General features: G+C 38.9%; 1 long non-coding RNA gene and 1 other non-coding gene across 2 annotated transcripts; both read right to left on the bottom strand.

The window, feature by feature from the left end:
* Positions 1–1,182: 1,182 nt before the first annotated feature.
* On the bottom strand, positions 1,183–92,379 carry LOC138813403 (uncharacterized). The gene is made up of 3 exons (XR_011367774.1): positions 92,278–92,379; positions 87,297–87,463; positions 1,183–1,200 (listed from the first exon to the last, which is right to left on the bottom strand). It is a non-coding gene; the product is annotated as an uncharacterized lncRNA (long non-coding RNA).
* On the bottom strand, positions 29,994–30,100 carry LOC138813408 (U6 spliceosomal RNA). Its single transcript, XR_011367805.1, has one exon. It is a non-coding gene; the product is annotated as a U6 spliceosomal RNA (small nuclear RNA).
* Positions 92,380–121,896: the final 29,517 nt, after the last annotated feature.

Raw genomic sequence — 121,896 nt, 5'->3', positions numbered from 1 at the left:
AGGCTGGAAAGTTCCAAGCCACCGGGACTATATAGCAAAAAGAGCAAAAGAACCTTCCAAAGGTTTTATTACATACTTTTTACACTTAGCCATTATGACCACCATAATGGAACTCTACTTCTTCACTAATGACTCACAGGATTACTGCTGATGATTGGTATCTTGCCAGGTGCTCATATATGTTTGTGTATCTTCTTGGATAAAGTGTGTTTCCACAGTTTGTATTGAGGAGTTCAGAATATCAGGTCGGTCCATAACCACAACTCTGGAACATCACAGATGATGGGGTACCTTGCCAAAGAACTGAGAAATCACAGAGAGGAATAGGAAAGTGGGACACCAGGGGACCCAAAGGCTCACCACCAGTTTTTGGTGGTCCTGCTTAACAAACTTTTTATCCAGTTTAATATAGGGGTGTGGCTAAAGGTATTTGCACAAACTAGGTCATCAATCTATCTTGTGGTTACAACCACTAACATGAGGTATACTTTGTATACATAGTGACAATTAACTCTCTTACTGTTAGGGAGCAGAAGGGAGGAATACATAGTTTAGCCATAAAATATCTCATCTCATCTCCAAGATCTTACTATTTTAGTATCCTAACAGCTGTATTTTAAACACACTTAAGGTAGTAACTTATAGCTCTATCTTGCCTTGACGATTTGACCTTTCCAGGGTACATGTCTCAGCCTTTTGAGTCTTGTTTAAGATGGCTTTCTAATGTTTTATCTCTTTCCAGATCTCACAGCTCAGCTCTAGAATCCCTTACAAGTACTCTTACAGTTGTATATTTTTGGAAAAGATTTTTTTTTTCTAGGATAGGCTTCACTTTTTAAACTCTTAAGATTCCTTTTCTCTCCCTGTTCCTGTATCTTCCCCTTTGTGTGTGTGTGTTTGTGTGTAGGTTGTGACTGTGTGTGTGGGGTGTAGTAATGAGATTTGACTTTGAGCCCTTGAACCCTTGGTGTTCACACTCATGCCTGATGCTTTACCACGTGAGCCAATGTTCCACTAGGCCTTTGACTGATCAATGGAACATCAATGTCTCATGGATTTGGCTACCCCAGCAAGCTGTGAGCCATGATCCTCCAATCTCAACCTCCTGGCCTTTTAGGAATAGGGATGAGCCACTGGCATCCAGATCTATTGCCAAGTGATTTTTGGTTTTGTATTGCTGTTGTTGTGTTCATCCAAAATCTGTAAGGAAAATAAATCATTTATCATCAGGACTATTCACATAAAATGTGCAGTGTTGAAAGATTAATTATGTTTGACATCCTGTATGATTTTTATCAGTTTACAGATACAGTATGTAATTTGAATTTTTGAATTCTATTGTTGGAAACAGTTGAGTCACATATATAATTTGATTCTTCTTGATTTGATTTTATAGTGTGTTGTTTCAGAACAGAGTGTACTAAGGCTTAATTTTGCACTACTGAAACAAGACTTTTATGATTATTCAATGTCTTGTAAATTATAAGTTAATCATTTCTTGGCATCATGTGAGTGCCCGGTAGTTTCCTGTAGTCTTTTCATGTGTTTTAGAACACAATGCCAGACACTTTTCTGAAAACATTTGAATTTACTGTTCTGACAAATATGTAAGATTGTACTTTATAATTCTCCTGGGATTTTCACTGTACTTCTCTGTACTCTCCAGTGATAAAGTCATGTGACAGTTATGTTGATATTCTCCCGTGTTACATTCATCATTGCAACTTGGGAACTACTAATATGCACTCCTGTACTTCAGTCCATTCACGCCTTGGCCTGCACCCCTCTCACAGCAGAGAGCCATAGATTGGGAATATTTTCTTCGCTGTTTATCTTGGACATCTGTCTTTACTTTCTAGCAATATATTAATTGAATTCACTCTCTAAAGTCTAATAATGCCTTGAAAATGATTACTGTATTTCCATGGCTTTTTTCTTGTTATTTGGCTTCAGGGAAGAACTTAGGGCAAGCAGATTGCAAACAAGCCTCAATAAATGGTATTCATTAGGTAATGTTAACTTCATGGTCTGACTGCCTCCTTCCTTTTCATTGTTTATTTTTCAATGTAGCCGTTTCTTGTAGAAAATATTTCTGTGCCTACTTAATATTAATTCCTACTGTAAGCAGTAATTAATTTTATTCCAACATCAATTCACAGTACCCTGTGAGTTTCTTCAGGATATTGTTTTAGGGTACTTCACATTCTTGGCTATCTTTTAACCATCAATGCATCCAATGATAAAGGCATATTGCTTAAATCATCATTTTGATCACTGAAAAGGAAACCATACTGCAATCTCAGTATATGGCAAACAATTTTCTGGTTTAAAGTTATTTTAGATTAAAATTGATGCTGCAAGAATGAACATTCTGTGTATAATTTAATATATTTTCCTATTTATTTTGTTTTAGTATAGGTTCCAATATAGAAGTATAAAGTTAAAGCATTGCTATTGCTTAGTTTAGATTAATATTTCCAAAAAGTTCAAGAAAATTTTCTATTTATTCACAATTTTCAGTCAACAGAGTGTCCATTATGACCAACGGAGAGAGTTTAAAATTTTTGTGTTCCTTAAAGTAGTTGCTGGGTAATCAAATCCAGTGCTTCATGTGTCAGTCTATGTGTGCCTATGAGCCTGACGTGGCCTGTTGTTTTATTCTCAGTCAATTAGAATAAAGAAAAATTTCAATAGGAAGAAATTATTATTTGGTTAGTTTATCCAATATCTCTCTCATATATACAGAAATATAATTAATTCTACACTGGCTGAAAATGGTATTCTTGCATTATTTTTATTAGTAGTTGCTTTTTTTTTATAGCCCCTCCCTTCCCACTCGAAGTCCTGCCTCTATCCTATCCCCTCTCACAAGTTCAACTTGACCCACTTCCAGTCAGCCCCTCTTTCTTTTTTTTTTTTTTTAAATATTATTTTATTTTATTTGAGAACATACTGTACAGAGGGGCTACAATTACATGGGCAGGATAATGCATACATTTCTTACCAAGCATTGCAGCCTCCTCCTTTGTTTACCCTTCACCTCCCTTCCCAGCCTCCCCCTCCCCCCACCCAATTGTACCCCCCTCCCCCACACACCGACATTGTAAAGCTGGTTTTGACATGACATTTTGTACTTCTCATTGTTGCAACAGGTCCACCTGAATCCTTAAACGACTTGTTTGCCCCCATCTCCTCCACATGTTATACTGACATCAAATATAGTGAAAGCGGGGGTTACACTGTGGGGGAGGGACATACACAGCAACAAAGAAATAATCTTATAAATGCGTTAGAAACACATGCATGAAAGAAACGAAAACATTAAAATACATATTTAAGGGTTCATTTTCCTAACATCACATTATCTGACCTTTTCCGCTTGACTCATACCTATACTATATATTGCAAATAAGGGAAACCATGGGACCTATGCTTCTTTGGGCCTGGCTTACTTCACTTAATATAATTTTTTCCAAGCCTTTCCATTTCCTAACAAATGGGGAAATGTCATTCTTTCTGATGGAGGCATAATATTCCATTGTGTATATATACCACATTTTCAGCCCCTCTTTCGAAACCCTGTCCTGCTGCACCTGAAATCCCACCCCCAATTAACCTACACCCTAGTAGCCCTGCTATAAACTTTCAAAGCCCTGTTTGCAACCAGCCTCCTTCCTCAAGTCCCTGCTCTGCTACTTGGAAATCCCTCTTCCACTCCATCTACTCTCTTCTCTGCCCCAAAGAAACATATCGCCTCCCTCAATACCCAACTTGTTCCACCCAGACCCCACCCTTATCTCTGGATGCCCTGCCCCTAACTAACCTAGTCCCTCCAACCCCACCCTTCCCTTTCACCCTACTCTCAACCAGCCTTCTCCCTCAAGCTCCTTAGAGGCTCCAGGGAACATTTCTCCCCTTTGCCCTCCCCCCACCCCATAACTAATCTACTCCTACAGCCCAGACAACCCTTTCAAAGCCCTTCCCTGAACTACACTCCTCCCATGAAGCCCTGTCCTGCTACATCACAATCCATCCGCCACCCTATATTTGCCCTTGAAGCCCTGCCTTGTTTCACTGGAAGCTACTGGCACAGCCCACCTCATCCTTGGAAAGCACTTCACCAGGTACTTCCCTACCTCCCCATCTATTCTCTGTAAGTCCTGCCTTTCTCCCCCAATAATCCAACCCTCAGCTGAGCTCCTCATCCAACCCCTAGTTGGGGTTCTCTGTGGAATCCACACTCTACTCCACAGGATACCCTGCATATAATTATCCTAAACCCTTGTAGCCTTACCACCTTCTGAAAGCCCCACCTCCAACTAGCCTCATGGCTCCAAGCCCTGCCCTTCTCCACCAGAAAATCCCACCATCCTTGCTCATTCTGGAAGGCCACATTGTTCCACTGGAAACCATTCCACCAGTTGGCCTCCTTCTGGAATGCTTACCAGGCTCGACTGGAAGCACCTGTCCATCCCTATTCTCTTCTTTGAAGGTTTGCCTTGCCCTACTGGAAACCCTGCCCACAGTAGGCTTGCTCCTTAGATATCCTGCCTCCTAACACTGAAGTCCCCACTCAATCTTACTCCATCTCTCCAAGTGTTGGCTGGCTTCACCGAAAACCCCACCCTAACTAGTCCTTTGGATCCTCAAAGCCCTGTCATGACAAGGCTCATTCGTCCATTGCTGCCCCCTCCTGCTCTGCCAGAAATCCTTCCATCTTACCACATGCCAGAAAGTATGGGGTTTTCCACCAGAAATGCTGTCCTTTACTAGCCCACTCCTTCATAACACTGCCCTTCCCTCTCAAAGCCACACCCCTCAATAAACCTCTCCCCATCAGCCCAGCCTTCCTCCACCAGAAAGCCTGCCTTCCACCAGCCTCTTCCCTCAAATTTCCCACCCTGCTTCACGGGAAATCCAATTCTACCTCACCCATGGAGGCCCACAGCGCTCCACCAGTAACCCCTCCTCTAAGTAAACTCTGTGAGAGCTTGAGGGGCCGGGAAGTCCTGCCCCATGCTGATTCCATCTTCATGCATGCCAGGCCACTTGGGGAAGAGGGGTCAAAGGGTGGCTTGGGGGACAGGCCACCAGATATAGCAAGAGGGGTTTCTGGGGAAGGGATGGAAAGAAGGAGATGCCGCAAGAGACACATGACAAGAGACATGGCTCCTGGAGCAGAGGAGTGCCCGGCTCTCCTCAGGCTTGAGGAGAATCTGGGATGGCCCGAGGAAGCTGGATCAAGGAGAGGTCTGGGAAATCCCAGGCTGTCAGAGAAGGCTGGAGAAGTCTGGGCAGGCAGGGAGACCTGGGGAAGCCCTAGCCAGCTGAGAGGACTGCACAGAGCTGAGAGGACTGTGAGGAGCAGGGAGGCCTGCAGAGAGCTGAAAGTCCTGTGAAATGTGGAGAGGACTACAGAGAGCACAGAGGCTTGTGAAGAGGTGGAGAGGCAGAGAGGCTTGCAAAGAGGCCAATGGAGAGTGGAGAGGCAAGGCTTGCAAGGAGGAGGAAAAAGGAAAACAACTTGCCCCCTGGAGGTTGCAGTTGCTCCTAATTCTAGTAACCTAGGACAGGGTTGCAGACACATTAGTAAAACACCTTTGACATCTTTAACTGTGCTTATGTGTATTTTCTCGCTCACAGGTCATTATATCTCCTCGCTTGCAGCCCCATTCTTCTCTTAGTCAGGCCTGCAAACAACATCTTCCCCGGTAACCCTGCCATTTTCTACTGAACATGGGGCTATCTCTGAGCCTCCTTCCTAAAGCCTTGTCCTGTTCCACTGGAAACCCCGCCCCTACAAATCCAATACTTCCTACCCCCTCCCAAATGTCTCAAAGCCCTACCCAGACTGGCCTCCATTCTCAAAACCCTGCCCTGCTCCACCACAGAGGCTGTGGCAAAGCAAGCTCCTTCCTGGAAAACTCGAGAGGTTGACTGGAAACCCCACACCACCTCAAACACGAAGGTCTTATCTAGTAACTGTTTTATTCCAAATGTGATTTTAAGTTGGTATACAATTCATATTACTCAACACGATAAAACAGTTTTACAAAAAGGGAACATCCAAGTGTGATAGCTATTAGATGCCTTAGTCTAGTTTGGTGTTATGGTACCAGACAGATCCATATTGTGTGAAGGAATTACCTTTTATTGTAAAGCTTTCTTTGCAAGTATTAGTAATGTTTCATAAGTGATCATTTTATTTCTAGAAAATTTATGCACATTTGTGCCCATTAACTTTAAGAATATTAGTTATTTTGGTTGAGGAAAGAGTATTAGTGTACAAAATCTGACTTTCAACTCATCTGTCTAATGAATAATTTCAGAGTTCCTTTCCATACTATGTACTGGAGTTTTAATAACAGAACTTCTCTAAGTACCAGAATGAACTTTCAGATTCTTCCTTCCACTAAGGTTCCCTTTGGGAAAAAAATGAATTGGGATTATACAGGTAAAATGTTAGAAATAAAAAAGTATAATTATATAATTATATAGTTATATAATAACAGGTGAAGAACCACCCAATGTGCCTTTCATTTTCTAACAAAAGGAACTTAAGGATATTTAACTATAGACTTTCTGAAGGCTAGAAGACAAAAATATACGATATGACCTGTGTATTTCTGAAAACAAAACCAAAACAAGGAAAGACAATAATGAAGCAGAAGGGAATCAGGAACTTTGTATGTGTGATATATAACTGGAGATTGTAAGAAATACAATGAATCAGGTAAAAATACCTTTGGTCAAAATGTCTGTTTCATTGTAAATCTTACTTTTGTTAATCTCTGACTGAATATTTGTTTCAGCAGTGATATGCCCAGGAGCTGTGTGGTTAGGCAGTTTCATCATTGCAAGATCATCAGAATGACTGTCTCCCACACACTTTACCATACCTCCTAGATATGCAATCCTGTTGGTCCAACACTTTAAGCCAGACCTGTGTTTTATCAAAGTTCTGTATATGTATGTTATTGGTTTATTTAGGCTTTATTTTTATTTATTTAGATGTCTTCTGGTCCAGGAGGAGGCATCAATAACAGTTCGTTGGTGGTGAACACATATATGTATCCTTGGCTGAAATCTGCTCTTGTTTTATCTAGGCTGCTCCTAGAAATCAATGATGACAATTATATCTAACATGGTATAGTGTCACTATTAACATCTATCACATGCTGACTATATGTTTTTTATATTTCTTTTTACCACTCTCTTTCTCTTTCTCCCTTCTTCCTTCCTTTCTTCCCTCCTTCCTTCTTTCCTTTGTTCCTATCCTCCTTCCCTCCTTCCTTATCTCCATTACTTCCTTCCTTCCTTCCTTCTTCCTTTCTTTCTTTTCCTTCCTTCCTTCCTTCTTTCCTTCCTTCCTTCCTTCCTTTCTTTCTTTCTTTCTTTCTTTCTTTCTTTCTTTCTTTCTTTCTTTCTTTCTTTCTTTCTTTCTTTCTTTCTTTCTTTCTCTCTCTCTCTTTCTCTCTCTCTCTCTTTCTTTCTCTTTTAATTTTAATTTAGATATTTTGTTTGTTAGACAGGCATTCTACAAATAAGGACACATCAACAATCTTTTTCATTTACTGACTTTGCTCATACTGAAAGATTAAAAATTAGAGTTACATTTTACAATTGCTAACTGCTAGTTTTGCTTCTGTAAACTTGCTTGTGCTAGCACTGACCCTTCCCCTCCCTGGAAATAAATAAAAAAGTTTGGGAGCCTAGATGTCAGCCCTGGGACAAGCTCTGTAGTCGTAAATAAAGAACTAACAAGTAAATTCCCCAGGTGGCCAAATGGGACCCAAGATAAGGAACAAAGAGTATGTTCCTCCACATTCCTGTGCAGAAATTCCCAGTTTAGGGGGCTCAAGATAAGGGCCATCTGGTGGGCTCTGCAGACTAGGCCAAATTGTTAATCAATCACAAACCTGTAACACTGTAAATCTCCTAACCTTTATCTCCCAGAGTGACTACCTCTGTCTGCACTAATTGTCTTAGTGCAAAGAGTGTTATAAACTTCCCTGGGTAGTAAAAAAATAATTGCTAAAGTACATAGTAACCTTTTAAACGGGCCAATCCCAGGGACACCTGGTGTTATATGCTAATCCTGTGGTCTTTGTCTTTAAAAGTGCCTGTAACCGCTGGACTGGGCTTCCTGTCTGCCCTGGACAGAGAGCCCGTTTGCGCAAACGCCAAATAAACTCCTCTTGCTTATTGCAGCTGCTGGCTTGGAGTCTTGGTTCTTGGGGTGCCCTCCCGTTGAAGAAAGTATCCCAGTGAGTCTGGGGTCTTTCACATACATTATCAGTTTTGTTGATGGCAAAACAGAGACTAGGCTAAGCTCATTCTTACCTTGGTCAGCCAAGTAGCTGGGATCACGAATGCATTCCAACCTGCCTGGCTTTAGGGAGATATGGAAATCTTATTACCTCCCTTCCCAGACTGATTCTGAATTGTGATCCTCTCAAATTCTACTTCTTCAGTTAATGATGTGACCTTCAATAGCCTGCCCTCTCTATAGGTGATCCAAATGAATGATTAAAGCAATAATAGTCTCTTTTTGCCAGTCTTGGGGCTTGAACTCTGGGTCTAGTCAATGTCTCTAGGCTGTTTTGGCTTGACACTTGATCCACAGTGACACTTCAGGTATTTTTCTGTGATTAATTTTGGAGATAAGAGTCACACAGACTTTCCTGCCCATGCTGGCTTTGAACCATGATCCTGGCGTCTCTGCACCCCAAGTAACTCGGATTACAGGTGCAAACCACAGTTGCATGCCTGCAATTTGAGTTTAATCACTGGCATAAATATTAAAATAGTTTTTATGTTAAAATATAGGGTAAGATTGAAAATATAATTACACTAGTCAGATATTTTAGAAAGTATTTTTGTTTCACATTAGTAACTCATCTTTACCCGAATTAAGGGATTATTTTTCTGTTTGTCATCTTGTATGTCATTTGGAAAATTAAACTTCATGTCTTCCAAGTGGGATAAAGGATTATGAATGGCCTTATGTACCAGCTCACATCTATGATCACTATCAGAAATCAGAGATCAAGAGTATCACACTTTGGACATAATCTGGACAAAAGTTTACAAGTCCCAATCTGCACAAATCAGTGAAGCATGGTGACTCATGCCATTAATCTCAGCAACACAAGAGGCATAGGTAGGACTATCATGGTCCATGCATTGTCCACACAACAAAGAGATTTTAAGATAACCTAAAAGCACAAAAGGCAAGAGGTACCAAAAGATTAGAGTTATAAACAATAAATACATGTAAAATTAAATGCATATTTAAAATCATTAATTTTAATTGGAAATTTGATTTCATACCTATTTCTTCACATTTTTGTTATTTATGGGCCTGAATTCTGGGCCTAGGTGCTGTCCCTCAGCTCTTCAGCTCAAGGCACCTGCTCTACCTCTTGAGCCACAGCACCACTTTCTTTTTTTTTCTGCTTATGTGGTGCTAAGGAATTGAACCCAGGGCTTCATGCATGCAAGGCAAGTATTCCACCACTGAACCACCTTCCCAGCCCCTATTTCTACACCTTTTATGTTTTCATTAGTTTGCCTTTCTGCTCTTGATTTCACTTCCACATATGATTACTCGATTCCTGGTGTTTATTTTATTGGACTATAAGTTAGTTTTTCTAATAAATTATATCATTTAATTTCTAATATGAGTCTATCATATTTCACTTCTTAAAATTATGTACACCAAGTTTACCCAATTGTCTATTGTATATTTATAGATTAATGCTGTCTTCCTCAGGTGAAAGAAAACACACATTCTTAGTTTCTCTTGGCTTAATCTAGTTTTCACCAGGTCCTACCATTTCCTTAAAATGATGCAATATCATCCTTTCTAATAGATAAGTAAAATTCCATTGTGTATATATTCCACCTTATCCTGGTTTATTTTTCAACTGAGTGAAAATGTCTAAATGTCATTTCTTGTATTTGGTGTGATCCATCTCTCAATGTAGCATTTAAATTTGCATAACTTTTGTCTTTTTGTGTTTCCATGTGTTTTATGTTTTGCTTTTTATTCTTTATGCCATTTCTGGCATTTGCATTAAGGGACTTGCACTCTCCTTTGACATTTTGCACTCAAAGCTGGCATTCTACTACTTGAGCCACAGTTCCGTTTCTGGATTATTGCTGGTTAACTGGAGATGAGAGTCTTATGAACTTTCTGTCCAGCCTTGCTTCACACATCAGTTCTCAGATATGCACATTCAGAATATCTAAGACTATACACAAATGTCAGCCTCACCAGGGAGATTCTCTGTGTTTTACGTTATTCCTGTTATTTTACTGATATTAAGTAAATGGCAGCAACTTTTTATCATTTCCCTAATATTGTGCATGCAATCTATTCTGTAACAAAAAGTGCCTTTATTCATTCCTTGGCCTGATGGCTTACATTTTTATATATGTCATTATATAAATCATTAGTTCAATATGATACATAAATCTGCTTTTTTTTAATTTCTGTCAGTTGTGGGGCCTGAACTCTGGGCCTGTGCACTATCCCTGATCTCTTCAGCAAAAGGCTAGCACTCTACCACTTGAGTCACAGCACCACTTCTGGCTTTTTCTGCTTATGTGGTGGTAAGGAATCGAACTCATGGCCTCATGCATGCAAGGCAAGCATTCTACCACTGAGCCACCTTCCCAGCCCCTACCTACCTACTTTGCATCGGTGGCTCAGGTCTGTATTACTAGCTACTCAAGAAGCTGAGATCTGAGGATCACAGTTCCAAGCCAGCCCAGTCAGGAAAGTCCATGAGACTCTTATCTCCAATAAACCACTCAGAAAAACAGAAGTGGCCCAGTGGCTCAAGTGGTAGAGTGCTAACCTTGAGCTGAAGAGCTGAAGGACAGTGTTCAGGCCCAGAGTTTAAGCCCCATGACTGACAAAAAAGTGGCCCACCATTGTAGAAAACTTTTCTAGAAGGACTTTTTTTTTGGGGGGGGAGGTGCTGGTCCTAGAGCTTGAACTCAATGAACGTAACATCTGGGCACTGTCTTGGAGCTGGTTTTGCTCAAAGTTACTAACCTACCACTTGAGCTACAGCTCTCTTTCCAGCTTTTTGGTGGTTAATTGGAGATAGGAATCTCATGAACTTTCCTGCTTGGACTGGCTTTGAATTGCAGTCCTCAAATCACAGCCTCCAAGGATTATAGGTGTAAGCCACCAGTGCCTGGCTTAGAAGGACTTCTTAAGAACTAAAAATAACATGAAGGCCTATGAACAGTGATTTCCTTTATTGGAATTCCAGGGTCTGAAAACCCCCAGACTTCTGCGTTCAGCTGTTTGTGAGTGCCCAGACCCCACACTGGTCACACATTAGTCAGACAGATGTGTGGAAAATGAGTCAAAGAAACTGGGCCTCCCTTTCCATAGCTCTTTTGAGATATAGTGGTCATTTTGCCTCTCTCATGAGAGTCTCATTAAGTCTGGTTCTTCAGATAGATAAGCCACTGTATAGAGAGCAAATTTCTTCTTAACTTTCATTTTATAGATGAGATTGCTACAAATTGCTACTACCTCATGTGTTCCCAGTGGGTAGTGGGTGCTATTCCTGGTCCCACTTTTAATTGACATGCTTTGTATATGAGGTAACTCCTATATAAATGTGGCTTTACTTGCTGGATTCTGGAGAAGCTTAGGAACAGGAAATTGTTTTGATTGTCATTCTGTACACAGGGTTTACTGTTCATCTGAAGACCTTGGAGAAGATGATCCTATTGGCTGGTTTGAGCTAGAAGAAGAGTGGGATGAAACAGATGTCAAACTGCAGCAGTGCCGAGTTGCCAAAGTAAGCATTAGTGAGCACAACACTCGCATGTTCTACTCCTACCCTCTTCTTATTGTGTATACTCTGTGCTAATTGTAGGCCAGCCCTAAGCCAAAACAGAACCTCAGAGGTGGAATAATTCTCAAGGAGTCCCTTGAGAATGTAGTGGGAGAGACAGATATAATATGGCTGTGATAAAGGGATATTCAGGGGCAGTTGGAACCCACAGGAAGAAGATTCAAAACAGCCTTGAATGCACTAGGAAAGATGGTGTGAAGTAAAGGGCTAGAAGTTAAGCCATCATCCTTGACTTGGTTGAGATGTGTGGAGGAGTTCATCTTAGGCTGAGAAGCAAGTACACAGGCATATGTGCAAGAGATGTGTTTGCCTGGCAGTGAAAGAGACTGTCAAAGAGCTATCTGGCCACTTAATTTTTTTTAACTTCAAGTATCAATCTGAGGCTGAGACTTCAATAAGAGAATTAAGAACTATCTTCAAGGCTTTTTATGCAGTAAAATACTAGATTTGGAAAAGCCGTTAACGAAGGAACTTTTACATAAAAAGCAATTTGCACAAAAATTGGGCTTTTAAATAGTCACAGTGGCTCATGCCTACAATGTTAGAAACTTGGGAAGGCTGAGATTGGGAGGATCACAGATGAAGATCAGCCTAGGCAAAATAAAGTTGACAAGATTTCATCTTGAGCAATAAAAAGCATCCTATATATACATTTTTCTAATTTGGGAAGGCGAAGGGAAAAAACAAAATCCTTAAATAGAGATACAGGTTGACCAATTGTAACAATGAAATGTACAAGATGAACTTTACAACCCCATGCAGGGGAGTGGGTGAATGGTAGGGGAAAATCAAAGGAGGGGATAACAATTCAATAGGAATGGTAATCATTACTTTTCTCATGTTACTGTAACCCCTCTGTACAGTATCTATATATATATATATATATATATATATATATATATATATATATATATTTAAAAAGACAGTATGCTGGAAATGAACTTTTAGACTTGGTCCGGGGAATTCTAGGGGCCAAGGGAAAGTGGGAGAAAAATGAGGGAGGGGGTAAAAATGTTCAACAAAAATGTACTCATTACCATATATATCTATATATCTGCAACCCCTCTGTATATTACCTTGCCAATAAAAGTAAATTAAAAAAAAAATCTGGGCACCATAGTGCATACCTGTCATCCTAGCTGTGCGGGATATGCAAATAAGTGAATTTTGGTATTGGCTAACTTGGGCAAAAGATGAGACTATAAAATATAAAAATTAGAAGAAAAAGATTGAGGTGTTTCTTTCTTGAGAAAAGAGCAAAGATAATGTATTGGAAAAAAAGAGACAGTATAAAATAAATGTCAACTGGGCAATCATATGCAAAAGATTAAAAAAAAAAAAGAAAATCTAGACCCAGATCTTATATACTTCATAACTCATAGCTCAAATTGATTATGACCTAAATATGAAACCTAAATCTAAAACTTTAAAAACATTTTTGTTGTTATTATAAAGGTGGTGTACAGGTGGGAGTACTGTTTCATAAGATGGATAATAGTACATTTCTTCCTGGACAGTCCTTTGTTCTCTCATAGTTTTTCCCTTCTGTACCCACCCAAAAGCTGTATGTATAGTTCATTTTCAACATGGTTTCTACTGTTTACCACTGCTGCATTGGTTCACTCCATGTCTCTCCATATTCTTTCCCGATCGACAGACCTGTTGGAACCATCTCTTCACTGTGATGGTAATTATTTACTGAAAGTGTGGATTCTTTCGCTGAAGTCGATTACGATGAGATTTGTTACTTTTTATTTGTTCTGAATATTTCAATTTGAGTTTCCCAAATGTTTGTTGATAGATTTCTAAAACCTTTGTGCAAAATAGCTATCAAAGGACATGACCCTGTGCTCATTTCCAATCTGTATTGTATAAGCTTTTGTCTCACAAGTCACAGTTTAGTCTCCAGCTTTATGACTTGCTTACAAACAAATTATGAGAAAATTTTAAACAAATGCAGACGTAAAGTTGGCCAGGCGCTGGCGGCTCACTCCTGTAATCCTAGCTACTGAGGAGGTTGAGATCTGAGAATCGCAGTTCAAAGCCAGCCCAGGCAGGAAAGGCCATGAGACTTTTATCTCCAATAAACCACCACAAAACTGGAAGTGGCACGGTGGCTCAAGTGGTAGAGCACTAGCCTTTAGATGAAGAGCAGAGGGACAGTGCCCAGGCCCAGAGTTCAAGCCCCATGACAGACAAAAAAGAAAGAGGAGGAGGGCTGGGAAGGTGGCTCAGTGGTAGAGTGCTTTCCTTGCATGCATGAAGCCCTGGTTTCAATTCCTCAGCACCTCATAAGCAGAAAAAGCCAGAAGTGGCACTGTGGCTCAAGTGGCAGAGTGCTAGTCTTGAGTTGAAGAGCTGAGGGACAGCACCCAGGCCCAGAGTTCAGACCCCATGACCGCCAAAAAAAAAAAGTTGATAGTTGTCTCACCCCCAAGTGTACTCATTACTTGCCTTCAATGATGATAAGCTTATCTTGTTTCATTTATAATACACCTCACCTACTCTTCTTCCTCCTTCCCAGTATTATTTTAGAGAAAGTATATGACCATTTTATTCATCAATACTTCAAAATATACCTGTAAAACAATATTACTAAGTTTTGTTTCTCCAGTTTTTTTGTATTGCTCAGTTTTTAGATACTATCATGTTACTCAGACTAAGTACTGGAGTAAAAGGGTGCTTTAAGTATTTACAAGTACTCTGTTAGCAAATGGAATATTGTCCCAATTCTTTGTATTCACCAGGTAGCTGATTAACTAATTTTTACTTCATCCTACACAAAAAAGTAGAGGGCACATGGCTTCTTGAATAACACTAGTGCCTATTATTAGATCAACCCTATGTCATTTGTTTTTATCATCCCTTCAGAAAGCAGTGGTGAGGGTTTTTGTTTTCCTTCTTATGCTAATGAATTGAACTTCACTAATATTTTACCTGACTAAGCCATTCTTTGTCCAGCATCCTTATGTTCATGTGACCCCTGCCCCTGTCTCCCTTACTGTCTCTGTCATGTTGGGTCTTCTTTTTTTTTTTTTTTTTGTTGGTTGTGGGGCCTGAACTCTGGGCCTAGGTACTGTCCCTCAGCTCTTCAGCTCAAGGCTAGTGCTCTACCACTTGAGCCACATCCATTTCCAGCTTTTTCTGTGTATTGGTGCTGAGGAATTGAACCCAGGGCCTCATGCATACAAGGGAAGCACTCTACTACCACTGAGCCACCTTCCCAGCCTTCATGTTGGGTCTTCTTGAACCCTCCATCAAATGCCTTGCACAGCATTACCTATTCACTACATTTATTTTAAAACAGTAAGTTTCTTCAAAAATAACTCAATAACCCTGTCTGGAGGCCTGATTCCTATGATTGTAAGCATAGTCTGTAAATCTACAAGATAAAGGAAAAGGTTTAACATTGTTTAAGCAACAGAAAGCTCACAAAAAACATACTCTATCCCTGCCTTTGTCTCTTCCTCTAATAGTGCATATTTTTTAGAAGTCAGTTTCTTCAACTATTGGGTCAAACCTTCCAGAAGGAAAACTTGCAGATATTACCTTGGGCATAAACTAAACTTATCTGCCACCTTTTGTTTAAGTAGTAGGTTCTTCCCTCTCCTGATACTGGGCAGGGGTTTAGTTCACTGCCACAAAGTGGTCTGCCAAATCTGCTCTCCTCATACTTGGGACAAGTATGTGATGTTATTTCATGGTACCATATGTCTGTGGAGTGTCATGAAGTAAATTTTCTAAATGTCCTTTTCCTGGCTTTCTAGAAGAATATCACTGAGCAACATCATAAGCAGTCCCTGTAGCTCACATTCCATTCACTGTGCACATATTTTAGGTAAGTTCCATTCTCCTCGATTATTGAATAATTCTAACATCTGTAGTTATTTTTCTTTAACTAGTCCTTCCTTCTGTGCTTTCGGAGTAGTGCTTCTCCTACCCAGAATTTAGAGAGATTCTCGAGTTCCTACTAGGCATGAGAATGACTAAAATAGTGATAGACTGATACTCTTCTCAAGACTTTAATCCAAGGCCTTTATAAGACAAGGCAGTATTGAACCCAGTGAAAACTTCTTCAGACCTTCAGTCTCTAATTAAATATCAAAGACAAAAACTAAAACCAAAAGAGTTTGGGGTCCTCAGTCTTCCATTACAACAACTGAAAATGCAGAGTAGTAATGTATAGAAAGAAACATTCCAGGAAGAGAGTATATGGAGACTTACAGTCCCATCAGAAAAGCAGATGGGACTGTAGAGTTCCTTAATGGAGGCACAGACTCTTGAAGGAGGGAGGGAACTGAGCATCTGCTTACAAGTTGGACTATCTGGTCTGGATGACAGATTTAGGGCTATTTGTATAAAATGCTTTCAGAATCAGTTAACGAAGATGATGATAGGTCCTGGAGGTGTTGCATGAAGAACATTTGAAGATACAGGGATTGTTAGCCTGGATTGTTGAGCTACGAGTCATGATATCAGATATATTTAACACTTATATCAAGGTATTTATGTGCCTGTGCTTTTGGAAGGACATGTGGACAGACAGTGGCATAGTCCTAGTTGTAACTACCATTTCTCTTCCTGACCCAGTCCCCTCTATTTCATAGAACTGACGCTGACATCTCTCTGTGTTCTTTATTGGAACCTGACCAGGAAAAGCCTCTTCCTACAAACAGGTGTGAGTTTGTGTCCTTTCAGTGATAACGATCCAGGTGGCCTTCTACTTATACCTGAGAAAAGTGACCTTGTTGGCATGAACATTGGTGAAGTCCTAGCTGTCATGAATACCCTCCTTTCTGTGGCTGCTTGAGAGATACATCCTGTTTTCTTCTCCATTTTTTACCTCATGCTTCTTTAAGAGTATTTGATAAGACAGTTACTGTAGGGTTTTTTTGGAGGGTGGGTGGGATTGATGGTACTGGGTTTGAAATCACAGCCTCATTCCTGCTAAGCAAGTGCTCTACCACCTGAGCTGTGCCTCCTAGCCCTTTTTACTCCTGTCATTTTGAGGATAGTGTCTCAGTTTTTGCATGGTCTGGACTGAGATCCTCCTGGTCCTGGTCTCCCAAGTAACTATAGTGGCAAGAGGTACACCCCAAGCTATCGTTTAAGGTAAGATGTAGTGAACTTTTTTCTGAGTGTTCCTTGAACTACAGCTGCGATTATAGCATGATCTAACATACCTGGCTACAGTCTTAACTTTTGTAGTATTGTTTTTGCCATCACATCAGTTTTCTCTCATATGTCTAGACTATTCTGCCCATCTCTGTGTCCTCCTTAAAATTCTCACTACAAGATCATTGATATGTGCTGTCTTTCCAGTTCACCACGGATCATTCTGATCTCCATTTTTATTTCTGCCATTTTCTATAATTTCTCTTTCTCTTGTAGCACATCTAAATCCTGCATATTCTTCAACCTCTAAAAACTTCTTCAAGCTCTTACCATTCTCAGTCAAAGCCACTGGGTGAAAACTTCAGGGTTCTCACAAGTTGAAAGAAACAGGAGCTCACCATGCTGGAACAACACTGAAACCTGGCTCTTCAACTGGGCCATTCAACTCTGAAATCTCACTGACTATCCAAGAGAGTTTCCCATAATCCCTTACCACTGGGACATCAAGTAGTTGACCTTTCTTCCCTTTCTCTCATCTGTGATACAGAGGAAATTGCATATACAATTAAACTTTCTAGGCCAGAGATTATTGCAGCCACTGAATTATCTTCTTGTAAAAGCAAGCATTTATGGTTATAGGGAGGGAGATAGACAGAGTTACATTAGGAGAAAAAAAAATAAAAATGGTCTAAATTACACCTAGTCTGAGCTTTTTTCTCATGTTTGTTAGTTCAACAATGCTTACCAATGCCTGCTGTGTGTGAGGCCCCAAGTTAGGTACAGAGGATACAATGATAGAGGAACCCAAACAAATGTGTGATTACATAGTTTTGTGCATAATTCAGGCTGTCAAAGGATGAGCACTGGTCTAGGGAGAGGGAAGGCAACTAGGGAAAAGCATTTTGGAAAAGAATTGCTGAGCTCAGGGAAGGACTTTGAATAGGCTTAAACAAGCAAAGAGGAAGTTAGAGACATTTCAAATGGAGGGAGGTACACCTACAGTGGGCCTGTGATAAATGGGAAGGAACAGGTTACTAAAAAGGGGATGATAATGGGTAGATTCTGAACACGAGGTATTCATGGTTTTAGTGACCTTAAGGTGGTAAGACCTAGTTGCGCTCTCAAGATAAAAATTGTGGCTAAATTGAGCTACAGAGCTGAGGGATAGCGCCCAGGCCCAGAGTTCAAGCCCCACAACCAGACCCAAAAAGAAAGAAAGAAAGAAAGAAATTGTGGCTAAAGACTTGTAACCAGTAACGAACAGGAAGTCATGATTGGGGACTGCCTCACATCAGTCATGGGCATCTTGAGCAAATCTACAAGGAAGGTAACCAGGACAGTAGGAAGGAGTATCAGGAAGAAATTCTGGCAGAGAAAGGGAAAGAACTTAAAGAGGGCCAGAGTTTGCAGAGCCTGAGTTTCAGTGGAGGGGCTTTGCTCTCCAAGTGGTAACTGGGGAGTGATCCAATAGAGACAGTAGAATGGGACTGAAGGAAAAGCAAAGCCACAGCATGAAGGGACCATTTCAAAATGTGGTTCACATACAAAAGAATAGATATGGAGGGACAATAAGTGAAAACAACTCTCTGTAGTATCATTCTTCAGTGTGTGTTCACAGGTTCCTTGTTTTTCTTTCTAGTCATCCCTGTACAATGTGTTGGTTATTGCTTGTTTTTTTTTTCACCTTGATAGCATACAATCTTCTGTGAAATATTTGATTTGTTTAACAATGTTTTTGAGTTTCATTCATGTGTTGTCATTTGTGTTCACTGGTGTACCACAATAGACTCTTTATGACATACCATAATTATCTGCTTAACTTGGAGAGGCATATGGGTTGATTCTAGTTTAGAGGAATTAATTACAGACAGTGCTAATATTATCATTTTTCATAGTTTTTTGTTTTGTTTTGTTTTGTTGGTTGTGGGGCTTGAACTCGGGGCTTGGGCGCTGTCCCTCAGCTCTTCAACTCAAGGCTAGCGCTCTAACATGTGAGCCACAGTGCCACTTCTGGTTTTCTGGTGGTTTATTGGAGATAAGAGTCTCACAGACTTTCCTGCCTGGGCTGGCTTTGAACCACAATTCTCAGATCTCAGCCTCCTGAGTAGGTAGGGTTATAGGTGTGAGCCACCAGCATTTGGCACTTCATAGTTCTCTTCTTCTTCTTCTTCTTCTTCTTCTTCTTCTTCTTCCTCTTCTTCTTCTTCTTCTTCTTCTTCTTCTTCTTCTTCTTCTTCTTCTTCTTCTTCTTCTTCTTCTTCTTCTTCTTCTTCTTCTTCTTCTTCTTCTTCTTCTTCTTCTTCTTCTTCTTCTTCTTCTTCTTCTTCTTCTTCTTCTTCTTCTTCTTCTTCTTCTTCTTCTTCTTCTTCTTCTTCTTCTGGTCATGGGGCTTGAACTCTGGGCTTGGGCACTGTCCCTGGGGAGCACTACCACTTGAGCCACAGTGACACTTCTGGTTTTCTGGTGATTTATTGGAGATAAGAGTCTAACGACTTTTCTGCCCAGGCTGGCTTTGAATTGCGATCTTCAGATCTCAGCCTCCTCAGTATCTAGGATTATAGGCCTGAGCCACTGATGCCCGGCTACTTATAAATCTTCTTCTTCTTCTTCTTTATTTTTTTTTTTGTATGTCGTTCATAGGGCCTGAACTCTGGGCCTGGGTGCTGTCCCTCAGCTCTTCAGCTGTAGACTAGCACTCTACCACTTGAGTCTCAACCCTACTTCCAGATTTTTCTGCTTATGTGGTGCTGAGGAATCGAACTGAGGGCCTCAAGCATGCAAGGCAAGCACTCTACCACTGAGCCACCTTCCCAGTTCCAACTTCATAATTCTTATGTGACAGACCCTCTGGAGGTTAGATGCCCCTTCAGAGAAAGTCCAAAGAGTTACAAAAAGATCATGAATTATTTTCAAGTAGGTTTTTAAAATAAAATAAAAAAGTGAGAAAATCCCATCTTCCCTTCCAATATATAGGCACAATTTTTTTTTTTCAGGCACACAAAATATTCAGACACAAATTGAATGGACATTTATAAAGTTTGGGCTCATTAGTATGGTTCATCTTCAACAGACATCTTTAAGCATTTTTAATGGTAGGAAGATTACAAGCTACTTGGCTACTTCTTTCATTTACAAATTATAAATTCTGTAGTCATTTAGTCAATTCTCCTAACTTAAAATATTATGTTTTCTAAAAACATCCTCCTTATAGAGAGATTCCACACAGTGGTCCAATTTCAATCCTTTGTAAATTACGCTTTTAAAAATTAAAGGTTGGGCTGGGAATGTGGCTTTGTGCTAGAGTGCTTGCCTAGCATCCAGGAAGCCTGCGATTTGATTCCTCATTACCACATATATAGAAAAATCCAGAAATGGTGGTGTGGCTCAAGTGGTAGAGTGCTAGCCATGAGCAAAAGAAGCTGTGGAATAGTGCCCAGGTCCTGAGTTCAAGCCCCAGGTTTGGCAACAGTAAAAATTTTTTTAAAAATTTAAGTTTTCACCAGGTGCTAGATTACAGCTAATCAGATAGCTGAGATCCAAGCCAGTCTGGGCAGGAAAGAATATAATAATTTTTTTTTGGATCTGGTCGTGGGACCTGAACTCTGGGCCTGGGTGCTGTCCCTCAGCTCTTCAACTGAAGACTAGCGCTCTACCACTTGAGCCACAGTGCCACTTCCGGCTTTTTTCTTTTTGCTTATGTGGTGCTGAGGAATCGAACCCAGGGCCTCATGCATGCAAGGCAAGCACTCTACCACTAAGCCACCTTCCCAGCCCAGAATATAATAATTTTTTATCTCCAATTAACCACATCTTTTCCCCCCACTTCCCAGAAACGCCAGAAGTAGAGATGTGGTTCAAGTAATAGAGCAGTAGTAGCCTCAAGCAAAAAAGCTGAGGGACAGCACTCAGGTCGTTAGCTCATGCTCCAGAACTGCCACCAAAAGAACAAATAAATGCTTCTGTTCTTTTTAGTGATATATATTTACCATTTAAAAACAGTATGTATCTCCTAGTTCTTCAAATACCTTGACACTGCTCTTTAGCCTGAAATTAGACATACTTTTCCAAAAATGAAGAGCTAACATTTAGTGAGATCACTGCATCCAGTCACACAATATCAGTGATATCACTAGCAATGCTGTTTTTGTTGTTGTTATTGTTGTTTAAACCTAGTAAAGAGGTCACATGACTATAGCATAACAATTTTTGATGTGTGAATTTATATTTTCATTTTCAAATGAATTGCTTGAAAATGTGATTTTCCTATTGTCCTTCAATGATGGATTATCTTTATTTTTTCCATATTTTATTATCAATTTATGGTACATGGTAGATTTATTTTGACATGTCCATATACTCATACAATGTGGGGGCTGGGAAGGTGGCTCAGTGGTAGAGTGCTTCCGTTGCATGCATGAGGCCCTTGATTTGATTCCTCAGCACCACATAAGCAGAAAAAGCCAGATGTGGCATTGTGGCACAAGAAGTAGAGAGCTAGCCTTGAGCTGAAGAGCTGAGGAACAGCGCCCAGGCCCAGAGTGCAGGCCCTATGACTGACAAAAACAAAACAAAATAAAACTCATGCAATGTACCTTGATCAGACTCACACCTTCTTTTCAACTCTCCCTCAACTCTGCTAGCGAGAGATTTGATTGAAGACTCAGGAGAAGGGCTCAGAGACAGAAGATTCATTACAAGAAAGAGATGAACAATAGGGTGGGCGTCTTGGGGTGCAGTAGATGTCTTGTGGAGCAAAAAGAATATTTATAGGTTCCACAAAACTGCAGAGCAATAGGGAAGTTTTCCTAACACCATTTTTCTTGGTTCAATTCTGGATTGAAAGCTCTTTCATAACTTTGCCCCATACACATAGTTTTTTTTGTTTTTGCTTTGCCAGTGACCGCTGCTTCTATAGAGATATTTCCTGCCCAAGTTCTGGGAACACCTTATTTGGACATTTCCTGTTTATCTGTTTCTTTGTAGTGTGAGCTGATGATGCTCAGTGAGGCACCAGGGGAAGTTGGCTCTGTGCTCTTTTTTCTGTTCTGATCTGTGCAAGGTAGCCTGTTCTCCTGGTGCTATCTGCAACTGAAGAGCAAAGATCTGGAGCCAAAGATCTTACTGTGGACCTTATAGAAAAATGTGAGTATCAATACACAATCCATGAAAACAGATAATTATAACTCATGCATCAAGGATGTATATAGCTTATTTCAGTTCAGATCTATAGTTATTTCTGCTTTTGTTTTTGTTATTTGGAAGGTTTTGTTTTGTTGAGACCATATCTCACTATGTAGCTGATGAATGCCCTGAACTCGTGACTCTCTTGCCTCAGCCTCTCAAGTGCTGAAATTACAAGCCTATGTCACCACCTTGTTCAGCTTATTTTTGTCTTTTTTTGTGCCATTTCTGGGTCTTGAACCTAGGGCCTGATTGCTGAGCTTTATTACCTAAGGCTAGTGCTCTACTTGAGCCACAGCACCCCTTCCAGCTCTTTTGCTGGTTAATTGGAGATGAGAGTCAAGTTGGCATAGAACCCCAGTCCTCATATCTCAGTCTCCTGAGTATCTAGGATTACATGCATTAGCCACCAGTGCCTAGCCCTTTTTTCTTTTTTTTTTGTGGGGGGAGGGAGGTGCCAGTACTTGAACTTAGGGCCTAGGCACTTTCCCTTAGCTTTTTTGCTCAAGATGAGGACTCTGACACTTGACACAGTTCCACTTCTGGCTTTTTGCTTGTTAGCTAGAGATAGAGTCTCTTGGACTTTCCTGCCTGGGCTGCCTTCAAACTTTGATCCTCAGATCTTAGCCTGCTGAGTAGCTAGGATTACAGTTATGAGCCATTAGCACTAGTGTTTTTATTTAAAATTTGGTCATTCTACTGCCTAGTCATTCTCTTTGCAATCATACAGCACTCTTAAATGATATTATTCCATATCAGGGGAATCTTCCATCTCTGTTAATCATCACCCAGAAAAGAAAGTATTGAGCCTTTAAAATCTATGACTTTTATAAGTCACTGAAAATATTGATACTTGTTTCCTGTAAATCGACAGAAAATTGTATGAAATCCAACAGATGGTGAGAAATTGACTGTTCACTTCTGCCAAATTTGGTCTCAGCAATTATGACAAAATGCTTAGAGTTCTGGATGAGGCCACTTAGGCCTTGGCTTTAGATCAGAACCCTTGATTCATGGACACATTGTAAACTAAAGGAAAGGGAAGGGTAAGAGCTGACTCATTTGGTCATTTTTTTCTTATTTTTCCCTTTTCCTTCCCCCCTCCCTTTTCTTTTCCCCTTTTCCTTTTCCCTTCCCCTCTCCCTTTCTCTTTCACTCCTTCACAGTACTGGTATTTGAATTCAGGGCTTTGTGTTTGCTAAGCATGTATAAGTCAGCCACACCCCTTTTTTTACTTAACTTATTTTTCAAATAGAGTATTACATTTATGTCTGGGCCAGCTTGGATGGCAATTTTCCTATTTGTACTTCCCAAATATCTGGAACTACAAATATATAATCATATGTTCAGATTTTTATTGGTTGAAATGAGGTTGCTCAAGATGAGTTCTCTGAAACTTCTTGTCTAGGATGACCTTAAACTGCAGTCCTCCCAAGTAGCTAGGACTACAGCTTCTATAGCCCTCCCTAGCTTTGCCCTTGGTAATAATGTAGTAAATGATGTTTTTACCATATAAAATATTAACTACTTTATGTTTTGATAGATGTGTGACAGTTTCTGGTAAGCATGAGAGTGATTTTGGAATCCCTTTTGTCAAAGTATAGTGGAAAAAACATAGTAGAAAAACTGTGTAAGGCTGGGAAGGTGGCTCAGTGGTAGAGCACTTGCCTTGCATGCATGAGGCCATGGGTTCGATTCCTCAGCACCACATAAGCAAAAAGAAAAAATAGCCAGAAGTGGCGCTGTGTCTCAAGTGGTAGAGTGCTAGCCTTGAGCTGAAGAGCTGAGGGACAGAGCCCAGGCCCAGAGTTCAGGCCCCACGACCAGACCCCCCCCCCAAAAAAAAAAGAAAAACTGTGTAATTCAGTGTTTTCCATGGCAGCTCATGAACTGGTAAGGAGAAGTGGCTATTTTCAATAACCAGGAGGGGGCTGGTGGAAATACCAGCATGTGCAGTGAATACTGAGTACTTCCTTCATCTTCCTTTAGGTCATCTTTCTCCTAGACGTCTGTTCTTTGGACATTTCACAATGTACTCTCTTGAGAGAGTTCAGTACCTTAACAGAGCTGTTGAAGAAGCTCTACTATGACCCTGAAGGAGGACTGAGCAAGGTAACTTCAGTTGGCCCTGAACCTATTTTGCTTCCTCTCTTCAGAGAGATATGACTCTACCATATAAAACCTACTGGACTACAGATATATACAAATAAGTTGCCTCTAGAAGCTTTATTGGTATTTTTGCCAACAGGGATAGTAAATATCATCTTGATTTGTCATTAGCACAAGAAAGGAGGCCAAAAAGCTGTATATCCAATCATTTTATCCAATCATTTATCCAATCATTTTAGGTTATATTAAGTTAAGTAAAATCTATGTAAATAAAGACTATAAGATTTGTCTAGCCAGTTGCTTGTAGCTCATACCTGTAATACTAATACTCAGGAGTTGAGATCTGAGGATCTCAATTTGAAGCCAGTGCAGGCAGGAAAGCCTGCGAGATTCTTATTTCCAAATAATCAGTTGGGGGGGGGGAGGGGGGCTAATGAGGAGGCGTAGGCTTGAGCTGTGGCTCAAGTGGTGGAGTGCTAGTCTTGAATGAAAAAGCTCAGGGAGACCACCAAGACCCTGAGTTCAAGCCCCATGACAGGCACACACACAAAAAAAATGAAGTCTAAAAGAGAAAATGTACATGGAAAGACAAATAAGAAGGTTTAGTATTTAAAAGAATTATCTCCCATACTTAATTTTTATTATATAACATTTGTTCACAGTCTTTTTGAGTTTCATAGCTGCCTGATGGTAATAGAAAGGGCATATACATTTAGCAGATCTTTTTTATTTTCTCATTTTGTTTTTTGGTGTAAGACTGGAACTCAAACTTAGTACCTGTTGCTTTGGCTCATTGGGTAGTGCACTACCAACCAACTAATCCATGCCTCTAACCCTGATGTTTTTGTTGGTTGTGGGGCTTAAACTGAGCCTGGGCACTGTTCCTGAGCTTTTCAGCTCAAAGCCAGTGCTCTACCACTTGAGCCACAGCATCCAATCTTAATCGTTTTTTTTTTTTTTTTGCCAGTATTGGGGCTTGAATTCTGGGCCTGGGCACTATCCCTTAGCTCCTTTTTCTCAAGACTAGCATTCTACCACTTGACCTATTTCTGGCTTTTAATTACAGATAAGACTTTCCTGACAAAGCTGACTTCAAACTGCAATCTTCAGATCTCAGTCTCCTGGGTAACTAGGATTGGAATCTTGAGCTAAAAAGAAAACTTTATTTTTTAGAGGAAAAAAAGAGTGGTCTTAGACATGCCAAGGTCCTAAGTAAAAATGTGAGCTCTTTAAACTTTTAATTCAGTGTTTTTCTCCAGTGGAATTCATACTAGTATTTATTTTAAAAAATAGCTGTGTCACTGCTAAAAGATAAAAGCATGAGTCCCTAAAGTATATCCTAATGCACTTCTGCTGAGTGATAGATGTCTATTGATCTCTGCGTAGACAAGAAAATCAGATTAGCATGTGTAAAATTTCATCAGGGCAGTCAAAGCCTGTGATCTACAGCACTGATAGTCTATTTTGACAGTTGGTTGTGTAGTAATATCTGGAATTTTCTCTTACACATTTGTCTGCCTAGCTGGATGTTGAGACCTGGCAGCAGGAACAGCCTGTGGTATTACATATATGGACCAAGAAATCTGCCGATAACTATGAAAATAACTGCCATGAAGTATCTGTCTTTGTTAGCCCAAGGGCAACCTATTTTGAAGTGGAATTTAATGAGAGGTGTGAAACCAAAAAGTGCTAAGACTCACATGTTTTTTCTTCCAAGCAATAGTGGATCAAAAACAAGAGGAAGAATATAATAGAGATTATGCCTTCACAGGTATGATTATCTGGAATTTACAGACTCTAAAGGTGGGAAGACACACTGACACAAAGTTGGTACTTATAAGTGGCCTAAGGTAAGTCATATTTCCCAAACAAGGTAAATAAGTACTTCTGTAGCAATTCTTGTCCTTTTTCCAACTTTAGAGCAATAATGGTATGGTGTGTAGAAAGAGAAGGACTAGCTAGGCTCTGGTGGCTCATGTTCATATTGTTCAAAATCCTAGCTACTCAGCAGGTTGATATTTGAGGAATAAGATTTAAAGCTAGCCTAGGTAGACAAATCTAAGAGAGCCCTATATCAACCAGCAAAAAGCCAGAGTGGAGACATGGCTTGAATGGTAGAATGACAGCCATGAGCAAAATAGCTGAAAAAGACTCAAAGCTCTAAGTACAAACCTTAATTCTGGCACATTTCTAGAATGTAACCACACCTATATTTCTAACGGTTGCTTTGATACTCTACTTGTAGAAAGGAACAGTTGCAGTAGAGATTAAAAATTTAACTATCTGGCTCTTCATAGGAAATTTGCTAATACCAGTGTTGTCCAGAATAAATTAAGGAGCTGTTAATCTCTGAGTTCAGAAGGGCCAGTGGATCCAATAGAAAGACTTAAACCATGGTGAAAGCTAGGAGCCCGGCTGACAGATCTGTTTAATATCTGGGCTGCAGCCTGCTTCAGACTGTTTACTTCTCTCTCCTATCAAGGGTCTTGGTTGAGAACAAAGAACTGAGCCAGTGATCACTGGCTGAGCAGATAGTCACTTGAGTTTTAGAAAGCTGAGCAGCAGTTTTCTACTAATTCTGCTTTCTAAATGTAGTTGTGAGTTTTGTGTTTTGGTATCATCTGTGTACATTTCTCCCTTAATAATTTTGAACTTATAGAAATGGAGACTGCTTTTAAGGTTTTTTTGAGTCACAAAGAATATACTTAACTGCTGAGTTGTTGCCTCCTTCCATCTTGTTGACCACATGACTTTTGTTTCTCTCTAGAACGTGACGTTTAAGGATGGTGCTCTTTCATTCTGACAGCAGTAATAATGAATGGGGCTACAAATTCACCGTCACTGCCTATGGCCTGCCTGATGTTGCCGTGTCTTGTGGGTTAGACTTGCAACTCCTTGTTTCTCGACTAATGGTCCGCCTTGACTCCCAGTGCATGGCACTCAAGTCTGTGCATCGTAAGTTCACAGTCTTGTCCCTTCCTTTTTCATTACAACTGTGTTGAAGAGCAAGGTAGGAACTCTTTCTCATAGGTGGTCTCCACATCACGAAAGAGCAAGGTATTAATAATGTTTTTTTTTAGTTTTCTTTAAACCAAATCAAAACAGTTTACCCACTGGGCACCATTGGGAAGTTTCTTGACTCAGGCTTTGGCCCTATCACAAAGTATGCTGTGGATGCCCTCTGTGGAGGACAATTGGGGAATTGCTGTTTATAGCAGCAGCATAGTCATTTTTAGAGATTTAAGTATACTCCAAGTAGATGGTAGAAATATAGTCATTTAATTGTTGTTTAAGTGAAATTTATGTGAACATAAATAGGTATGTGAATATATGTATTATCCTAAAATACATTAATCAACTTCGTATCATTTGTTCCAAGGGATAGATTCATAGAATAAATCTTTTGGAGTATTTTATATCTATATAATTTTTTAAACATTTTTCTGATTGTAAAATCCAATATCATTCATCCTAAATGGTCATTTTCTGTTAGGATTTTAAAAAGAGTTAGCTAAGGAAGAACAGCAGCATGTACGTGGTATTCAGGTAAGGAGTAGGTTTATTCATCATTCCGGCTGACACCAGGCCATCTTGGTCCTGGGATAGAGACCTTGAAGAGCTGAGAAAGAGAGAGAAAAGAGCTAGAAAAGAGAGCATCTGGGAAAGGTGGGAAAGAGAGAGCGAGGAAAGAGAAGAGACCTGGGAAAGAGAAGAGAAGGAAAGAGATGAGAAAGAGCTATAAAAGAGTAGAGAAAGGTCATCTGGGTCTGAGCTAGACCTCATCTAAGTTATGGGCGGAGAAAGTTGTGGCCACATCAAATTCAGATGTGACCTCAGCAGATGCAGATGTGACCTCTTCCCTTTGTGCCAGTTGCCTAGATAACGCAAGTACTGGGTAGAAATTTTGCTGCGAGGAGGGTGGAGTCTGCTTGCCATCTAGGAGCAGACCTTACACTTTCCAAAGCCTGTGTGTCTAATTTCCTTTAGTTTCTTTTAAAAAAAAATTTATTGTGAAAATACTGTACAGAGGAGTTAAAATTACATTGGCAAGGCAATTAGTACATTTCTTATCAAGCATTGCTGCTACCACCTTTGTTTCCCCTTCCCATCCTTCTACCTCCCCCACCCTGCCAAAGTTGGAAAGTTCGTTTTTCAACATAAGGATTTGTCCAACTCATTGTTGTAATAGGTCCACCTATATCAGTATTTAAACGGTTTGTTTTTGCCCTTCCCCTCCACAAATTATAAAAACATCAAATACAATGAAAGCAGGGATTATACCGTGGGGGAGGGACATACAAAGCAACAAAGAAATCATCTTATAAATATGTTAGATACAATTGCAAGAAAGAAAAAAAAAGTTTGACTACTTATCTTGGGGTTCATTTCATCTAGCATCAACTTATCTGACCTTTTCTTTTTGTCTCAGACATAAACTAGTAGTTCATAAACTGACAAATAAATGTAAGGAAGCCAACAAAAAAAATCAGTTCCTCTCATCTGATGATGCGTCTACAACAATGAGGAAAGAGTTCATCCTGCTAAGGAACTATGATAGCATATCAAAAAGAGAATTCATTCTTCTAGGTCTTCCCTATTTTTTCAATGTAACTTAAATGATGTAAAACACAATATACCGCTCATCAGTTTTGCACATTTTTATATGGACTTCACCTCAGTCTACAACATTCCTTCATTATTCTGTTCCTGATATTTTTACACTACCAAGACATAAGAATATTTTCATACGATTTTTATTATAAAAAAACTGTACAGAGGTGTCACATTTATGGGAGCAAATAATGAGTACATTTCTTAACAAGCATTGTTCCCTCTTCCCACCATCCCTTCCCTCCCACCTCCACAAATACGCTCCCCTCCCCCTCCCCCTGACTAAATTGTAAAGTTCATTTTTCAACAGAGTGTCCTGTGCATCTCATTGTTACAATGGGTTAACCTGTATCCCTATTTAACCATTTTGTATTTCCCTTCCCCTCACCAAATTAGAGAAACATATACACAGGATGTAGGTGTACCAACTTCAAATACAATGAAAACAGGGGTTATAGCATGGGGGAGGAACATATACAGAAAGAAAAAAAATCACATCGCACATCATAAGTACGTTAGAAACAATAACAAGAAAGAAAAAACATACTTGTGTCCCTGTCTTAGGGTTCATTTCCCTTAATATCATCTTATCTGCTCATATGCACATAGCTTTTGACTTATTCTGCTTATCCCAGACATATATTAGTTATTGAAAATAAGAGAAACCATGGGACCTATGTTTCTTTGGACTTGGCTTACTTCACTTAATAAATTTTTTCCCAAGACTTTCCAATTCCTAACAAATTGGGTGATACCATTCTTTCTGATGGAGGCATAGCATTCCGTTGTGTATATGCACCCACATTTTCTTGATCCATTCATCTACTGAGGGGCATCAGGGTTGGCTCTATATCAGCTATTGTAAATAATGCTGCAGTAAACATAGCTGTGCTGGTAGTTTTAGTATGGTCTTGTTTGTGATCATTTGGGTAAATGCCCATAAGTGGGATTGCTGGATCATAGGAAAGCTTCATATGGAGTCTTTTGAAGAGCCTCCATACTGCTTTCCAAAGTGGTTGAACAAGTTTACACACCCACCAAGAATGCAGTAGAGTTCCCTGTGGCCAGATACTCTCCAGCATCTATTGTTGCAAAAATATGGAACATTTCACTAATTTGCATGTCAACCTTGCTCAGGAGCCATGCTAATCTTCTCTGTATTGTTCCAATTTTAGTGTATTTGCTGCCTAATTGAGCACAGAACATTTTTTAAAATTTTATTTTATTTTATTTGTGAACATACTGTACAGAGGAGTTACAATTGCATGGGCAGGATAATGCGTACATTTCTTACCAAGCATTGCAGCCTCCTCCTGTGTTTACCCTTCACATACATTCCCAGCCTCCCCCCTCCCCCCCAATCCCAATCCTTCTCCTTCCCCCCCCTTTCCCCCCCTCCCCCCGCACCGACGTTGTAAAGCTCGTTTTGGACATGACAACTTGTACTTCTCATTGTTGCAACAGGTCCACCTGTATCCTTAAACAACTGGTTTTTTCCCCATCTCCTCCTCAAGTTATACTGACATCAAATATAGTGAAAGCAGGGGTTATACTGTGGGGGAGGGACATACAAAGCAACAAAGAGATAATCTTATAAGTGCGTTAGAAACACATGCATGAAAGAAAAAAACCTTAAAATACACATCTAAGGGTTCATTTCCCTGACATCACATTATCTGACCTTTTCACTTGACTCATACATATACTAGATATTACAAATAAGGGAAACCATGGGACCTATGTTTCTTTGGGCCTGGCTTACTTCACTTAATATAATTTTTTCCAAGTTAGAACATTTTTTATATATAAAGTGTAATTGATTTTGTTAAACTAGACAATTCAAAAAAAAGTAATTTCAAAAGAATTCTTGTGAAATTTTAGAACCATGTATTTCTTTTTTTTTTTTTTTTTAGCAATACAACAAACTGTTAGAACCATGTATTTCTTACATAAGCACACATTTAAGAATAAAGTCAAGATTGGCATGTCAAAAACAAAATAATTCCAGATATTTGTTGTTCAAGAGATGTGTAGGAGGAGGAATTCAATTATTCTATACAAGGCACCTGTCATAATGAACACTGCAGCAAGTGTTAAGGTTGTTAAAAGTTTTAAACTTTAAATGTATTTAATTTTGGGAATTTGCATATATATGCCAAAATTAGGACTGTTTGGCAGGTGATAAACTTTTCTATAAAGTATTTAAGGTTTATGGTAGCAGACATATGGTACTAATTATGTACATTTCAGAGTTTATAGAAACATTACCAATAAGAAGTTGCAAAGTCTTTGCGTAAAGAAGCAGAGTGAAGAGTTAAGACTTTGTTAACTATATAGTTTCTGTTTAATTTTTAGGGCTTCCTTACTTTACATGTTAGTGAGGAACAAATGATGATATAAGCCATATACAAATGATGAGATGACCATAAAAAGTAATCTTAGTGGGTAATTTTAAAGACTACTCATAGCCTATAAAACTCTTTTTAAGGGGCTGGGAAGGTGGCTCAGTGGTAAAGCGCTTGCCTTGCATGCTTGAGGCCCTGGGTTCGATTCCTCAACACCCATAAACAAAAAACAAGCTGGAAGTGATGATGTGGCTCAAGTGGTAGAGTGCTAGCCTTGAGCTGAAGAGCTGAGGGGCAGCGCCCAGGCTCAGAGTCCAGGGCCACAACCGGACCCAAAATAAAAACCAAAACAAAATCCTCTTTTTGAACATCATAATCTTAGCCAGTTTTAAATGTACAGGAATATGAGAAAATAGTAAAATGTAATATGTAGTACACTGGTAATTGTTTGTTTTTTTATTTGATTAATCATTAATATGTAATTGTCCGTTTTCTTTATTTGTTGCATTGTTTTCCTTTTTGTAATATAATACAACTTTTTATAAGTCGTATTCAGGAGGTACTTTGAGAAGCTTACTGGGATGGCCAAAGCACTTTTTATAGGTGCATGTGAGTTTACAAAGAAGAAAATTAAGAACAAATTATTTATTTAAAAAATTATCAATTACAGTCTGAATTAGGAGGGATGATAAAGGTCCACACCCAAAATCTTAGCCCTCGTCTGAAGCGGCGGTATTACAGAGTTGAGACCACAAAAGTGAGAGACTGTTTTTGTGTTTTTGTTTTTGGCAGTCGTGAGGCTTGAACTCTGGGCCAGAGCGCTGTCCCTGCACTCTTCAGCTCAAGGCTGGCACGCTATCGCTTGAGCCACAGCACCACTTCTGGTTTTCTAGTGGTTTATTAGAGATAAGAGTCTCATGGACTTTCCTGCCTGGGCTGGCTTTCAACCGTGATCCTCAGAACTCAGCCTCCTGCATAGCTAGGGTTACAGTCCTGAGCCACCGGCACCCAGCATTGTTTTGTTGATTTTTATTTTGTTGGTCAGGGGGCTTGAACTCTGGGTCCTGGGTGCTGTCCCTCAGCTCAAGGCTAGCGGTACCATTTGAGCCTTCGTCTTTTTCTACTTCTGTAGTGCTGAGGAATCAAACCCAGGGCCCCATGCATGCAAGGCAAGCACTCTCCCATTGAGCCACCTTCCCAGCTCCAGAAAGACTGTGCTTTAAAAAATCATCTAAACAATATTTGCTTTCTGCTTTGGGTTATATAATGAAATATATGAATATCTTTTTATATTTTTGTGAATTGTCATACTTCTAAATTTATGCTAACTTCAGCCACTTTATCCTTTTCAAAGTCATGAAATATCTCTGAGAGATTTCTTCTGGGAAAATTGTATTTGCACTTATAATTTCTTCTGAGTCATTTTTATTTTTTTGTTGTGAAAAAACTGTACAGAGGGATTACAATTACATGGGCAAGATAATGAGTATATTTCTTATCAAGCATTGTAGCCTCCTCCTTTATTTCCCCTTCCCATCCATTCCAAGCCTCCCCCCCACCCAATCCTCCCCCCACCCCCCACCAAAGTTGTAAAGTTCGTTTTCGACATGACAACTTGTACTTCTCATTGTTGCAATGGGTCCACCTTTATCCTTATTTAAACGACTTGTTTTTCCCCTTCCCTTCCACATATTATAACAACATAAAATACAGTGAAAGCAGGGGCTATACTGTGGGGGAGAGACATACAAAGCAACAAGAAAATAATCATATAAATGCATTAGAAACAAATGAATGAAAGAAAAAAAGCATTTAAATACGTATCTTAGGGTTCATTTTCCTAACATCACCTTATCTGACCTTTTCTGCTTGACTCATACATATATTAACTATTGCAAATGAGGGAAACCATGGGACCTATGTTTCTTTGGGCTTGGCTTACTTCACTTAATATAATTTTTTCAAAGTCTTTCCAGGCCCATATCAAGCATTGAAATAGAAACAGCAATAAGAGACTTTTCATCTAAGAAAAGTCCAGGACCAGATGGTTTTGCAGCGGAATTCTACAAGGCCATCAAAGCAGAGCTCACACCAATACTCCTCCAACTCTTCAATGAAATTGAAAGAGAAAGTTCACTACTGAACACATTCTATGTAGCCATCATAATCGTCATCCTAAAACCAGGCAGGGACTCATCATTTTTATTTTTTATCAAAATCATTCTATATGTTATGTTGATGGGTTATCATACATCAGATACCTTCAAATGTACATGAAGAGTCTAAAGATAGCAGTATGAATATTCTCATACAGCTCTTGTTTATCTGTTATGTACTTTCAATATTATTGTACTTCTCTCTTTCACCCTTTTTCATTCATGGTCTTTCTCTTTCAGGCTCCATGTCTGCTACTTAGAATTTCAGCTGGTCTATTATCCTTCAGGATCCACTTGTTTTGTGGGAACATGATAGGGACCAACAGTTTCCCTTGCAGTTTTTAAGAATTCTAAGAGTGACGTGATATTATTCTTTGCCATTCTAAATGGCAAAACAACAGATCTAGGAATTCCTTTTCACTTTTCTTCTGTTATAAATTTTATCTCATAGGAATCATTGGGATAGATAAGATATTTTGACTTGTGATCTAAAAGTTCTTTTTCTTTTACAAATAACCTTTTTCTTTGATTATCAGTAAGTAACTACATGTAATGAAAACAAAACTTTCCTATGGTAAGCAGACCAAAGTTGTTCACAGGGATGAAAAACAAGGTAATGGGGCAAGTGAGAACGAAGGATACCCATCATAGAGCACAGCTCCTCAGAGCAGTTTATCATGTACACTTTGTGAGAATGACAATGTGCTGGGAACTATTGATTAAATCACTGAACACTGATTTATATATATGTACATATATTTGCATATGTATATTTATTTATATATGTATGTATATGCCCTTATATATGTACACATATATGTTACTATACACACAAATTCACACATACATATACACATGTATACATGCACACATGGAGAAAGACACATATGTACAGCCAACACAAGTTTCACTAGTTGTTGACTATGCCTTAGATGGAATGCTTGGAACAAAATATGTTGAAAATGTATTTGTCTCCATGAGTTCTTTTACCACTCCTCTTATCTCTTAAAACTGGTAGGTTTTGACAGATTCGACTTGCAAAATGCAGTACAAGTCACTTAGGAATCTCAGTAAGTAAAGAACATATGGTTTCTCCCAGCTCCCTACAGAATGCTTGCTCTTATAGACACTCTCAACAACCAAAGTAGCAGGAAAATACCCTTGTAAAGAATAAAGTTATATATCTCATTGTTGCAATGGGTCCACCTATATCCCTAGTTAAACGATTTGTTTTTTCCCTTCCCCTCCACAAATTATACCTACATCAATACAGTGCAAGCAGGGGTTATTCCGTGGGGGAGGAACATACAAAGCAACATAGAAATCATCTTATAAATATGTTAAAAACAATTTCATGAAAGGCAAAAAAAACATTTGAATACTTATCTTGGGCTTCATTCCCCTAACATAAACTTTTCTGCTTGACTCAGACATATACTAGTTATTGCAAATAAGGGAAACCATAAGACTTATGTTTCTTTGGGCCTGGCTTACTTCACTTAATATAATTTTTTCCAAGTCTTAACATTTCCTAACAAATGGGGCAATGTCATTCTTTCTGATGGAGGCATAGAATTCCATTGTGTATATATACATTTTCTTGATCCATTCATCTACTGAGGGGTATCTGGGTTGGTTCCATATCTTAGCTATGGTAAATAATGCTGCAATAAACATAGTTGTGCTGGTAATTTTAGTATGGTCTTGTTTGTGATCATGTGGGTAAATGCTCAAAAGTGGGATTTCTGGGTCATAGGGGAGCTCTATGTGGAGTCTTTTGAGGAACCTCCATACTGCTTTCAAAAGTGGTTGAACAAGTTTACACTCCCACCCACAATGTAGAAAGGTTCACTTCTGTCCACATCCCCTCCAGCATCTGTTGTTATTAGAGTTCTTTATTATAACTATTCTAACTGGGGTGAGGTGGAATTTCAATGTTGTTTTGTCAAAAAATGAACTTTACACCTTTGGTGGGTGGGGGGATGACCGGGTGTAGGGGGAAGATGGGAAGAGATGGGAAGAGGAAAGAAAGAGTAGCCAACAATGCTTGATAAGAAATGTACTCGTTATGTTGCCCATGTAATTGTAACTCCTCTGTACAGTATTCTCACAATAAAAAATAAAGTTATAAGGTGCTAAATGGCATCCTTCCTTGAGCTCTTTTCCAACAGACAGCATCAATTCCTAAGCAGATGAGAGAGTCCTCAGAAGACTGGACCTCAGATCAACATTTAACCAACCCATGTGAAAAGTCCTATGAGAGAAATGCTGACTGAGGTCTGGCTGATTTCCTGGCCAAGAAAATAAGAAAAGAAGAAAGTATTTTTAATGGATTAAAGTTTGAGAATAATTTGTAAACTGTCAATAATTGTGTAGAACACAACTATACCAACTGACAAAAAATGATGTGCTCTTGGACTTGGTGAGTGATTTTACATGTGTCTACATAAGTAGAATCAGCATAAATCAAGCCAGTATTTCTTCATTTAAGATATGAGGAAAGGATACAGGTTGACCCATTGTAACAATGAGATGTACAAGACACTCTATCAAAGAGGGGGTGGAGGGATGAGTTGGGGAGGTGGAAAGAGAAGGGATGGTAGGGGCAAAACAAAGGAGAGGGTGCTCAATAAAAAATATACTCATGCTGGGCGCAGGTGGCTCAGGCCTCTAATCCTAGCTACTCAGGAGGCTGAGATCTGAGGATCTCGATTTAAAGCCAGACCGGGAAGGAAATCCAAGAAATTCCGGCTTTTTTCTTTTTGCTTATGTGGTGCTGAGGACTTGAACCCAGAGCCTCATGCATGCAAGGCAAGCACTCTACCACTGAGCCACCTTCCCAGCCCCTGAGAAATTCTTATCTCCAATAAACCACCCAAAGACAGGAAGTGGCAATGTAGCTCAAGTGGTAGAGTGCTAGCCTTGAGCTGAAGAGCTGAGGACAGCGTTCAGGCCCAGAGTTCAAGCCTCATGAACGACAATAGAGAAAAAAAATGAAATGTACTCATTACCTTACTTATGGAACTGTATCCCCTCCATACAGTATTTTTACAATAAAAATATATATTAAAAAGATACAATGAAAACTTCTGTACTTATAGGAAGTTGTATTTGTCACTCAATATCAGTAAGGTATTGGTTTTAGTACCACAGGCATATTAAACTTTGGATACTCAAATTCTCTACGTGAACACAGTATATTATTTACATTAGAATCTGCCCACAACCTAGTGCAGAGTAATTGCTATGAAAATTTTTACTACATTCTATGTTTGTAATGAAAAATAAAAGTATATGCACTATCAACAGATACAATTTTTTCAGATAATTTTTGTCCACATTTTGTGGATGGAATTGGGAGAGCAATTTTGAAAAGCACAAATTTCATCACCAAGACCGGTCTGCAAAACAAGGAGCTAATAGAGCATCACTGAATAGTATGGAACTCCAAGGAGAAGTACTTGAATTGAGACAGTATCAGAAAGTGTAAGCACACAAGGACTTTTTAGAAATGCAGCTGCTAGATTTCTCATGGAGAGCTTTCATAACACTTTGTGAAACACAAGTCAGTACCTTACTGAAGTGTAGATAGTTTTCCCTCAAATTTCTCTCATGCTCAGTCATTATCAATCAACATATAGCTAATCTTGAATAATCCTCTAATAACAAAATGTTGATGGAGCATTTATATGCAGAAAACCTGGGAAGGCTAACTTTTTTCAATTAGGACAGTTTGTATTCTATGATCCAGCAGAGAGGAAACTAGGTAAGCATCCATTTACAGTCTTCTGAATAATTCTGCTTCTGACCACATCAGTTCTTTATCCATACCTGTGCTGGAGTGAGAGGCTTTTAAAAGACTTTAATGATTTTAAATTTAAATTTAAATGAGGAATGAAATTAGTTCCAATAGTGCATTACATTAAAATATTTAGAAACAACTGAGAAACCTAGAGATCTATGAGATTTTTTTGGAAGTGAAGGGATATTGGAATTTGGTTCTTTATATTTTAATCAATTTGCAAAAAGAATTGGCAAATAAAATTTACATTTGCAGCAGACTTGACACTTATTAAATTTTGTATTGAAAAGAGCACAGCCTCAACAATATATTAATGCTATCCTCTTATTTATCTTTTTTTTTAAATTTTTTTATTGTAAAGATACTATACAGAGGGTTACAGTTACATGAGTGAGGTAATGAGTACACTTCCTCTTGAACATTGTTACCCCCTCCATTGTTTTCCCTTACCATCCCCTCCCTCCCTCCCTTCCCCAAGGTTCTTTTTTTTTTTATTGTGATTAAGTGATTACTTAATTTCCGGTAATTCACAGTATTGTGGAATAATGATGCTCGTTTAAAGTCACAAGTTCATTCTAGCTTTCCTGGAGCAAATTGTCTATCACAGTCTGTAATATATAATGGTGCTCACATGTTATATACCATGTATGTGATCAGCAGCATGGGGATATTTGGTAGTGGTTCAACCAGATGAGTGGGAGTTCTTTGTTTCTTAAGTCCTGTTAGTTTTGTCATATCACCTAACATTTTGGATTTATCATCCACTTATCAGGGCGACCATGTACTGTTTGTCTCTTCATTCTTGGCTTACCTCGCTCAACATGATTCCTTCTAGCTCCATCCATTTCCCTGCAAATGCCATTATTTTGTCATTTCTAATGGCTGCATAATATTCCATTGTGTATAGATACCACAATTTTTGGATCCATTCATCTGTGGTGGGGCATCTAGGTTGTTTCCATATCCTAGCTATTGCGAACAATGCTGCAATAAACATGGAGGTGCACGTGTCCTTGTATATTGGTTCCTGTTGTTCAGGGTAGATGCCTAGAAGTGGTATGACTGGGTCATAAGGGAGGTCAATCTTTAGCTTTCTAAGGACCCTCCAGACTGCTTTCCAAAGTGGTTGTATGAGTGTACATTCCCACCAGCAGTGTAATAGCGTTCCTCGTTCTCCACATCCCCTCCAGCATTTGTCGTTGGCTGATTTGTGGATGTGGGACATTCTGACTGGGGTAAGGTGGTATCTCAGGGTTGTCTTTATTTGCATTTCCTTCACCACCAGGGATGATGAACATTTCCTCATGTGTTTCTTTGCCATTTTTATTTCTTCATTTGAGAAGTCCCTCTTTAGTTCCCTTGCCCATTTAGTAATTGGTTTGTTTGGTTTGGGAGGGATTAGTTTCTTGAGTTCCCTGTATATACAGGATGTTAATCCCTTGTCTGATATATTGCTGGTAAATATTTTTTCCCAATTAGTTGGTTGTCTTTCTAGCTTGGTTGCAATAGCTTTATCTGTGCAGAAGCTTTTTTATTTTAAGGTAGTCCCATTTGTCGAGTCTCTCTCCAACTTGTGACCCTGGGACTCTGTTCAGGAAGTTCCTTCCTGTGCCTATTAGTTCAAGTGTCTCTCCTACTCTGTCCTGCAGTAGTTTCAGAGATTCAGGTTTAATGTTAAGGTCTTTAATCCATTTTGAGTTGATGTTGGTGCATGGTGATAGGCTGGGGTCCACTTTTAGTTTTCTGCATGTGGCTGCCCAGTTTTCCCAGCACCAGAGGTTGAAGAGGCTGTGTTTCTTCCATTGTATGTCTTTGGCTCCTTTGTCGAATATCAGCTGGCTGTAGGCCTGTGGATTTATTTCTGGATCTTCTATTCTGTTCCATTGGTCTTCAGGTCTGTTTTTGTGCCAGTACCATGCTGTCTTTGTTATTATAGCTCTGTAGTAGAGTTTGAAGTTCGGCATGGATAGCCCTCCCATATTGTCTTTATCCCTTAGACTTGTTTTGGCTATTCTAGGTCTTTTGTTGTTCCATATGAATTTTTGGACTGTTTTCTGTATTTCAGTGATGTACGTCATTGGGATTTTAATAGGAATTGCGTTGAATTTGTATATTAGTTTTGGAAGTATTACCATCTTTACTATATTAAGTCAGCCTATCCAAGAGCATGGATGGTCTTTCCATTTCCTAGTGTCTTCTGCAATTTCTTTCTTTAACTTTTTATAGTTCTAATTAAATAGTTCTTTTACATCTTTGGTTAGGTTAATTCCTAAATATTTTATTTTTCGGGAGGTTATTGTGAATGGGGTTGCTCCCTTTATTTCCCTCTCTTCCTGTACATTATCAGTGTATAGGAAGGCAACTGATTTTTGTGGGTTTATTTTGTATCCTGCTATTTTGCCGAAGTGATTTATGATTTCTAAGAGTTTGGGGATGGAGTTTTTGGGATCGTGGAGGTATAGTATCATGTCGTCTGCAAAAAGGGATAGCTTAACTTCTTCTTTCCCTATGCGGATCCCTTTAATGTCTTTTTCTTGCCTTATTGCCCTGGCTAAAGGTTCTAGGACTATATTGAAGAGGAGTGGAGACAGTGGGCATCCTTGCCTTGTTCCTGATTTTAGGAGAATTGGTTGTAGCTTTTCCCCATTAAGTATAATATTGGCTATTGGTCTGTCATAAATGGCTTTTATTGTTTTTAGAAATGTTCCTTCTATTCCTATTTTCTCTAGAGCTTTTAGCATGAATGAATGTTGAATTTTGTCAAAGGCCTTTTCTGCATCTGTGGCGATAATCATGTGATTCTTGACCTTGGCTCTGTTGATATGTTGGATTACATTTATTGACTTACGTATGTTAAACCATCCCTGTGTCTCTGGGATGAAGCCTACCTGGTCATAGTGAATTATTTTTTTTATGTGTTTCTGGATTCTGTTAGCTAGAATCTTGTTAAGGATCTTTGCATCTGTGTTCATCAAGGAGATTGGCCTGTAATTCTCCTTTTTGGTTGGGTCTTTGCCTGGTTTGGGGATGAGTGTGATATTGGCTTCATAGAATGAGTTTGGGATAGCTCCCTCCTTCTCTGTTTCTCTGAAGAGCTTGAGGAGTATGGGTATTAGTTCTTGTTTAAAGGTCTTATAGAATTCTGCTGTGAATCCATCTGGTCCTGGGCTTTTTTTTTGTTGGAAGACTTTTGATAGCTTCCTGTATCTCATTATAGGATATTGGCTTATTTAATTGGTTAACTTCTTCTTTGCTCAGTTTGGGCAACTTGTATTTCTCTAAAAATGCATCCATTTCTGCCCGATTTTCTTCCTTTAGAGAGTATAGCTTTTGAAAGTAGTCTGTTAGAATTGTTTGGATATCTTGGGTACGTGTTGTGATCCGTGGCATCCCTAATCCTATTAATATGGGTTTCCTCTCTTCTTTTTTTAATTAATCTAGCCAATGGGCCATCAATTTTGTTTATTTTTTCAAAGAACCAGCTTTTTGTTTGGTTTATTTTGGTTATGGTTTTCTGATTTTCTAATTGTTAATCTCTGCTTTTAATTTCGTTATCTGGCTTCGTCTACTAGCTTTAGGTCCCATTTTTTCTTGTTTTTCTAGCTGTTTTAATTGCAACATGAGATTATTTACTTGGTCTGTCTCCATTCTGTTGATGTGGGCACTGAGGGCAATAAATTTGCCCCTCAGGACTGCTTTTGCTGTGTCCCACAAGTTTCTTTGTGAGGTGTTTTCATTTTCATTGAGTTGTAGGAAATGCTTTATTTCTTCTCTGATCTCTTCTGTTATCCAGGCATTGTTAAGGAGTGTGCTGTTCAATTTCCATGTATTAGAGAAATTTCTGCGGTATGCTTTGTTATTGAGAGCTAGCTTGATTCCACTGTGGTCAGATAGGATACAGGGTATTATGTCAATCACTTTGTATTTGCTTAAGTTCCTTGCATGAACTATGATATGGTCTATTTTGGAGAAAGTTCCGTGAGCTGCTGAGAAGAATGTGTACTGTGTTGTTTTAGGGTGAAATACTCGGTAGATGTCAGTTAATTCCGCTTGAAGTATGGCCTCTCTTAATTCGGTAGCTTCTTTGCCAATCCTCTGGTTGGTAGACCTGTCCTTTGGTGAGAGTGGTGTCTTAAAGTCTCCTAGTATTATCGTATTGGGATCTATTTTATTCTGTAAGTTTGAGAGCATTTGTTTGACATATCTGGGTGCACCAATATTTGGGGCATATAAGTTGATGATGGTTATATCTCCTCTTGGATTGTTCCCTTTATTAATATGTAGTGTCCGTCCTTGTCTTTCTGTACTGATTTTAATGAAAAGTTTATTTTGTCAGATATCAGGATAGCTACACCTGCTTTCTTACTGGGGGCGTTGCCTTCTTATACACTGATAATGTACAGGAAGAGATGGAAATAAAGGGAGCAACCCCATTCACAATAAGCGCCCAAAAAATAAAATATTTAGGAATTAACCTAACCAAAGATGTAAAAGAACTATTTAATGAGAACTATAAAAAGTTAAAGAAAGAAATTGCAGAAGACACTAGGAAATGGAAAGACCTCCCATGTTCCTGGATAGGCCGACTTAATATAGTAAAGATGGTAATACTTCCAAAACTAATATACAAATTCAACGCAATTCCTATTAAAATCCCAATGACGTACATCACTGAAATACAGAAAACAGTCCAAAAATTCATATGGAACAACAAAAGACCTAGAATAGCCAAAACAAGTCTAAGGGATAAAGACAATATGGGAGGGCTATCCATGCCGAACTTCAAACTCTACTACAGAGCTATAATAACAAAGACAGCATGGTACTGGCACAAAAACAGACCCGAAGACCAATGGAACAGAATAGAAGATCCAGAAATAAATCCACAGGCCTACAGCCAGCTGATATTCGACAAAGGAGCCAAAGACATACAATGGAAGAAACACAGCCTCTTCAACCGCTGGTGCTGGGAAAACTGGGCAGCCACATGCAGAAAACTAAAAGTGGACCCCAGCCTATCACCATGCACCAACATCAACTCAAAATGGATTAAAGACCTTAACATTAAACCTGAATCTCTGAAACTACTGCAGGACAGAGTAGGAGAGACACTTGAACTAATAGGCACAGGAAGGAACTTCCTGAACAGAGTCCCAGGGTCACAACAAGTTGGAGAGAGACTCGACAAATGGGACTACCTTAAAATAAAAAGCTTCTGCACAGATAAAGCTATTGCAACCAAGCTAGAAAGACAACCAACTAATTGGGAAAAAATATTTACCAGCAATATATCAGACAAGGGGTTAACATCCTGTATATACAGGGAACTCAAGAAACTAATCCCTCCCAAACCAAACAAACCAATTACTAAATGGGCAAGGGAACTAAAGAGGGACTTCTCAAATGAAGAAATAAAAATGGCAAAAAAACACATGAGGAAATGTTCATCATCCCTGGTGGTGAAGGAAATGCAAATAAAGACAACCCTGAGATACCACCTTACCCCAGTCAGAATGTCCCACATCCACAAATCAGCCAACGACAAATGCTGGAGGGGATGTGGAGAACGAGGAACGCTATTACACTGCTGGTGGGAATGTACACTCATACAACCACTTTGGAAAGCAGTCTGGAGGGTCCTTAGAAAGCTAAAGATTGACCTCCCTTATGACCCAGTCATACCACTTCTAGGCATCTACCCTGAACAACAGGAACCAATATACAAGGACACGTGCACCTCCATGTTTATTGCAGCATTGTTCGCAATAGCTAGGATATGGAAACAACCTAGATGCCCCACCACAGATGAATGGATCCAAAAATTGTGGTATCTATACACAATGGAATATTATGCAGCCATTAGAAATGACAAAATAATGGCATTTGCAGGGAAATGGATGGAGCTAGAAGGAATCATGTTGAGCGAGGTAAGCCAAGAATGAAGAGACAAACAATACATGGTCTCCCTGATAAGTGGATGATAAATCCAAAATGTTAGGTGATATGACAAAACTAACAGGACTTAAGAAACAAAGAACTCCCACTCATCTGGTTGAACCACTACCAAATATCCCCATGCTGCTGATCACATACATGGTATATAACATGTGAGCACCATTATATATTACAGACTGTGATAGACAATTTGCTCCAGGAAAGTTAGAATGAAGTTGTGACTTTAAATGAGCATCATTATTCCACAATACTGTGAATTACTGGAAATTAAGTAATCACTTAATCACAATAAAAAAAAAAAGAACCTCGGGGAAGGGAGGGAGGGAGGGGATGGTAGGGGGAAAACAATGGAGGGGGTAACAATGTTCAAGAGGAAGTGTACTCATTACCTCACTCATGTAACTGTAACCCTCTGTATAGTATCTTTACAATAAAAAATTTTTTTAAAAAAGAAAAAAAACAATTGCAAAAATAGCAGGATAAATCACCAAGAGCCGTAAAAAAGTCCTCTCAGTTAATAATTTATTATTCTGTAATTACACAGATTGTGTTTTCAAATATAATGCAGCCACAGAGGGCCATGACTTCATATTTTAAAGACTAAAACATCTCATTCCTGTATAATGTCCCATTCATAAATGAGTGGAATCAAAGTCTCTAGTGCCCCTGACGATGATGCCCTCCCTTGCCAACCACTGGGAAAAATAAATACTACAAAATTCAGTAGGAAGCCACCTTGATTGGCCAGCTTCACTCTTCCTAACTCTAAATTTCCCAGGATTTTCCATTTCATGAATCTTGTATTTTCTCCCATAAGCCCAGCCAAGATGGTTACACATTCTCAATTCTCTTTGCTCACATCCTTATAAAAACAAGTCATTTAAGGATACAGGTGGACCCGTTGCAACAATGAGAAGTACAAGTTTTCATGTTGAAAACGAACTTTATAATTTTGGTGGGAGGGAGGATTGGGTAGGGGGCAGAGGGAGACTGGGAAGGGATGTGAAGGGTAAACAAAGGAGGAGGCTGCAATGCTTGATAAGAAATGTACTCATTATCTTGCCCATGTAATTGTAACTCCTCTGTACAGTGTGTTCACAATAAAAAAAAAGATTTTTAGAATACGTTTCCCTGAAGTATCTACATCATAGGAAATCTGTGTGTGTGTGTGTGTGTGTGTGTGTGTGTGTGTGAGAGAGAGAGAGAGAGAGAGAGAGAGAGAGAGAGAGAGAGAGAGAGAGAGAGAGAGAGAGAGCACCATTCCAGCATTAAAAATCAGTCATAGATGCTGGGTGCCAAAGGCTCATACCTGTACTCCTAGCTAATCAGGAGGCTGAGATGTGAGGGCCACAGTAAGAAGCCAGCCCAGGCAAGCAAGTCCATGAGGCTCTCCAATAATCTACTCAGAGAAGGCCAGAAGTGGCACTATGGATTAGGTGGTAGAATTCTAGCCTTGAACACAAAGAAACTCAGGGACAGTGCCCAGGCCCTGAGTTCAAACCCCACAACTTGCAAAATATGTCAAACAAAAGTCAAACAAATTCAGTAGTCATACAAATTCACTGAACACTATGTTGAAAATGAACTATAGAGTTTGTTGGTGAGATGGGAGAGAAAAACAGAGAAAGTAAGGGAAGGGGAGATATTGTCCAAAAAATGTATTCATTATCTGACTTATACATCTGTAACTTTTCTATACATCACCATTATAATGATAATTTTAAAAAGGCATAGACCTAAACATATAGAACTTATGTCTCAGTTAAATAGAATCAATAACTTCTGGCATCAATGAGAACATATAAAATCCATATTACAGTTTCACAAACTGTTTTTTTAATGGGGGAGAGCCAGACTCCTTGTAGAAATGACTAGGTCTAGGGCTGGGACAAAACACACACACACACACACACACACACACACACACACACACACACACACACACGATCTTAGCAAAATAATAGAAAATTCCAGGAAGTCAGTGGGACACAGGACCCAATATGCAGACTTGCTACTGACCAATAGACAGAATTTTCTAGTGATAAATAAAAAAGACAGCAATGTCAGGTTATAACCCACAGCATATCCAATACATAGGTATAAACACAAAGAAATAAGTAATGGAATAGGTAAGTAATGAGGGAGAAAAACCTATCTACATATAGAAGAGTCCCTCCTAGCTCTGCACCTTGAGTAGTGGGATTACAGTTATGCCCCACCACGCTGACTCCCTGGGTTCATGATACAATGGATTCTGAAAATAAGTATTGCTGTGACTTTTTTACCCAACACACAAACTCAATCAGATTGTAACAAGAATATTGGATAAATTCTAATTGAGGGCAGTGCTATAAAACCCATGACAAATATGCCTCCGAACTGTCAAAGTTACCAAAAGCAAGGAAAGTCTAGGAGACTGTCAAATCAAGAAAGCACGATGCTGAACATAATGTAGTCACCTAGATGGGTGCTGGAGTGGAAAAGAATCAAGGAAAATGTGAAGTATGGACCTTAGTTAATGAATAAAATAGGTTTTCAGAATTCTGGTTCTTCAGCCAAAGACACAGAAGCATTTTCTAACTAAAAACATTTCAAGATACTGTGATATAAATGACCAAGATGGCATGTGTGTGTGTTTTGTACTAACATCGTTAGGTGAGACAGCCCAAGAGTGCACTGTTAACTTGGAGGGAGATTCAGACACTCACCCTCTTCCAGAAAGCTTCAAAAATGATTTCTCAAGTGATTTGCCTTTGCACTTCTGTGCTTTATTACCTTTTAGTGCAAAGTACCTTTCAAAGTTTGAACATTACATTTCTTAAGAGTTTCTGCACATTGAGATATTTATTTCACCCAAAGTGAGCAAGCTAATTAGTCCCTGTCCAGCAATGCTATGGCTAGTACAGAAACATTAATGCAGGCAACAATGTGCAGGAGACAGCAGGAAAGATTAACTGACAATCTTCAGTTGGAACAACAAACATGTTTGCATATTCATCTATAAATATGCATATATAATGACATGTATGTGAAAACACAGGAATATATAACCGAACCACAATCATGGTGATGCATTCACTCACATGGTATGTATGTGTGCATAATAATAATTTATACACACAAACGCATATAAATACTGACACACAACCATGTATGAACCATGAATGAGCCACACATATACAAATTCATAGTCACACACAATGTACACATAGTCCTATGGGTCATGTGTGCATCACTTGTGTCATGTAGGTCTGAAACAGACAAGCCTTGAGGATACTTTGTCAATGTACTAAGCTTGAGTTACAGTATGATTTCACTTACATATGGTAACTAGCATTGAAAATTTCTTATAAAGTGAAATGGTAAATGTCAAGGGCTGGGGAAAAGGCAGGAGGTATCATTATTTAGTGAATTTTGATTTTCTGTTTAAGGTAGAGGATAAGATGGGAAGGGAGGAGAGAGGAAGAAGAAAAAGAAGGGAACAGAAAAGAAAGGGAGCGGAAGGAAGAGAAAGAAAAGGTCAGGGCAGCACAGGGCAGGGGAGGGAAGGGAAACAGAAAGCCAACATCTGGGAAGTCCACTGGGGCGGATCCCTAGCCTTTCTTCATGGAACATACCAAGTTCCAGACTCCAGAGGAAAGTAAGCTTCCTCATGGCCACATTCTTTGGACATTCAATTCAAAACATGGTGAGCTATGCTACAAGCAAAGGACTCCTAGGAAGACATAGTTCCCTGGAGAAATGGACAAAGCTCTCCCAAGATCCAGGATCCCAAATTATAGCCAATGCTGAGCCTGCAGTAGGCCTGCTTTGTTAGCTCTTCCTTGCTGGCAGCAGCCTTGCTAAAAGGCTCCACTATTTCTCTGAAGCTCACTTCATACCAGAGAAAGGTGTGATCTATAGATCTGGTCTGCCGAAGGGTAATGCTTGGTGTATCCTGTAGAGGTGGGACCTCGATGGACTGTTAACCATCAGTTCACCTGCACACACCTTGCCAATCACAGGTGGCATAAGTACAAAAATATCTACAAGCAAAGGTAATGTTGAAGGGAATAATGCTGTATAAACTGATGAGTATCCCTGCTGGTAATTAATCAGAAATTTATGTTGTAATTAAGGCCCAAACTGACTTGAATAAGCAATCATTACATTATTACATGAAAAGTCATTACATTAGACACAATGAAAAACCGCTTCCAGATGATTTGCCTAATTGAGAAATGATTTGCTCTGTGTGTCTATTCCCTATGGATGGCCAAGCATCATCCAGTGTGGGGGCTGGTTACACTGAACACAATCCAGGAGTGCCAGGTTTGTGTCTCTGGTGCCTCCTTCATTCCACCTGCCTCATTCAGTCCAGCAGAGGCCTGTAGTGTTCACTGGGTTCCTAGGCAGGCAACATGGAGGGAAATGGTTTCCGTTTTGCATAGACCAGGCCTTTCCACTCAGTGAGCAGACAGATGGAAAAGGCCTGCCACTGATTGGGCAGAGAGGATTGGCTATCCCCTAGAGGAAAGAGCATGGTTCTCTTTAGAGATAACAAAGAATAAAGAAGGCCAGAAAGAATATGCCTGGGATTAGGAGTAGACAAGTAGGAGCTTTAGGCAGAGTAGCGTGAGTCCCTACAGGTCTGAGCCACTCAATTATAATAGGGGCAGAAGAGCAGAGAGAAGTTGGGGCAGGCCTTTTGCCCGTGGTGGAGCACACACTGGGAGCAGATCCCCCACAACCCAAGGACAGAAGGACATTAGACAGTTTAGGAGGTATCCCTTGCCCTATGGGGTCCCACTGGAACCAACCTCAGCTACCCATGTTCGTCCTAACCTCACCTTTAGCTTGCTCCTTTTGCTCCTTCTGTCTGCTTGGAGGCTCTAGCAGAGCTCTTCAGGGATGTGTCTAACACAACGTGAGCAGCCATTGCTCCTCCCATGCCCCTCCCTGCCTGATCCCATCCGGCTTTTCTCCAATTCCCCCAGGTAACCTATCAGGATCAGGGAGGACAGCAACAAATCCATTTCATTGTTACGTGCATGATGCACCACGTGAACTGAGGCAATAGATTTGTATTTTACCCTAGTTAAGGAAATCAAGTGATTTTCAGCTTTTCAATCCCAGACAACTTGAGTAGGTATGTGAGCTTAGGAGATTGTGGGAGAAGTCAGCCTGTAAATACAAAGAATCCACCAAAGCCAACACCAGGAAATTTTGTACACAAACTTGCAAGAACCTGTGCTAATGTCCACTAAAAATGGCAAAGGAGGGCTTGACCTTTACACAGCATGGTTTCCTGGCAGACAGTTGGCACTGTGCTTCCCAAAGTTCTACATATATAGGTATAAAGCATATATAAAGTATATAAATAAATCTGTATAAAATGTGTATATATTATATATGTAAAATATATAGTACATCCGAAACATTTTAATACATATATTTTATAATATATGACTAGTATAATAAAATATATGTTATATAATATATAAATATATTTTCTACTATTTATTTTTCTAAATTTTTTATTGTAAAAATGTACAGAAGGGGTACAGTTACATGAGTAGGGTACAGAAGGGTTACAGTTACATGAGTAGGGTAATGAGCACTTTTCATAGTAAGCATTGTTACCTCCTCCTTCATTTTCCCCCTACTATTACTTCCCTCCCCACCTTCCCAACTCATCCAGCCCCCCGACCCTGACCTTGTAATGTTCATTTTCAGTATAGTGTCCTATACATCTCATTGTCACAATGGGTCAGCCTGCATCCCCATTTTAAGCGGTTCTGCAATATACCTTCCCCTCCCCAAATTACAAAAATGTTTATACAAGGTGCAGAACACCAGCATAAAATCCAGTGGAAACAGGGGTTATACCATCGGGGAAGGACGTACAATAGAAACAAAAGAATCACATAGTGCATTGTAAGTACATTAATAACACTTGCAAGAAAGGAAAACAAACCTCTTGACCCTGTCTTAGGGTTCATTTTTCTTAACATTATCTCATGTGGTCTTATGTATATAGCCTTTGATTTTCTCTGCTTGTCCTAGATATGTACTAGTCACTGCAAATAAGGGAAACCTTGGGATGTATATTTCTTTGGGCCTAGCTTACTTCAGTTAATACAATTTTTTTCAAGTCTTTCCATTTCCTAATGAAAGAGGCAATGTTATTCTTTCTGACAGAGACATAGAATAACATTTTATATAATTATATCTATATATATGTATGTATGTATCTATCTATATATATCTATGTATCTATCTATCTATCTATCTAGATAGATAGATAGATCTATATCTATATATAGATAGATATATAGATAGAGATATATCACATTTTTATTGTGAAAATGCCATACAGAGGTGTTACAATTACTTGGGCAAGATAATGAGTACATTTCTTATCAAGCATTGTTGCCTCCTCCTTTGTTTACCCTTCCCATCCCTTCCCATACCCCACCAACCCCCATACCAGATCCTGCCCCCACCCCCGACCAAAATTTTAAAATTCGTTTTTCAACATAATGACTTGTACATCTCATTGTTGTAATGGGTCTACCTGTATCCCTAGTTAAACGATTTATTTTTCCCCTTACCCTCTACAAATTAAACCAACATCAAATACAGTGAAAGCAGGGGTTATACCGTGAGGGAGGTACATACAAAGCAACAAAGAAATCATCTTACAAATATGTTAGAAACAATCACATTAAAAAAAAACATTTGAATACTTATTTTGGGGTTCATTTCCCTAATATCAACTTGTATGACCTTTTCTTATTGACACAGACATATACTAGATATTGCAAATAAGGGAAACAATGGGACCTATGTTTCTTTGGGCCTGGCTTACTTCACTTAATATAATTTTTCCCAAGTCTTTCTATTTCCTAACAAATGGGGCAATATCATTCTTTTTTTCTTGATCAATTCATCTACTGAAGGGCATCTGTGTTGGTTCCATATCTATGGTGATTAATGCTGCAATAAACATGGCTGTGCTGGTAGCTTTGGTATGACCTTGTCTTTGATCGTTTGGGTTAATGCCCAAAAGTGGGATTACTGGGTCATAAGGGAGCTGTATGTGGAGTCTTTTGAGGAACCTCCATACTACTTTCCAGAGTGGTTGAACAAGTTTACACTCCCACCATCAATGCCGTAGGGTTCCCTGTTATTACAAGATTTCTTGATTATAGTCATTCTAGCTGGGGTGGATGGAATCTTAGCGTTGTCTTGATTGGCATTTCTTTAATGGCTAGAGAGGTTGAGTATTTCTTGATGTCTATTGGCCATTCGTATTTCCTCTTCAGAGAAGTCTCTCTTTATGTCTGTAGCCCATTTGTTAATCAGACAGTTGTTTCTTTGAGGATTTGTTGTTGGGGGATTTAGTTTTTTGAGTTCTATGTATATTTCAGATATGAGATCCTTGTCCTTTGTATAGCTAGTGAAAATATTCTCCCAGTCCTTGTGCTTTCTGTTGATCTTGCTAGTTATGTCCTTTGCCTTGCCGAAGCTCTGCAGTTTCATGCTATCCCATTTGTCCAAACTTTTTTTGATTTGTTGTGCTTCTGGATCTCTATTAAGAAAATTCTGGTCTGTGCCAAGGAACCCTAAAGTTTCTCCTATTCCTTCCAGTAATGTTTTCAGGGAGTCTGCTTTTATTTTGAGATATTTGATCCATTTTGGAGTTGATTCTGGTGAGGGTGATATATATGGATCTAGTTTTAGTTTTCTACAAGTGTTTAACCAATTTTGCAAGCACCATTTACTGAGAAGGTTATCTTTCTTCCAATATAGTTCTTTAGCTCAATTACTGAAAATTAGGTGGCTGTAGGTCTGTGGGATCATTTCTGGGTCTTCAGTCCTATTCCATTGGTCCTCAGGTCGGGTCTTGTGCCAGTACAAGCTGTTTGGATTTCTATGTTAGAGTAGAATTTGAGTAGAGTAGAGTTTGAGTAGAGGAGAGTTTTCTATGGTAGTTGAGTTTGAATTTTGGTATTGATCTTCCTCCAGCACTGCTCTTTCTACTCAGGATTTTTTTTTTTTTTTTGCTATTCGGGGTCTTTTATTCTTTTTTTATATTTTTATTTTTTTATTGTGAAAATACTGTACAGAGGGATTACCATTACATGGGCAAGATAGTGAGTACATTTCTTATCAAGCGTTGTAGCCTCCTCTTTTTTTTACCCTTCCTATCCCTTCCCAGCCTCCCCCGCCCCCCCCACCCAAACCTCCCCCCCCACCAAAGTTGTAAAGTTCGTTTTCGACATGAGAATGTGTACTTCTCATTGTTGCAACGGGTCCACCTGTATCCTTATTTAAATGACTTGTTTTTTCCCCTTCCCCTCCACAAACTATACTGACATCGGGGTCTTTTATTGTTCCATATGAATTTTTGGATTGCCTGTTCTATTTCATTGGAGAAAGAGGTTGGAATATTCATAGGTATCTCATTTAATTTATACTTAGCCTTTGACAATATTGTCATTTTCACGATGTTAATCCTCCCAATCCAGGAGCATGGGAGGTTTTTCCCTTTGCTTAGTTCTGCTTTAATTTCCTTTCTCAGTTTTTAAAGATTTTGTCATAGAGTTCCTAGGAAGGTGACTCTTTTGTTAAGTTCACTCCTAGTATTTTATTTTTTGTGGAACTATTACAAAAGGGTGTGCTTTCCTAATTTCAGCCGTGCTCTTCTCTTACTGCTGTAGCTAGGCATTCTAATACTAGTTTAAAGAGGAGTGGGGAGAGTGGACACCCTTGTCTCATTCCTGAATTTAGAGGAAATGGCTTTAACTTTTCACCATTAAGTATAATGCTGGCTGCAGGTTTGTCATATATAGCCTTTATTATATTGATGAATGTTCCATGGATTCCTAGTTTTCCAAAGCCTTCATCATAAAGGGGTGTTGGATCTTGTCAAATGATTCTTTTTTTGCATCTGTTGAGATAACTATGTTGTTCTCATCCTTGCTCTTGTTAATGTGATGAATTATATTGTTTTGCATATATTGAACCAGCTTTGCATCCCTGAAATGAATCCTGTTTGATCATGGTGTATGATTCTTTTCATGACTTGTTGAAGTCGATTGGCGAAGATTTTGTTGAGAAGTTTTCTGTCAATAATCATCAAAAAATAGGTCTATAGTTCTCTTTTTTGATGAGTCCCTGCCTGGTTTGGGGATGAGGGTTATGCTGGTTTCATAAAAAGAGTGTGATAGTGAATTTTTGCTTTGAATTTCATTAAAGAGGTGGAGAAGTATTGGTGTGAGTTTTGCTTTGAAGGCCTTGTAGAATTGAGTTGTAAATCCATCCAGTCCTGGACTTTTCTTGGGTGGGAGGTCTCTTACTGCTGCTCTATTTTGATGCTTCATATGGGTCTGTTGTTTTAAATCATCTTGGTTAAGTTTGGGCATGTCAATATTTGCTAGAAACTAGTCCGTATCTTTTAGATTCTCAAACTTATTAGTATAAAGGTTTGAGAAGTATCCCCTTATATATTATGAATCTTGGTTGTTTCTGTAGTTATATTTCCATTGTACCCTCTTGAGTTTGTTTATGTGGGTGTGTTCTCTTTTTTCCATTCCATAGGATTTGTTAAGGATCTGTCAATTTTATTTTTTGAAGAGCCATCTCTTTGTTTTGTTAATTCTTTCTATAGTTTTTTTTTGGACTCTAATTCATTTAATTCGGATTTAATTTTATTTGCTTCCATCTACTGGATTGGGGTTTGGCTTGTTGTTCTTTTTTCAAAAAGCTTTAGTTGCCTCATTAAATTGTTGGTTTCAGATCTTTCCAATTTGATAATGTGCAAACTCAGAGCTATAAACTTGCCTGTGAGTACTGCCTTTTCTGTGTCCTAGAGGAGCTGGTAATTTGTGTGAACATTTTTGTTGAATATCATGAACATTTGATTTTCCTTTCTGATCTCTTCCATGACCCACTGGTGGTTCAAAATTGTGTTGTTCAGCCTCTATGTGTTACAGTATTTACTTTGGTGGCTTTTGGTATTGAATTCTAATTTTTTTCCCTTCTGGTCTGAGAGAATGCAGGGTATAATTTCAATGTTTCTGAATTTGGACAGATTTTCTTTGTGGCCTAGAATATGGTCTAATTTGGAGAATGTTCCATGTGCTACTGAGAAGTAGGTGTAATCTGATGGGGCTGGGTCAAATATTCGGTAGATGTTGGTTAAGACTAGTTGATCTATGCAAATTTTAAGATCCGAAGTTTCTCTGGTGACTTTTTGCTGGGTGGATCTATTTAGTGGGGATAGTAGTGTATTAAAGTCCCCCACAATTAATGTCTTTGTATCTATGTGAGATTTGAGAGAAAGTAGCATTTCTTGTATAAATTCTGGTGCTCCATTATTTGGTGAGTAGATGTTTTAAATCATAATATCCACCTGAAGGAGAGTTCCCTTAATTAGAATGCAGTGACCTTCTTTGTCAGTTCTCATTGATTTTAATTTAAAGTCTATTTTATCTGACATTAGTATAGTAACTCCCATCTCTTTATGGGGGCCATTTGCTTGATATATTTTATTCCAGCCTTTCACTTTCAGAATGTTTATTTTTGTGGGTAAGTTGTGTCTTTTGAAGAAACCAGATAGAAGGATCTTGCTTTTTGATCCAACTGGACAATCTATGATGCTTAACTGGAGAGTTAAAACCATTAAAATTGTGAGTTAGGACTGAGAGGTGTTTGTCTGTCCCTGCCTTCTTATACATATTTTGGGGGAGAAGCTGTGCCTTGGCTGTTCTTGTTGTGATTACGTACGTGTTTTGTCCTATTTATAATGTGTGTATATCATACATAATGTATGTAATACATACTATATCTATAAATATATATAAGATATATATATATATATATATATATATATATATATATATGAGGAATTTTGCTGAGTGGCTTCATTCAAATGGAAAAACCGTTAGTGCATTTCATGTGTGCAGCAGCTTGATGAGAGCTGATTTCATTTTACAAATCATTGAGAAGCCAAGGAACCTCCTCTATGCACACAGAATAATAAACAGTAGGGCCAGTTTTCAAGCCCAGAGGCTGGATCCTCAACTATTATACCACCTTGTCAACCAATGCCAATCTAAGCAAAGGAGTGGAAAGAAGGGTGCAGCTGTAAGGGATGCAGCTGGTGCTTAATGCAGGTCTAAATCAAGGTGTAGACTAAATATGATGCCCTTTTCCACTGTGTTTCTCCTCCCACCAACTCCTACTTCTCAGGAATTAGGTAGTGATTCTTGCATTCAAACCTGCTCTGGAACTGGAGCAAGTGTCAGGCTTGACCACATGCCCAGGAAAAGAATAAAGACTGGACTTTTTTCCCACGCCGCCATCCCCACCCCCTTGTCCTCTGGCTATTACCTTTCATACAGGTAATTTCTGTATGAAAGGTAATTCCTGTATGGGTATTTCTCAGCAGCAAAGCTAGAGGGCAGTCAAGTTCCTTCTGGCAAACCACCAATGGGCATGTATAGCTTTGAAGCCTCTGCCTGGCAAAGAGGTTATGTTTTAGCTTCATGACAAAAATCAGCATGTTAACATTTTGAAGTGTTTGACATTGAGGAAGCACTTACTCCTGTTTAACCCGACGCTTCCCAAAATTATTTGAACACAACACACTCATTTTGTGATTCTTCCTGAATTGGACAGGATTATTCAGGACAGCCTAAGTGGAATGCCCTGAGGAACCCATACTTCCTGCTTCCTGGTGGCCATCCAATGGAATTCCTGGAATTCTGAAGCAGAGAAGCCTCCATTGTGTAATGGACAAACCCTACAGACCTAGCCCACCTCAAGAAAGCAGGTGATCTCCTTTGGTTGACCCTATATCTAGTAACTGGCTCCAAGATGGGCCTCCTCTCCTTCCACCCCACTCTTCCTTTCTTTTTTTATATTTTAAAAGTGCCAAAATACACAGATTATCAATTCAGAACCCACCCATATCCTCCCATATCTAAAGAAGTTAAAATGCTCCATATTATATAAATGCTTCACAAGTAGTATTTTTATTATTTAGGAAACCCTGAGAAAAAGAAATGCATGTACAGTTTCCTGACAGATCAAATCACTCTCTTAAATAATTGTGATCAAAAGTGAGTTGAATTCATGGATATAGAATGTGTACATGAAGGAGCTAAATGTTTTATCAGAATATTAAAGTCAGATTTATTTTCTATGTATTTGAAACTTATAATGGGACTGTAAGCTGAGTACATCTGACAAATTATACACACCAGGAAAATAAACAGTCTCACAAGAACTACATGACACTGCAAGAGCTGACACCTGAGATTTGCAGAATCAAAGTCTGCAACTTAAGTGGCAAGAAATCTTAAAGTTAATTAATTTTCAAAGGTGAGTCTTAAGGTGAGTTTTAGAAGAGAGATTGGAAATGCTTAGCTATGTCCGAGTTCAATATTGAAAGAAGCAGATTTCTCATGAGTCATTCAAAAGAAAAGACATATTCAGTTTACAAAATGCAAAAAAAAAATCTATTAAAATGGTATAGAATTGTTTGTAATGTCCAGCACACTTGACGATATAAAGAAAATTATTTTAATTCTATAAAGACAAGAGTTCTTATATTAAGCCTAGTGATAAACTCCTGAACTATTAAAGGACTATGATAACTAAATCCAGAGACATTTAAAATGGGCATAATCATATTGCTATTGCTTTCATCAAGAGGAAAGTAAGTCATCTTGAAAACATACATGTGAATTTCTGAAAATTATTTTCCTTTCACATTTTTACACACTGCCAAACTTTCCATAATCTCTGTGTGTGTGTGTGTGTGTGTGTGTGTGTGTGTGTGTGTGTGTGTGTGTGTGTGTGTGTGTGTGTGTGTGTGTGTGTGTACAGAGACTCGAATGCAAAAACACAAGGCCTAAGGTTATCTATTGACTTTTTCCCTCAAGATTGGCACTCTACCCACTTGAGCCACATCTCCACTTCTGGCTTTTTGCTGGTTAACTGTAGAAAAGATTCTCAGATTTTCCTTTCCAGGCTGACTGAATCTAAATCCTCTGATCATAGCCTCCTTCATAGTTAAGATTAAAGACATGAGCCACTCGTGCCTTGCCATAATCTCTTTATACACAGACACTAAGACATTTGAAATTGTTGAGTAAGAATCTTTACCACAAGGCACTACTTTTCTTGTAACTTTTAAAACTGCAAATGTATCTTGCTGGATTGATTTTTGTTTGAACCTGACATTTTTTACACATTTCACATTGCTTTTGTCAAGGTGAAATAGGAAATAGGCTTGATTAGATACATAAAAAAGTCTTAAAAATCTTATGATCTTTCCTGCCCACCCTGGCTTTGAACCATGATCCTCAGTTCTCAGCCTCCTGAGTAGCTAGGATTACAGGCATGAGCCACTAGCACCCAGCTGAAAATTACTGCTTTAAAAAATGGCAAAACTATTCTTGACAAATATAATGAACAAATGTGGCCCCATTGGGAAGAAGCCCCTTTGCCTCCAACCATTGTCCCATTCGTTGTAAGTGGATCCAACTACAGTATTGAAACCCACCTATGTAGACTAGACTGAAGTGCACAATAATTGCTGTTACTCTAATCAACCATTTTGGGATGCCACAGTCACTGTGCTCTGCCCATTGCCTTTCCTTTCCCTTCACTCTATATCCTGGGTTTAGGCCCCAGGTCCATTCTTCTCAAAAAGTCATGGGCTCTTGTTAAATTAGTCATTACAAGGGATTTCATGCTTTGCTGGCTTTATACTTCATGCCTGGAAAATACACCAATGGTGTATTTGTGGGTGGTCACATGAATCAAAATTGGTACTGTTTCTGTGAGAGGTAATAGCAAAATCAACAGTTACCAGAACTTCTCTGCACCGCTCTTCCGGTACCTGATGGAGAACCAAGGCTTCCTCTAACCATCTGGTACTCTTTGGTCTTCAAGATGCTTAAGCAGCCCTCCAGTGCTCCTCCTCTGCTTTCCCAATAGATGTAACAACCATTCTTAGGACTGGAAATGTCTAATGATGAGTATGCCACCACCTACCCCAAGTGGTATATCCCAAAGCTAAAGGTTTTAAGTCTTGATGTAACTTATTTTCATGTATGGAAACAGAACAATGAAAACTGCTGAATTTTTTGGAAGACAAGGGAATTGATTCTCATGGAATGAGAGTTATATGAGAGAGAGAGAGAGAGAGAGAGAGAGAGAGAGAGAGAGAGAGAGAGAGAGAGAGAGAGAGAGAGAGAGAGAGAGAGAGAGAGAGAGAGAGAGAGAGAGAGAAAGAGAGAGAGAGAGAGAGCTCGGCTAGATGAGGAAGCAAAGGCAAGAAAGGGCAAGGCTCTGATTTCAAAAACTGGTATTTGTGGGGGTGCAAAGAGCTATTTTTGGAGCTGCAAGAATTGTATGCATTGGGTATCATTTCAAATCCAATTCATAATTTAAAAGTTATATTTTATCCAGTATTATGAGCTGTTTTACCTTGTGGGATCAACTTGCAACAAGAAAGTGTGATCGCTCATCTTCTATTTATTTGACTGTCTGCCTAGATGTCATCTACATATTTTGCAACCACTTAAACTAAGAACATGAACTCATGTTCTTTAGGATTTGTTTGCTTGCTCACAGCTGACACTCTTCCAACTGAATCAGGCCTCCATTCTGTACTATTATTAGTTAACTACAGATGGAGTTTTGTGGACTTGTTTTTAGGAGTTTCTTCAAACCATGATTCTCCAGTTCTCATCCTTCTGAGGTAAGATTATAGGAATGGGACAATGGTGGAAAGCAAAGGGGCTTCTTTCTGATGAGGCCACAGTTGTTTACTTGTCAATAATATTTGCTATGTTTAAAAACCCCAGTAATTTCCAGCTAGATGCCAGTGGCTCATGCCTGTAATCCTAGCTACTCAGAAGGCTGAGAACTGAGGATAACGGTTCAAAGCCAGTCTGTGCAGGAAAGTCCGTGAGACTCTTATCTCCATTAAACCACCAGAAAACAGGTGCTGTGGCTCAAGGGACAGAATGCTAATTTTGAGCTGAAGAACTGAGGGACAATGTCAACCTAGAGTTCAAGCCCTATGACAAACAAACATTAATTTTCAAATGCAAGATTATAGTGATGGAGAACTAGTCTTGAAAAGAAAATTCAGGACAGCACCTTGGACCTCAGTTCAAACCTCAGGACATACAAACAGGGACACACAGGCATAACTTAAAAGTCATAAACACTATGCAACCCATCTCAGGACACAAGGCTCTTTTACATAGCTGCTCACTGTTCCTCTCATATACAAGCATCCAAAGAAATTATTTTCTTTTATTATACAGTCTTGGCGGTTTCTTTGAATAATCAATTCAAGGTTGGAAACCATACAACATAGAAGATAAACAGATGGATACACACCTGTAATACTTTCATTCAGGTGTTGGTAGGAAGCTTGGAGGTATGACTCAACTGTGGCTGGCACAGCAAGACCTATGGCAGAACAACACTGAAACATCAAAAATGAATGACTGAATGAATGAATACATTTATTGTCATAGTCTGAAACCTTATGGCCCTCACAATTGTCCTGATCATGATAAGCATCAAAGAAAGTGTTTTTGTTATGGCACACAATGAAACTAGTATACTGATAGCAAAGAGCCTAGCATGGCTGACCTGAGACTGAGCAATCTGAAATAAGCCAGTACTCTTACCCTGCAGGAACATTCTGGTGACAAACCAAACCAGTCATTGTTCAAAGTAGCTTGGCCTATAGCTTCTGTAAGCACACTTACCTTGCTGGGCCATTTCCTTCACAGCCTGCAATTGCTGAGAAACTGTCACAAATCTCTAATTTTCTTAGGTTGTTCACTTCCCTGAACATGCCCTTTGCAGAATTACTTCTTCCTAGAAATTTATTCCATACCACTATCTCTCTTCCCATCTAAATTTGCTTACAAATACCATGTACAAGTCTACATTGGGTGATTAGACTCTAGAGGGGGATGCCTCTGTGTAAGAATATTTTACCTTCAATAGCTATATACACAACAACACATCCACATGTGTCTTTCCTCATGGCTATTTCTACTTCCTGTGCAAACCACATGTTTGGGACCAGCCTAGGCAGAAATGTTTGCAAGACCTCAGCTGAGAAATGAGCACATTTGGAGGAATTACTCTAGTGGAGGAACACTAGGAGCACAAGGCCCTGAGTTCTGTCTCCAATATCATACACACAAAAAGGCAGAGGTTTTTTTTTTTTTTTTTTTTTAGAAAATCGAGGAAATACAGGCTTAAATGACAATATTAAAGAACTGCTATTAACTTAATAGAAAAGATGAAGAATAGTAAAGTTATAAAGAAAACGTCCTTATTTCTTGGAGACTTATACTGAAGTGTTAGGAGTGAATTCTTTAATTAAATTTAATTAAATTCTTTAATAGCAACAGTAAAGTGGATAAGAAAGAAAACAATAAAATTTGCACAATTTTTAAATGTGCCTGCTGATAGGTAAATATTCCTTATATAATTTTTCTCTACTTCTGCTAGGCTAAATTTTTTTTATAATATGTATGCAAACATCTCTAAACATCCAGGAAAGCCAGAGAACACACCAAGAATATTCTTGGTGCAGAGGCACAACACCAAGAATGAGTCTCCACATCTGCAGAACTGGTGTCAAGAAGCAACCGATTGCACAGTGCCAGGGGCAGACACCTCAGCTGGAGCTGCCACCCACATCTGCCATGGTAGCCATCATTAGGAACACTGCCCACTGTCACTGCTGATATCTTTCCCAGGCAAGAGTCTAAATGATCCCTTCCTGAACTCTGATTCAAAGGAAAACTGAAAAGCCTTTACCTGACATTTCAATTGTGTAGAAAACAAAACAGGCACAGATTTGTTGATGTTAAAATTAAAGTGTATCTTTATCATCAAACACTTTCCAGAGAGCAAAATGCCAAACCATGATTTAAAAGAATGACCATAAAACATATTTAACTGGTACTGGTATAAGCAATGAAAACATAGATCTAGAAATATAAAACAAAGAATTTAAAAATCCATGTTTGAGAGTAGATTCCTTATATAAGTGCTGAGCTTCTTTGAGAGTGTTATACAACTTGATATATAGCATTATTGGTCAAGAATTAAATTTTACTATTTGAAACAGAACATAAGGACTAACACGTGGATACTATTTTATAGCTTATCAAATACTTCTTAAGGTATTAATATTAATCCTTTAATCCCTTTACACAAGTTTAAACAAGAGGTGTGAAGCTTCAACAGTTTTTTGTAAAAGATATAAGAAGATAGCTAAGTGACTAGATATGCTAATCATTAACATTAATAAAATGGCTTTTATCTTAAATAGGTACTGCTTTAAAATGTTGATCTTCTCTAAGAATAGGGGACTTGAAAAGCCAAAAAGAATGGCAAATGTAAGACATATATGTACAACAAACACAGACAATTTAGTGACATTGAGCCCTCTGTGGTCTAGTTCTTGCTACTAATAGCCAGGACACAGTCTGCTATAGAACCCACACTCCAAAATGTTACCCCAGTAGTTAAACACTGAGCTGAAGAACAAAATGGCTTCTGACATGGAGCCTCATCATTTTGACCTAGTAAACTCAGACTTCATTCAGAGAAGCTTCCTAGCAATAAGCCACTAAGGACAAGAGAGTCTTGAGCTGAACTAAATAGAAAAGAATGGGAAAAGAAAGAAAAGGGAACAAGAGTGAGATATACCTAAAATGATCATGTGTTCCTGTTCTCTGAGTCCAACCAACTTGTGCCATTGTCCCAGAATAATTATTAATAGGGTCCAATTTTCAGTATTTAAGTAATTCTGATTGGGACAATGAATACCGTGGAGAAAGCCTAGAAACAATGAGAGTCTGAAGATGTGTGCATGTGTGTGTGTGTGTGAGTGTGAGTGTGTGTGTGTGTGTGTGTGTGTGTGTGTGTGTGTGTGTGTGTGTGAGTGTGTATGTAAAGGCTAACCTTAGCCAAACAGGGCCCAGAAGCCACAGGGAAGAAATTTACTTCATCCCGTGTGTATAAGGGCTCATTGACAATTCAAAAGCTCAATAATCACAGGAGTAGGAAATAGTATTTTATAGCTTGTCTTTAAGCAATAAGACAGAAAATGTGAGGAGAACAGGAAAGAATTCAGGTGTCAAAAGGTGTTCTGTCACAGGACTACCAAAGGCAACAGTATCAGATGTAGAGTGAAGGATTGACTCCCACCCTATTGTCCCAGGTCCATACAGATGCCAGACAAATTCCCAGGTATGTTTGTTTGATGTGCCTGAACCCAGCTGTGAACATCCCACGTGAGCTCATTTGAAAGGCACAATTCACTAGACTAGGCCCTTTCATTCATCTCTGCCTCCTTGCTCAGATGAAAAGCCCAGCTCCTACCCACAACCTCCAAACTGTAGGAAAGTCTGTGCCCCTTGGTGTTCCTCAATAAACAGTCCTCACCTATTGACAATTGAGTCAAGCCTATCCTCTTTCAGTCCTCCTCCCTTTTCCCAATATTGAAGGTCTTAATAAGAGCCCATAGAGGTCCAATGAGAAGGAAGTTGTACAAACAAGTGACTGGGAGTCACCTCTTTGTAAACCAAGTCTGCTGCACTCCTGATTAACTGTACTACTGAGTACTTACATGTTAAGACTTGACATTGAGAGAAGAAAGACAAAAAGCCAACATAACAAAACACTCAGAAAGTGCTCAGAATTGTATGAACATGATCCTGCCCTTAGGAAACTTATAAAATTCACTCCAAAGATTCCCTCAGTGGGTTTATAAGGCACATCTCTAATAACAAGAGGTCTTTGAAGGTAGTTGTTCTTCATAATTACGGGACTGTATCCATTTTGAAGGCTATGGATTATTTTGCTTTTGAGACCTCAATTTATATGCAACATTGATCAGTGACTGACAACAATTTGAACAGAGAAGAATGAGATCATTAGGAAAAATGAATGTAATACTTTCAGCTTATCACCAGAAGTATGTTGTTAGATCACAGAAAGTTTGTTTATTCACCCATTTATTTATCGAAGACCACTCTAAAGTCCCAGTAAAATCAAAGGAAATGCATAACAGAATTACCTATTTTGTAATTTCTAAGAAAGGAGAGAATTCAAAATTTCAGAAATCCTAGAAACAGGAGACCTGAATGAAATAATTTAGAGTCTGTGGTAAGCTGAAATGCTGAAGATTCTGAGCTTCTAAAACCTGCCAGGAAATATGCATATCCAGATTGTCATAGATAAGTATTTATTCAAAAAGAATATGGATGGTCTCTCTAAGATATAGTTCTTATTCCTTCAGTAGACATTAATATCCTTTGTTGAAAAGCAGAAACTTTTAACTCCACCCAAGGAAAAGCTAAGCAAAAAAAAAAAATCAGACCAATATTAAACACCTACACACAGGTGAAAATGAAATACTACCCATTTGTTCATTCCCCCTTAAAAATGTCTGCTGACACCTGGACACTGATGGTTCATGCATATAATCCTAGTTACTCAGGTGGCTGAAACGTGAGGATCATGGTTCAAAGCTAGCATTGACAAAAAAGTCCATGAGAATCTTATCTTCAATTAACCACCAATAATCCAGAAGTTGGGGTATGGCTCAAGTGGTAGAGTACTAGCCTAGAACAAAAAAGTTCAGGGACAGTACTCAGGTCCTGAGTTCTACCCCAAGACTGCCACACACAAAAAAGTTTGCTGACATCTTACATGAACCTAACCAGAGAACAAAATGAATAACATCTCTATTCATTAAGAAAGAGGCACGGTGGGGGAAAATGCCCCCAGAAACAGACAATAAACACATAAAATGAAGAAGTTTTTCAAAGCCAAGGATGGGATGGTGCATGTCTGTCCCCCCAAATCCCAGCTACTCAGGAGGTGGAGATCAAGATGATCAAAGTTGGAGGCCATCTTGCACAAAAAATTGAAACATCATCTCAATAAACTGGGGATGATTGTGCATGTATCCCATCTCAAACTCCAGGAAGCTGTGGACAGGAGGATGTTGGTTCTGCCTAGTTAAGACAAAAAACATGAGGTCCTATATGAAATATAACTGAAGCTAAAAAGAGTAGAGATGTGTCTCAAGTGGCTGTGTGAGCATGTGCCCAGCAAACTAGTCTTGAGTTCAAACGTAAACAAGATAAACAAGCAAACAAATATGCAGATGGGAAACACATAAAATATTAAATGATTACCTGCTGTAGCATTTGGGAGAAAAACTATCTTCACACTCAGAAGACAAACGTGAAGTAAACACAGATTACAAGGCAAGAGTTTCTATAAGGTCAAAAACAAGAAAGAAAGGAAGGAAGGAAGAAGATAGGGAGAGAGAGAAAGAGAGAGAGGAAGGAAGGAAGGAAAGAAAGAGAGGTAGCAAGGGAAGGGGAAAGAGGGAGGGAGGCAGGAAGGAAGGTAGACAAGACTGGGAGCTGGGCACCTCAGCTGTGGAATAAAAAGGTTGACTCTACCATAACATGGGGTGTGTTTCTGAATGGTTGCTTGAAGTCCTAGGGATTGAACTCAGAGCTCTATGATTGCTGGAAGGCCACTCTAACACTTGACTCATGCCTCCCTATAATCTTAATATGCTTCCCAATTAATGGGATGACAGGCATAATACAAAATTATGAGGTGATCACTGCACACAGCTGAATGTTCTGCCAGCTTCATCATGGGGTGGCCACAAAGTCTATAACACATGGGCCTTTAGGGAACATTTCAGACTCAAACTTCAAAGATATACCGCTTGGTATCACAATAGCTGAATATCACCAGCATTAAACAAATTAATCATTACTTCTTTTCTATCAGAGAAGTAAAAGGACACAGGGAAAATCCTGTTCCTTTTTATGACACTGGAAGTACCTGGGTATATGCCAGTTATTGGCAAAGTAGCTGAGCCTCACATTTCCTGCCCAAGTCCTGCAGGGGAGAGGTGAGGTGAGCCACAGACTCTCATGCCTTTAACTTGTCAAAATGAACAGGTGGTACCTGGGTCTTGGACTCCAACTAAGAATGGAGTCCTCGGCAGACTTCAAGAACACACTCATCTCCCCCTTCTGGAGTGGCTGGATGTGAGAACCTGGACACTGAGCAAATATTCTTTTGTAGCAGCAACAAGATGGAACTTTTTGACACTCATTATGAGAGGCAAAGAGAAAAAAAAAACTCTAGGTTTTCTTAAAATCAGGAGAAGACACAATTTTTTCTGGTCCCTTCTTGTGTTATTTTACTTCCCCACACTGACAAGAAGGTCCACAGAACCAAGGATTTCCCATGTATTTCCCAAATACTGCATGTTCTGATGAAACTGTTTCTATAAACATCACTGGAGCCATCTGCAAGCAGTGAAAAGCATCTTCAATGACCCACAAAGTGACAAGTGACAGAGCTGGAGACATAGCACAACTCAGTCCTGACTGTCCTAAAAAACTAGGGTAAGCCATAAAGGGGCCTATCCAATACCATTCCACCAAGGACTCAGAGAAACCTGGTATTTCCTAAGTGACAAAGCCATTCCAACGCCTGTCCTGGGACTACTTAGAAACCCTACTCTAAGGGCCACAGAGCTGTAACTCCTGTGATGACCTCACCCCCACAAGTAATGTGCTCTTAGTAAGGCTAAGAATATTTCTTATTGGAAGGGTGATGACAACAGATCAGCTAAGACTATGGGAGAGTTGTCAAGTCAATGGGCAACCTGGTGAACCAGAGAGAGACAGTGGCTATGATGAAAATAAAAAGAAAATACACTTTTAATGCCCTTCTTTTAAAAGTGTTAGTAGGTCTATGCTAAAGGTAAGATAGACACACATGCTTAGAGACATTTAAAACATTGTACATTAAGGTGTTGGTAGTGTTCCATTCTTTCTGCTGAGATATGGAATTAGTTTTTTTTTTTTTTGCATTTTCTTTTTTTTTAAATTTAATTTATTTTTATTTGAGAACATACTGTACAGAGGGGCTACAATTACATGGGCAGGATAATGCATACATTTCTTACCAAGCATTGCAGCCTCCTCCTTTGTTTACGCTTCACCTCCCTTCCCAGCCTCCCCCCTCCCCCCACCCAATTATACCCCCCTCCCCCCCACACACCGACATTGTAAAGTTGGTTTTGACATGACATTTTGTACTTCTCATTGTTGCAACAGGTCCACCTGAATCCTTAAACGACTTGTTTGTCCCCATCTCCTCCACATGTTATACTGACATCAAATAAAGTGAAAGCGGGGGTTACACTGTGGGGGAGGGACATACAAAGCAACAAAGAAATAATCTTATAAATGCGTTAGAAACACATGCATGAAAGAAACGAAAACATTAACATACATATTTAAGGGTTCATTTTCCTAACATCACATTATCTGACCTTTTCCGCTTGACTCATACCTATACTAGATATTGCAAATAAGGGAAACCATGGGACCTATGCTTCTTTGGGCCTGGCTTACTTCACTTAATATAATTTTTTCCAAACCTTTCCATTTCCTAACAAATGGGGAAATGTCATTCTTTCTGATGGAGGCATAGAATTCCATTGTGTATATATACCACATTTTCTTGATCCATTCATCTACCGAGGGGCATCTGGGTTGGTTCCATATCTTAGCTATGGTAAATAATGCTGCAATAAACATAGTTGTGCTGGTAGCTTTAGTGTGGTCCTGTTTGTATAAATTTGGGTAAATGCCCAAAAGTGCGATTGCTGGATCATAGGGGAGATCTATGTGAAGACTTTTGAGGAACCTCCATACTGCTTTCCAAAGTGGTTGAACAAGTTTACATTCCCACCAACAATGAAGTAAGGTTCCTTTCTGTCCACATCCCCTCCAGCATCTTGTTGTTAGAGTTCTTGATTTTTGCTGTTCTAACTGGAGTGAGGTGATATCTCAATGTTGTTTTGATTTGCATTTCTTTTATGGCTAGGGATGTTGAACATTTCTTCATGTGTCTATTGGCCATCCTTCTTTCTTCTTCAGAGAAGTTTCTCTTTAAGTCTTTCACCCACTTATTTATTGGGCAGTTGTTTCTTTGAGGATTTATTGTTGGGTGGTTTAATTTTTTGAGTTCCAAGTATATTTTAGATATGAGACCCTTGTCTGTTGTGTAGCTAGTAAAGATCTTCTCCCAATCGGTGGGCTTTCTATTGATCTTGCTAGTTATGTCATTTGCCCTGCAGAAGCTCTGCAACCTTATGCAATCCCATTTGTCCAACCTTTCTTTGATTTGTTGTGTTTCCGGGTCTCTCTTCAGAAAATTTCGGCCTGAGCCAAGGAGACCTAGTGTTTCTCCTATTCCATCCTGTAATGTTTTCAGAGTGTCTGCTTTGAGTTCAAGGTCTTTGATCCATTTGGAGTTGATTCTGGTGCAGGGTGATATATAAGGATCTAGCTTTAGTTTTCTACATGTAGTTAACCAATTTTGCCAGCACCATTTACTGAAGAGGCTGTCTTTCTTCCATTCTATTGTTTTAGCTTCCTTATCGAAGATTAGATGGCTATAGGTCTGTAGGTTCATTTCTGGGTTTTCAATTCTATTCCATTGGTCCTGAGGTCTGTTCTTATGCCAATACCAAGCTGTTTTGATTACTATGGCTTTATACTAGAGTTTGAAATTTGGTATTGATATTCCTTCAGCAGTGTTCTTTCCGTTGAGGAGCGGTTTTGCTATTCGGGGTCTTTTATTGTTCCATAAGAATTTTGGGATTGCCTCTTCTATTTCCTTGAAGAATGAGGGTGGAATTTTGATAGGTATCGCATTGAATTTGTAGATAGCCTTGGGAAGTATTGCCATTTTCACCATGTTAATCTTGCCAATCCAGGAGCATGAGAGGTTTTGCCATTTTTTAAGTTCTGTGTTGATTTCCTTTTTCAAGATTTTAAAGTTTTCATCATAGAGGTCCTTCACTTCTTTGGTTAAGTTAATTCCTAGGTATTTTATTTTTTGTGGGGCTATTACAAATGGAGTTGCTTTCCTAATTTCAGCCACACTTTTCTCATTGTTGGCATACAGAAAAGCCATTGATTTTGGGGGGTTAATTTTATAACCTGCTACTTTGCCAAAGTTTTGAATCAGCTTGAGTAATTTGGGAGTGGAGTCTATGGGATTCTTTAAATACAAGATCATGTCATCTGCAAAGAGGGAGAGTTTTATTTCTTCTTTCCCTATTTGGATCCCCTTTATGTCTGCATCTTGTCTTATTGCTGTAGCTAGGCATTCTAATACTAGATTGAAGAGAAGTGGAGATAGTGGGCATCCTTGTCTTGTTCCTGAGTTAAGAGGAAATGGCTTTAGTTTTTCACCATTGAGTATAATGCTGGCTGTAGGTTTGTCATATACAGCCTTTATTGTATTGAGGAATGATCCATGGATTCCTAATTTTTCCAGAACCTTCATCATAAAGGGGTGTTGGATCTTGTCAAATGCTTTTTCTGCATCTATTGAGATAACCATGTGGTTCTTATTCTTGCTCCTGTTGATGTGATGAATAATATTAATTGATTTGCGTATATTGAACCAGCTTTGCATCCCTGAAATGAATCCTGTTTGATCATGGTGTATGATTTTTTGGATGAATTGTTGAAGTCGATTGGCCAAAATTTTGTTGAGAAGTTTTGCATCAATGTTCATCAAAGAAATGGGTCTATAGTTCTCTTTCTTTGATGAGTCCCTGCCTGGTTTTGGGATGAGGGTTATGATGGCTTCATAGAATGTGTTCGGTAGTGAGCTTTCTCTTTCAATTTCATTGAAGAGTTGGAGGAGTATTGGTGTGAGCTCTGCTTTGAAGGCCTTGTAAAATTCCGCTGTAAAACCATCTGGTCCTGGACTTTTCTTAGCTGGGAGGTCTCTTATTGCTGTTTCTATTTCAATGCTTGATATGGGCCTGTTAAGCTGGTTTAACTCATCTTGATTTAGTTTTGGCATGTCAATATTTGGTAAGAAAAGGTCCATTTCTGTCAAGTTCTCAAACTTATTAGCATAAAGTTTTGAGAAGTATTCCCTTATAATGTTCTGAATCTTGGTTGTTTCCGTGATGATGTTTCCATTCTCATCTCTGAGTTTATTAATTTGGGTGTGTTCTCTCCTTTTTCTGATAAGGTTTGCTAAGGGTCTGTCAATTTTGTTAAGTTTTTCGAAGAACCAAGTTTTTGTTTTGTTGATTCTTTCTATAGTTTTTTTGGATTCTAATTCATTTAATTCTGATTTAATTTTGATTATTTCTTTCCGTCTACTGGATTGGGGTTTATCTTGCTGCTCTTTTTCAAAGAGGTTTAGATGTGTCATTAAATTGTTAGTTTCCGATCTCTCCAATTTGTTGATGTAGGAGCTCAGAGCTATAAACTTGCCTCTGAGTACTGCCTTTGCTGTGTCCCAGAGGAGCTGGTAATTTGTGTGTTCATTTTTGTTGAATAGCATGAACATTTGAATTTCCTTTCTAATCTCTTCCATGACCCACTCATGATTCAGCAGTGTGTTGTTCAGCCTCCATGTGATACCAGACTTTCTTTGGTGGCTTTTGGTGTTGAGTTCTAATTTTATTCCCTTGTGGTCAGAGAGAATGCAAGGTATAACTTCAATGTTTCTGAATTTAGACAAGTTTGCTTTGTGGCCTAGAATGTGGTCTATTTTAGAAAACGTTCCATGTGCTGCTGAGAAGAACGTGTATTCTGATGCTGCTGGGTGAAATGTTCGGTAAATGTCTGTTAAGTCTAGTTGATCTATGCAGCTGTTTAGATCTGCGGTTTCTCTGTTGAGTTTTTGCCGAGTTGATCTATCTAGTGGGGAGAGTGGTGTGTTAAAATCCCCAACAATTAATGTCTTTGGATCTATATGGGATTTGAGGGAAAGTAGTGTTTCTTTGATAAATTTGGGTGCTCCATTGTTTGGCGAATAGATATTTAGAATTGTAATATCCTCCTGAAGGAGAGATCCTTTAATTAGTATGTAGCGACCTTCTTTATCTCTTCTCACGAATTTTAATTTGAAGTCTATTTTATCTGACATTAGGATTGCAACTCCCGCCTGTTTATGAGGGCCGTTTGCTTGGTAGATTTTGTTCCAGCCTTTAACCTTGAAAATGTGTTTGTTTTTACGGGCAAGATGTGACTCCTGCAGGCAGCAGATAGAAGGGTCTTGTTTTTTAATCCAACTAGACAGTCTATGTCGCTTAATTGGAGAGTTCAGTCCATTAACATTAAGAGATAGGACTGAGAGGTATTTGGGAGTTCCTGCCATGTTATCCACCTTCTTGGGGGCTGTGAAACCTGGGTTCTTCCTAAGGTTCTTGGATTCTCATTTTTGGTGCAGTTTCTTGGCCTTTGTTGGGGTCTTGTTGGTTTTCTATGTGTAGGACATCTTTAAGAATCTTTTGTAGGGCTGGTTTGGTGGAGATGTATTGTTTCAATTTTTCTTTGCCATGGAAGGTTTTTATTTGGCCTTCAGTTATGAAGGAGAGTTTAGCTGGGTACAGTATTCTTGGTTGATAGTTGTTTGTTTTTAGGGCATGGCATACGTCATTCCAGGCTCTTCTTGCTTTGATTGTCTCTACTGAGAAATCTGAGGTAATTCTAATTGGTTTCCCTTTATAGGTGATTACCCTTTTCTCCTTGACAGCTTTAAGGATCTTTTCCTTGGTCTGGGTTGATCCTGTGTGGATTATAATGTGATGGTGGGATGTCCTATTCTGGTCTGGTCTATTTGGGGTTCTAAAAGCTTCTTGTATCTGAATAGGCCTATCTTTTTGTATGTTTGGGAAGTTCTCTGCTAGGATCCTGTTAAACAAATTTCCTAGACCATTAACTTCTGTTTCTAGGTGCTCCTCTACACCCATTATCCTTAGATTGGGCCTTCTGATGGTGTCTTCCAGGTGTTGGATAGACCTATCATATTTCTTGGACTTGTCTTGGATGGTTGTATGTTCTTTCTCTATAATATCTAGGCTGTCTTCAATCCCTGAGATTCGATCTTCTGCATGGTCTAACCTGCTGTCAAGACTCTCTACTTTGTTTTTTATCTCTTTTCCTTCTAATTGGTCAGCTTTGATGACTTCAAGTTCTTTGTTGAAGCTCTGTTTTAGGTCTTGTATGAATTTCTTTACTTCCTTAATTTGGTGTTCAGTGTTTGTTCTCAAATCACTTAGTTGATTGGTTATGGTTTCTTTGGATTCCCATTCCTTCTGTTGGGTTCCATTCAGCATTCCCTTTGTGGTCTCCCTGAGTTCCTTCAGCTCTTTGTTAATGGATTCCATGAATGCCTTTAGTGATCTTTGTGTATTCTCTACCTGGTCTCTCAATTCATGAATTACTCTTTGATTAGCTTCCTCCCGTCTGTGGGATTCCTGCAGTTCTCTTTCTTCCCGTTCGTGGGATTCCTGCAGTTCTCTTTGAGTGTTCTCTGCCTGCTCACGCCATTCCTCCCTTTCTCTTTGAGTATTCTCAAGTTGTTCACGCAAATCCTGTATCAGTTTTTGAGTAGCTTCCTCACGCTTGTGATATTCCTGTATAAACTTCTGGGATGCCTCCTCTCTCTCCCTATCACGCTAATACAGAGTCCTTTGTACATTGTCAAACTTCTCATTTATCATGTTTGCTATTAGTGTTTGTAGAGCTATTTGGGAACTCTCCTCTGGATTATTCTTTATCTGTTCTAATCCCTGATTATCAAGATTGGGAATTGAGATACCCGAATTTGCCATTTTTCTTGTGTTTTTCCGGCTTACTCGGCCCATTTGAGATGAAGATTGCACCAGTTTTGTGCTAGAACACTATCTTAAGGCAACCATCAACCAAAGTTTGCGTTTGTACAGTCAATAGTCTACAGATACAATCTAGTTCAACAGATACATCTATTCAACATCAAACAACTATATGTTAAAGGACTTCGAACCACAGAAAAGAATTTGGAAAACCAGAAATTATTAGGATTAAGGAGAGATGTGGGTAAAAAATAGGAATAGATTGGTGTGGGGAGGCACAGGGAGAGTTAACTATGTCTTAATCACAATGCAGGAAATGGGTTGGGTAGGATGCAAGTAGAGAGAGAGAGAAAAAGAAGAGATGGAAAGGGGAATGAAGAGAGACCAGAAAAAAAATAGAAACGTAAAAATTAATGTTATTATGGAGGTTAAAAGACCGTCTATTTAGAGAGGAATGTGAATATGTTCAGAGAAGGGGAGGGACATAGAGGAGATGTGAAAAACTTTAAGGAAAGGAAAGGGAGAAGAAAAGATCAGAAGTTCACTAGAGCTAGACAAAAAACAAAAAGATAATTAAGAAAGAAAGAAAAAGAGAAAGAAGACAAGAAATGAAAGGAAAACGCTCATTCACATATTCCTAAAATAAAAATTATAAGATGAGAAAAAAAAAGTTACTGGAAAACAATTATTTTTTCAGAAGAGGCAAAAATTAAAGATTAATAAAAGTCTTAGAAGGGAAAAAAATTTATATATATATATATATATATATATAAGGTAACAAAAAACAAAAAACAAGCAAAAAAAAGAAAAGAAGAAGAAGAAAAAAAAAACAGAAAAAAAACTCTTTTGATTTTTTTTTTGGGGGGGGAGGAGTGGGAAGAATCCTGTATCTCCCTTTTGTCTGTAACCAGTCTCTTGTTGGAGTCTCTGGTCAGCTTGAGGTCCTGTGGCTTGATTGGTTTCTTAATTCGGTTGGTTGGAAGAGGCAGAATAATGCTCTGCTTTACCCAAGATTTTGAGATCCCCCTCCCAGGTTAGTTTTCTGGGAAGGTGATCTGCTTTGAGAATCACAAAAGAGTGGGATGCGGTGATGAGGCTAGGTTCTGGGTAGAGTTGAGGCCTTTCAACAAACAGTAGCTTTTCCCTGGGGCTATTTTGTGATAAAGCTCACAGCGCCCAGCCTGGAGCCATTCTCAGGGTTTCTGTTTTTCAATTGATTGTTGAGACTGCTAGAGGGAGGGGCAGCCTCTGGCTCTGGTTACCCAGTGAGTCAATGCACTCCAATGGCTGGCGCCTGAGCTGGGTGACTTTTCCCTGGATGGAGCTGAGTCTGGCAGGTCACTTTGCCGTTAAGTTCTTGTGACCTGCTAAATGACTCGTTTTATTCCAAGGCCTGAGCTGGAGCTAGCAGCTCCTCCGAGCTTTGTCGGTATCCAAGATGGAGATCACCGGTGCTGGGGGGGGAGGGGTGGCCTTCCCTCCTCTGCTCCCTGAGCAGGAGTGAGGACGTCGGGCTTGTACTCACGCCGAGTCTTGGATCCTGGGTCGTCTCTGGTCTGCAAACAGCAGGATGAAGATGTCCGCTCCTTGTTGGTTCTTGTTGGTGTTGAGTAGAATCCGCTCGTCCGCTGCGTCTGGCTCCTTCGTCCCGGACTCTCTGTGTCTCAGGTATGACCCCGCTGAGGTGGTCGCCGCTGCGACCCTGCCGCCGCAGCGGCAGCTGATGTGTTTCCTTGGCTTCCCCTCTCTTGTCTAACTCTCTGTCCTGTGATGGCACACTTGGTGTGATTCTCTGGCTTAGGACTGTTCACTGGAACTCTAAAACTGCTTTCTATGCGAGAGCTTGTTCAGATTCCAGCTTCTCCTCCGCCATCTTCCCGGAACCCCTGGAATTAGTTTTTCATCATGCTTTATCTCTATTACACACATTTTCTACAATGCACAAATTGTATTTATTCTGAGGAATGTACTACTGATTTACTTATATGAATACAAAAAAGACTCATATCTATGCAAACACTCTCAAGAGTTTGTGCCCTATTTGTAAAGTCTTTGTAGCAGTTTTGATTAAACCCATCACACCCACAGCTAGCTTTGTTTTAGAGCCCCATGGGAACAGTGATCCTTCAGAACTAGAGAAGACAATGAGCCATTGTTCCTCCTTTCCGGCCAATACTGTGGCTCCAAAACTGCTATATATCCCTTTATGAGTAAGCAAAGAAAACAGGCTTCATAAATAATTTGATGTTTCAGCACTTTCTTCCACGACAAGCATGCAGGCTTCACACAAAAGACAGATTTACTAACTAACTCAAAGAGCTCGGCTAACTGAACAAGGAGCTTTTGATGCTGGAACTCAAATTGCACTAGTATAATAGGATCTGATTGGAGCTAACAGGAACCGTTTAGTATTAGACAGGCAATTTGGCACCAAGGAACCAAATAGAATAGTGCACAGCTTGCCAGGGCCTCAGACTCTTCCCAGAGACCACCAAAGAATATCTCATCCCCCAATATTCAGAATCAATATCACCTTCCTGTGAAGACCTAAATATTTCTCATCTATTTTTGGTATGAACTCAAGCTAACCAATCCTTCTTCCATGTGCCCTCTTAACTCACTTATGAATCACCTACAGTAATTGAGCACTATGTCTACTACTGTGAGTACACAGAGCAGTTCTGTACTGGGCGCCATTAGGTACTCACTGAGTACTCACTCTGAAGTCCTCAATGCTCCAGGGTAACAAGGAAGTTGGACTTGTAGGCTCCAGGCACCACATCCACAAGTATGCACAAATGAGCACTAAAGGGCTGATGAGTTTGTCAGGCACCCTAATGCAGCAGCTGTGTGCATGCTATGCTCAGGCTTGAGTTCCCTAGTAAATCAAATGCCCAGAGGGGTGACTGGTCTGGAGCTTCTTGGAGATAAGTTTACCCCCAAGTGAGATAGGGTTCTCAGCTGTCAATCAGGATGCTGGGTTAGTATACCAACACACAAGAGACAAGGAACATTCAAGCCGAGCCCATACTCTCTGCAGCCAAGGGTGCCATCCAGTAAAGCCAGAGGCAGGTAGCAGAGGCTCTGACACAAAGCCAGATTGGAAGCACTATCTACCACATAGACAGACCTCCTTAGGACAAGCTTAGAGAAGGATTCTGTTTCTCACACTCTCTTCTCTTCCTCCTGCCTTCCTTGCCCAGATGAGGGAATCACAGCATCACCTTCTCAGTAAGACTTCCAAGTGGATCTCATAGACACAAAGCAAGACCATCAGGAAAGAAAACCATCCCAATTTCTCAGAGGAGGAAATGCAGGCTGAGGCCTGGACATGTTTAAAGGAGACACATCTGGTACCTGATGTCCCTGCCTTCAATGCCAATATTCATTGCCCTGCACTGCACTGTAGAAGCTATAGGAGTCTTCTACAATTACAAGGAACATCTGGGATTCTGGCACATGACCTGAGCCACTCCTGCTTAACCTACAGCTTCATATCTCCCCTATTCTCCATCCATCCATTCAAAGCAAGACCTGGGAACTGGGAGAGGTTAGCTCTGTCTTCTATTCTGCCTAGGCTTTAAGAGCTACTGAAATATCAAATCCCCCATGAGGGCTGGGTGCTTCATAGATAAAGTCACAAGAGAGCCAGGCCTCCAGAAAGGACATATCTAGGTGGGCCAGGGGTATGCATATCAGGAGCACAATGTGTCTCAAGCAATGCAGATCTCTCCTGAGACCTTCCTAGAGCTAGTTACTCACAGAAGACCAGGGACCTACACTTTGGGGTCACCCAATGCCTTTTAATGGTCCCTAAACACTTCCTTACAACTCTATACATCTACCATCTCATTTGCACTCCAAAACTCCACACGCAACCTCATTAAGAGTCAGTAATTGGTGAGAAATATTGATACTTCAAATTAATTGTGTTATTAATACTATAACCAATCATAGGGTCCTAAAATAACTCTATATTCTCTATATAAACTATACTATTAGTGCCATTAAAAAACAATTGCAAATAGACTTGTACTATATGTGGGCAAAAAAAGCAATTAAGTGAAACTCTTGAAAACTAAATGTATAACCAACAGCATATTATCAACATTTACATAATTCACATTAAAATAATGACATCCTAAAATATATTACTTTTTTTGAGGGGGGTCCCATCGTGGGGCGAACTCTGGGCCTAGGTGCTGTCCCTCAGCTCTTCAGCTCAAGGCTGGCGCTCTACCACTTGAGCCACAGCGCCACTTCTGGCTTTTTTCTTTTTGCTTATATGGTGCTGAGGAATCAAACCCATGGCCTCAGGCATGCAAGGCAAGCGCTCTACCACTGAGCCACCTTCCCAGCCCCAAAATATATTCATTTTAAGGGATAGACTTATCAATAAAATATTACATACCAGGCTGGGAAGATGGCTCAGTGGTAGAGCACTTGCCTTGCAGGCCCTGGGTTAGATTCTTCAGGATCCCATAAGCAAAAATAAAAAAGCTGGAAGTGGCGCTGTGGCTCAAGTGGTAGAGCACAAGCTTTGAGCTGAAGAGCTGAGGGACAGTGCTCAGGCCCAGGTTCAGGCCCCTCGATGGGACCCCCCCCAAATATATATATATATTTATATATATATTTATATATATATATATATATATATATATATATTACATATATATATATATACATATATATATATATATATATATATATATATATATATATTACATTCCTTTTAATACTCTGCTACAGTATCTCAGGGAAATAAAATGTAGGTCTATTCATCAACTAAATACACAATCCTTTCCCATTAGCTTTTATTAATAAAGGAACTACAATTCAGTCATAAATAGGCAAATTATTACATGATTTGAGGATTAGGATGAAAAATTTGATACATAGCAAAGGTATATGATGCAGTAAAACCAGCTGGTTTATATTTTGGTCATGTGTGAACTGCCCATAGAGTAAAAGGAAGAACTTTTAGTGATGGAAGTTAAAATAAACTCTATTTTGGAACTTATTTTTCAAGAGGAAAAAGGGAAAGTATTTCAACAGAATTAAAGAGTACCAGACCCAATGAAAGGCTCCTTAAATCATGGAGGCTCTATGTTTGCTGTGTAGAAACCTCACGCCTACCATAACAAAGACCTGATACCTGCAAACTTTCCCATAATCCCTCTTCCTAGAAATGATTCAAGAATTCATAGTACTTTTCCAACTCTCTCTTTTCCAGCTCTCTCTTTCCCAACTCTCTGTCTTTCCCAGCTCTCTCTTTCCCAGCTCTCTCTCTTTTCCAGCTCTCTTTCCCAGCGATCTTTCTCAGTTCTCTTTCCCAGCTCTTTCCCAGGTCTTTCCCCGGCCTTTCCCAGCCGCGTGGAGGGCCAAGATGGCCTGGTGCCAGCCAGAACAATGACTAAACCTACCCCTTACCTGAATACCAAGTGCGTGGTGCTCTTCTTACTCAGCTACCTCTTTTTAAAAATCTAACATAAATGGTGTTGTGACTCGGATAAAGGGCTTAAAGTCAGGATAGGTGGGATTCCTCTCTGTTTTTTTCCTCTTTTTTTCTTTTTTTGCTTGTTTTTCCCTTTTTGCTCTGAGGAATACCCACAGTTCTGATGGCCTTTTGCGAATTGGTCTGTCTGCTGTGGACACATCACACCGATACCATTGCTGGCCTTCACATCCACATCCACACCACTTCTCTACTCTGGTGAGTGAAACTACTCTCTACAATTCTCAGTTGCTCAGTCTCTGTCCAGACATGGCACCATGCCAGAGAGCTCCTACAGCCTTTAGCTGAAAAAGGCCACTCACCTCTGAAGCCTAGGATGCTTGGTTTTGGGACTTGGCCTTTTTTCTCTAGAGGGCTCTTGGGGAAGTAGGGAAGCCACACATGGTGGGTTAAGGGTTTGGCCCCATCTGACCCTTCAACTTCCACCAAGCTTACTACTCCATCCATCTATTCTAAGGTATCTTGCTAACAAGTTGCTCTTTTTCAGGCCCTGGTAAGTGAGGCCCAACCATCTGATGTGCTTTGTTACCAAAGATGTCTACACACTGTTGTCAATGCTTGATAGGAAATGTACTCGGTATCTTGCCCATGTAATTGTAACCCCTCTGTACAGTATTTTCACAATTAAAAAAAAATTCAGGTTTTGAGTTTTGCCTTTTTTGTTTTATGTTGTGTATTCTACTACTAACTACGTGGTTTTAAAATACTGGGCCTATCTGTGCTAAAATTTTCATCACATCTAACAAGTTTAGTCATTGCAGAATATTTGTTGGTCAATTCTTGATAAGGACCAGGTAAGCTCTATTCTCTATTCTATTTGATCTCCTTGTTGATTTATTGGAAATAATAAAGGGCCTTTGTGGCAAAGATTGCAGTTCAAAGGCAGCCTGGGCTGAAAAATCCCTAAGACTCCATCTCCCAACTAACCTGAAAAGAGCCAGGTTGGAAGCACGGCTCAAGACTCTTATCTCTAACCAGCCAAACACTGGAAATGGTACTTTAACTCAATGTGATAGAGCACTAGCCTTGAGTAGAAGTGCTCAGGGATAGTGCCCAGACCTTGAGTTCAAACCTCCTTGAATACCAACTGGGACAACGAGCACCTAGACTCAGCCAGTCTGGGGAACAAGGGACCATGGATAGGTGTAAGAGGAGATGTTGTCAAACAGCTACTTTGTGCCTGCCCTTTCAAAATTAACCACAGTTGGGAGGTCAATAGAAGTAAGAAGCCTGCCCATCCAATGTCTATACCTGTCTACCTATTAACTGAACAGGAATTTATATTCTTGTCTTTGTCACTTGACTTATCCTCTACCTAGTTGCCAGATATCATAAGTAGCTAGAGACATTTCAACCAACATTTTCAGTCCTTCCTCTTGCCATTTATTTGCTCTCTAGTATTTTTTTCCAGCCCTTCAATGCCTCATGAGACCTCTCCAGAGTTCATCTAAGGACTCACACCACCAAGGGACAGCAGCTGCTCACTGCCTTCTCTGGGAGGGGACCAAATTTCAGACTTTTATCCCTAATGTCAATGCCCCTGTTCAGCAGGAAGTAGCCAGAGAGAATCCGTGCCCCATTTCATGATTATTAAAAGACTGGAATGTAAGGTCTGCTCCTGGATGGAGAGCAAAGTCTCCACTGAGTACCTGCATTACCTAGGTGCCTGGAACGCCTGGAAGAGGTCACATCTGCATCCACTGAGGTCACATCTGAATTTGATGTGGCCACACCTTTCTCCACCCATACCCCAGATAAGGCCTAACCCAGGCCCAGATGCTCTCTTTCCCAACTCTCTCTCTTTCCCAGCTCTCTCTTTCCCAGTTCTCTTTCCCAACTCTTTCCCAGGCCTTTCCCAGCCTTGTGGAAATCCAAGATGGCCTGGTGCCATCTTGAATAAACCTACCCCTTACCTGAATACCAAAAAAAAAGAATTCATAGTAGTTCTTAAAATCTAAAAACATATGGACAGGTTTCTCAGCAGAGGAAGCAGGAAAACCCAGACAGCCCTTCCAATATTCCCATGTGGTGTTTCAAAAATCACTAATGATGAAGGAAATGGTGGCCTTGAATTTCATGAAGGCCATTCAGTGGGCATGAGGGGTTTATTTAGATTCATTCTCTTAATTTGTGTACTTTTGGCATTATTGGCATCTGACTCAGTGTTTCATTCTTGATAATCAAGTGCTCTACCACTGTAGCCATGCCACATCCCTTTGTGTGATGCTTTATGCCAAGACCAGACATTCTGGGATCCTCCTACTTGCATGTCATGCCACACTTGGATGACAGATGCATGCCACCATCCTCAGCTTTTCAATTTTTTTCCCCATGCTATCCTGAAAGGTCAATGCTCCTGATTTTAGCCCTTCCCTGTAGCTGGGATGAAATTTTTATTAAAAACAAAATTAAGAGCCTAAATTTGGTTTTTAAAAAGTTCAATACATGTGTTACAATTTTCTCCCAAAACATAAAATCCTGTGCTTCTAACTTTAAAATACTTAGCCAGCTAAGGGGTATTATGCATTTTGAATGTCTAACAACCACCCCAAAGTAGGCTGGCTACACACATTCCCATCACATCTATGTTCATGATTTGCCCAATAGTGACTGCTCTGACCCTGCGCCCCTTCACTTTCTCACAGTCCATCTCTAAGCAACTCTCAATAAAATCTGCATGTCAAGTACCCCATTTCCCAAACCCTACCTGCATCATGACATATAGAATCCACCTCACCTGAGAACCTGAAATCGTTCTCACCAAATACCTGGCAAACTCATCTATGAAACCATGAGCCTGGTTTGGTCATTCACTTACATAACAACGTGACAGCTTCCTGGCTTTGTGGAGGGAAGCTACACTGAATCATTGTGAAATAGCAGTCAAAACCGTGAAATCAACAACAGATACATGCTTTGTATCTGGTGAAAGACTGTGCTCAGGGAAGACTCAAAACAGTCCCTCCAAACAGACAATTCAATGTGACAAGTGTAGTAACCATTGGATTCACAATCCTGTGTGCACATACTGAGTTGGAATCTCCTTCTCTACAGGCTTGATAGGCAAATAGTCACTACACCCCCTAATATGGTGACACCTTCTCTGAAACCATTTGAGGTCTGAGCGACATGGGAAGGATTGGACATGAATCAATGGAAGCCACTGCACAGCCCAAAGTTCCTCAGGGGTCTGGAAAGGGACCTCTCCTGATGGTGAAGGATATCAAGGCCTTTCTTTCAGGAGCCAAGGCAAGATAACCCTAACTTCCCTGCAGGTGGACACTTACTTTGAGATACTCTTGCTGAATGACACCACCACACAAGCGGAAGAGTGAGGTCTCCAGAGAACGCACTTAGGGAAGAACACTTGCAAATCGCACCATAGGTTGGATCTGACAGGAGCCTGCTGTTCACTGGCACCAATGTGACAGGATAGCATCCCATTTTCCAGGCCCTATGGTAGCACAGGAGGGGGCTCTGCCTTGGAATGCTCTGTCCCCCATACGTTATTGGTTCAACAGATGTGAAATCCACGAATAGAATTCCTCAGAACCTTCTTGAAGGCCCTTGGTGCCTTTCTCATCCAATCGCTGCCTCCAACAGTGACTGGAAGTAGCCTCAGCTTCTGAAGGACCCCCCAGCTTCTGTCTGACTGGTGGCTTCCAGTCAAGCACACAGGCACTGGCCCTCTTCTTGAATTAGATGGGCCTCACTTGTCTCATCTGAGGGCAAGCCACAGAATTATGGCTTGAGTCTGAAGAAGGTCTAGTCACTGCCACCTTTGAGCTGCTGCAGTTATGAGCTGCCATGTGTTGAGGCCACCAGAGACCATGTATACACGACAGTCTCTGAGGACTCCACACACAGATGCCCAGTCATTCTAGCATTTCAGGTGCCCTGTCAAACACTTAAGGGAATGGCTACAGGAAAAGCAGACCAACTCAACAGAACCAGCTTAGACTAACTTGTGATATTTCAAGATCATGATGCTTCCTTTGCTCTAGACACAAGATAATTATGCCAAATGCAAAAACAGAGCAACTGCTATCCTGCCACAACTAAAAGTGTGGTGTTCCCACTATCTGTTTCACTGGTGCTGTCCTGGGACTGGTTGCTCTGCCACAAATTGGGTGTCTCATGCAGTCCCTGACATCTGCTCAGGAGGTGGGAAAATACAACCACCTACAAAAAAGGGAAACAAATCACACTACTTTGGCTGAATTTGAACCATGATCCCTCACATCTCAGCTTTCTGAGCAGCTAAGATTATAGCTATGAACCCCAGCTCACAAGAAAACACCGAGTGTTTATTCTTAATAGCGAAGTGTATGCCCTTAGAGCAAGGCATGCAGGCTGGTGGTGAGGGCCTGGCTTTGAATCCTGGCTTGTTTGATCTCATTGTTAGAATATGGTGGTAATGGGATTACCTTCCTTAGCTGGGTACTGAGGGGGAACTGTGGGAAACTTAACATATTAAGGACATTTGGGACAATGACCAATGTCAATGTTCAATAGACAATGGCCAATAGACAATGGCCAGGGCATGTGGGCATGATCAGTTTGAAGGGCAAACATTCTGCAAACAATTCTTATTGCAAACACATTGCCTTCAAAGCCATTGCATGATTTATTAAAAAGGGAGTAAGGGATGCTAGTCTGGTTCTGGAAACAGATGTAACCCAAATTGCTGCCAATTCCTCAGTGAGACCTGGGAACGCATGATCAATAGGCAGAAAGTGGACCACAATATGTGGGTATGGACAAAGTTTGTTGACATATCACATGCTGATTTACAGCATACAGACCTAAAAGTAGATCTTCAGACAAAGAGAAGAAAGTTAACTTTACAGAATTTCATACGAACACAGACAATTAGAGGTAATTTTAAGTCAGTAAGCAGGAAGAATTAAACCTTGTCAACAAATGTGAAGTAGCTCCAGTGATCAGAGGTTGCAAAGAGTAAGCAAGGCACAGGTGAGCTTCCTTAGACACACAAAGAGAGTCTCTGGGCATTGTTCTATAGAATTAACAGGGGAGAATAATCGCACTTCCTGCAAACCTTCACCTGAATCTGGCAGCTGGGCATCAGGCCTTTGCCCTGACATGGAGAAAGGGGAGTCCCTCTTATTTCCCCCAGAGGGAATACATGCAGGAATATGCACACTCATGGCACGTAAGACTTCAGATGGGGTCATGAGAATCAATGCCTCCAACTAACTTGCCTACTTGGTTCCTACAGCTGTAGAGCTCCATCTTCCTCACACCAACATTTTGTCCTTGTGACTGCCCAGAGACAAGAAAGTTTCCAAACAACTGGAAAGGGTTGCCTTCCTGGAGGGCTCTGATTGGAGAAGAGGCTTGGTCATGAGGACTTCCCATTGGTGGGTTCCAGTGCTGATGTTCTGTGACCTTCCCAAAAATCTTACACCTTCCCTCCCCTACCTTTCAGAATGACAGCACAAAAGCCATTATAAACACCTGTCTCTACTTTACCCTAACCCACTTTCTTATTTCAAAGGGTAGGGCATAAGTTTGCATCAGGAAGCTAAGCTAACAAACAACAAAATAACTTGAGTTTAAAAAGATCTAAACCCCAGGAATACCTCCCTGAGAAGGAGGATAAATGCTTTTATGGACTTCTTCAGAACTGTGGTATTCAAAATGGAATGCTACAGACAAACCAATGGGGTTAAGAAGTAAGATGCAGGCTGAGCATCTCTAATCTGAGGATCTTGTGTTGTGATGCTGTCTCAAGTGAGAAGATTCCACATTGGGCTTCCTGTGACTGTGGCCATCAAAATAGGAGCACGCTGCTATGGGCTCATGCCTGTAATGCTAGCTGAGATATAAGGATGTCTACAGTTCAGAGCCAGTGTAGGTAGAAAAGTCTCTGAGATTCTGATCCCCAATTAACCACAAAAATGTAGACATGGAGCTGTGTCTCAAGTAGTAGAGCACTAGCCTTGAGCAAAAAGCTCAAGGTAAGTGCTCAGTTCCTTAGATCAAGCCTCAGGTACAACACAAAAGGAAATGAAAACAAAAAACATCAAGGCACACTAAAAGTATATAAAGTTATCTTCAGTCTAGGTATATAAGTAATGAATGCATTTTATGTTTAGAATTAATCCCAGCACGAAGTTACCTTATCACATATATGCAAATGTTCCAAAATCTGAAATTCAAAATATCTCCTTTCTCAAGTATTTTGTAGGAAGGACAGTCAATCTGTTTTAAATTTTCTATTAATAAACCATTCTTTAATTTTTTCCACATTCTATATGTCATATAATTCTTAACATTACTTAAATAGAAATAAGCAAACATCTAACTGCAGACGACATGTGCCTATTGTGCTTTCCATGCTACCAAATTCCTTAATCCTTGTCCACAGTACTAAGAAATGGGTACTACTGAAGAAGAGATTAAAAACATTTCTCTATTTCAGGTGGTGTACAGTCTGAGTATTCAAAGGTAAGTCAAGATATGTCGTATTTCTTAAAGCTATACCCTTAAAAAGCAGACATCAGAATACAACACAGGAGGTACTTCCTAAGTACTCATTGGATGAGTAAGTGATGGGCACTCAAGACTGCTAGATTCTCTTTCCATAGAAGGGATTATTATGTTATATTAAAAGATAAGAAGTGAAGAACAGAACACATGGGAGAACTTTTGCAGCCATGCTCCTTTTTAACCTCATCTCCATATACAGTACTGAAGATCCCTTCAGATGTTAAAAGGGAAGGCAGAGGAAAAGAGAACAATCACCTGGAGATTACAGAGTTTCATCCAGTCAGGACTTAATCTGTTTTATGTCCCAAGTTCTATCTGGAGGCTGATGAATATTAGTCCCAGATGAATGTCAATCAAAATGTAGCTCTCAATTACAACTCCCCAAAGAACTTTCAAAATTATGCCAATTGTATTATTCTATACTCTGTAGAAACTAACCCAAATGTCACCTTTCCCAGGTCAGAAAGTATGTGCCCAATGGCCAATTTCACCAAACTCCATGCTAGACAGGCCTTGTTAATATTGCTCTTAGAAACATGTACATCCTGAATTACCAGAAAGAAACAAGAAAAATGATTCAGAAACCAGCCTGTTGGCATAAACTGCATCACATCAACACCTAAGTAGTTTCTTTATGTGGCTCCATTCTCTGCCCTTCCCAGGGCTTTACCCAGGGACTCTGAGCTAAATTTTTAATATATACATACACATACATATGTATGTACTTATGCATATATGCATATATATGTATGTACATGCATTTAAACACATATATAAATACAAATACACACAAATTATCATAACAAATAACACTGACTGCCTCCCCATAAAAGAAGTAAGGTTTCCTGAAGCTGAATTCCAGGTCTAATAAACAGAACAAGAAAACTTCTAGATGTAAAGTGAAGGCTCTCAACCTGTAGAGATATTTTTCTATGAAACCAATCAAAATAAGAATCATACCCTTCCAGTCTTCAAAGACAGTTTTTTTTACAGGAATTATGCATAGAGATGCAAAACATAAAGTTGTCTTTTGTCTTAGCTCATGAAGGTAAACTCCCTCTAGAATAAACTACTGAGCCTAGACCATACATTGTATGTTGAAGAATTTAAATACTCAATGCATATTATTGAAATTAATTCATAGTCATGCCTAAGAAATTAATTTACCTCTGCCCTGTTTTCCTTATGTATAATGTACCATGAAATCAAAGAAATAATAGTACAAGTTAAAAAAATACCTATTCCAATGTGGGCAATATGAAAAAAAATTACTAAGGAAAATAGAGATACTCAAAAGTAACAATCAGTATGGAAATAAATCAATAGTCAAACTTGTGAGTAGCTGTCAATTGCTTAAAACATTACACCCAGACCTAAACCATTTTATCTTTTCAGAAGGTTCACCATCTCTATAGTAAAATAACCATTTACTCCAATATCCCCCAGCATTTTTGGGGACATGAAGGTTAACAATACATTTTAGAGCTAATTGTCTCTCTGGAGCATTTTTCTCATCAGAGGACTTTTCCATTTTCTACTCAGCACAACCCGCTCTGTGCCCTGCTTGTCAAAGGCAGACTCCAATCCCACAGGCATGCCCATGCCTGGAAAGTCCATCACTAATCCCCAATGGCTGAGCTCACACTCAACACTCTCCATTTCATCTGCAGTTTCTATTGTAACCAAAGGAAAAAGCCAAAGAGCAAGACACAAACAGACCAGAACAGCAGCCACAGACAGTGCTGAAGTCTGAAATGGGACTTAATATTTATGAAAAAAAAAAAACATTCCTTAGGTTGAATCAATAGCTCCAAGTTCCCAGCTGCACCTGGGCATGGGCAACCCCTCCCGCTGCACAGCATGCCCTCTTCATTCATTGGTTCAGCATCTTGCATCATGGTTGAATCAGTCTTACCCAAGGAAAGGAAGAAAAGGAATGACATCTGCTCTGTTCTCTGCAATTTATCAGCTCTAGTTTTCTCATCCAAGAAACACATATGTCCAGTCCCTTCCTCACACACAGTCTTTGTTCTAGCACTGCAGAACTGCAATTCTGGGGGAAGAGAGAGTCATACAGTGTTATCTTAGCTCTTGCTTGTTTATGAAGTGTTCTAAACCCAAGGAAGAAACATTTAGATTGGAGACATGTAAAAAAAAGATTTCTGTTCTAACTAATTTGTTTCAAATTTTAAGGATACAGTGAATTTGGAAGCCTGCTAGCAGAGACATGGTTTTTTGCAGTTTGCTCTCTACCTTTTGAGTCCCCCTGTATCCTGGTTAGAAAGACCAGAGAATTCATATAATCCATTCTATCGCTTGTGTCAAAATAGCCCATTTTTTAATTAGTTTTTTTTTTATTGTGAAAATACTGTACAGAGGGGTTACAATTACATGGACAAGATAATAAGTACATTTCTTATCAAGCATTGTAACCTCCTCCTCTGTTTAACCTTCCCATTCCTTCTCATCTTCCCCGCCCCCTCCACCAAATCCCCCTGCCCCCCCAACAAAGTTGTAAAGTTCGTTTTCGACAAAACACTTGTACATCTCATTGTTGCAATGGGTCCACCTGTATCCCTATTTAAACGATTTGTTTTTCCCCTTCCCCTCCACAAATTATACTGACATCAAATACAGTGAAAGCAGGGGTTATACTTTGGGGAAGGGACATACATAGCAACAAAGAAATAATCTTATAAATGTTAGAAACAATCGCATGAAAGAAAAAAAACATTTGAATATATATTTTAGGTTTCATTTCCCTAACATCACCTTATCTGACGTTTACTGCTTAACTCAGACATATACTAGATATTGCAAATAAGGGAAGCCATGGGACCTATGTTTCTCTGGGCCTGGATTACTTCACTTAATATAATTTTTTCCAAGCCTTACCATTTCCTAACAAATGGGGGCAATGCCATTCTTTCTGATGGAGGCATAGAATTCCATTGTGTGTGTGTGTGTGTGTGTGTGTGTGTGTGTGTGTGTGTGTGTGTGTGTGTGTGTGTGTACCACATTTTCTTGATCCATTCATCTACTGAGGGGCATCGGGCTTGGTTCCATATCTTAGCTATAGTAAATAATATTGCAATAAACATAGTCATGCTGGTAACTTTAGTGTGGTCTTGTTTGTAAACATTTGGGTAAATGCCCAAAAGTGGGATTGCTGGGTCATAGGGGAGCTCTATGTGGAGTCTTTTGAGGAACCTCCATACTACTTGCCAAAGTGGTTGAACAAGTTTACATTCCCACCAACAATGCAGTAAGATTCCCTTCTGTCCACATCCCCTCCAGCATCTGTTGTTATTAGAGTTCGTGATTTTAGCCATTCTAACTGGAGTGAGGTGGTATCTAAGTGTTGCTTTGATTTGCATTTCTTTTATGGAGAGGAATGTTGAGCATTTCTTCATGTGTCTATTGGCCATCCTTCTTTCCTCTTCAGAGAAGTTTCTCTTTAAGTCTTTAGCCCACTTATTTCTTGTGCAGTTGTTTCTTTGATGATTTGTTGTTGGGGGATTTAATTTTTTGAGTTCCAAGTATACTTTAGATATGAAACCCTTGTCCATTGTATGGCTAGTTTATCTTCTCCCAATCCATGGGCTTAAAAATAGCCCATCTTGAAGGCCAAATCACCTTCAAGACTTCGCAGGGAAAAGGAATGATATCCCTTATCCATTCTCTTGTTGAGAGTTAACATAATGTGGCAAATTCCTCCCATCCTTAGCCTCATTTTCCTTAGTCCAGAATTTCTGTTTAGCAGACCACTGTTAGGCTCACTTCCAGCTTCATGAAAGATACTCTCCTTACAGGCCATCTAAGTCAATGTTAACACCTCCTTCTTTAGGACAATAGTCTATATTATTGGGATTGGAATTCAAATTCAGGAACGCTATTTCCAAAATGGAACATCTGGTTTACTCACGCTCCTGAGACCTACACCAAGTATTAGCATTGAACCTTAGCTCAGTCCCCTGCAATAGCTGATCATATACCTCATCCTACCAATGGCTGGTCACTTTTGGTGGGAGGATCATTCAAGCCCAGGAGTTGAAGGACATCCTGGGTAACACACACAGGAAGATTCAGTCTCAAAGAAACAGGTGCAGAACTCTAACAGAGGCTCTGCTTTTAATCCCAAGTACTAAAAAAACAATACTAACCTAATGCATAATAACTTTTTACTAATAATCAATCTCTTTTAATGCACAAATTATAAGTATTCTTTTTAAGCATCAAACTTTAATCTGCAAGTTTATAAAGATTCCAGATTACTGTAGAAGAAAGGTATGCTTAGGTTCCTCGCTCAGTGAAGTAAGCTTAGAAGTAGGAAGCAATTTCAAGTCATTTCTTACCTTAATACAAGGACATCAAAGACATGTTACTAACACTCATTAACTTTGCTATGCCTGTCATCCACCTTGAAAGCTTTTGTGTTGCTGCTGAAGATTTTCCACTATTCACTCATTTGCTTCAATGGGGACTTCTTTTCACATAACAGGATTATTTCCTCCATGCAGTCCTGGAAAGGTATGAAAACAGGAAGCTCCATTATTACTCGACCTCGCTGTTTTCTTTTTTTTTGTGCTTGTATGAGAACTTGAACTCAGGGCCTGGGTACTATCCTCTAGTTTTTTCTGTCAAGATTGGTGTTCAATCCCTTGAGCTAAGGCTATATTACCACAGTTTTGATGGCTAAATGGAGATAATTGTGTGGAATGGCTTTCAAATTCAGTCTTCAGATAGCAGCCTTCTGAGTAGGATTAGAGAGGTGAGACTATAGTGCCCAGGCCCCAGAAGCATTTCTTCCTTAGAAGTGGTGCTGTGGTTGAAGAGGTAAAGCACCAGCCTCGAGAACACAAAGGGCCAGGGCCAGTGGCCAGGCTCTGAGTTCAAGCCCCACCACTGAGAAAAAAAACACTTAAATGAAATGAAACTATTATTTTAGATATGAGACCCTTGTCCATTGTATGGCTAGTGAAGATCTTCTCCCAATCCCTGGGCTTTCTATTGATTTTGCTAGCTATGTCCTTTGCCATGGAGAAACTCTGCAATTTCATGAAAGCATATTTGAACAAACTTTCTTTGATTTGTTGTGTTTCTGGATATCTATTAAGAAAATTTTGGCATACACCAAGGAAACCCAGGGTTTCTCCTATTCTGTCCTGTAATGTTTTCAGGGTGTCTGCTTTGACTCTGAGGTCTTTGGTCCATTTGGAGTTGATTCTGGTGCTGGGTGATATATAAGGATTTAGCTTTAGTTTTCCACAAGTAGTTAACCAGCTTTGCCAGCACTATTTACTGAAGAGGTTGTCTTTCTTCAATTCTATTTTTGAGTTCCCTTATCGAAGATTAGATGGGTTCATTTCTGGGGTTTCAATTCTATTCCATTGGTCCTGAGGTCTGTTTTTGCGCCAGTAACCACCTGTTTTGATTACTATGGCTTTGTAGTAGAGTTTGAAATTTGGTACTGATATTCCTCCAACATTGTTCTTTCTGATAAGGATCATTTTTGTTGCTGCTTAGTGGATAGTGAAGTTAAATAATTACTTGAAATTTAATTATCTTATATTTATAAGGTTATACAAAGTGAAACCTCATTTTAAACTGAGAAATGCATTCTTGCTAAAGTAGTCATTGCATAATCATTTCTCTTCTACTGGAGTTATTGTTTGGCTTTTTATTTTTATTTTTATTTTTGTTGTCCATGAAGCTTGAACTTTGGGCCTGGCCCCTGTACCTGTGCTTCTTTGAGCTCAAGGCTAGCTCTCTATCACTTGAGCCATAAGGCCACTTCCACTTATTTTTGAGTAGCTTATTGAAGAGTCTCAAGAACCACTATCCTCAATTCTCAAGTTCCTGAGTAGTTAGTATTACAGGCATGAGCCAAGCCACTAGCACCTGCCTTGGGCTAACTTTCTAAATGAAATTGTGTAAGAAAAAAATTGTCTGTTAGTAAGGATCAGTAAAAAATTCCCTCTGACTTTGGAAACATTTTTTCTTGGTTTGTGTATTTTTCTTGCTGGTGGCAATCAAATTCAGAATTTCATGCAAACTACGCATACTATCACTAGCCATACCTGGAGTTATTCTGTGTTCTATTTATTTTAATTTTGGGGGCTGATTCTGGGACTTGAACTCTGGGTCTGGGCACTGTCCCTAAGCATTTTTGCTTAAGGTTACTACTATGCCACTAAAGCTACAGCTGTGTTTCCAACTTTTTGGTTGTTAATTGGAGATAAGACACATAGATTTTTCTCCCTTGGGTCAGCTTTGAACAGAGATTCTTAAACTTCAGCCTCTTGACTGGCTAGGATTATAGACTTGAGCCACTAGCATACACTTATGTCTTTAAAATATATCCATTAGTAACAATAATAAATGACTTATTATTACTACAGGATCACACCTACAATGCTACCTACTTGAGAGGCTGAGATCTGTAGATCATCGTGTAAATACATCATGGTTATACAATTCAAAGTTCATTAATTTTTGTATGTGCTGGCCCTAAGGATTGAGGGCTTCAATTCAAAGCTTGAGCACTATTTTTGAGCTATAGTACCACTTCCAGGTTTTTCATAGTAGTTTTTCAAAGTAGTTCATAGGACTACTGGACTTTTCTGCCCAGGCTGGCTTTGAACTGCCATTTGTATCCTCCTGAGTAGGATTTAACCAGAAAAGCCACACTGAAGGTGTATACATGCTCAAATGGTAAATGCTAACCTTGGCTGGAAAAAGTTAAGAGGATTCAAGCCCCAGTATTGGCACATATACACTTATATGCATGCATGTGCATACACACACACACACACACACACACACACACACACACACACACACACACACACACACACACACAACCAGACTCCTATACTCAGTTCCCCAGGATGAAAAAAAGGTAAAAATAACAAATTATAAGATGGATGATTATTTTAAGTAGCTTCAATAATTACTAACATGGCTATATTGTGGCTTAGGTGGTAGAATGCTTTCCTCCCATACACCAGTTCAATTCCCCATGTTGTTCAAACCAAACCACACAAACAAAAACACACAAAGAAGCATATCATACAAAAGATATATAATACTATGTAACAAACATTAATCATTAAACAATAACTGAAAAACAGCAAAATACAGCCATGTCAAAATCATGCATGGGGGGCTGAGAAGGTGACTCAGTGGTAGAGTGCTTGTCTTGCATGCTTGAGGCCCTGGGTTCGATTCCCCAGCATCACATAAGCAAAAAGAAAAAAGCCAGAAGTGGCGCTGTGGCTCAAGTGGCAGAGCACTAGCCTTGAGCTGAAGAGCTGAGGGACAGTGCCCAGGCCCAGAGTTTAGGCCCCATGACCGGACCTCCAAAAAAAAATCATTCATGGGAATACTCACTATCTAAAGAATGTATTGTTTTCTATCAAATCAATCTATAAATTGAATGGAATTTTATGAGAAGTCTTATCAGGACTTTTTATAGTTTCAGGCTGCATAGCTTAGAAAAAATGAGACCTGGAAAATGACATCTAGGAACTCTGATAGAAATAATACATTTAGAATAATACATGCACTATCTTCTTTGCTTCTAACTCAGGATGCATTCATCATCTTAAGGATAAGCATCTGTTCTATGGCAAAAATATATGCATTCTTTCCTGTAAGAAATTCACTAAAGGGGCTGCGAAGGTGGCTCAGTGTTAGAGTACTTGCCTTGCATGCATGAGGCCCTGGGTTCGATTCCTCAGCACCACAGAAGAAAAAAGAAAAAAGCCAGAAGTGGCGCTGGGGCTCAAGTGGTAGAACACTAGCCTTGAGCTGAAGAGCTGAGGGACAGTGCCCAGGCCCAGAGTTCAGGCTCCATGACTGGACCCTCCCCCCAAAAAAAAGAAATACACTAAAGACTGAATCACCAAATAACCAAGAACTCAGATGGTATAACCCCAGAGTGATTAAGAGCAAAGATAAACACCTATATATATGGCTTTATGACAGGACTTGCTTTTATTATATAAATGCCACTGATGTCAAAGAGCTCTTTGCGCCTACTGTTAAGAGCACTCACACTCTGAGTGTGCCTCTGTCTTCCTGTTTATCTGCTTATCTGTTTGTTTGCTTGCTAACTCAATAAAGTATTGCCAAGTTTTCTTACCATGGTGACTACTCTGCAAATTTTTATTCTGTGACCAAGGACCCTAAGTCAAGAGTTCCTACTGATAGAGGGAAACTTCCCCAAACCTCACCTGGACCCAGTGACTGTTGTTCCTCAAAGTTATGAGGTGAGTTGCTGAGTGGTAGAGTGCTTGCCTTAAATGCAAGAGACTCGGTGTTTGGTCCCCACTAACAGAGGAGGGGAAGGATTTCTAAAGATCAAAAGACACAAAGAATATGAAAGAACAATTTTGGGGATACACCATAACTCAAAATGAGGATTTGTTATACTAAAGCCTAGTAATCAAGACAATCTGGTATTACAGCTGAAGAAAAAGAATTACACAGGGTAGAGAATTGAGTACAAGCCCATGTAGAATCCTGAGATTTGACATTAGACTATTCAACAAATAGCTATTTGGATGAGCTATCTATTTATATGGAATAAGATACAAAATAGACCTTAACTTAAAGCCATAGCAAACAATTCCTAAAAACAAAGAGGCAAAGGTAGAAAGCAACACTTAAAAGCTTTAAGAATGTAATAAGAGTACATTTTAAGAATGGAGATTTTCCCCAAGGAAATGAATACAAAGGTCGGAAAATATCAATAAGTTTACATTACAGCAACACCTTTGGTTGAGTAAGTAATATCAAGAAAAATATAAACATCCTCTCTTAAGGCTGAAGACATTTAAATAGTATGTATTCAACAAAGGAACATTTCAATCAAGAAGATGACAGATAGGATACATGATATTGAATAAAATATCTGAGCATGCAATTCACAAGAAAAGGCATATGTGATGTGGCAAGATTTATGAAAAATATTCTATCAGGAACAATAAAGAGATATCACACTTGTCAGACTAGGGAAAAGTTAAAAATATACTGGACAATACCAAATGATTGGAGAAGGATTATATAAGAATATATGTGGATATGGATACAAACTTTATCATTATGCAAACTGCATATAGAGGAGTAAAAGTTATCAAACACCACTGACTAAAATTCATGAAGAAAATTTTCATACATAATATGAAGTACATCACAATTAATATGCACTGTCATAAGTATTTGTGATGATTTTTAGCACACTGGAAAATTTTTCAAGGAAGAAAAAAGGGGGTAAGAAGCCTTAATAAGGACCCTCATTTGTGAAATAACTTCAAGTACCCCACTACTTACTAGTTCGTAATGTTTTCTTTTTTGTTTTGCAATTCAGTTCCCACAGGGCAAGGGCAGGAGAGGAACAGCTTCCTTTGAATTGGGGTCATCTGCAAATGGTACCTGCATCTAGGATAACACAAATCATGAAGCTAGAGGTTTGCAAGATTAAGAAAAACAGGCTACTGGGCATGACCTGTTTGTGGAAGGGGAAGCACTGGATGGGGTGAGCAACAGTATCCCCTGCTCAGGGCTCATAATCCCAGTATATAGGCTATAGTTGGGAAGGGTGGTGGACATACTCCAAGCTCCAATGTGCCATCTCTTCTGCCCGCTAGAGCCCACCCTTAGTCCAACTGGCACCACATAGACACAATCATGTGTCCACATTCCATGAATGGGTTCCCATAGAATGGCAGGGTGGGAGCAATCTTTACATGAAAATGGATATATCTCAGATGGCACTGTCTCTGAGGCTGACAAATCATGAATAAAGAGTTCCTTTACTTGAACAAGAAGAGGTCCTCACTATGAAGTCACTGTACCAGGTAAACGACTAGTTAGGGAGGTAGCAACATACCCAGATCCAAGTTAATAACCCCAGGCTACAAAGGAATTACAGGGGTATGGACACAGGACCAGGCCCAATATGCCCACAATCAGGCCTATCTGGCATCATGTATGTGCCCTCTTATGAAAGTGTGTACTGGCGCATAGGCCTATCAGAAGGGACCAGCAAGACAGTAGTCCACATGGTGAAGAGCAAGCTACCAGGCACGACCTCTCTTTAGCAGGAGTAAGCACATTTAGGAAGGTAGGCAGCACCCCAAGTCCCAGGCATATAAGCCCGGCTCCACAGGCCTGTGAAAGGGATGTTTTACAGTCTCCAACCCCATCCTTTTTCTCTTGGGTCCAAAAACACCTAGGACCTATCTAATTTAAAAATAGGTTAAGTGCTTTCATGGGAACATGTGTATACACATGCACAAAATCCCTGACCCATGATTTCATTTTCACAGGACAGAGGAGGGAATGGAATCACTTACTTTGAATTGAAGGCCTCCCAAGGCTACACTGAAATTAGCCAGCTAAGGAAAAAGGACAAGCTATGGCTTCCCTTCTTCTGGATCCAATATATTGCACAACAAGGCCACTCTGGCACCACATTTGTGCCCTCCTGTGAATGTGTATACACACATGCATAACCCATATCACAACTGGATTCCCACAGTTCCAACCGGGAGTGGAACCACTTACTGAGAAGGACATAGGCACATATAGCTGCACCTGGGCTGACTCATACCAAGAAGCCAGAGGTCCCAAAGTGAAGAAAAACTGGCCGCCTTGTATGGCTTCCCTGTAACAGGATAAGCCCTGGTTAGAAAGTGCAGCACCATGCCAAACTCCAGCCCGGTAATCCCAAGCAGCACAGGCCATACTCTGCAAGGGAGACATGAAAGACCTACTCTCTATGCTTTTCTTCCCTTGGGCTGGCATCAGCACCCAAGTGGGAAAATCTTGCCACAGGTCCTTGTGTTCCACAAACTGGTGTATACACAAGCACAATGATATACTCACTCAACCCCACACAAATATTCAGTTACCACAAAGGGAGAGTGGTCCTATTTGCCTAGAAACTAGGGCATCTGGAATGGCACTGTCACCTCGATCTTCAGAGAAGGACCTGCAAGATGTTAGTCCAAGAGGGAAAGAACAGGGTTTTGGGTATGCTCTCCCTGTAGGAGGAGGAGCACTGGTTGTGGAAGGTGGACGCATGCCCACTTCGAATCCCACAACCCTGGGCTATACAGGACACAGCTAAATAGCAAAACAGGACAGCTCGTAGTCAAGGAATCTCCAAGTCTTCTTTCACTTTGGTACTATAATATATAGTATACAACCAGTCAAATCTGACACTATGTACATGCCTTAGTGTGAATGTGTGTACATACATGCACAACTGCTCACCAGTGATTTGGTTCCCACAGTGTGGCAGGAGATGTCTAACATAAAATGAAATGGGGGGCATGTGGGATGGCATCTGCTGTGGCCTGGCACAGATCAGGAATTTAGATTTCCTTAAGGTAAACAAGAGGCTCTCAATCATTTATTCACTTTAGCAGGTGAAGCACTAGTTAGGGAATATGTTGGAAGCATCCCCTGCTCCAGACCAATAATCCTAGGATACACAGGCATATGCTGGGTAGGTATGTGGGGCCACTGGAGCACCGTGTATGTACATTACTTCAAATGTCTGCAAACCCTCTCACACTTGACTCTTTTGGCATAGAGGATGAGTAGAATGAACTTACTTCAAATCACATGTATCCAGGATGGCACCCCCAACTGGGCCCACAGGACCACGAAGAGGTCATGAAGCTGCAGTTGAAGGAGCCCTTGGGTATGACTGCCCTGTTAAGAGGTGAAACACTGGTTGAGAAGGGTATCAGCATCTGCAGCTCCAAGCCCATAACCTCAGCCTACACAAGTCATAGCCTGGGAGGCATGAAAAACCATGCCTCGACTGAACATTAGATGCTACATGAATGAGAAAATTTCCATCCATCATAAGCACAGCCATGTAATGTATATTATCTAACTATTTGAAGTAGGTGGAACATGGGTTTTTCTTGTAATTTTCAAAAATATAAAAATTAAGATCTTTTTTGTTTTTGGTTTGTTTCTTTTTATCTTTTGATTTGTTTTGTTTTTGTGCCTGTCTTGGCACTTCAAATCAAGATCAAAATGCTGTTCCAAAACCTCTCTGTGCTGAAGGTTAGCCCTGTACAACTTGAGCCACAGCACTATTTCCAGCCTTCTCTGAGTACTTTGTTGGAGATAAGAGTCTCATGAACTTTTCTGCCATGGCTGGCTTCAAACCACAATCCTCATTTCACAGCCTCCTGAGTAATTAGAATTACAGGCCTCATGGATAGTTTTTTTTAAACAGTTGTACAATGTATCAATTGGTTTTTACAATGCCTCTTAGACTTTGTCATAGTGTCCATCGACTCTTCTAGTCTATAAAAACCCCACCCATCCCCTTTCTTTCCTAGTTCCATTTTCACATATGTGCATTGAATCTTATGTTGTATTTTCCAAGCCATCTACTCCCTATTACTTTGCCTCTTTCCATGTCTCCTTTAACACCTACCCAAGGACAAGATATGCTTCATCTTTTTACTGTTCGCATATGATACTGTTATGTCAGAGAGGTTAGAACATAAAATTGAGTCATTATGTCGAAAATGAACTTTAAAACTTTGGTGCAGAGGGGTGGTCGCCGGGGAGGATGGGGGGGCGGGGGAGGATGAGAAGGGATGGGAAGGGGACAAAAAGAAGGAGGCTACAATGCTTGATAAGAAATGTACTCATTATCTTGCCCATGTAATTGTAACCCCTCTGTACAATACTTTCACAAAAAAATTAATTCAACATAAAATTTTACTGCTTTCTGTACTATATAGTCTGAACTCATATATAATTAATGGACATGTGTTTTACTTTTTTCAAATTTCATGGTCATATTTTAGATCTAATATACATATGAAAGGACTTACACTCCATTTCTCTTTCTGAGTCTTTCAACATCCCTTGCACATGAACATGCGTGTGCGTGTATGTGTATGTGTGTGTGTGTGTGTGTGTGTGTGTGTGTGCGCGCACACACACACACACACATGCTAGTTCAGGTTGACAAACTCAGAGCCTTATTCACTTTTTGCTTTTTTCCTCAAGGCTAGTACTTTACCACTTAAACTACAAATTACTCCCTGAGTTTTGATGGGTACTTAGAGATAATTTTCCTTAGTAACTGGTATTATTATGTATGAACCACCCAGTTCAACATATTTTCACACTCTAAAGTCATTTTCAACTTCCCAATTTTTAAAGGAAATTATTGATAGGGCTTAAAAATCCAAATAAACCAGTAATCTACTGTAACTTTTGCATTCCCTTTTTCAAGCCAATTAGATTATAAGTAGCCTATTATCTTTGAATGCATAGTCTTTGATATCACAAAAATTATGTTCCTAAATACACCTTTTTCCTATCATACCTTTTCCTTTTTGGCTGTCATTTATGTGGCATTTATTATTATTTGTACCTGGAAGAAACATTGCATACATGTACTTTTGTTTTCCAAAAGTCTAAAATATTTGTCTAAAATATTTATAAGTCAAATACAACTGAGTTATTTCTAACTGCCTTTGGAATATAAAGAAAACTTCATTGTATGTATGTTTATGTATATATAGTATGTATGTATGTATATGTATATATGTATATATATATATATATCACATTTTCTTGATCCATTCATCTATTGAAGGACATATGGTTTGGTTCAATATCTTAGCTATGTTAAATAATGCTGTTATAATCATAGTTGTGCTGGTAGCCTGAGTATGGCCTTGTTTGTGATCCTTTCGTAAATGCCCCAAAGTGGGATTTCTGGTTCATAGGGGAGCTGAAATGTACTCATTACCTTGCTCATGAACTGTAACCCCTCTATACAGCATTTTTAGAATTAAAAAAGTACAAAAAAGACAGAAGCAAAGCCAAGAATGTGCTGAACCTGACTGTCACTCATGAATGCTCACAGATGGCTAGGAGAAGGGCCAGGCTAGTGCTACTATGACAGGCTTGGCTTTGGCTTCTTCTTCAAAATGAGAAGTGAACAATAGGAGACTATTTTGTAACTAATCAACACTCAATTAACTAGGGGTAGAAAACAAAACAATAACAAAAAAGAAATATAAAGAAAACTAAAATATAAAGAAATCTGTGTTTAAGAGCATAGGGAGTTTTAGGCTCATGATTTGGGTATGATGTCAACTTAGCTCATCTCAGAGAAAACAAATGTAAAAACCCAATGAATTTTTTTAACATACCTCTTAATTTTTCTATCCCCAATTTTCTTGTCTTCTGTTCTTGATTCTTGAACAGATAACCATTTGAGGGGATGTCGTGCATAGATGGGTATGGAGGAAGCATCAGCAAACATGGAATAGCAAATCCGGCCATACCTATATAGACTGTCCATCCAAACTGTTCGGCCATTTATGCATAGATAAATCCAACTATTGCAGAAAAAAGAATAAGTCCTTGAAACATCTGTTCAGCTAGCTTCTTCCCCTTGTAAACCTGGTTGTAACCCGGCGTCCAGCCCATGAGGGCTGTGGAAGTGGTTGAGTCAAGGCATTGCATACTCCTGAATGGTTCGCTTTCAGGGTAACCGGGGGCAAGGAGCCACGGTTGGGATCTGGTAAATTGTTCTAAGCCTTGCTTTTGAGGGTTAATTGCTGCCCATACTGGCTGCGTCTCCATGGCGACTGCATTTTCTCAGCCTCTTTTCATTCTTTTCTAACACCTGAAACGGCACCAATTTAGACATTTTAAGATATTACTTCACTCGTCCCACTTTCACCTATGCAATCTTGTAGAGGTCCAGTAGTGTCCCAATCTGGGCAGATTTTAATCCTGGTGGTCTTGTAAATGCTGCCATAGTCTTACAGTTTCTCATACAAGACTGGTCAAGGATCTCGTACTTCCTAAAGAGGCAAATGAAGGGATTTTTAAATGCTGTCCAACTTCCATATTGAACCACATAAATATCAAATCCCAAGGTCAAGTTATAGTTTTTTTTCATTTCTTCAACAGAAAAAGCCAATCCCAAAACGAATTATAGTTCTTGAAAATCAAGCTGCATAATGAGCATAGAAATTTAGGGAGTTTTTCAAAACTTAAGATTTTGATTGTTTGAATGCTTACTTCTCTGCCAATGAATATGTTAAAACATTATCTCCAATCAGGATAAATTGCAAATATTATACTTATGTTTGTAAATAGGAATAAGTAAGGACATGAAGGGAATTTGTCATGCATGAGATTCAGAAACTTACTTAAGCTCTGAGACAGCTTACTTTATGCCCACTTTCACATGCACCACAGCACAAACTTGTCCCTTAAATATGAAATAGACTCTCATAAGACACCAAGTATTCAGTTGTCTTTTTCTTGGGGTAACAATTTCCATATGTGTGTGAAAATATTTTGTTTGGCTGGGCAACAGTGATTCACACTTGTAATCCTGGTTACTCAGGAGTCTGAGATCTGACTACCATAGTTAGAATCCAGCACTGGCAGGAAAGTCTCCATGGAATATTAATCTCCAATTAACCACTCAAAATTCGGAAGTGATGCTTTGTTTCAAGTGGTAAAATGCTAGCTTTCAGTACAAAGCTGCTCAGGTACAACTCCACGGCCCCAAATTCAAGCCAGGGAATTGAAAATAAAATTAAAATTTGTGTTCGAGTCACCCAGTTTAGGTTATGTGTTTATATGGGAAGTCAGGCTAACTAACAAATATTTCAATTTAAGAACATCTTTCAGAAGGAAAGTGTCATTTAGAGAAGATTCCATAGTAAGCTCTGCTCACACACCCAACATTGTGAACAACACGTCCTGCAATATCAATCAGAACAAGAGCTCAAATATCAGGTGAGGGAATTGTATTTTCATTCATGTAGCACAAAAGGATTCATTCAACTCTAAGGAAATCATTCTGAACAGAGGAACATCAAACATGGGGGAAGAGGAATGAATTGTGAGCAAACTCTACATTGAAATTCCAATTCCAAGGCCAGTAGGACAAAAAGGAGTAATCACTATTATATTCACAATATTTTTAGATTAAAATTGTGGATAGGAAAGAAAACAGGAGTAAAAAGGATTAAAGTACATTTCTTTCTTTGTGTACACTTTTGATATATGTATGTGTGCACATTTTAAGGAAATTAATATAAGGAAGTAAAAACGAATTGTTCAAAGGAGTAAACAATGGTAGCAACATGGAAATTCAAATGAGAATATTAACTTTTTCAACATATGGTATAATATATATATATATTTAAAATTTCTCAATTCATGCCTGTTAACTTAGTGATGTCTTCTAAATAGAAGAAAATAGTTACGTTGAAGGAAATCTAGTCGAGTACTAAACTGAAAGCAAGGATGAGGAGACATGTGAAAGAAGTTTTGTCAAAAGTTGACAACAGTATAAATAATAGTTAATATTAGTGTTTTGTGGATTTAGGAAATGATGAGGATGCTAACAAGTTAAAATGCTTGTTCTAATAAGTAATGACAGAATTTTAAATTCCTACATACACAAGAATAAGAATACATGATACCAACTAAAACATAAAATGTTAATCAAATTTTTGACAATGACATCTACACATATATGGCAAGCTATTGTATGATCAAGCTGTCAAAAGTGAATTTTGTATGGAAGATTCTCTAGCTTAGAAGAGAAATGGATATAATACTTAGGTGTGTCTCTGTTTCTCTAACAGTTGAGTCCTAAATATAATACATAGATGCCAGCAGGGTTTGGCAGGAAGTCTTTACAGAACTGAAAAAAATGCATTCTATCTACCATGACAACGGTACTTTTCAAAGATATCTTTCACAAGAGAAAGATAAAGGACAAATGCACAAACATATTTCCAGACTGATGCAGTTAAGAGACTATACCTCCACCATACCTATTCTACAAAAATACTGAAGTCTTTTAGTCCAAAAGATACCTACATTAGTGAACAAGAAAATACACAAGAATGCACAAAATTTACTGGTAAGACAATAAACTGGTAATGGCAAAATTTAAAATTCTGGGTGGGTATCTGGATGAATGGTGATTAAGCCTGTCCATCCAGTGCCTGGGACCAGGAGTTTCCTTGATACTGCCCCCTTTTCAAGACTACCTAGGCATGGGCCTGCTCAGGAGCCATTATGCTATGTCACGTATCTCCATGTTCATGTCCTGTTTTATGTCTCCTGGCTCTTCTCCAGTCATCATGTCATCCCAACTCAGCAATCCATTGGAGCTGAATTGGTTTGCTAGTATTGTTTTCCTTTGGTCTGTTTCCTGAGTTCAGTGTATTTGGTGGATGCAGGTCTTTGTAATTGGTCATCTGCACATAACTAGCACTCCAATAAAGACTCCTTTGTCACCTCTGACTGAGCCTCCATAGCCAAGTTTATTTAAACTACAGAGTATACCCAGCACCAGAGTATCCCAGAAGGAAATGAAAATAGGAAAGGGATAACAAAATTTTCAGTCCCTAATCTCAATCCTAACACAGGGAGGTGTTGTGACTTCTTGGTCATGGAAGCAAGTTCTACCATTGCCCCTCAAGCATTTGTCTATCTCCTGGTGTAGGTAAACATATCCTACTACTAGCAAATAGTATTATGTGTGGGCTGGGCTCCACTGAATATCAGGAACTCAATATGTGGTGAAGATGGAAAACTCTCCTGGCAGATGAGCATGAGTGGTTGCCTAGCTGTAGCTCTATTCCAGTGCTTGACTGTTCAGCTCTAATGGGAATGAAAAAGGTCCCATCTCTCTACTTTAATGTTTAATCTTTCAGAACCTGTCCAAACTTATGTACCTGTAACCCCTCTGTGTATCACCTTTATAATATCAATAAAAACATTTTTTTCTTTTTTTATTGTGAAAATACTGTACAGAGGGGTTACAATAACATGGCAAGATAATGAGTACATTTCTTATCAAGAATTGTAGCCTCCTCCTTTGTTTCCCCTTCCCATCCCTTCCCATCCTCTCTCCACCCCCCCCAATCCTCCCCTCCACCACACCCCCACACCAAAGTTGTAAAGTTCGTTTTCGACATAATGACTTGTACATCTCATTGTTGCAATGGGTCCACCTGTATCAATAAAAACATTTTTAAAGGAAAGTTGTCCTAGACAGAACAAGAGGACACAAGAGTAAGGGGAACTCTGACCCATCCTTAGCCTCACCATATATATTAATATGTGCCACTAGGTACAGAAAGCAAGACATAACGACTTATACATCTCATGGGTGGGGGTAGGCGGGTGGGAGGATTGGGGGGGGGCAGGTGGAGGATGGGAAGGGATGGAAATGGGAAACAAAGGAGGAGGCTACAATGCTTGATAAGAAATATACTCATTACCTTGCCCATGTAATTGTAGCCCCTCTGTATGGTATTTTCACAATTTAAAAAAAGAAAGAAAGCAAGACAAGTTATGAGGCCTCTCCTTACTCATCTCGTAAGCTTCTCCTGACAGAACTGATGTTGGGTTTGTCTCAGATAATACAAAAAATTCGAATATCAGCTTTGCCAATCAAACAGGTACTGTGGGTGATTAGTACAATATATAGATTGCACAGTTTCTGCCTGTGGGCCAACACAAGGTGCTACAGCTGGCTCTGGCTTTAGATCTTAAACTAATGCTAGTGTTGCCACAAGAGTGGGCTCCAAAAAGAGTCAAAAACATTCTAAACGTCTCAAAGTGCCTAACAACCCCACAAAAATCTCACTTTGTGAGTTGGTCCTAAGGTATGAAGTTCAAACTGGAGTTGGGAAGAATTTCATTGTGTCTAGAGCCCATGAGGACTTCACACCTATTGAACCTGTTTAGGATTTCTAGTGTTAATGACCAACTGTCCATTCCCTGGAGAGCAGCAGAGCTTGGGTTTTCCAGTGCCTGGGGGAATGCTGTTACACTATAGGTGGTTCATATCTATGCAATGTATTAGAACAATGAGCTCTTTTCCAAATAATCCTGTTTGATTAAAGTCTCACAATCTGCTATAAGCTATCCTTGCTCTGTCTATATATAGGTTAGGGAAACTCCTTTCAGATAGAATCAGGTGCCCCCTTCATAAATATTAATTCTTATTCTCATGCATCAAATAGTTGAAGTTGGATTAAGAGAACATTTTTTCATTCAAAAGTAGAGGCACAAAAAAAGATTCCGAAGATTCCACAGCTGTAAACAGCACACTCTAAAGGGCCAGCCTAAGCCAGCATCTTCATGGCACATAAAACATGGTGCTGAAAATAACCAGTGAGGGTGCTTCTCTGATCTGAGCACTCCATTTTCAGGCTCTATTTCCAATGCTTTTCCTGCAGGTCAAGAGTTTCACATTATTAGAATTGGCACTCATATTTTGAACAGATAGTTCAGTGCCAGGTGGATGTTGGCAAACATCCAGTAGATGGTCAGCAGAGTTAGGCTGCATGTTTTGAAGAATTCACCAACTCCAACAAGTCTAAGTGTAGGATACCTTGTAAAAGACTCATCAAGTCACAATGTCTATATTTTACTCCATGATACCCTTATGGCATCAGGGATATGTAAAATTACTCTAGGGAGATATCTGTTAATCCAATAACAGGTAAAATCTTTCCTCCATTACTTATTGTGATCAGAAATGCATAAGGATTCCTATTAGTGTATGTGGACAATTTGTAAATTGTAGCTTTATTTAATATATTGTTGATTTTTTTTTTTTTGGTCCGGTTGTTGGGCCTGAGCTCTGGGCCTGGGCGCTGTCCCTCAGCTCTTCAGCTCAAGGCTAGCGCTCTACCACTTGAGCCACAGCACCACTTCCGGTTTTTTTCTTCTTGTTTATGTGGTGCTGAGGAATCGAACCCAGGGCCTCATGCATGCAAGGCAAGCGCTCTACCACTGAGCCACCTTCCCAGCCCTATATCGTTGATTCTTAAAAACATCAAATGGATATTTGATTCACTTCACAAGATTACTTTCTGAGTACTTGAAACAACTGCTGGCTTCAGGGAGACTTCTAGTCCATGAGACAAGCAGGATCGCTCTGGCTCCAAAGGTCCCACATGTGTACACAAGGGCAGCACTTGTGGTGAGTAAATATTTCCACTCACAGAGCTTCTCTCTCTCTGACCACAATTCCAGTCATCTTCTCCTGGACACTGTCTCCAGGTATTCCAGTATGCCTTAAGTTGTGAATGGTCCTTGTTTTTCTAGCCCATAAAAATTGAAGATCTAAAATGTAAAATAAAACACTACACTACAGACAACATAAAAGAAGAAACATTTTATTTAGACAGTAAGCTACTGATTAAAACTTCAAATATCTCAGTAAATAAGAGCAAAACTTGACAAATGGGGTTACACTGAATTAAAAATGTGGCACAACACAATAAACAGTAACTAGGGTGAATAGATGGCTTACAGATTAGCTTAACATCAGCCAAGAACTTAATTATCAGAATATGAAGGAAGGTTAGAAATCTAAACTCTTAAGTAATGTCAATGAACACATTGGCAAGCAAATTTAAAGATATTCCTGACATCTGGAAGTATATGGGGCCAATTAAAATACAAAAATAGATGCTCAACATCCTTGGCATAAAGGAAATGCAAAGCCAAAGGACATTGAATTTTTCACACTTCAATGACAATGTCTATCACCAAGAACACAAATAAAAATGCTGGCAAAATAAAGTGATCACTTATACACAATTCATAGGAATATCATTTCATACTATGGAAATGTATGTAGTTTCTCACAAATTATAAAAAGCTGGATGCTTGTGGCTCACGCCTGTAATCCTAGCTACTCAGGAGACTGAGATCTAAGGAATGAGGTTCAAAGCCAGCCTGAGCAGGAAAATCTGTGAGACTCTTATTTTTTTTGGGGGGGGTTCCTGTTGTGGGACCTGAACTCTGGGTCTGGGCGCTGTCCCTCAGCTCTTCAGCTCATGGCTAGAGCTCTACCACTTGAGCTACAGCTCCACTTCTGGCTTTTTTCTTTTTTCTTATGTGGTGCTGAGGACTCGAACCCAGGGCCTCATGCATGAAAGGCAAGTCCTCTACCATTGAGCCACCTTCCCAGCCCCTGTGAGATACTTATCTCCAAAAATCCACTAGAAAATCAGAAGTGGCACTCTGGCTCAATCTGTAGAGCACTCTTCTTGAGCTGAAGAGTACAGGGACAGCACCCAAACTCAGAGGTCAAGCCCCATGACTGACAAAAAAACCCCACAAAAATGATAAATAGATTGAAGATATGAACCAATACCACTACCTTATGAGATTGAGGTTCATTGCATATGTACATGTATGTGTATAAATAAACCCTCTATAGAATTAACATATGCTACTAAGAATGAAAAAGTAAGTGATATAATTATATAATATAAGGAGTATACAAGATTAAAGGGCCAGTGGAAATCTCATTAAAAATTTTTTCCTACATCAAATACAGTGAAAATGGGTTATACTTTGGGAGAGGGACATACAAAGCAACAAAGAAATCATCTTATGAATATGTTAGAAACAACCGCATGAAAGAAAAACCATTTGAATCCTTATCTAGAGGTTCATTTCTCCTAAAATCAACTTATCTGACCATTTCTGCTTGTCTCAGACATATACAAGTTATTGCAAATTATGTAATTGTAACCCATCTGTATGATATTTTCACAATAAATAAAAGTTTTTCCTTCTACAATCTATAGTACATTTGCTGATTTGTTTAAACAGCAATGCACATTTTCTGATACGTAGTACGTGATTATGGGCAAGTACATCATGTGCATGGAAGGTTGTGACATTTGCAGAGTGTGTACACATCTCTGAAGTAGCTCTGCTCTCAAGGGCCATTGGGGTCTCTGTGTGGTATTTGTGTCTAATATATTATGACAAGTAGAAAACATAGAGTCTGTACCGATATTGATTTAGGCTCATGGTAGAGAAGGAAGTCTTCTATTACCATATGTTCTCAAAAACATGTCTTGAAAAACAAAACTAGATTGTGAAAGCAGGTTGAGTAAAAATTACCTGTGTAAAGGTGAAAGTTCAGAATGCAAATGTGACATTCAATTTGGCATCAAACTTGATTTATTGAGACTAACTTACTGAGGATATTTTTATGATGTACTAATCCGTGAATTTATCAGAATATATTAGATATAAATTCTAGAGCCCTTAGTAACATTTTGTTGGTTTCAGCATCATCATTGCTTCCAGGGAGAAGTAAGCAGGTACATTTTTGGAAGCCTGTGCAAATGGAAATTTTATGGAACCCTGCCTAGATCAACCAGCAACGTTCTGTGGACATTGAATTTATGAACTGACCCATTGGGTCTGATGCCTTAATAACTTTGGTTGATATCCCACTACAATACATTTTTTTTTCTGTCCATTTCACCATGCACCTGACATGGGATCCTCTGATGCAATTCAATTGCATCATTCTGAATGACTTTTCGGCAAATAGACACAGATATTGGAGTAAACATATCAAAGTTAACTTCAACACTAGGGACTCACTGTCTGTGGTCTTGGAAGAAACAGTAGCACCCGAGATGAATAAGGAGAACCTGCAAGTGTGCTTTCCAACCTATGTTTTTCTTCTGGATGCAAGGCCACAGACGCAGAGCTCCAGGGAAGAATGTAATACATTCTTCCTGGGGATTCACAAGAGTTTTCCATGAAAGATGGACTATACTACACATGTTTGTGAATAAAAGGACTCATGTGCACATGTGCAAAGATATCTATATATATACACACATATGTGTGTGTGTGTGTGTGTGTGTGTGTGTGTCTGTGTGTCTGTGTGTGTGTGTATACCTAAAACTGTGGGCCTCAGTTTGAACCAGGATTTTAGCTTAGCAGATACTTCATGGATGTACCTTTCGACTTTCACATTCCTTTTCCTCCAGCTTCCACTCTTTGTTAGTCCTTGGCTGGCATTATGTGCTTTTCTACAATGAAGCACTGAGCACACATGGATGGAGATGGGATGTTGCTGGTGTTTTGGCCCTCTACACTTTAGACAAAGATTGCAGTAACAGGCGATGTTTCCAAGGCATGAAGAGAACAAGCCCTAAGTAACTCATTAATCTATTTCCATTTACTGTTTTGTTCTCAGGATAGGCAATGCCTGAGGGAAGTTTAGGTGCACAGATGAGTGTTCTCTTTCTTCTCTACCATGCCAACCCATCCTTATGCACCAGTGAAAAGCTCAGTTTCATACTTGTACCTTTCATCTATGGTTCAGTACATTTCTATCTACTAGTAGGAAATGAATTTGGTTTCCTCCCATATATAGCTTCTCTTTCTAGGCACTACACTTTACTCAACTATCTTCTTAATCCCAGAAGTCACTGCAGATTATGATGGGATGGCTGCTATTTCAAACATTTGAGTCAGTGTCACCAATTATGTACTAAAAGGCTTCAGATACTCCCTTCCCTCCTATTATACACACACAAACACACACACACACATATGTGTATATATATATATATATATATATATATATATATATATGTCCTTATCTTATATGCCAGTAGTATGTTTGCTTATCTTTTTTTCTTTTGTGCTTGTACTAGAAATTCAGGGCATGTGCACTGTACTGCGCTTTCTTGCTCAAGACTAGTGCTTTATCACTTGAGCCACAGCTCTACATCTGATTCTTTTTGGTTGTTAAATAGAGAAATGAGTCTCACAGTCACCCCTGCCCAAGATAGCTTCAAAACATGATCACCACATCTCAGACCCCTATGTACCTAAGACTACAGGCATGATGCACCAGTCCCTAGCATAGTTTATTTTTCTTATTCCGTAGTATTTATCCATGTTAAGCTAACTTTCCTTCTCTTAATTTCCCAAAACATGCTTGTGTACTTTTGTTTCTGTGCTAATATGAACACATTGAGAATTATAATCTCAGCAAATCTCATAACTACCTATAGATATGAAGAAAAGAATAGTCTGTATTAGTAAAATATCATTAATGGTTGGGCTGGGAAGGTGGCTCAGTGGTAGAGCGCTTGCCTTGCATGCATGAGGCCCTGGGTTCGATTCCTCAGCACCACATAAGCAAAAAGAAAAAAGCCTGAAGTGGCGCTGTGGCTCAAGTGGTAGAGCGTTAGCCTTGAGCTGAAGAGCTGAGGAACAGAGCCCAGGCCCAGAGTTCAGGCCCCATGACTAGACCCCTCAAAAACCATACCCTTCATATTATTGACTACAGATGATAATATTTATACATGAAATCTTTCCTGTAGATAAGTGGACCATGGCAATTACACAGCAGTAAATGAGAAATTTCACTCAATTCTACACCCACAATCGTTCTCAATTTCTGAACAATATGATACTTGTGCCAAATAATTTTTCATATTGTAGTTCCACCTGCAAACCATGAACTTTTTTCATAGTCACATGGTCTATTTAATTCCATTTTTATGCCTTCTTCTACATCCTTTATTCTCTCCTACATCTCTAATTATTTCTGTTCATTTTCACCTTCCTGAAGGAGCAAGCATTACAGGTATGGGATATTAGTGTTTGGTTTGCTTTGTACTCTTGATTGGCCTTTTCTCTCAAGGTTGATTCTCACCATTTGAATCACTCCTGCACTTCTGGATTTTTTTGGTTAACTGGAGAAAAGTCTGTCAAGGAATTTTCTACACTAGTTGACTTTGGCTTAGTATCTGCAATTCTCAGGTTCTTGATTATATAAGATTACACGCATGAGGCCCCAGCACAGATAATTTTCCAGACTTTCTGGATGTATTCCCAATCTCTAATTTGTATATAGCATTACCATCATTTGAAGGGATTTAAAATATTTTAGTATGTTTTGAATTTGTACAAATTATATTATGATAGGCATCCATTGTGGTATTTCCATATATGAGTACAACATACTTGGAATAAATTTATTCTTATTTTTGGTTTTTCTTTTTTTGGGGGGGTACAGTTGGGGGGCCTGAACTCTGGGCCTGGGCGCTGTCCCTCAGCTGTTCAGCTCGAGGCTAGCACTCTACTACTTGAGCCAAAGCATCACTCCCGGCTTTTTTTTTCCTTTTTGCTTATGTGGTGCTGAGGAATCGAACCCAGGGCCTCATGCATGCAAGGCAAGCACTCTACCACTGAGCCACCTTCCAGCCCCTTATTTTTGTTTTTTCTACTAAAGAAATTCAGCAATGATTTTGAGAAGCTACCTTTGTGTTCTAGATCATCTTTATAAAGAACTAGTTGGTTTGTTTCTTACAGATCCAGGTACAAATGTGCTTGAATGGCAAATAGGAGTGCGAGTTAACCACCTATGAATATAATTAAAAGTCATAATTGAAATGAGAATCCTCTAGTTCCCATGGCATTTGAGAAACTTTACCAAGACAGAAATAAACAATGAAAATGTAATGCCGTTCTCTATCAGTGGGACCCTTTAAGGCAATAATCTGCAGGTTCTTTGTTTGCATGGTATTTTTAAAACTGTATCTTTTTTGGTCAAAATTTTATTTATTCCATCCTAGTAAAAAACATGCAGATCAAGTTTAAAGAGATGGAAATGCTAACTACCTTAATTTGATCATTATAATTACATTATATTAATTTTTAATACATGTATTAGTCACATTGTACCTCCACAAGTGTGTACAACTAAAGTAATAACTATTAGCAGAAAAAATGAAACAAATTAAAATTAAATGCGATCACTAGGAAATAAGGTGAAAATATTACAGGTATGTGATCTACTACTGTGTTTGCATGGAGTGTGTGTGTGTGTGTGTGTGTGTGTGTGTGTGTGTGTGTGTGTGTGTGTGTGTGTGTTTGTGTGCGTGTTCATACCAGTCCGGAGATTAAACTCAGGTGCTGTCCCTGAGTTTTTTGCTCAAGGTAAGGCTTTACTACTTGAGGCACAGCTCTTTCAGCTTTTTGCTGGTTAAGTTGGAGAGGAGGGTTTCATGGACTTTGTTGCCTATGCTGGCTCTGAACTGTTATCCTCAGATCTCAGCCTCCTGAATGACTAACATTACAGACATGAGACATTGGTTTCCATCATTGAATGTTATTTTTAATTTTTTGTACATTTTTATTGTAAGAATACTGTACAGAGGGGTGACAAGGTAATGAGTACATTTCCTATTGAGCATTGTTGCCTCTTCCTTTGTTTTTCCCCTACCATCCCTCCCCTCCTACCGCCACAATTACCCCCTCCCACCAAAGTTGTAAAGTTCATTTTCCACATAGTGTTTTGTACATGTCATTGTTATAGTGGGTCAACCTGTATCCTTATTTAAGTATTTTGTTTTTTCCCTTCCCCTCCCTGAATTACAGAAGTAAAACTGTACCTTGCAGGCATTTAAACAATTAGCAAATTAGTTAATATATATGAAGCTACTTCATATATATTATTACAATACTGTGATCCTAGCATGCATCTCAGACCTCATCCCTGAGCTTTGGTATGCATGATATCATCATTTAAAAATACATTTCTTCTGCCCACACTGCTATGCTCTCCTTTAACTTAAATGTCTCTTGCCCTAAAGATTATCTTGAGGTTTGCCATTTACTCATCACCCACATCCAATATTCAGTTACAATAACACTGCAAAATTTTGTGTGGCTTGATGCATAACTCATTGTAGTTTTTATTTTTATTGTATTGATTGCTAAAATGATTTAATGAGTTTCAACCAAATATTTGGCTGTCCCACTGTTTCTTTCAGTGTGCTGAACCTTTTCAATTTGATGCAAACAAAGCTGTTATAAATTTCCATTCTTGGGTAGAATTTAGGGCCTTGTAAATAAGAAAAATATTCTACCACCTAGTTGAGTTCACACTTAAATCTTTCTTTTTCTTTTTTTCTTTTTTTGGTCCAGAAGTGGGGCCTGAACTCTGGGCCTGGGCGCTGTCCCTCAGCTCTTCAGCTCAAGGCTAATTCTCTACCACTTGAGCCACAGAGCCACTTCTGGTCTTTTTTGTCTGCTTATGTGGTGCTGAGGAATTGAACCTAGGGCCTCATGCATGCAAGGCAAGCGCTCTACCACTGACCCACCTTCCGAGCCCCACACTTAAATCTTTCTATTATTTTATGACAGGTGTGAGATCTATTAAGGTTATCGTTATTTTATATTGACCCTCATTTTCACTACTACTTTCAATGTTCCAGTATCTATTTGAAAACTAATCAACTTTCATTTGAAAAAATTGTGTATTCAAGGATAGGCTTTAGTTTCAATGTTTGCCACATGGATAACCAATTTAACGGCTCCATGCCTTATTTTGGGTGCCATCTCTAGGCCATGTATTTTTTGTCAGTTCTCCAAAAATCAGATATCTGTAGATGTTACAAGTATTTCTGTCTTATTTTTCATTGATTTATGTGGTTTTTTGTTATTTGGCCCCATAGCATAAGAGAAAGGCAGTGATTTTTCAGTACTGTTCTTATGTCTTAACATCATTCTGAATAAAGGATTTCCTTTTTCAGAAAATGTAGTCTGCCTGTTCTATTTCTGTCTAGGAAGGGATAGAAATTTTGATGGAGATTGAACTGAACTTGTATATGGTTTTCAGTAATATGGCTATTTTCACCATACTGATTCAGCCCATGCAGAATCATGGAGATATGGATTAATGTATGTCATTCTGTTGATTGCTGCTTTAGGATTTTTACTTCAGCCTTATAACCCTTCTGTTTTGCACAAACTCCTTTTGATTCATTGCTGATTGCCACTATGCTTTTGCTCCTGACATCGTTTCCTTCATTCTTTCTACTATTCTTGAGTTTCTCTTGTTCATTGACATGCAGTGCAAGTTATTTAGTTCATTATTCCTTCTCTTGGTTTAAGCAAAATTTGATAGTTCCTTTAAGTCCTGTTTTCTATAACTATGTGTTTCTGATGTTCTTTTCATTTTCATTTGTTCCTAGGACCAGATTATTTCATGAAATGTGCCCTGAAAAAAATTCACTTTATCATGAAGCAATTTTTTCAATGAATAATTTTAATGCAATTATTATTTAAGTAATAATGGTTAAAATATAATTCACTTGATTTTCATATTATGTGCCCATATTCCTTGCTAATTTCTAGCATTACTACAGTGTAATCTACATGTGTGCTCAAGATAGTTGTAAAATGTTAAAACATGGCTGGTATTTGGCCCTACCCCATCATTTCTCCTGGAGAAAATTCATTACATTGATGAACAATGCTTTATTCAATAGAAGTTGGTTAAAATGTTCTTTGGCATATATAGGGCTCACGTGATCAAGGGTGAAATTAAATTCTAATGCCTGCCTGTTGATTCTGAATGGCAAATCTCTCCATAAAATCTTCACCTATTATTGTATTAAGGACTATCTCAAAGTCAGTTAGTATAGTTAATTGCTTAGAAGTGTGAAAATAAACACCTACAGTTACTATTTCACTTTGTTGATTTAATTCCTTTATCATGACATTAAAATCTTGTTACTTTTTGATCCTTTCATTAAAGTCTATTTGATGTGATGATGTTATACATGCTTGCGCATAGTTTTTTGTATTTCATTTGCATGTAATGTTTTATTCCACTTTTTTCAAGTTTTTGTTATTATTTTAAAGGTGATATACAGAGGGATTAGAGTTACATGTTGGATGAGTACTTTTCTTTTGGAATGGTGCAACCTCTGTCCTTTTCTCTCAGATTTTCCCTCCTAAGCCCCTTCCACACAAGTTGTATATTTCAGTTTCTGCCTAGTGTCTAGTATCACTGCTGCATTTGTTCACACTTTGTTCCACCATTTCTGTGTTCTCCCTTATCCTTACCAAAACAGATAAACTTATATAAAATCAGAAATCAAGAACAGTGACAAAGTCTTTCCATTTCCTTATGAAACTAGCAATATCATTTTTTCAGATGGGAGCATACAATGCCATTAGCTATGTAAACCACACATTCTTAATCCATCCACTGAGGGCCATCTGGGTTGATTCCATACCGTGGCTATGGTAAACAATGTTGCAATGAACATCATTGGGCTGGTGTCTTCACTGTGGTCTTTTTTGTGTTCTATTGGATGAATGAATAAGAATGTAATTGCTGGGTCATAGGGAAGCTCTATGTTTACTCTTTTGAGGAATGTCCATAATTCTTTTATGAGTGGTTGAAAACTTTACATTTGCATCAAAAGTTTAGTAAGCATTCTTTTTTGGCCATATCCTTGGCAAAATCTGGTATTGTTAGTTTTCTTTATATTGGGCATTCTAACTGGGGTGAGGTGGAATCTCAATCTTGTTTTGATTTATATTTCTTTCATATAGAGAAATGTCAAATCTCTCTCTCTTGATGGATAAATTTACCATTCTACATCTTCTGCAGAGATAGCTCTCTTTCAGTCTTTAACTCATTTATTAATTGGGTTATTGTTTCTTTGAGGACTTGATTTTGGAAAGGTTTAATGTTTTGACCATTGAGTATATTTTAGATACGAGGCCTTTGTCTGATGCATACTTAATAAAGATCTTCCCCCAATCTGTGGGCTTTCAATTTATCTTGCTAGCTATTCCATTTGCATTGCAGAAACTCTTCATTTTGAGGCAATCCCATGCATCCAGACTTTCTTTGATTTGTTGTGATTCTGCATATTGACTTCAGACATTTTGAATTGTGTCAAGGATCGTTGGTGTTTCCCCACCTCTTCAGGGTATCAGGTCTTACACTGAGGTCTTAGTTTCTTGTATAATTGATTTAGGTGAAGGGTGATATATAAGGTTCTATAATATCTGTTCTAATCTCTTTGAAGTTTTCAGCACATGTTTACACAATTCTCTTTTGACAACTTGTTGAAGATACTGTCTTCCTTCTATCCTATTTTTTTTCTCTCCTGATACATTATGTGGCTATAAGTATGTGGGTTCATTTCATGGTCTTCTATTCCATTGGTCCTCACCTCTGCTCTTTTTTTGGCAGTTGTGGGGCTTGAACTCTTTGCCTGGGTGCTGTTCCTGTGCTCTTCAGCTCAAGGCGAGCACCCTGGAGCCACAGTGCCACTTCCAGTATTCTAGTGGCTTACTGGAGATAAGAGTCTCACAGACTCTCCTGACTGGGCTGGATTTGAACCATGATCCTCATATCTCAGCCTCCTCTGTAGCTAGGATTATAGGCATGAGCTGCTGTTGCTCTGCTTTCTGCCCTATTCTTGTACTATTATCAAACTGTTTATTACTATGACTTTATCACAGAGTTTGAAGTTGGGTATTGATATTTTTCTAGTACCAGTCTTCATGCTGAGGACTGTTCTTGTTGCTCTGGTCTTTGACTATTCCACAAGAATTTTCAGATTGCTTCTTCTATATCATTGAAGAATGTTTTTAAGATTTTTCTTAGTATTGCATTGAATTTGTAGATAGCTTGAGGCACTACTACCATTTTCATGATGATAATCCTTCCCAATCAGGACCATGGAAGGTTATTCCATTACCTTATAGTTGCTGTAGTCCATGGCTTCTTAGCTTCTCCAGAGCATTTTTCATAAAGAGGTGTTGAATCTTGTCAAACACTTTGTTTATAAGATTTTGTAGTTGCTGTCCTTGTTTCTGTTGATGTGTTGAATCTAATTTGATCATAGAACACAACTTCTTTGGATAGTTGTTAAATTAGGTTGGCTGGAATTTTATTTAGAAGTTTTGCATTGATGTTCATCCAAGAAATGGATCTACAGATCTCTTTCATGATGAGTGTATGTGGTTTTTGGATGAGCGTTTTGCTGGTTTCAAAAAAGAACTTTGGTAGTGATCTTTCCCTTTCTGTTTCATTGAAGATTTTTAAGAAATAATGGAGTGAGTTCTCTTTGAAGGCCTTATAGAATTCAGCTATATATTCATCAGGTCCTGGGCATTCCTTAGATGGGAGGTCTTATATTGCCAGTTCAATTTCATTACTTGTTATGGGTCTATTGTCTTGGTTCCAATGTATTTTGTTTGTTGGAATATATCAACATTCTCTGGAAATTTCACCATTCCTCCCAATTCTCCAATTTGTCATGATAAATGTTTACAAATTATTCCCTTCTAATGTTCTAAAGCTTGATTGTATCTCTCTTGATTTTCCGATTTTTGCCTATAATTTTCTTTATGTGTGTACATACTCTTCTTTTGGGGATCAGATTTGCTAAGTGTATGCCAGTTTTATTAATTTTCTTAAAAGAACCAATATTTGTTAATGTTTTATGGTATTTTCTTCTCTACTTTATTTGATTTAATTTTTGGTGTTTCAACCTTTTACTTTGGCTTTTGGTTTATTCCTGTTCTTCAAGAACCTTGATTTTCATCATTAAACTACTGATTTGAGATTTCCCCAACTTGTTTTTGTAAGCACAGAGTTATAAATATTCCTCTGAGTACTGTCTTCATTGAGTCCTAGAGGATCTGTATTTTATGGGTTCATATATGTTGTTTAATAAATATTTGAATTCCCATTCTAATCTCTTCATTCTGTGATATATTATTCATTATCCACACTTTACAGAATTTTCTGTCATAGCATTATGTGTTGAGCTGTAATTTTATTCCATTTTGATATGTCAGGATGCAGGGGAATAATATCATATTTTTTTAATTTGCAAGATTTGTTTTGCGACTTAAAATATGATCTACTTGCTAGAGTGTTCATTAAGTTGTTGAGAGGAATTTATATTCTGATGCTCCTGTTTAAATATTCACTAGATATCTGGAAAAACTAGGTGGTCCATACAATCATATATGTATGAGTTTTCTTTGCAGAGCTTTTCCTGGATGATCCAGAGATGACAATGATGTGTTGATGTTACCAATTATCAATGTGTTTAGATCTATGTGCATTGTTAGATTAAAATGCATTGTTTAATAAAATTGGGTACTCCAGCATTTGGTGAATAGATATTTAGAATTGGTATATTACTCTGAGAAAGAGTTCCCTTTATTAGTATGTAATGTCCTTCTGTGTTTATTCTCATTAATTTAATTTGATGTCTATTTCATCTGATATTAAGATTGCTACTCCACCCTATTTTTTGTGGGTTTGCTTTCTATTTGATAATTTTTTTGGTTGGGACAGCAGGTGGATGTGTTTTATATCTTGATCCAATTACTCAATCTATGTCATTTAATTGTAGGGTCAAGCCCAATAAAATTGATATTTAGGACTGAGAATTATTTAGTAACTCCTAACATGTTACTCACCTTTCTTCTGTATCTTGATTATCTGCCCTATTGCTTGGTTATACTTTTATGAAACTTTAATTGCCAGTTTCCTGTTCTTCTATGGATTCTATAAGTAATTTTTGAATTACTTATATTTTAATATTGCCTCAATTGTTAACTTTAAAGGTTTGTTGATTTCATTGCATTAATTTCTTTAGAATGTGCACACATGAATAACTTTATACACATAAACATGACAAAAGAGAATGAAAAGTACTTTGATCCTCTTTACTTTTTTATAGTCATTCTTTTCAATATCTCAATCTAAATATATTGGGAAGTGATTACTGCATTGTGCTACGGTGGCCTTGGAAATTGGATTTCAATGTAAAGCTTGCTGACATTCTCATCCCCATGTTGGAGGTTATTCTCTCCATAATAAGGACATTGGAGTTGGATGACTCCCTTTACTATTGTCATATGAATAAGAAATAAAATTCCATCACCTGATGGTTAAGCTTTTGTTTTGCTTGATATTGCATCAAGTGTTTTTTTTTTTTTTACTATGTTGGGTCTGTGAACATAACTTGCTATAGAATCTTCCTTAAATGACACTTAGCTTCTGAAAGACATTCTTACATGGAAGATTTGTTAGTTACTCTGACCTGCAATATAACCACATTACACAAACTAGGTGGCTTGAAATAAAACTTTTCTCATATGTGGAGATAGTTACCAAACATGAAAACAATAGAATATTTGTTGTCTCATGAAAGCCAGCCCCACATTTAATGGAAAATGATTGCTGTGGTTTATGTGGTAGTAGAGATAAAGCAAACTATCTTGTGCCTTAACTAACTTTTTAAATTTCATTCATGACAAATTTCCTTTATGTCTTTCACACATGAAACTATATTCACATTATATCCCAATTTAGGGTAATATTTTAACATATATATGGGCAAGAAAGTAAGCATTCTATACTTCAACATCCTAAGTTTGAAATACTAGTCTTGAAATTCTATGTTCATTATTCAGGTTGACATTCATGAACTACTAGTGTGTTTTTTGTGGTAGTTGCTATTAAAGAGCACAACAAATATCCTAGTCTTTTACATAACTTGACTCTGGGATTATATAGATATAGATATAGATATAGATATAGATGTATGTATGTATATAATGTTCAATATGGAAATTCAACAGCATTTAAAGATCCCTTCATTTGCATCTTGAGAAATTATAATATTCCAAACCACAATCATATGAGGGAAAAAAGTCCATAGCAGCATTTACAGGACCATCAGGAAGAATATCTGCCCAGATTGTTACATTTCTGAATCTTTACAGGTTCACAGATAAGAATAGGAAGGGTAGGCGATAGTAAAAATATCAAATTTGGGGCCATTTCAGCTGTTAGGAGAGTATGATAGGAGGAGATTGGATTTATGAACCTATCAAATTTTGTAATATCAAAGAGTAAGTACTCAAATATAATGGAATAGGATAGTCCCTTTGGTTTGAAAAGAGAAAAGTTAGATATGACAAGAGGGTTTTTTAAATTTTATTTTATTTTATTTGTGAACATACTGTACAGAGGGGTTACAATTGCATGGGCAGGATAATGCGTACATTTCTTACCAAGCATTGCAGCCTCCTCCTTTGTTTACCCTTCACATCAAAGAGGGTTTTTTTTAAAGTTTTACCCTTACTAATTTTCTTTAAAAAATCAGGAAATGACTTGAAAGTGTAGAGATATGTTAAGCAGAGTGTGCAAGTAATCAGAAAACATTCTGAATCAACAAGAATTAAACAGGAATTAATGTGTGGTTCAAGTTGTTGATTGGTAGCTTTGAAAGGAGTAGTACATGAGTCCCTGAGTTTATATCCCTGTATTACCACACATATACATATGCTTCTGTGTAAGATATATTGAATGAAGAAAGTCAGGCTCAGAAAGTGAAAGTAGGGGGTGGAAAGGTGGCTCAGTGGTAGAGTGCTTGCTTTGCAAGCATGAGACCCTGGATTTCATTGCTCAGCAGAAAGATCTGGAAATGGTGCCATGGCTCAAGTGGTAGAGTGGTAGACTTGAGCTGAAGAGCTGAGAGACAGTGCCCAGGCCCAAAGTTCAGGCCCCACAATTGGCAGGAAAAAAAGAAAGTAAAAGTAGGTATGTGTTCTCTCATATGTAATATTAGATAAAAATTATGCTCATGAAATATTATAAAGTTATGGAGCCCACATATATTCACTTACATATATACATGATCAATCTGAATAAATTATAGTACATATCAATCTAACCTTTCTGAAAAATTAACAGACTATATAAAAAATGAGCCCCAGAAGCATATCTTCTTGGGGCGTTTTAAGGGGATGTGGAAAGGTGTAAAGGTAAAAGAAGAATATGGTTGGGCAAATACAACATAATATTCAATGTACATATGTGAAAATGGAACTATTAAAGTCAGGGAATATCTGTGGTAGATACAAATGAGAGGAGTTGATGTGACAAAGACCAAAAGAGTTGATGTGACAAAGACAAAGACAGTGACAAAGACCAAAAGACATTGTACAAATTGATTTGTTTTACACTTAATTAAAAAGTTTTATTTTTTCTTTTCAAAAACTAAAAGAAAAACATGTCTAAATAAAATACAGTGAAAGCAGGGGTTATACCATGGGGGAGGTACATACACAGCAACAAAGAAAGCATCTTATAAATATGATGGAAATAATCGTGAGAAAGAAAAAAAAAACCCAGATGAATCCTTATCTTGGGGTTTATTTTGCCTAACATCAACTTGTTTAAGAGTTTCTGTTTGTCTCAGACATATACTAGTTATTGCAAATAAGAAAACCATAGGACCTATGTTTCGTTGGGCCTGGCTTACTTCACTTAATATAATTTTTCCAAGTCTTTCAATTTCCTATCAAATGGAGGTGGTGGTGGTGGTGGTGGGATTGGGGGGGGGATGGGGAGTTGGAGAGGGGAAGGGATGGGAAGGGGAAACAAAGGAGGAGGCAACAATGCTTTATAAGCCCTGCTTTCACTGTATTTGATGTTGATATAATTTGCGGACGGGAAGGGAAAAAACAAACTGTTTAAACAGGGTTAGAGGTAGACCCATTACAACTACGAGATGTACAAGACATTATGCCAAAAAACGAACTTTACAACTTTGGCGGGGTGAGGAGGTGGGGAGGAGGTAGGGTGGTTGTGGTATGGGGGTGTGGGGGTGAGTGGGTGGGGAGGAGAAGGGATGGTATGGGGAAACTAAGGAGGAGGCAGCAATGTTTGATAGGAAATGTACTCACTATCTTACCCATGTAATTGTAACCCCTCTGTATGGTATTTTCAAAATAAAAAAAAAGTAATAAAAAGAGGTGATATCTCAATGTTGTTTTTTATTATTTTTTTATTTTGAAAATACCATAAAGAGGGGTTACAATTTCATGGGCAAGAAAAAAAGAAAAAAAGAAGAGGCAAAAAAAAAAGAAAAAAGAAAAAAAATGCCTTCCATTTTCTTCACATGGTTATATAACATATATGATGACTGGGATTGTCATAGATAGAAATGTTCTCATTCATGGAGCATCTTCTATTCCTTATCTTTAGTTTACCTTTGGGACTTTTGATCATGTACTGAGTGACCATAAAAAGTTTCCTTCTCTCTATTAGATGTCCCCAAAGAACACATCAGTAGCAACTGCCATGGTCTTATTACTACTTCACTTCAGCTGGAATTGGGTAGGACTGTTAACATTACAAGATGAAAATGTTTGCGGATTCTTCCTGCATTGAAAGAAGAGATGGCCAAGAATAATTTGATCTGGCAATAACAAACCAGTGATGTATATTTTTAAAATCATGGCACCCTATAACCATATAAGTAAATCATCAGCGTATGTCCTCATCCTATATGTCCATGATGAATTCCTACTATATTTAATGGTGTGTGTTGAGTAAATTTTAATAAAAGGAAAAGTTGTAGAATGGCATTTAACCATAAGAAAAATATTTTCTGCTTAGTTCATTACATGTACCTGTCATTTTTTTTAACATCATCACCCAGATGTTTTTGGATTCACAAATTTTGTCAAAGTAGTTAACCGTTCCAAATACCAAGGAGACATTTTCCTTGGTGGGCTGTGGTTTCTCCTTTAATTGCTCAGGTTCTGATTCTGATTTGGTAATGGGGAGAACTATCCTCATGATGCCTCTTTGGCTTGGTTGCCTAGGCACATTTTTGACATGACTATGTCTGGAGACAGTTACAGTATATAGAATGCTGTATATTCTGTGGCCCAGGCTCTCCATGACACGCTTCTTCATCAAGCAGTATTATAAACAACGGAAAATAGAAAAGGTTCAGTGCCTTCACCTGCACAGGTAAGGACTTAAAGTTTTGGATGGTACAGTGAGGAACGTCATTTCCTAGACAGGTCTCTTACTGTATAACAGTTTGTAATTGAGGTCTCTTACACATGTGTGCTTGTGCTGTTAATTTAAAGCAGGTCAGTAAAAAGTGCAAAATATATTCCATTTTTCCATAAATTCATTTAGTTTCAAATAACCTCAACATGCTCATAGCTAATGTTTTGAAAATTAAAAATTCACCTTTTCCTGATGTGTTTCTTAATACTAGTAAAGATAATCTGCTAAACAGAATTATCCATATTTTTATAAGTAAATTAAATTCATTCAACTTTGTGCATGAAAATTTTACCATTCTCAAACTATAGATTTTTACAAACTTAGTTATGTGAAACTGTAGTGAGGAAATTGGGAATTGTCCCATTTATGAGTATTTGTATGGAACTGGTTTCTCTTGAAACAAAGACTTCTATTTCTTTGCTGAGTGACCAGGATGTCCAAAGATTATTTTGATAATTTTTTGTCCCATAGAATTTTTTATTTCTTCACTAGGTTTTTCTGCTCTTTTGGAATGCTGAATCTGAAATTTTAATCAGGAGCTTTACTCATTTCAGATTTTTTGTTTTAAGTCTGAGATGTACTTCATCATAAGATGATGTATCTTTTTTTAGGTGTACCCATTTTGTGAATAAAATACAATTTCATAATCCTCTTTGAGGCCAAGAGATTTTGATTGAGAAAAGGAAATTAGAAGAAGAGTATGACATTGTGAACATTTGGAATTTTCCAGAAGGTCTGACCTCAAGTGGAAGTAGGCCATTTTTCTCCACATAAACTACATGTTCACAAGCGTTTGAATAATAAAATATGGTAGAGTGGGCCATAGGAACTACAAAGGTGGGTGGGATCTAATTGTAATTTCATATAAATAAGCAGATTTCACCCTTAAAATGTATTCCTGGCTGGGGCCAGAAAAGTCACTCCTATAATACTAGATGTTTAGAAGTCAGAGATTTTAGTATCATGGTTTCAAATCAGTCCTAGCAGAAAAGCCTGTGAGACTGTTATCTTTATTTAAACACCTAAAAAACTGGAAGTAGAGCAGTGGATCAAGTGATACAGTGCTAACCTTAAGCAGCAAAGCTTAGATACAAAGCCCAGGCACTGAATTCAACAATAGTTCTGGCTCACACATATACTCTCACACACAGAAAAAAAAACACACAGACTTTATACTCTCTGTGCTTACTAACATTTAAGTATATCAAACTTAAGAAATTTTATTGATTGACTCTTGGATAGAAAAGAAACAGAATAAATTAATGGAGCTGAGCACTGGGGACTCATGACTGTAATCCTATCCTTCCAGATCTAAGATTACATATCAGTTTAAAGCTAAAATGGGAAGAAAATTTTGTGAGACTCTTATCTTGATTAACTACCAAGAAGATCAAGTGGAGCTATGGCTCCAGTGGTAGAGTGGTAACCTTGAGCAAAACAGCCTCAAGGACAGTGGCCAGATACAGATTTTTATCTCTAGGTTAAGCACCCAAAAAATAAAAAGTTAAAAGTGTGTTGTTCAATATTTATTTAGAATGTTATCATAGAATGTAAATTGTATTTTTCTTAGCTGGTTTCTATGCTGAGAGAAAGTATCAGAGGAAACATTTAATTTTTTTAAAGAGTTATTTTGCTCCCTTCTGTGGAGAATCCATTCAATGGTTTGTTGTCTTGCTACTTTAATGATCTGTGGAGAGAGCAAACAGTGAAAGAGCTTGTGTGAGCAGATTTTCAATGCATGGCACTGGATAGATGAAAAGAAGATTGGAAGGGCCTGGGCTTCATATAACCCTATAAAGATGAGGCCTGTGCTTTATCTTATAGCATACTTTTAAAGCATCAAGAGGATTCTTTCTCCTTGTCCCTCAACATGTCACAGATGAGAAGGAGACTACATAGGATATTATGAATTCAAGGAAATTCCAGAAGGCTGTCAACCAGGACCTACTTTCCCATCATTATCCTCTTTCTTTTAAAGGTCAGACACTTCTCAGTAGTTCAGGCTAGATAGAGACTAAGTATATACTACATAACACTTTTGATATATGATGTGGAATCTATAACTGCATTATTAGAGTTATGTTCATACAATTATATCCTTAATAATCCTATTCTTTAAATCAATGGACTTTTTAGTATTATGTAAAATTCTATACATTTACTGACAAATATCTTATTGTTCTCAGGCTCCTCACTCTGTCTGCAGTGAGATATGTCCTGGATTCAGGAAATCCCCTCAGGAAGGAAAGATTACCTGTTGCTTTGATTGTACCCTTTGCTCAGAGAAAGAGATAGCTAATAGGTAAGTGCATGACTTAGGAACAAATTTATGATTACTCCCTTGTGTTACCCAATCCCTGAAACACAAATGTTGTATAATAATTGCATACTCAAAGACTTCCTTCTTTCAC

Source organism: Dipodomys merriami, unplaced genomic scaffold, assembly GCF_024711535.1.
Source record: "Dipodomys merriami isolate MVZ:Mamm:240054 unplaced genomic scaffold, mDipMer1.0.p SCAF_599, whole genome shotgun sequence".
Lineage (NCBI taxonomy): Eukaryota > Metazoa > Chordata > Mammalia > Rodentia > Heteromyidae > Dipodomys > Dipodomys merriami.
This window is presented reverse-complemented; position numbering and strand designations above follow the sequence as displayed.